At 44.9% G+C, this 144,179-nt stretch overlaps 1 protein-coding gene across 1 annotated transcript; it reads right to left on the reverse strand.

The window, feature by feature from the left end:
* Nucleotides 1-2,064: 2,064 nt before the first annotated feature.
* Nucleotides 2,065-87,049, reverse strand: FAM81B (family with sequence similarity 81 member B). Its single transcript, XM_075341911.1, has 9 exons — nucleotides 86,962-87,049; nucleotides 78,686-78,751; nucleotides 65,691-65,928; nucleotides 64,006-64,124; nucleotides 46,313-46,442; nucleotides 13,409-13,515; nucleotides 10,566-10,701; nucleotides 8,706-8,901; nucleotides 2,065-2,539 (listed from the first exon to the last, which is right to left on the reverse strand). Exons 2-9 carry the CDS (start codon nucleotides 78,727-78,729, stop codon nucleotides 2,406-2,408), a joined length of 1,104 nt encoding a protein of 367 aa, XP_075198026.1. The 5' UTR covers nucleotides 78,730-78,751; nucleotides 86,962-87,049; the 3' UTR covers nucleotides 2,065-2,405.
* Nucleotides 87,050-144,179: the final 57,130 nt, after the last annotated feature.

Here is a 144,179-nt window from a genome sequence, read left to right on the forward strand (position 1 = left end):
GACGAAATGTCAAATTAGCCCTTCAAGACATGAGGAAGCATGAACCAATGAGATATCCTTCATCTCTTTATGAAACCATTATCACAATTGCAGTTTTGTATATTATACAAAAGAAATGAATGAGATTGCAGTTCTAAACAAAGCCGACTAACGCTCACGGTTATGAGTCACATTGTACTATTTAATACGCAGTATAGGCAGAGCACGCACTTTTCAGCTACTGTCACCCCTTTGGTAATAACATGGCACCTTGCAAGTCTCCTAATTTGTGTTTTTTTCAATCATACCACGTACTACAAAATTAAGACTGGTGACTCAAATCCTGTACTGAAAACAGATTTATTTTTGTACCAACAAAGATAATTAGTGCAGTATTTGCATTTACTTATACAAAAAAAAAAAAAGAAAATTTCAGAAAAATACCACTCAGTAAAGTGCAGGAAATAGAAGATATTCAATATAAAATGTAAGGCTATAAGAACAGATTAAAACATTGAGTACAAAAAGATATTCATAGTGCAACTGCGTTGTATCTAGAAGGCACAATCCCTTCTATTCCTTGTACAACATCTTCCTTGTCCCTTATGACCCCTGTGTGCAGGACAGACCTTCATTTTCTTTTGAAATGTGACAAAGCCTATAGGTCATAAATCAAGTCCATCAGGAGAAAGATCGAGAAATATTGTCTGTGCGAGTCAGAGATCATAAACAGCCTTCATTTGTAGATTTAAAGGTATTGTCTTAGGAAAAAGCACCTGTCTATATGGCCTATTACGCTGCCTATTATACTGCATGTGTTTCTCAAAGGGGAGGGAGAGGTTTTTGGTAAGGACACCTTCTGTTAGCTGGAATAAAAATATATTTTTATAAATGCTACTCAGTTTCTGGTGGATAACCATCACTTAAATTTTTATTTCAGAAATCAATAGTGAAAATGAAAATAAGCAACTTTGTAATATATCCGACCAGACAAATCTACTTCTTTTTCCTCCTGGATCTATTACTTCCTGCTCAATTAATGGTTCAAGTGTGAAAAATCAGTATTCAATTCAGACCAAAGGTCACATTACTGAGACAGGAGATCATATTTGGTGCTCATAGAATTCTATGAAGAGGGAGGATCTAGAGGCAGACACAGACCTTCTGCTGCAAGTTCTCTTGAATTAACAGCTACAGTTCTCCATAGAACCTTCTGAGCACCAACTGCCATCTCCTATTTCAATAATGGGAAAGTCTGTATTCACTGAAGACAAATTTTTGTCGAGAACTGAAAATTTGGAGGATGAATGATTAGTTCAGGAAGAGAAAGAAGCATATTTTTTTCTGACAATTACAGTTTCTTATTTTCACAAGTGCTATTGGTTTATGAAAATAAAATAAAATTACAACTTCGAATGGCCACTCAATTTAATGGCCACCGCGTAATATTACCTTTTTCCTAGCTGGCCATGGCAGCCCAAAGGAGAACCAGCTCTTTGTTTGAGGTGTCGGCCACCTACTGATAATGCTGATAATAACAATCCCTTTAAAAAATATATATATATATAAATAAAATTCTGCACCACCTACAGATTTTTCTGGGCTATAACTAGAAAGACCACAACTTAAAGAAGACCTATTGTAGTTGATGTGCCCCATTCAGGGACTTATCATTTGTAATAGATATTATCAGATTGTATTTGGCTGCAAATTTCACCCTTCACATTCCAGGTGGTGAAATCTGTGATATGTGCCAAAAGTTTTTTGTGTCCAGTAAGTTGCTGGGAATTCGCGATGTGGAATCTGAGCCTCAAATCCACTTCAATTCCACATTAGTTATTTATTGGTTTGATCCCATACTCGTAGAAAGGTACCAAGAAGACAACAGACATGAAGCTAGGTGTAGGGGGCTGCCCCTTTTAGTATATTGCATCATGATCATTATGATTCTTACACTTAAGGATGCTTTGCACGCTGCGACATCGCTAGCGATCTCGTTAGCGATGTGACACGCCAGATCGCAGATAAGATTTGCCGAGATCGCACATAGGTCATAGTTTTTTGTTGCTTTTTTTTTTAAGCGCCGGTCACATGTGCGATCTCGTCAAATCGTATGTGCCATCTGGCGTGTTACATCACTAACGAGATCGTTAGCGATGTCGCAGCGTGTAAAGCACCCTTTATTCTCTTATATTTTACAGATTTCAGTGTAGCTTTATTACATTCCAATACTTCACAAAAATCTGCGTGTAACGTTGCCAAAAAATTCTGATTTTTTTTTTCCAAAGGGAGGAATACTAAGTAAAAAAGAAAGTTTACACAATAAACAAATCACATAGTAAGTGCACCAGGGGGCAAGCACTGGGATCATTTGACAGGCACCTATAATGTAACCACCCCAGCAGGAGCTAATATTGAACAATATCTCACACGTCTTTCAGCTCCACTATTTTTCGTCGTATTTGCTTTATGTCTTTTTGGAATTTTTTACTTTCTAGTTTCACTTTTGTCTCTTGAATTTGCTGAAGAGAATTCAGGGATTCCTGGATCGCCTTAAAACCTGAAAATGAAACAATGGTATAAGAGAATGCTGTAAGCAACAGAAAATGGAAAATGCACAAATCAGAATTATTGAGATTGTCTAGTTTATTTTAAGGAGGACCTTTCCCAGTATTTTTTTAAAATTAGACGACAAGGTGAAAAAGCTGTCTATATAAAATGACCTATAGTGTACAGTCAGGGCCAGAAATATTTGGACAGTGACACAAGTTTTGTTATTTTAGCTGTTTACAAAAACATGTTCAGAAATACAATTATATATATAATATGGGCTGAAAGTGCACACTCCCAGCTGCAATATGAGAGTTTTCACATCCAAATCGGAGAAAGGGTTTAGGAATCATAGCTCTGTAATGCATAGCCTCCTCTTTTTCAAGGGACCAAAAGTAATTGGACAAGGGACTCTAAGGGCTGCAATTAACTCTGAAGGCGTCTCCCTCGTTAACCTGTAATCAATGAAGTAGTTAAAAGGTCTGGGGTTGATTACAGGTGTGTTGTTTTGCATTTGGAAGCTGTTGCTGTGACCAGACAACATGCGGTCTAAGGAACTCTCAATTGAGGTGAAGCAGAACATCCTGAGGCTGAAAAAAAAGAAAAAATCCATCAGAGAGATAGCAGACATGCTTGGAGTAGCAAAATCAACAGTCGGGTACATTCTGAGAAAAAAGGAATTGACTGGTGAGCTTGGGAACTCAAAAAGGCCTGGGCGTCCACGGATGACAACAGTGGTGGATGATCGCCGCATACTTTCTTTGGTGAAGAAGAACCCGTTCACAACATCAACTGAAGTCCAGAACACTCTTAGTGAAGTAGGTGTATCTGTCTCTAAGTCAACAGTAAAGAGAAGACTCCATGAAAGTAAATACAAAGGGTTCACATCTAGATGCAAACCATTCATCAATTCCAAAAATACACAGGCCAGAGTTAAATTTGCTGAAAAACACCTCATGAAGCCAGCTCAGTTCTGGAAAAGTATTCTATGGACAGATGAGACAAAGATCAACCTGTACCAGAATGATGGGAAGAAAAAAGTTTGGAGAAGAAAGGGAACGGCACATGATCCAAGGCACACCCCATCCTCTGTAAAACATGGTGGAGGCAACGTGATGGCATGGGCATGCATGGCTTTCAATGGCACTGGGTCACTTGTGTTTATTGATGACATAACAGCAGACAAGAGTAGCCGGATGAATTCTGAAGTGTACCGGGATATACTTTCAGCCCAGATTCAGCCAAATGCCGCAAAGTTGATTGGACGGCGCTTCATAGTACAGATGGACAATGACCCCGAGCATACAGCCAAAGCTACCCAGGAGTTCATGAGTGCAAAAAAGTGGAACATTCTGCAATGGCCAAGTCAATCACCAGATCTTAACCCAATTGAGCATGCATTTCACTTGCTCAAATCCAGACTTAACACGGAAAGACCCACAAACAAGCAAGACCTGAAGGCTGCGGCTGTAATGGCCTGGCAAAGCATTAAGAAGGAGGAAACCCAGCGTTTGGTGATGTCCATGGGTTCCAGACTTAAGGCAGTGATTGCCTCCAAAGGATTCGCAACAAAATATTGAAAATAAAAATATTTTGTTTGGGTTTGGTTTATTTGTCCAATTACTTTTGACCTCCTAAAATGTGGAGTGTTTGTAAAGAAATGTGTACAATTCCTACAATTTCTATCAGATATTTTTGTTCAAACCTTCAAATTAAACGTTACAATCTGCACTTGAATTCTGTTGTAGAGGTTTCATTTCAAATCCAATGTGGTGGCATGCAGAGCCCAACTCGCGAAAATTGTGTCACTGTCCAAATATTTCTGGACCTAACTGTATGTGCTGCTTTGGGGGAAGTTCAGACTGAATCTTTTTGCTGAGCATTTAGTGCCAAAACTCCAAAATTTTAAGACGTTTTGAGTTTTTGGCAAGAAGTTGGAAAGTTTCTGCAAAGTTTGTTTTCCAAAAACTCAGTGTGAACATATCTTAAAGGATTTTTCCCCTTTCAACATTCTGCAGCCCATTAATGTGCCTGTTTGAAGAATAGAAACAGCCGTTCTTGCCCTTCATAGTTCAAGCAGAGTGTCTCCGCCGTTGTTCCTGAGATTGTTTACCTGCTGCAGCGATGTCACATTTCAGCAGCTCCGCTGATGTAGGTAGCGCGAGTTGCTGAGCTCAGTGATTGGCTCAACCAATGCAGCCAATAAATGATAACCAGAGCAGTGACAGCCACAGCTGGACCTGGGATGGGCTTGTACTGTCTGTTTTTTATCATTTTTAACACAGTCACACAGATGGCAATCAGAATGCTGAAAGGGAAGAACCCTTTTATGTGTGAAGTGTAGTGTTGAGCGAGTATGCTTGTCACTACTCGGTACTCGCACGAGTATCACTGTACTCGGGCTACTCGGCGGGGACCGAGTAATTTCGCGATACTCGTGCTGTACTCGTGGTCTACATTCCTGCATGTTGGCGCTCTTTTTAGAGCCAGCCCTTATGCAGGGATTGGCTGGCTGACCACTGCAATGCCACAGCCCTGTTACTTGTGGAATTGCAGTGATTGGCCGGCCCTCACAGCATGACCGTGCCTTTAGCCCGACACTTCCCCGCTCGGCTACGGCCCCTCCCGCACTCCACTCCGCGTGTATATATATATATGCACGCTTACACACACACACGCACGTTTTTTTTTTTAATTTACAGTTTTATGGTTTCTACATGCTGCCGGGGTCATTTCAGAATAATACTCGGGTCTCCCATAGGATAACATTGGGCTCGGTGCTCGGGCCGAGTACACGAGTATCTTGGGATGCTCGGCCCGAGCCTCGAGCTCCCGAGCATTTTAGTACTCGCTCATCACTAGTGAAGTGTGTTTTTCGTCCAGAAGCAGATCACATAATCCACATGAAAAACTGATTAAAATACTCTTTAAATACCCTTCTTATTGATTTCAATGGGAATTCCACTTTGCTATTTATATAGCAATTTTTTTCACAAGGTTGTGAGGACCTAGCTGTAGAAAAAATGTCACTTTCTTGATAGAGATTTCTTGTGGAATGTGCTCCAAACTTGATAGTGTCAAAAGGCTAAAAAAAACATTTAAAGAAAGAAGAAAAAGAAAGCTAAAAAAAGTGGCATATCTGAAAACATTTTAAAAAATGTGGGCTTCTGACATGGATTTTTCTTAAATCTTATTAACGATTCGACTGTACGGCGCAGGCTTCTGGAAGTTGGTCGGAGGGCAACAAAGCCAATAAAGAAACAACTTCTGACATCTCCAATGAAGTCAAAATGACTCGCATGGGCAGAAAAATATAAATCTTGGACAACTAGCCAGTGGAAAAAGGTAATTTTCAATGATGAAATCCATCTTTTTGTTCAAGGATACAGAGCAAGTGTTGTTAGAAGAAGCAAAATTGAACCATTGCGAGCTGATCATATTCAACAAACTCTAAAACACCCTCAAAAACAGATGTTTTGGGGCTTTTTTACAGCTGATCGTAAAGGGAGCTTATTTCCTGTTGATTGTATGATAAATTCATCCAAATACATAGACGTTTTAAAACGTTTTTATTGTGCCATTCATGCGTAAATTTGAAGGGACATTTCAACAAGATTTGGCCCCATGCCACAATTCCAAGTGTGTGAAGAAATTCCTGGAAGAAAATAAAGGAAAAGTGCTGGATTGGCAATTCACCAGATTAAATCCTATAGAAAATTTGTGGAGCATTGTGAAGAGACGTCTTAGCAAAATGGAGTGTTCAACCAAAGAACGCATGATAAACAGTGCCATACAAGTGTGGTTCCATGATGAAGAATTGAAGAATTTATGCAACTTGGTAGAATCAATGTAAAAACGCATTGAAAATCTCATATCTGCTAAAGGAGGACATATTTCTTACTAAAATTGGTATGTAACAGTGCATTATAACATTTTATTATTAAATATTAAATATAAAATGTGGGGTTTTTTTCTGCTTTGTCCCAATTAATTTGCACAGCACTGTACATTAATATGATCCATAACTATGTTTTTCTGTTATTAAATGTCACTTCTTAAAGGGTTTCTCCAAGAAATGTAATAAAACAAATAACATTTAAATATTGAAAAATTGTTTAAAAGAACTGAAGTCCTCAGTGGTTGATACCTTTTAATGGCTAACTGAAAAGATGGTAATAATTGCAAGCTTTCGAGACTACTCAGGTCTCTTCATCAGGCATGGTATAATACAAAATCTGAAGAGTCACATATTTATACACAACAGGACATAGAATGGGGCAGTAAAAAAAAACAACCAAGTTATATAAAACAGAACTATCACTATGGCAGGGGGGCAAACTGTTGTGGCCATAAATTTTGCTGCAGTTTAGTGTGAAAGTTTTATTGTCCTCTGATAAGGGTCTGGTCCGGGCTGTGACCGTTATCGTTATCAGAGGACAATAAAACTTTCACACTGAACTGCAGAAAAATGTATGGCCACAACAGTTTGCCCCCCTGCCATAGTGATAGTTCTGTTTTATATAACTTGGTTGTTGTTTTTTTACTGCGCCATTCTAAGTCCTGTTGTGTATAAATATGTGACTCTTCAGATTTTGTGTTATACCATGCCTGATGAAGAGACCTGAGTAGTCTCGAAAGCTTGCAATTATTACCATCTTTTCAGTTAGCCATTAAAAGGTATCAACCACTGAGGACTTCAGTTCTTTTAAACAATTTTTTTATCTCTACTGGCTAACACGGTACAAAGATATATTTTACTTGTATTTAAATATTGAACATTTTTCTAAATAACTGTATTTAGCAAAAAGTTATACTTTTATCTACTGCTCTGTGTCGAGATTTTAAACATGGCAACTGCCAGGACATGCAGTAGGACTGACTTCGTGAAGCGCCAGACAGACGCACTTAAACTGTCAGGCTGACTGAGATGAATGTTCATTCTCGGCTATCTACCAGTCAGCTAAAAACAATATTTCTCTCCTCCTTTAGTCCACACAGCTCAGTGTCCTCTCAAATTGACTGAACCGAGGAATGTGTGTTCATGATGCCTGACACTGCAGGACGCTGCTCTGACGTGACCTGTGTCTAATGCTTCATGCAGCACTATTGCTTGTTCTCTGAGATCTAGGACAGGGTGTGATTGATGTTAGCTGACATCTTGGAATCAAGACAGAGCAGTAGTTAAAAGAATACTTTTTTGCTACATAAAGGTATTTATAAAATGTTTAATATTTAAATGTATATTTTATGTGTTTTATACATTTCTTGGAGAACCCTCTTTAACTTTACGTCTCAATCACACTAAAATTGCTAAATATTTGTAATATACTTCTATAGTAAATTTGGTCCTCTGTCTTGTCTGAGATCTTGAGGATTTTTTGCACTATGTACATGATGTTTATTGATGGGAGGCTTGTTCAAAGATATAGTCCTTAAGAAAGGTTGTCCACTACTGCTTCTCATTCCCTGTGTGTGCTTCCCTTATAATAAAAAAGTATATACACACTTCACGTGACGGCATGGTGGGGGTGCCGGCCAACTGATCATCGTAGATGGCGATCGGGCTTGTCTGATTTTGCACTGCTGATCACTTTGTAATCCCGAAGAGAAGCCACCGACAGAGATTTCTGTCAGCAGCTTTCTCATAAAGATCATTACTCCTGTGTATAGGAGAGACGGATTAAATGGCTGTCAGCCAGATGATCGGCTGACACATGGTTCGGCCAACAGCCATTGAATGTGTAATTGAACATTGGACAAATGCCGTGTTAATCCTGCTAAATAATTTTTGGGTTTTTTTGTAGCCATAAACTGAAATTTATGTCTAACAGGTTTAACAATATGTAATGACAGATTGTACAGTGGAATAATCTATGAAATAATGATATATTCTGGATATTAAACTCTTTTATCCCTCTAATTGGCTGGCCTTACATTAATAAGTTCGGCAAAAGAGCATTTTCTTTGCTTTTTACCAAATCGTGTAATCACAGAGCTCCATTTACAGCACTTATTAGAGAGAACACATCTTTCACCTCTTCCCACTCGCTCATTGAAATGCATAGAGTATTCTCAGAAACCTGAGTGGATTTCTTTTTAATTAAAAGCTAATGTGTGCGATGTTGTGGTAGGTCTTGAGTGAGCTGGAAGCTGTGATTCTCAGGGCAATGACTTGCCTGCTCTGTATTCACTTTTCATGTTCTCAATTTCATCCCACATATGGCTTTCCAGTTTTGTGATTTTGGCGGCCATCTTGTCCTCTGCATGCCTCAGCTTGCTGAACTTGCCTTCCAGTCGTTGTGCCTGGTCGGTGTTGTCTACTTTCAAAGTCAAGTGATATACATTGTCCTGGAGTCTTTTTTCTGTAGTGTCCTAAGAAAGCAAAATTCAAATATTACATTATGGAGTTTCCTAAAAATGGAAAACAGTGATAACTGCTGCAAAACAGAGACGTTGGCGCCAGATTTAGAGACCGGGAGTCCTCACTTCTGCCTCTGCTGAATCAGATCTATGCTAAAACAAAGGTAGTGACCTCATTTTTTGGAAATGTCTTCATTTATTACTTTCAGCATTTTGGCACCTCCGACCATACATTAAATCTGGAGCTGCATTAAACACTGGCGGTGATAATGTCCTGTAAATGACAATAATGCACTTACTGAAATAATCATATTTCTAGCACATTATAAATGATGCTATTTTAATTCAGTAAAATACATCAATGTTCAAAATAACGACTTATTTCTCAGGATGGTTCAATTACAAGGAATAACAGTACGACTGTGGAAATGATTAATCGGGGAAGGAAGAGCATGTGTCTGGTAAACAGAAACAACCAGCATTACATGGTGGGTAGCAGTCTATTATGTTTTATTACATTTTTTTTATTTTGTTGAAAGGATTATTCTTTATATTTAAAATGATTACCTAAACAAAGAATAGCTGATAAATGTAGAGCCCTACACCAATCCTCAGTACTAATGGGGGTCCCAAATGGAAAAAAGAACAGTACCACAGTCCATACTACCTACAATTTAAAAAACATCCTGTAAATTGCCAGGCAGGCAACGAGCTGTCAAATTTGTTCTTACAACTCTCAGCCACAAAGCTCTCCACAGTTCTGCACCTTCCTACATCTCCTCCCTCATCTCTATTACCCTACCCATGCCCTCCACTCCCCTAATGACTTAAGACTAATCTCCTCAACATTGTGAACCTCCCACTCCCATTTTCAAGACTTTTTAGGAGTTGCGCCAATTCTCTCGAATGCATTACCCAAGACAATTGGATTAGTTCATAATACCCCCAAATTTAAACGTGCCCTAAAACGCATTTCTTTAGACTGGCCTATCTCCCCCACCTCACTTATCTAACTATTCCCGCTTTGTCCTTTCAAAATTTCCTCCCAAATCTGTATCATCTGCTTACAAATCACCCATGGCCTTACTAGCTCTCTGTATCTCTACTTGTACACATACTGGCTGGTTACTGCTTCATGCAAGGTTCTTTGCATTCCCTATTTTGTCTATTGATGGACATGAAAAGCACTTTTTTACCATGTACCTTTTGTGTCTCCCCTATTTCCTCATAGATTGTAGCTTGAGAGCAGGACCCTGCCCTCAGCGGGGCAGATCAAAGTGCGCCTGTGCAGGACCGCAATGCCGGCCTGTGTGGATGATGTAGACGCGCCATCTATACTGGGCTGGGTAGAAAGAGGATGGAGATCACAGCAGAGAGGAGGCGCTGGCCAGAGAGCAGCAACACCCATTGGACCGGACCGACCCTTAGATGAGTATTATAAAGGTGTTTTCACATAATACTGGCTCTTATATACAGTATTCTGGAATGCTGCATATAAGAACTCACTAGAGGTGGCCGCAGCTTATAGACACCAAATCTGGTGACAGGATCCCTTTAAGTTAAAGTTTGCTACACCTGTAATCAATTAAAAATTGAATGTACACATAACTATAAAAAATACCAAATATAAGCTGTAAAGAAAAAAAAATCTGATGGATTTGGGATATACAACCCACCATTCTTTCTCTCAGAGCATTAATGAGTTGTTGTATGTGCTGGGTCTGCTCATCAGCTGTTCTTTCTAGCTGGGATTCAGCCCACTTGCGTTGATTTTGGATTTGTCCTTGAATCTCCTCTAGTAAACCACCAAGCCTGAGAACAAACATGGTTTATAATGAGAATTATTATTTTATATCATATATTATAAAAACCCCTATGAAGTCTGAGGCCACTTACCTAAGGTCCAGAGAAATTCACTGACTTGCCTAAAAATATATTATCACTTAAAGGTGCTCACATTTTTGGATAGCACCTATTGAATTAGCATGGTCACTTAACAATAGGCTGATTACTAAGGCTCTGATTCATTAAAAATCTTTCGACTTTTGTTGTATTCAAGCCAGTTCTGCCCAGTTCCGTCAAAATGGGTGGAGCGAGGATGCGGCAGGGGTGTGGTGCTATGGTAGTATAATGTATGACAAGCAAGAATGCAAATTACGTTACAAATCTTACTCCAGTCTTTGACAGGAGTAAAATTTGCACACCACTTGTCAGGAGCATCTTACCATAATTTCCTCATCAATACTGGTGTGAAAATCGAAAGTCTTAATGAATCAAGTCCTAAGAATACCCCTACATGAACACCCCAGCAAGGGCCTGTATTCTGCAGGAAAACCTGTCAATAAGTGTTTGATCATTCCTGCAGCGCCACCACAGAAGAAGTGAGATGTTACACAATTCTTATTCAAATCAATGGCATATTAGACCAATGCAGGAAAAGACGCATCCTCCAGAAAAGTGCTGCTCTTTTTAACCACTTTGCTCTAGCCATGATATAAAGGATACAGAACGAACTAAGGACACCATTGACTCAGAATTCTGTAATAAAGTATATGAGAATTGTTTTTTTAAGCTGGACAATGTACTTAGAGGAGTTGTCCAGTTGAACAATGGAAAGAAAAGATAATTTGTTGGTTGTTGGGAATCCAACTTCTGTGACCTTCACAGATTGGTAAAATGAGGACCTTTTATTGAACTTAACATGGAGTAGCAGTGGACATGATTGACTGCAATGCCATTCATTCCCTATGGGCCTGCCGAGCATTGCACTTGGCCTTTTCTAGCAGCCCCATGCAGAATGTATAGATTAGTGGTCTGTTATCCAACCTGTTGCTCCAACTTGTAATGTGGATAAAAGTTCCTCATCAGGAATAAAAATTCCCCAATCCGTTGATTGGTGTGAGTCCCAGCAGTGGAGATAACTATGGTGGACAGGTGATAACTTATGTAAGATGAGTATCAGATGGTGTAGGGGTTAAAAAAACAAAAAGCAACTATGCCTCTCCTATTTGTGTGTGTGCTATTGCGTACTTAAACTAATGGCTTTATTACCCTGTAATTAACTTTGCAGGACTAGAAACAGAGGTGCACAGAAGTCAACAAGAAGGGACACCCCCTGCTTTGATTGACCTCTCATAGTCAATGTACAATCTCTATAGAGAGCCTGGTGTGGGTGGGCCAGCTCTCCCAGCTCAGCTACATGCTTAGAACTCAATGTTTTGATTATATATGAGGACGGCTGCACCCAGTAATCTATGTTACACACAGTTGGATTAAAAATCTCCTTCCCTACATAATCAGATGAGGTAGCAAAAGCCTGCTGACAGTTTCCTTTTAAGACACTGCTGGCAAGATGCATCTACTGTACTCTCTAGTCAATTCATAAGGGGGAATTTATGAAACCAGTGATAGTTTTCTGATGAAAAAAAGTTGCAAAGTTTGGTGAAATCCTTCTTTTAAAAAACATGTAAGCATTTATCTCTTTTTTTTTCTTTTTCTAAATAATACAAAACTTTATTTAAGGTTGTTGTGTTATCTAGCTAGAAAATGTTTTTTATTTCCATGTTAGGCACTTCTGAATGGGTTTGATTTGTAGTGATTTATTTTTGTCGTGGTCATTTTTCTGTTGTAAAATATAACACAAACTGGTCACTGGTGGCTCAAGCAAGGGAACACGTTGCGATCTGTTTATTAATTATATAATAACACTTTTAACAAGCAGGGATTGTTCAAAATGGAAAAATGGAGAACCCCCTTAGTTAAAGGGAACCTGAAATCCAAAAAAGTAAAGTTTATAAAATTAGCTGCTTGTTGAGTGGCAGTTGCAATGGAGCAGATCATATATTCATAGTTATCTCCTCCGTCACTCAACAAGCAGCTAATTTTATAAACTTTACTTTTTTGGATTTCAAAACCTAAACATCCGAGCTGACCACTAGAGGTATGTATAGAATCAGCCTGATAGTGCCAGTATAGCACTGACTTTAGCTTATATACGAAAATCCTGGTGATTGGTGCACTTTAAGACTGAAACATTGAAGCGTTTCAGAGAAAGACCTATTTTAATAGCCACCTGGGACCGAGCTGCACAGGAGACTGGAATGAAAGATGGGTTCCTGACCGCTGCCCTGGAGTGACAGGTCCCTCCCTACAAATGCACACAGCGAGAGACCTGTCAGTCACTGGCAGCGGGTAAGAAGAAGCCGCCAAGGACCAGCCTGTCTGACTAGTCTCCTGTGCAGAATATTTTTTATTGAAACGCTGCATCATTTCAGCATTAAACATGTACGGCTGAAATTATACATCCAGTGCTTGATACATGCTACAAGGGAATTATGTAGAATATATCAGATGTCAGGTGCCCTTTAATATCAATATGTGATCACCGTGCTCTAAATATTGGAAAGTTCTGCTTTTGTTTCCTGTATTGATTGAGTATCTAAATGTTGTGCCAGGCTCCTCATTACACTGAAGCGCTTACTTCTGCTCAGGGCTGCATTAATGTAATTAAAATACATACTTAAAATCCAGTAGCTGGATCTCATGGCGCTGTTCCCCCTGGGCACTCTTCACTTTGTTGCTCTGTTCAGAAATTGAAGTTTCCATTCTTCTTATTAGCTGCATTACCTAATAAAAATTCATCAGTCCGTCAGTTAGTGCAATAAATATGTACCATTTACTTGAATCTCAAGAAAAGAAGAAGACGTAATGCCGCTTCAGCCAGCATGCATATCTACATTTTAGATATTTTAGGATTGCAATCAGGCGTCCATATTTGTTGTACATTGTCTTTGTTATTCACTGATAGAACGTGCACAAATTATAGTCTGTGGTCATGTTCACATGACTATTTATTTTTTTTTTACTGGTTGCCCCAAAAAAAAATCTGAGACATCCATTTGTTATCCAAATTTGTGACTTAAACATAGTCTGTATTCTCTCATACACAAAAAACATCTGAATAAGACCTAGTGTGAATGTATTGTTGATCTTGCAATTAATCTTTCTTTTTATTCCGATGTAGGTAACTATGACCCACATTATTCAATACAAATGTTGTACAAAGTAAATTAAAGCTGCCCAATCACTATCTTGGGATGCATTGTGCCAGCCACTGCCAGCTGTGGGTATTTTTGTCTACCAAATAGCAGTAAGATGCACGCAGGGGCGTACATAGAAATTATGGTGCCCCATGTCAGAAGTCCTAATTGGGCACCTCCCCCCCAAAAAAAAAATGTCGTCTGGGTCACAGAAGAGCACATCTCCCAACTTTGCCCTTAAAAAGTAATTTTCCTCCTACTGAAGCTCCTAGAGTCTCATTTAATTGTAACCATGAAGTATGATGCCAACAAAAGTTCCCCATAAACACTGTACAATACCCCCAAATTGAATTCCTCCAGAGTACCCTCCACACATAGCATGATGACCCTACTGTATCCCCCTTCAACTTCCCCGGAAAAGTACGATGACCTCAACACATTATGATTCCCCAACTGTGACTCCAACACAGTCCTCCATGCAGTACAATGGGATTACATACAGTATAATGGCCCCCATGCCTCTCCACTCTTTTTGACCTACACTAGCCCTCCATACAGTATAATTTCCCCTACACAGCCTTCTGCATAGTATGATTGAACCCACACAAACCTTAACACAGTATAATTGCTTGCATATAGTACAATGGCTCTCAAATTGTCCTCCATGAAGTATAAAGGCTCCCACATACCTCTCCAAATAGTATAATGGGCCCCCATAACACTTCATATAGAACAATGCACACCTCATAGTCCTTTATATAATATAATGCAACCCCATAGTCCTCTATATAGTATAATGCATCCCAGTGTACTCATTGATTAAAAATAAATAAATACTCACCTCCCATCATTCCCCAGCTGCTCCGGTCTCCGTGGTGAGAGGTCTGCAATTTTGCTCATCTAGACACAGGGAGTACGCTTTAGTGACGTCATCGTACCCGCTGCACTGAAACATTAGACAGCAAGGGAGAATGATGGAGGAGGGAGCACCAGCAAAGCGCTCCTCTTTAATAATTGCTTTATACAGTATTGGCATTCAAGATGCCGATACAGTTGAACAGGTGGGACACTCGGTGGCGGCACTGGCACCAGGCCCCCTTGACTCGTGGGCTCTATAGTGGCCACGTGGTCTGCCTCCAGTGGCATTATACCACTGGATGCAGGGAATATTTGTGTATATTACATTTTTAAAACGTTATCCAGTCTTCTTTTGTTAGAGAAGTCATCTGGCTATGAGCTAATGATAGAAAATTCTAACATAAGTAATTATAAAGGTTTTCTATTCCAACACAGCGAATTAAAGACAAAACAATCTTTATTATGACTTCATTAAAATACAATCATGGGCAAAGAAAAATATCTGCCAGGTTTAAAGTCTGGCTGACTCTTAAGGGGGCTTTACATGCTACAATATCGTTAATGTTTTATCGTCGGGGTCACGTTGTTAGTGACGCACATTCGGCGTCATTAACGATATTGCAGCGTGTGACACTTACCAGCGAACTTAAGCGACCTCAAAAATGGTGAAAATCGTTCACCATGGAGAGGTCGTCCCAAAACCAAAAATCGGTAATGGTTGATTATCGATGTTGTTCGTCGCTCCTGCGGCAGCACACATCTCTGTGTGTGACACCGCAGGAGCGAGGAACATCTCCTTACCTGCCGCGAGCCGCAATGAGGAAGGAAGGCGGTGAGCGGGATGTTACGTCCCGCTCATCTCCGCCCCTCCGCTTTGATTGGCCGGCCACTTAGTGACGTTGCGGTGACATTGTTGTGATGCCGAACGTCCCTCCCCCTTGAGGGTGGGATTGTTCGGCAGTTACAGCGACGACGACGACCAGGTAAGTGCGTGTGACGCTGCCGTAGCGATAATGTTCGCTACGGCAGCGAACACACGATATCGCACACACAACGGGCGCGGGTGCTTACATGCTCGATATCGCTAGCAATTGCTAGCGATGTCGTAGCGTGTAAAGCCCGCTTTAATCATAGATAAGCTTGTACAACTCTGCAGCTTGTACTTGCTGTGCAGTGAGATCAGAGCAGGGTGTCATTGTATGTTTCACATAGGAATAACCCAGAACAGGTAGGTTAGTCCTGTATGAGATGTAATGATGTCCTGTTCTGATCTCACTGCAGAGCAAGCACAAGTTGCATTGAGCACAACAGACATAAGTGTGATTATTTCGGACTGGCAGTGTGAGGCAGTACAAAAGGGGTGACTCTGGAATGAGAGGAGAGAGCAATGTTACATAGTTGAATCAGCTGTGCTGCTTCTTTCCTGACACTGGCTGTCGAAAAAAGTATTTGAAAGGTGTTAGCCATCTGTGCTCTACCAGTTTGTCATGCAGAGTTTTACACAAAACTCGCCGACTGTCATGGCAGCATCAGACACTGTTCAAACTGCAGATTTTGACACTCTGCCAGATGGTATCTCTGGTGTTTCTGAGCTACACAGGCAGACTTGGGCATCGACCTGCTGTGTGTTCAGTCATATTCAGGTTAGCAAGAGTTAACACCTGCTAGCCTCCTTTTTAGGCTTCTGTGATCACATGTTGTATGGAAGGTAATCACATCTGCTCCTTAGGTTTGAGATCATCCACTCACGCCGATTATAGTTTCTGCATTGTTGATCTGTGTGCTGTGGTGTCCCAGATTTGCTGGAGAAAGAGTTGCTTTGTGCTTGGTGTTGTTGTCAAGCTACCCATCGTCTTATTGTTTCCACCATGCTCTTGTTTTCCTCCTAATCCCTTATTGGGTTAAATTGCACTCCTGTCCCGGCCCGCGGGGGGAGGAGGTATAAGATCAGGGCTGGTCAGGAACAGGGCAAGGGAGGCGGCTCAAACATCCCCACCACTAGTGGTATCTCTGAGAATAGGGATAGCACAGGGCCCCATAGTCTGAGAGTCCGCTTAGGGGCCCTGGTTTCCCGCTGTCTCCATAGTCACTTGTGAAAAAATTACTCCCAGCACTATCCAATCATTCAGGAGGTTACACCAGGCTGTTTGACATTACATGTCTTAGAAACCAAGGAACCTCTTCTAACCTATTGTGGTTCTTTCTTATGAGGGTTGCTGCCTGCTTATGATTAGACAACATAATACAGGGGTAAACGTATGACCTAAGTTAAAACTATCTGATAATATCCACTTGGACTTACCAAAAATTAACTCATTGGGGGCAAATACTTTGATTGCTAATATCCCTGCAATGGTGAAGCAAAATTGAAACCTTCTTCAGGTTTTGAAAAACACTTGGTGGAATTAAAAAACAAAGTTCTTGTGATTTTTGATGGACTCTACTCCGAAGTAGGCACTGTCAAATCAAAGGGCTGCAAAAACTCTTCAAGAAAAAACTCTTCCAAAACACTTCAAAATCACTACAAGAAACACTTTATTAAAATAAATATTTTTTCAAAAATTTCCCAAAGGAGGAGACTCTTTAAGCAGTTCCACAACAAAAAAAATGATAAAAGGTCTAAAAATAATAATAAGCCTACTTAATCTTTGCTATGGCTCTGTTACAAATAGATGCTATATGGATAGTCTCCATATGGCAGACTTTTGCACACCAATTAAATGATATAGGTAAGTCTCACTGAAAAACAGATGAGATTAGTACTTGCTGAGACCACACTGAGTAATCTTGGGCTGTGTGCAGCTTGTTTTGTGCATGTGAAGGAATGTACGGATGCCGGGCCATACGTGCACCGTGCTCCTTTGTTAAGGAAACTCAATGTAAGGGTGTGACTTGGGGAGGTGTATGACACTTACTGGATTTCTCAGACTGGTCTCCAGCACTCCGCTGCTGGTCGTCATCATAGACAAAATAGTAACTCTCGCAACAACAGAGTTCATTTGGCAACCAAAATTGTTCATTTTATGCTTCTCACTATTATGACAGATATGGCTTCACTCCTCACGGTTCTGATTCTACTGTATCTGAGGTACTGTTTCTCAACCTGTCTCCCTATCCTTACACCTTCGTCTGCTTCTGGGCCCCAACGTCTTCTCTGGTCGCACGACACACGTAGGCTCCGGTCCTCACAAGGTTACCTCACGGTTCCCTGACTGGCCCTGACACTGCAGCCACATCTTCTCTAAAGGCCGCTTTACACGCAATGACGTATCTAACGATATGTCGTTGGGGTCACGGAATTCGTGACGCACATCTGGCATTGTTAGCGACGTCGTTGCGTGTGACACCTACGAGCGACCGTTAACGATCAGAAATACTCAAAAAAACGTTGATCGTTGACACGTCGTTCATTTTCCAAATGTCGTTGCTCGTGCTGGATGCAGGTTGTTCGTCGTTCCTGAGGCAGTACACATCGCTACGTGTGACACCCCGGGAACGAAGAACAACAGCGTTCCTGCGTCCTCCGACAAGAGGTGGGCGTGTCGTTAATGCGGCTGCTCTCCGCCCCTCCGATTCTATTGGTGGGACGCTGTGTGATGTCGCTGTGACGCCGCTTGAACCTCCCCCTTAAAAAAGAGGTTGTTCACCGACCACAGCAATGTCGTTAGGAAGGTAAGTCCGTTTAACGCGTCCTAACGATATTGTTCGCCACGGGCAGCGATTTGTCCATGACGAACAAACAACGGGGATGGGGCGATCACTAGCGACATCGCTAGCGATGTCGCAGCGTGTACAGCAGCCTTTACTCGAACCCTATTCATAATTGGCATCCCATGAGGCTCGCACTACCAGCCAACCCACTTGAAACCTGTCACTCCTCCTCTACTTTGACTTAACCCTGTCTTATCTAATCTCCTGCTCCAGCCCATCTGCTAGGTGGTGCCTCCTGGCAAACGGCTCCGGCTCTGCTAGATCGAGAACCTACACTCCGCTAGCAGCATTTACATGTTACTACACATTTACAATAATCAATATCATATAATATATTTTTATATCTATATATATATATATCTATATATATATATATATATATATATATATATATAGATATATATATATATATCACACATTTTACGCAGTACAGTTTGACAACATATAGCATAAAACCGGTAGGGACTCAACCACCTCTACACACGGACCAAAAATACAATCATGTACTTAGCCAAAGTCATATGTTGCATTCTGACTGAATATTGGCTTTAACGGGAACCTGTCTTGTCCCTGAACGCCTTTAGGAAACAGGTATAGTGTTATCATATTAACCTATATTAGCATTACAATGCTGTCTACCCACCTTACTCAAAGCATGGCTACCGGCAAAAAATGAATTTTATTACAATGTAACGCAATTAACCTGCAGAGTAATCCTGTATCTGCAATTCATAAGGTGACATGATGTGTTCCCTTTAAGAGAACTTTTGCTTCTCATGCACTCGTAATGCAAACTTTTTATTTTTCATGTTTCAGGTAATTCCCTAATTGGCTTTGCTTGACTCATGTAGTGAATCACTGCTCCAATGTGAAGCACATTCATCTGAATCGGTAAAGATTTATTTTTATCATTCCTCGTCTCCCAAATGTTTTATTGTTACAGTATTTTAGGAAATGTAATTATGGCTTTAATGGCCTCTATGGAATGACACATTGCTGTTGCACTGCCAGCTGACATCTACACTGTGTAGGAGATAAGAGGCACGGTTTAGATGGTTTATTATGTGCAGCCTACTGTGAGGGATATATAAAACATGCACAGAAAAGGAAGGAAAGGCGAGAAGGAATATCTTATGATTGAATGTTATATTGCTATATGTATATTTTTATTATATATATTCATTATACCATATTCACTGTGTGCACAATTATTAGACAAGTATTTTGACCATATCATCATTTTATTCATATTATTCAACTCCGAGCTGTATGGTATACACTTGAAAGCTTACTGGATGAAACAGATCAAGTGGTGTGTGTTTGTGTAATGAGGGTGGTGTGGACTAAGGATATTAAAGTGAACCGCTCAGGTGCAATATGCACCCAGAACCACGAGCAGTTCTGGGTATATATTGCTAATCCCTGCCTATCAGTCCCAGCTTATAGTAGAGTAGATAAAGGGATCTTTAGAAAAAGGGGGCATGCTAACATGCTAATGAATCATGATATCATGAATCATAATAATGGTCGCGCTTACCTCTCAGCTGTCATCGCGTCTGACACTGGACTCCGGCTCAGTGCGCATGATCCCGATGATTTCTACGAAACGTACGTCGGAGTGACGGGGGTGGACGGAATCTGTATCATGATCCTTGTAAGTAATACAATTGAACTTTAATCACATGGCATTTGATCACTGTTAGGAGATTACTTTATACTGCTCTAATTTAGCCTGTGTGCTCTGGATAATTGTCCTAATGCTCTTTGAGCTCCCTCTATTGGGCACTGATTGAAATTATCTGAATTAATAGTACATTTACTATGCAATAGCACTCTGTATTTAGAGCTCCTTCTGTTGGATAATGCACATTACTCCATAGTAAATACAAGTTTCACTGATTTGGAATTATGATGCACTTGGCACTTTGAAAATTTAATAATTATTCCTAATCTGTGAATTTTGTACTAGTCTTTAATATATTTAGTGACATTTATCTTTATTTATCATGTGAGCCAATATATTTATGTGATCTATTGTTGAAACTGATATTTTACATTTTCCGTTCTCCCCCCCATATCTCGTGGTACCAATTTCACTATATGAATTGTTTTTATTATATCTTCAATAAAGTGTTATTTTTAGACCTTATACTTGTTTGGTTTCAAAGTTTATATTATAATTCAGTTTATGACCCTATATACTTGTTTGAAAGGGTATGCTGTGTTTACTTTATTCAAGCAGTGCAAAAAGTCTACATCTGTAAAGAAAACCATGAGTTTTATGAAGGACAATGCATTGAAGTCTCCTCTGCTTGGCTGCCAGTAAAGGCCTTAAGGGGGCTTTACACGGTAGCGATATCACTAGCAATTTGTAACGATAGTGAGCGTGTAAGTACCCGCCCCCGTCGCGCATGCGATTGTTTGTGATCGCTGCCGTAGCGAACATTATCGCTACGGCAGCGTCACACATACTTACCTGGTCAGCGGCGTCGCTGTGACTGCTGAACAATCCCTCCTTCAAGGGGGAGGGACGTTCGGCATCACAGTGACATCACCGCAACGTCACTAAGCAGCCGGCCAATCAAAGCGGAGGGGCGGAGATGAGCAGGACGCAACATCCCGCCCACCTCCTTCCTTCCTCATTGTGACCGGCGGCAGGTAAGGAGACGTTCCTCGCTCCTGCGGTGTCACACATAGCGATGTGTGCTGCCGCATGAGCGATGAACCACCTGGATAAACAACCCTTACCGATTTTTGAGTTTGGGACGACCTCTCCATGGTGAACGATTTTCACCATTTTTGAGGTCGGTTAAGGTCGCTGGTCAGTGTCACATGCTGCGATATCGTTAATGACGCCGGATGTGCGTCACTAACAACTTGACCCCGACGACAAAACATTAACGATATCGTAGCGTGTAAAGCCCCCTTTAGAGATGAAAGAATAATGACATGGCCCCTTCCTCACTTGACCTAAATCATATAGTGATAGATAACAGTCACCTCTCCTCTCCGAGCAGTGTCTGAGAGGCTATTATTGGTGCTGCCCAAGAAGTTGATTGTTCACAGATTTACCCCCTTACTGATGGGGTGATTTTCCAATTTTGCACTTCCAGTTTGTTATCCCCTTCTTCCAAGAGCTATAGCTATTTTATTGTTCCATCCACATAGGCATGCTAGGACTTGTTTTTTTGTTGTACAAGTTCTACTTTTGAATGACATCATTCATTTTAGCATGTAATGCACTGGAAAGCAGAATAAAGTGCAGCAAAATAGTATAAAAAAAGATAATTTCTGCAATTTTTATTTATTTTATTTTTTTTACCAAGTTCAATATAAAGTGAAGCTTACCTGCAATATGATCCCCCAAGTCAGTGTGATTATGGAAATACTATGCATGCATAGTTTTTTTTTTAATTTAATTGATTGTCCAAATTTGAGTTCCAAAAATCAAATAGCGCTGTTCACTTTCTGAGTCCTACCATGTGCCCAAACACTAGTTCAAAATGCTCAACACATACCATCAAAAATTCCTTGATGAGTCTAGTTTCCAAAATTGGGTCACTTTTGGGGGTGTAATGCTCGCCACCAGAGATGGTTAAGTGGTGAGCTGAAGTGGACACATTGGATCACAGGAGGGACCAGGGCTTACACTTAAGTGAGAGGGGCTTGACTAAGCGCCCACTAAGAGGCAGACGCTAAGTGCCACTCCCAGGACTGTGACAGGGACTGTAGCAGCTGACCCTCAGGGCAAGGACGGACACAGATGCAAACAGTCATAGTCTCTAGTGTAGACAGGAGCCATCAGGATGGCTGAGGCAGGTAGCACGGCCAGAGTGGACAGTTACAGTCACTAGTATAGACAGGGACCACTGGGACGGCTGAGGCAGATAGCACAGCCAGGATGAACATGTACAGTGACTAGTATAGACAAGAACCACTGGGATGGCTGACGCAGGTAGCACAGCCAGGGCAGACAAGTACAGTCACTAGTATAGACAGAGACCACCATTATGGTTGAGGCAAGTAGAAAGGCCAGGACAGATATGTACAGTCACTAGTATAGACTGGAACTTCCGGACAGATGAGGCAGGTAGCACGGCCAGGACAGACAGGCACAAGGTACCAACAGGGTAGGACAGACAAGAACAAGATACTAACAGGGCAGGACTTACAAGAATAAGGTACTAACAGGGCAGGGAAACAGGAATGTATACTGGCTAGGGAACGGACAATAGACAAGGGGACCTGACAACTAGCTGGCTAGGGAACAAACACCTAACTAACTAATAGCATTGCTCAGACACCTCCGCTAGTACGCAGTGTCTCTCAGTGATAGACTGAGAGGCACTTCCAGAAAATGGCCCTTTAAGAGAAGGGCAGCGGTGCGCGCATATGCCCTAGGAGCACTCCCGGAGGACCTGTGCGGCACGCACAGGCCCCAGGAGGGGGAAGTAGAGGATGCCCATGTGGAGGACCATGGGGAAGCCAGGCAGCGTGGTGCGGGCTGGCCATGACAGTGAGTGAGTCGGCGCCTTGCAGGGCGGAGTGCAAGCGGTGCAAGGAAGCTGTCTATACAGGGGGTTTCTGATGTTTTGGTATCTTAGGGGCTTTGTAAATTAGACAATTTATTTCAGACAAATTTGCTTTCCCTATTGCTAATTCTGTTCCGAGCCCTCCCATTTGTCCAAACAGAACTTTTTGAATAAATTTGGGATATCACTGCGATCATAAGAAAGTGGGTAACAAACTGTGGGGTCTACTTTTTTTGTTGTTCCCTCTTGTAAAAATGAGAAATGCAAAAACAACATTTTTGTGAAAAAAATTAAACTTTTCAATATCACTACCAAATGTTATCAAATACTATGAATAACCTGTGAGTTAAAAATGCTAACTAGAAAACAAACTTTGAGGTGTCTACTTTCCAAAATGGGGTCACTTGTGGGGGATTTCTCCTATTTAGGTATCTTTGCGGCCCTGCAAATGCGACATGGTGCCCACGATCTATTTCAGCCAAATTTGTGTTCCAAAATTCAAACATTGCTCCTTCCCTTCCTAGCCCTCCAGTTTGCCCAAACAGAGGTTTTCACCACATAGGGGGTATCAGTGTGTTCAGAAGAAAGTGGGTAACTAATTTTGAGGTCCATTTTGTAATGCTATTTCTTGTAAAAGTGAATTAATTGGAGCTAAAGCACCATTTTTAGGTAAAATGTAAAAAAAAATGCACAGGAAGACAGCCAGCGGGGCATAGGGAGACAGCCAGCAGCGGGGCATAGGAAGAGAGACAGCCAGCAGTGGGGCATAGGGAGGGAGACAGCCAGCAGTGGGGCATAGGGAGACAGCCAGCAGTGGGGCATAGGGAGACAGCCAGCAGTGGGGTATAGGGAGACAGCCAGCAGCGGGACATAGGGAGACAGCCAGCAGCGGGGCATAGGGAGGGAGACAGCCAGCAGCGGGGCATAGGGAGGGAGACAGCCAGCAGCGGGGCATAGGGAGGGAGACAGCCAGCAAACGGGCATAGGGAGACAGCCAGCAGCGGGACATAGGGAGGGAGACAGCCAGCAGTGGGGCATAGGGAGAGAGACAGCAGCGGGGCATAGGGAGGGAGACAGCCAGCAGCGGGGCATAGGGAGAGAGACAGCCAGCAGCGGGGCATAGGGAGGGAGACAGCCAGCAAACGGGCATAGGGAGACAGCCAGCAGCGGGACATAGGGAGGGAGACAGCCAGCAGTGGGTCATAGGGAGACAGCCAGCAGCGGGGCATAGGGAGGGAGACAGCCAGCAGCGGGGCATAGGGAGAGAGACAGCCAGCAGTGGGGCATAGGGAGGGAGACAGCCAGCAGCGGGGCATAGGGAGGGAGACAGCCAGCAGACGGGCATAGGGAGACAGCCAGCAGCGGGACATAGGGAGGGAGACAGCCAGCAGTGGAGCATAAAGAGACAGCCAGCAGCGGGACATAGGGAGACAGCCAGCAGCGGGGCATAGGGAGGGAGACAGCCAGCAGCGGGGCATAGGGATAGAGACAGCCAGCAGCGGGGCATAGGGAGGGAGACAGCCAACAGCGGGGCATAGGGGAGGAGTCAGCCAGCAGTGGGCATAGGGAGAGAGACAGCCAGCAGCGGGACATAGGGAGGGAGACAGCCAGCAGCAGGGCATAGGAAGAGAGACAGCCAGCAGTGGGGCATAGGAAGAGAGACAGCCAGCAGCAGGGCACAGAGAGTGAGACAGCCAGCAGCAGGGCACAGGGAGGGAGACAGCCAGCAGCGGGGCATAGGGAGGGAGACAGCCAGCAGCGGGGCATAGGGAGGGAGACAACCAGCAGCGGGGCATAGGGAGGGAGACAGCCAGCAGCGGGGCATAGGGAGGGAGACAGCCAGCAGCGGGGCATAGGGAGGGAGACAGCCAGCAGCGGGGCATAGGGAGAGAGACAGCCAGCAGTGGAGCATAGGAAGAGAGACAGCCAGCAGCGGGGCATAGGGAGGGAGACAGCCAGCAGAGTGGCATAGGGAGAGAGACAGCCAGCAGCAGGGCATAGGGAGAGAGACAGCCAGCAGCGGGGTATAGGGATATAGTGGAGCACTATGCAGCTGTCCTCAGTGACACTTTAGACATATTATAATCACTTTGCGGCCAACAACAAAATGGCTCTGCAGTATGATCCTAAACTTCATTCTCTTATCCTGTTGGAAACACCCAGATTGGGAGGGGGTGGTGACATCACACACAGGAGAGAAGATTCTGCTCACTTTTACTGCAGCTGTAATGTGAGCTGTTTCTAAAGTAGGATTTCAGCAGCTGCTCCCCCTAGTGTTTAAAAGTGGAAAATATGAAACTTTAAAAAAAAAAATTCTGAATCAAAAACAAATAATATTATTTAAACATAACATTAAAACATTAATACTTTATATTTTTTTCAGGATTTTTTTTTACAACACCTTCCCTTTAAATACCTTAAATTGGGTCAGATTTAAATTGTATATGCACACGCCATCACATCTTCATTAGAATGCGCTACATGCATGATTTCATCTTATAAACTACAGTATATTTAATCCTTGAATTGTTGTATTCTTTAATGCATGCAAGATGAAAAAATAGTTTTCTTTAATTAAGGCTTGATGATTGTATAGGAAACAGCTGTACAACTTTATAAAGTACTTGTGTTTTAAATTTTCCCTGTTATTCATTTTGAATGACAAATGAGAGAGAAATGGTTCATTAGTATATGGCTGGAAAGAAGAAAACGGAACTGTAAATGTCGTTAAGTGTTTGTATGAAGTTATCACTAGTGATAGGCGGACCCGGACTGTAAAAGTCCGTATCCTCGCAGGTTCCAAAGTACTTGAGCGTCGGCCCCGGGCCCAGAGTTTTCAGGGAATTCCAAGTACCAATCCAGATCCAGCAACCCTGTTAATTATCATAAAAAAGTTTAGAAAAAAAGGAAAACTAAAGAAAATAAGGGAAAACAGGTGCATTATACTTGCCAGTGTCTCGCTCAGCTGCTTCCAGGCCGTTCATACTACTTCAGGGGTCTCTCATTATTCTTCATGCATATCCACTGCTTCCCCCGCCCACTAGCAGTCCCAGCATCTCTGATTAGTTGCAGTCAGATGCGGTACCACCCTGTGTGACAGTGTGTCTGACTACTTTCAATCACAGATGCCGTGTGTGCCCCTATAGTGTCACTATAGTGTCCCTATAGTGTAAAAATAAATAAAAAAATTGGCGTAGGGTCCCCCCATTTTATGATATGCCCGTGCGCTTATCTTGGCTGTGTATCAAAATAAGAGGGACTGCATGCAGTTTTAAAATTACTTTAAAAATCAACATGCGGTCCCCCCCAATTTTGATACTCAGCCATGATAAAGAGTCGATAGCTGGGGCTGGTAGTCTCAGGCTTGGGAGGACTCATGGTTATTGCCCCCCACAGCCTAAAAATAGCAGCCTGCAGCAGTCCAGGATTGTCGCATCCATTAGATGTGAAAATCCCGGAACTTTATCCGGCTCATCCCGATTTCCCTGGTGCGGTGGCATTCGGGGTTAAAAAAAGGGTCAAAGACAGTTCACAGCTGCCACTAAAGCCAGCTTTAGCTTTACACACTGCAATGCATCTTACGATGTGTCGGTGGGGTCACGTCGTAAGTGATGCACATCCGGCATCGTAAGGTACATTTTAGTGTGTGACAGGTACGTGTGATTGCGATTGAACGAAAATCCGTTCATCGCATGCACGTCGTCCATTCCTCATGAATTGAACGTGAGGTTGTTCAATGTTCCCGAGGCAGCACACATCGCAGTGTGTGACACCCCGGGAACATTGAACAGATCTTACCTGCATCCTGTGGCTCCCGGCCGGCAATGCGGAAGGAAAGAGGTGGTCGGGATGTTTACGTCCCGCTCATCTCCGCCCCTCCGCTTCTATTGGCCGGCTGCCACGTGACGTCGATGTGACGCCGAACGTCCCTCCCACTCCAGGAAGTGGACGTTCGCCGCCCACAGCGAGGTCGTATGGACGGGTAAGTACGTGTGACGAGGGTTAATCGTTTGTGCGGCACGTTCAACAAATTGAACGTGCCACACATACGATGGGGGAGTTGCAAATCGCATACGATATCGTATTCGAAATTGCAACGTGTAAAGCAGGCTTTAGCCCTAGATTAGTATTGAGAGGCATCTATGAGAACTCCCCATTACTAATCTGTAAGTGAAGAGAAATAAAATACATAACACAGAAAAAATACCCTCTTTATTAACCCACAAAACACCCAGTTCTGAGGTAGACTACACGAGGTCCTACAAACGATGTTACATTACTGAAGGCACATCACGCAGGAACAGAACGTGACCACATGCTGTCGGCTTCAGGCAGACTGAGCCACAGCGATGAGTGGTAACATCACTCAGTTTATCTGCGGTCATGGCTGAGGTTCCCATGGTATACCACCTTTGACTGCAGGTGAACTGAGCTTAGGTCACCTCATTAAACTCAGTGACCTCACCTCAGGTGAGCTCACTGAGTTTACAGACCTGCATCTTATGGCAGAAAACCATGGTTGATAAATTACTGGTTGCGGCCAACTGTTGGAAACTAACCATTCATGAGAATGAAGATAACTACGCATAGTTGCATAGATTTCTATGTACAGATCCATCAAAATGGAGCAGAGCTCAAGTATGTGAACCACAGCCATGTTAATTCTCAATGAGATTTACATTGCTCGATAATCCCTTGCAGTCCATTACAGAATGAATTTATCAGTGGTGCACTTGCTCAACCTCCTCTCCATTTAAAGTGACCAATATGAAAAAAAAAATGCATTTACACAAGTTGTAAGTCCTAGTATTTTACTACAAGAAGATAATAGTTAAGTTCTCATAACATAGCCAGTGTATTATATTCTGTTTCGGTACAGATTCATTGCATTGATCTGGGACACTTTGGAACCATTAGAGCCCGTATATATTCTTGGTTGACCCAGTTAAGTCAGTTAAAGCCCTACTGCCAAGTTTTCATAGCTTGCTTTACTTAGACTCATTGGATGTTTATATTAGATGGATTAAAGGGTTGATGTCTGCTTCCTGGTTTCTCACTCTTGTTGCCATCCTGTCTAGTAAAAGTCTTCATCTTGCAGATCTACTTTGTTTGACATACCCTGGCTGACAGCTTGATGGGATTTGACATATTTCCCTTCTGTTAGCTATTTAGCCTTGGCAGCAATTATACATTTTAGGTGCCTGAAAATGGGCAGATGTCCATCCCGGAGAATATTTTCATTTATATCCCAGGCTGTCTCTGTGGTACATCCTAATAGAACTGCATTCCATCATTTTATGTAATGGCCAGATAAAAACACTTTATTAATATGACATATTTATTGTAAATCCAATGTATATAATGCTGCTACATCTGCAGTATATATGCCAAATGTTAACTTTGCACTATGGATTATTACGGCTTTATGCATTAGCTGTTTATTTGCATTTTGTGATATAGTATAAATTGTATTGGAAGATAAATGCATACTTGCTAATGCTACTGAAATGTCCAGGAGGCTCCTGGAAAAAGGGGAAACCTCCTGGTCTCCAGGCAGAGGTGGCAAATTTCCAAGGTGTATGATAAAGCCTCCCAAAAATAACGGTTTCTTTAGTGGGTAACTATAATTTCAAAATATTTTTAATACATTATAGAGACTGCAAAGCTCTGCCAATCAGTGCGGGTCAATGTCCTGAGATCCAAACCCATCACTCAATACACTGCTCGCAGCTTCTGTATAGGCTGACACAAAGATCGGTTTCTGGGCTCAATAGTAGTTTGTGTCCATTCACCACTCTCACAGAGCAATATACAGGCCCATAGAGTTTTTATTGAGCCAATATACTACTTGTACAAGAGCGTCAGCACATTATTTTGAGTGATCTGCTGGGGTCTCAAGACTTAGCCCCCCCACCGTTCAGCGGACGTTTGCAGACTCCACAATTCATCATAAAATATTTTGAAATATTTATGCTTTTTAATGTTTCCTGTATGTAACACTGGATGCCAGGAGCGTAACAACTGCAGTTTCAGAAGGTGGAACCGTGGCTAGGGCTGTGCAAGAGGGGGGCCCGACAATGCCAGTGTCTATTTCAGTTGGATGTGTGTCCGAGGATGCAGATTCAGCTGAAATCCATTGTGGAGCAGAGACCCACAGGATCCCTGAGCCACAATACAAGCTGCTGACCAATCAGAGGCCGGCAGCTGACGTGCCAATCACAGGCGCATAGCAATGATGACATACGTTGCCCATACCAGGAAAGCCAATGTCAACTGCGGGGCTACAGAAAAGGACGTCAAGCATTCTTGGAAAGGTGGAAGGTGAGAAGAATGGGGGGTTTATGCAATAAAGAACAGTAGCAGAACAGGGAACACATATACCAAGTCCTCACAGGGGGTGGACTAGGTCAAAATTTAGCATCAGGGCCCAGAGGACTCTAGTTACGCATGCCATAGCTGGATTGAGTCTCAGATTTAAAAAGAATCTGTCAGTAGGTTTTTCAAACTTTGGGCACATTTTGGCCATTTTCACTTGGTGTACTCACTTTTCTTGCCATCGGTTTTGATAGTAATGGTTGTGTGTTGAGTTATTAAGAGGGCACCATATTTACCCTGTTATACAAGCTGGACAATGATATATAATAAAATATTTACAAAAATGTGAGGGGTGTACTCACTTTTGCGACATACTGTATGTATACATATACAGAGTGAGAGCGTGAGAGATTGATAGATATTCTGCTGTTGTAGGTGTCCATCTCAAAATTTCTGTCTTCTATAAAATATGTTTTAGTTTGAGTATTTCAATGTATCTAGCAAGTTACTTTAGATATGTGATTACCTGAAGATTGAGTCACATCCATCTACTATCTACTATGTAATGCAAGGTAATGCACATGAACTGGTAATAGTAAAATAAAAATAGGAGCTTTAAGATGTTCCTTGGGTAGAAAAATGATGCCAAGTTCAGCCCCCTCACTGTCTGTGGGAAGTGTCACATCGTGCAGCATATGCCTTGAGTGTCTGGGAATATAGAAGCTAAGTACACGCTGGCAATGAGTATGAAGCTTTGAAAACCTGTTGTTTTTTGGAATGTTTTCTAATAGGTAAATGAACTGATTGAATTATTGACAGATCATTGACAATATTGTTAGGAGACGAATGGGTGAATAAATTAGAAGAGTTATGAGGACTGTTCTGTGTTGTAAAATGTACCTTTAAAAGGAACCTGAAGACCCCCCTCTTCTGACAAGCCTACAACCTGCAGTAACACTCAGTCCACGTTACCACCACGCGACCAGCTCTGCCCCTCTTCTGTATCCTCCCCTGTAGACTGTGATACATCGCGGTCAGGGTCCTCTCTCCTCCGGTACCTGTTTGTGCCTTATAATATTTATGACTAGCTGTACTACCCGGCTTTCCCCGGGTTAATAACTGCTGTTAACAAAATAGAATGTATTAACAAAAATTTATTCTGCACACAAAAACCACAAAACAAATAGAAATGTAATTATTAAAAGGCAAAAACTAAGCTAATAGAAGCATTTCACAACATATATTTCAACACCCCAGATATTCCACACAGATTTAACTAAATTGGCCAAGTAATGTGCTCCCTCTGTCTCTTTCCAGGTCTGCCTCTTTCCAGGTCTGTCTCTTTCCCCGTCTGTCTCTGTCTGTCTTTTTCCCCATCTGTCTCTTTCCCCGTCTGTCTCTTTCCCCGTCTCTTTCCCCGTCTGTCTCTTTCCCCATTTGCCTGTCTCTGTCTCTTTCCTTGTCTGTCTCTATCTCTGTTTCTTTCCACATCTGTCTCTTTCCAAGTCTGTCTCTTTCCCCATCTGTCTCCCCATCTCTTTGTCTGTGTCCTTTTCCTGTCTGTCTCTTACCCTGTATGCCTGTCTCTGTCTGTCTCTTTCCTTGTCTGTCTCTATTTCTCTGTCTCTTTCCCCATCTTTCTCTATCAAGGTCTGTGTCTTTCCCCGTCTATCTTTGTCTGTCTCTCTGGCTGTCTCCTTCCCTGTCTGCCTGTCTCTGTCCCTATCTGCATGTCTGTCTGTCTCTTTCCCCATCTGTCTCTTTCCAGGTCTGTCTCTTTCCAGGTCTGTCTCTTTCCAGGTCTATCTCTTTCCCTGTCTGTCTCTATCTGTCTGTCTCTGTCTCTTTGTCTGTTTCTCTCTATCCGTCTCCCCACTGACATCTTATTACCTCACATATAAGCTTCTTATACTATGAATGTCTTTTGTTCCTATAGCAACCAATCACAGCTCCTACTAATAACCTGTAGTTCCAGGCTCCATTTACTTTAACAGAGGCATGTTTTTTGGAGCGTAACTGTAAAACGCGGGGTTAAATTTTCCTGTCAAAACATAGTCTACGATGTTCCCTGGTTCACATGAGGTGTCTGTGCAAAATTTCGTGATTGTAAATGCGATGGTACGGATACACTTTTTGTTTCCCTTTTTCCCCATTATGTAGATGGGGCAAAATTGATTGGTAAATCGGAATGCGCTGGGTTAAAATTTCACCTCACAACATAGCCTATGACGCTTTTGGGGTCCAGACGTGTGAGTGTGCAAAATTTTCTGGCTGTAGCTGCGACGGTGCAGATGCCAATCCTGGACATACATACACACATTCAGCTTTATATATTAGACTAGCTGTACTACCCGGCTTCGCCCGGGTTAATAACTGTTGTTAACAAAATAAAATGTATTTACAAAAATGTATTGTGCACACAAAAACCACAAAACAAATAGATAAAAATGTAATTCTAAAAAAAACAAAAACTAAGCTAATAGAAGCATTTCACAACATATATTTCAACACCACAGATATTCCACACAGATTTAACTAAATTGGCCAGTAATGTGCTCCATCTGTCTCTTCCCAGGTCTGTCTCTTCCCAGGTCTGTCTCTTCCCAGGTCTGTCTCTTCCCAGGTCTGTCTCTTCCCAGGTCTGTCTCTTCCCAGGTCTGTCTCTTTCCAGGTCTGTCTCTTTCCCCGTCTGCCTGTCTCTGTCTGTCTCTTTTTTTTGTCTGTCTCTATCTCTCTGTTTCTTTCCCCATCTGTCTCTTTCTAGGTCTTTCTCTTTCCCAGGTCTGTCTCTTTTCCCATCTGTCTCCCTGTCTCTTTGTCTGTGCCTTTTCCTGTCTGTCTCTTTCCCTGTCTGTATGTCTCTGTCTGTCTCTTTACTTGTCTGTCTCTGTCTCTTTCCTCGTCTGTCTCTATCAAGGTCTGTGTCTTTCCCCATCTACCTTGTCTGTCTCTCTGGCTGTCTCCTCCTTCCCTGTCTGCCTGTCTCTGTCCCTGTCTGCATGTCTGTCTGTCTCTTTCCCCAACTTTTTCTTTCCCCGTCTGTCTCTTTCCCCGTCTGTCTTTTTCCCTGTCTGTCTTTTTCCCCGTCTGTCTCTTTCCAGGTCAGTCTCTTTCCAGGTCAGTCTCTGTCTGTCTCTTTCCCCGTCTGTCTCTGTCTGTCTCTTTCACCATCTGTCTCTGTCTCTTTCACCGTTTGTCTCTGTCTGTCTCTCTGCCTGTCTCTGTCTGTCTCTCTGTCTGTCTCTCTGTCTGTCTCGGTCTGTCTCTCTCTATCCGTCTCCCCACCGACATCTTATTACCTCACTTATAAGCTTCTTATACTATGAATGTCTTTTGTTCCTATAGCAACCAATCACAGCTCCTACTATTAACCTGTAGTTCCAGGCTCCATTTACTTTAATGGAGGCATGTTTTTTGGAGAGTAACTGTAAAGCGCGGGGTTACATTTTCCTGTCAAAACATAGTCTACGACGTTCCCTGGGTCACATGAGGTGTCTGTGCAAAATTTCGTGATTTTAAATGCGACGGTGCGGATACACTTTTCGTTTCACTTTTTCCCCATTATGTAGATAGGGGCAAAAATGATTGGCAAATTGGAACGCGCGGGGTTAAAATTTCACCTCACAACATTGCCTATGACGCTCTCGGGGTCCAGACGTGTGCGTGTGCAAACTTTTGTGGCTGTAGCTGCGATAGTGCAGATGCCAATCCTGGACATACACACACACACACACACACACACATACACATACACACACACACACATACATACACACATACATACACACACACACACACACACACATACATACACACATTCAGCTTTATATATTAGATTATTGTACTTGTCTACGTATGCCACTTTTAACATGTAAAGTGCCATGGACTCAATGGCGCTATGATAATAAATAACATAGTGAACTATGAAATAAGCACCTTAGGGTAAGAGGCTTAAATTGGGACCAACAGTACAGATCAAAATAAGTTTCATTGAGCTGTTGGGTTTTCTCACCCAGGACAGCAGTGACCGAGACCAATGTGTTGGCTTTTCCAGGACAAATTCTCATCTACTGGTAGAAAAGAAACTGAATATTTCAGAGAGCAGGAGACCAGCAAGAATAAAATAAGAGCAAAGACTGTTGACTTTTGACCTTTTGAGATTCCTTTAAATGTGTGGAAAGCAGGAAATTCCAATTAAAGAAATAAAAAAAAAGAACCATCCAGCAGGATTTCCATATATAAAGTAAAGCCAGTGCTATACTAGGGCTAGGATGCTGAATGTAAGCATAGCTTTCGTTCTGAGACTGGATGTTTTATTTCAGAAACATGTGCAAGTAAAGTTCCAGCAATGCACTGCTATTTGATTGACAGGTGCAACAGGGACGGGAATATGTGGGTCCCGTCTTGCAATCTATTCCCGCCCCTGTCTGCCTGCTCCAGAATGAAGGTCTATGATGGCAACAGAGAGAGCAAGGCCAGGTAGCAGACAGGGGTGGGAATAGATAACAATACCTGACCCACATATACGTGCCCCTGTTGCAACTGTCAATTACATAGCAGTGCATTGCTGGAACTTTACTTACACATACCGTATTTCCCTAACTAAAACATCCAATATCTGAACAAAAGGTATGTTTTCATTCAGCATCTTAGCACCAGTAAAGCACTGGCTTTATTTTATATTGGAAAATCCGCCTTAAGACCTGGCTGTTCATAACCATTGTAGCAGGAGCCTAGCAGCCCATACATGGAGGTTTGTAGTCCAAATAGTGGCATTTTTCCCAGATACGGATGTTTTTAACCTAGATAGTGGCATTTAAGTTAGATATTCCGGATTACAGAGATATACCTTGCCGTTGGTGTCCGGGCTTACATGAATTGGCCAATATATAAACTAAATATCTCTCTTTTGCAGTAATGCAGTGCCATATTTTTCCTTGTACATTTTTGGCTTTTTCAGTGTGCAAATGTATGCATTTATAGTTACTATATTGGAAAATCCTGCTGGTTGGGTCCCTTTACGTATTGCTTCTAATGTTTACATTTTCCAATTTGTCCTGCTTCCAACACATAAACCTTAAGAACTGACAATTCCCTTAATGCTTATTATTTCACACCCCTTTACAGGTGCCAATGTAATGTGCAATGTAACCTGTCAGTGTTTTTTTTATTTTTCCATCTACATAGCTATTTGAGGGACTTGTTTATTTCAGGATGAGATGTAGAGAGCATAACACAGTTCACCTTTCTATACCATCTACTGGAAACCGGAAAATTATTCAAGTGCACTAAAATGTTAAAAAAAAAAAAGTACAATTGGGTTTTGCTTTAAGGCCCCTTTCACACGTCAGTGATTCTGGTACGTTTGTGTTTTTTTTAAAACGTACCAGAATCACTGACATACGCAGACCCATTATAATCAATGGGTCTTCTCAGACATCAGTGATTTTTCACTGAACGTGTCTCCGTGCAGCGTGAACACGGGGCCGTGATTCTGCACGGAGACAAGTCCGTTTTTTTCTAGCATCACTGATGACCCACGGACCATACTATGGTGTGATCGGTGTGTGATCAGTGAAACACGTACCAGAAAATCACGGACATATTAAATATTAAATATTTTCAACTTACCTTGCCTGCGATTCCCTCTGCAGCCTCTGGTCTCGGCAGCTCCTGCCTGGCTCATGAATATTCATGAGAGCAGGAAAACCCGACCAGGAAGTAGGTGCTGAGAGCAGTGGGCGGACGCTGCAGAGCTGGAGACTTCAGCACCATGGACAGCAGGAGCAAAGGCAGGTGAGTAATATCCATGTGCAATCACGGATCACGGATTGCACATGGACAGCCCACGTGTGCCGTGAATCACGGCACACGGAAGGACATGTGCGTGTTTTACACGTCAGTGAAAAACGTTAGTGGTTTTCACTGACGTGTGAAACGGGCCTTACAGAATTCATTGTGCAGTAAAAATAACATGGCATCACGATCCCGCAGGTCACTATGATTACAGAAATACTAATTTGTATATTTTTTTATTTTATTTAAGTGGTGAAAACAAAAATGCAGAATTTATGAAAAAACACAATTGGGTTCATGTCGCCATTTTTTTTCTCTCGATTGAGCTGTGTCAGGATTTGCTTTTTAGTGTGGCGTGGTGACATTTATATTGCTATCATTTTGGGCTAAATATGTTTTGAACACTTTTTTTGCAAGAGGATTGGCAACCAAAAATATTTATTTTTCCTTTACAGCCGTTATCATACAGGTTAAATAATTTTCAATTTTGATAGCTCTGACCTCTATGAATATATACATTTTTTAAAGTTTTTATTTTTAAAATGAGGAAAAAAAAGAAAAAATTCACAACTTTGTCTTTTTCACATTTAAAAATAAATATATATACTAGAAGGTGGCCCAATTCTAACGCATCGGGTATTCTAACATTTATTGTGTAGTTAATGTATGATTTTTGTTATATATATATATATATATATATAGATGTTGTTGTGTGTAGTTACCAAGTGTTTGTGTAGGGCGCTGTAAATGTTCTGGGTGTTGTGTGGGTGTGGGGGAGTGTGAGAGCGGTGTTGTTTGTGTGTTGCGTTGTGTGTGTTGCGTTGTTTGTGGAGCACTGTGTGTCTGCAGTATTGTGTGTGTGTGTTGCTGTGTGTGTTGCGCGGTTTGTGTGGGTGTGTGTATGTTTTGGGGGGAGGTATGTTTTGTGCAGTGCATGTGTGTTGGAGGAGTAGTCCTGGGGAGAGAGGAGTATAATAGGAGGAGTAGTCCTGGGGGGAGAGGAGTATAATAGGAGGAGTAGTCCTGGGGGAGAGGAGGATAATAGGAGGAGTAGTTCTGGGGGAGAGGAGTCTAATAGGAGGAGTAGTCCTGGGGGGAGAGGAGTCTAATAGGAGGAGTAGTCCTGGGGAGGAGGAGTCTAATAGAAGGAGTAGTCCTGAGGGAAGAGGAGTATAATAGAAGAAGTAGTCCTGAGGGAGAGGAGTATAATAGGAGGAGTAGTCCTGGGGGGGGTGAGGAGTATAGTAGGAGGAGTAGTCCTGGGGGGAGGTGTCTAATAGGTGGAGTAGTCCTGGGTGGAGGTGTCTAATAGGTGGAGTAATCCTGGAGGGCAGGTGTCTAATAGGTGGAGTAGTCCTGGGAGGAGGTGTCTGATAGGTGGAGTAGTCCTGGGGGGAGGTGTATAAGCATCCAATGTGTGCGGCGGGCATGGCCGAGCGGGCAAAGTGTGCAAGGTACGTGGCCAAGCGGGCACAGTGTGCGGGGGGCGTGGCTGAATGGGCACAGTGTTCAGGGGCGTGGCCGAGCGGGCACAGTGTGCGGGGGGCGTGGACGAGCGGGCACAGTGTGCAGGGGGCATGGCCGAACGGGCACAGTGTGCAGGGGGCATGGCCGAGCGGGCACAGTGTGCAGGGGGCGTGGCCGAGCGGGCACAGTATGCGGGGCGCGTGGCCGAGCGGGCACAGTGTGCGGGGGGCGTGGCCGAGCAAGCACAGTGTGCGGGGGGCATGGCCTAGCAGGCACAGTGTGCGGGGGACATGGCCGAGCGGGCACAGTGTGCGGGGGGCATGCGTGTGGGGAGCAGGGTCGGGCCGATCCAAGCAGCCGATGCGTGCGGGGGCGGGGCCGGGCCGAGCGGCCATTGCGACGGTTGTCACTGTAATGCGGGGGACGTGGCCGAGCGGGCACAGTGTGTGTGGGGCGTGGCCGGGCCGAGCGGCCAATGCGTGCGGGGAGCGGGGTCGGGCCGATCCAAGCAGCCAATGCGTGTGGGGGGCGTGGCCGGGCCGAGCGGCCATTGCAACGGTTGTCACTGTAATGACGTCATTTTGGAGCAAGACAGACAAACAGAGGCAGACAGAATAAGGCAATTATATATATACTAGCTGTACTACCCGGCTTCGCCTGGGTTAAAAACTGTTGTTAACAAAATAGAATGTATTAACAAAAATGTATTCTGCACACAAAAACCACAAAACAAATCGATAGAAATGTAATTATTAAAAGGCAAAAACTAAGCTAATAGAAGCATTTCACAATATATATTTCAACACCACAGATATTCCACACAGATTTAACTAAATTGGCCAAGTAATGTGCTCCATCTGTCTCTTTCCAGGTCTTTCTCTTTCCAGGTCTGTCTCTTTCCCCGTTTGTCTCTTTCCCTGTCTGTCTCTTTCCCCGTCTGCCTGTCTCTGTCTGTCTCTTTTTTTGTCTGTCTCTATCTCTCTGTTTCTTTCCCCATCTGTCTCTTTCTAGGTCTGTCTCTTTCCCAGGTCTGTCTCTTTTCCCATCTGTCTCCCCGTCTCTGTCTGTGCCTTTTCCTGTCTGTCTCTTTCCCTGTCTGCCTGTCTCTGTCTGTCTCTTTCCTTGTCTGTCTCTATTTCTCTGTCTCTTTCCCCGTCTGTCTCTATCAAAGTCTGTGTCTTTTCCCCATCTATCTTTGTCTGTCTCTCTGGCTGTCTCCTCCTTCCCTGTCTGCCTGTCTCTGTCCCTGTCTGAATGTCTGTCTGTCTCTTTCCCCATCTGTCTCTTTCCCCATCTGTCTCTTTCCAGGTCTGTCTCTTTCCAGGTCTGTTTCTGTCTGTCTCTTTCACCGTTTGTCTCTGTCTGTCTCTTTCCCTGTCTGTCTCTGTCTCTCTGTCTCTTTCTCTGTCTGTCTCTCTGTCTGTCTCTCTGTCTGTCTCTCTCTATCCGTCTCCCCACCGACATCTTATTACCTCACATATAAGCTTCTTATACTATGAATATCTTTTGTTCCTATAGCAACCAATCACAGCTCCTACTAATAACCTGTAGTTCCAGGCTCCATTTACTTTAATGGAGGCATGTTTTTTGGAGAGTAACTGTAAAGCACAGGGTTAAATTTTCCTGTCAAAACATAGTCTACAACATTCCCTGGGTCACATGAGGTGTCCGTGCAAAATTTCGTGATTGTAAATGCGACGGTGTGAATACACTTTTCGTTTCACCTTTTCCCCATTATGTAAATAGGGGCAAAATTAATTGGTAAATTGGAACGCGCAGGGTTAACATTTCGCCTCACAACATAGCCTATGACGCTCTAGGGGTCCAGACGTGTGAGTGTGCAAAATTTTGTGGCTGTAGCTGCGACGGTGTAGATGCCAATCCCGGACATACACACATACATACATACATACATACATACATACATACACACATTCAGCTTTATATATTAGAAATATATATATACTAGCTGTACTACCCGGCTTCGCCCGGGTTAATAACTGTTGTTAACAAAATAGAATGTATTAACGTTCCCGGGATAGAATGTATAAATAGAATGTATTAACGCCCGGGATAGTAACTGTCTCTCTGTTTCTCTCCCATTCTCTGTCTGTCTCCCCCTCTGTATATATCTCTCTCTCTATCTCTTTGTCTGTGTCTCTTTCCCTGTCTGTCTCTGACTGTCTCTGTCTCCGTCTGTCTCAATCTCTTTCCCTGTCTGTCTATCTATCTCTTTCCCTGTCTGTCTATCTATCTCTGTCACTTTCCCTGTCTGTCTCTTTCCCTCTCTTTCCCTGTCTGTCTCTTTCCCTCTCTTTCCCTGTCTGTCTCTTTCCCTGTTTCCCTCTGTCTCTTTCTCTGTATCTGTCTCTTTGTCTGTCTCTTTACCTGTCTTTGTCTGTCTCTTACCCTGTCTGTCTCTTTCCCTTGCTTTCCCTGTCTGTCTGTTTGCCTGTGTCTGTCTCTTTGTTTGTGCCTGTCTCTTTACCTGTCTGTGTCTGTCTCTTAACCTGTCTCTCTCTTTCCCTCTCTTTCCCTGTCTGTCTCTTTCCCTGTCAGTCTGTCTCTTTGTCTGTGTCTGTCTCTTTGTGCCTGTCTCTTACCCTGTCTTTGTCTGTTTCTTACCCTGTCTTTGTCTGTTTCTTTCCCTGTCTGTGTCTGTCTCTTTCCCTGGCTGCATTGTGACACGCCAACATTCCATATAAGGGCGTGGCTGCGCATTCTTCTGAAGTTCTGGCTGCACTGTGGCTCCCAGCTCCATTCGCTTTAATGGAAGCAGGTTTTTTGGTGATTAATTGTAAAGCGCGGGGTTAAAATTTCCCCTCAAAACATAGTCTATGACGCTCTTGGGGTCCAGAAGTGTGAGTGTACAAAATTTTGTGGCTGTAGCTGCAAAGGTGCAGATGCCAATCCCGGACATACACACATACATACATACACACACACACACATACACACACACACACATACACACATACACACATTCAGCTTTATATATTAGATATATTACTCTTCATAGATTGTCTGATTGCTTGTTCTATATACTCAGTATCACAGTATTGTAGTATATAGCAAAAATCATGGTTCCCTAAGAAATCCAACCTGTGGTGAGCTTCAGAGGAGTACCAACATGGCAGTGATCATGGCCCTCTGCAGGTTCCCCGACTTCCACATTAACCCTGTGATCATATCGTGATGGGTCCTCGAACAGACACCTTATCGGGATTGTGCGACTTAAATATCAGAGATTGACAGTGGCAATAAAAAGGTTGAACAGCAGCAATCTACAGGACGGGAGCAAGCTACAGGAGCAAGGTACAGTCGCTGCTGTTAGCGACAGATGTAAAACACAATCGGCATCTGCTTGGTATGGTTGGACAAGCGTGTACATCCGCACAGGGCATGTACGTCACAATCCGGGAGGGGGTTAATGTTATCAGTGACATGGGCATACCCAGCGAGGGGCAGGGGGAGGCAGCTGCCCCCCCCAGAAGCAGGGGCACGGTGTAGTGGGCCGATTCCTGTAGTGGGCCGCTGTATCTGCAGCCACCGCCGCGTTCCTCAGCAGTGTGTTGTCATGCTCGACACACTAGCTGCAGCAGGAGGCAGCACGCTGTGCTGTGCCGGCTCTGCTGTGTGACAGTGTGCCCATCATGCACACACTGCTGAGGAGCGCGGCGGTGGCGGTGCCGGTGACCACAACTTCCTCCTTCCATTCCTATTCAAATGTATTTGCGTCTTTCAGACGTAAATACATTTGAACTAGTAATGTGTCGGTCTAGAACGATCCGACACAAAGATCCGTCTCCCTGCAGTGACTGCCAGGAGCCGGATCACTATTGTGAGCCAACAAAATCTCTAAACGGCTCTTTTCGCAGCTGAAACCCCGCCCACCTGCGGCTAAACTCCGCCTACTCCACAATCTAATTGGTCACTTGTAAGTGGGCGGGGTTTGCCGCGGGTGGGCGGGGTCTCAGTGGCGTCACTATAATCTTAAATATGTGTTCACCTGGGGTGAACACATATTTAATAAGGAGCCGAGAACGATCTGAAAGATCCGGCTTTTTTTGGTGAGCGGAGCCATGGGAATCGGATCACCAAAAAGAGCCGGACTGTCCATCACTAATTTGAACAGTGCGCCGGGATGGGGCCCCGCCCCCGACGTGCAGCAACGTAATGAGATCAGCACCTTGCTGACTGTAACAGTGTGTCCCTCCCCCGCCTGTACTCATGGTGTAATAGTCTGTCTCTCCTTGACTGTCCTGTATGTACTACTGGTGGGGGATTGTTTGTATGGGACTTCTCCAATCCACAACTTGGTAAACAGAACAGAGACAGGAGTTTAAAGTCCATTCATGTATCAAATGTCATCAAATGTCCAGGCAGAGTTGGGCCCACCTTAGGGGCTGATCCCAGGAGAGAAGAACAATGAGACCCTGTTAGGTCAGTTAGTTGGATCTCGGCTGGAGAAGGACTAGGATCTATAGCTGAGGCTGGATCCTAGAGCCTGTGTATGGACTGTTACAGACTGGAGATCAGTGGCCACGTGGGATTGTGTTTTGTTGTTCACCCTGTTGGACTCAAGGAACTCATATAAGGACTATTGCCATATTTTCCCTGGCATTGGAATACCGAGAGGCGCCCCTGGATCTTTTGTTTTGTTGTGGACTCCTTGCAGACTTTAAGGATTTATATTTATGTTTGGTGCTTTATCTTTGTGGTTCCAATAAAGCCCTTTGGATTGTTCCTTGGCCTGGCGTCCCTCACTGCTCTGTCGCATACACCATCACACTGACATCATTACAGTGCTGCGGGCGACACACTTCATGCATCAGGATGCGGTAAGCGCTCCATGGAGGAGCCAAAGAGACAGGTGTAATTAATGGGGATGAGTGGGGAGGGGCTGAGGACACATAACGGGGAACATTTGTGAAGGAACACAGCTTTGTGACAGGCAGAGGGGGAGTACTGTATTCCGAGGGAGGGGGGGAGGCAGGAGTGTGTAGTGATGGGGTAGTGTAATTTGTGTGTAGGGGGTGATGGGGGGGTGCAATGTATTATGTCAGGGGAGGGGTAATGGAGGGTGCACTGTATTGTGTGTGGGGGAGGGGTAATGGTGGGTGCATTGTATTGTGTGTGTGGGGTAATGGTGGGTGCATTGTATTGTGTGTGTGGGGAGGGGGTAATGGGGGTTTCATTGTATTTGTGTGTGTAGGGGTAAAAGGGGTGCATTGTATTGTGTATTATGTGTGTGTGGGGAGGGGTAATGGGGTGGTGCATTGTATTGTGTGTGTGTGGGGGGGGAGGGGTAATGGAGCATGCATTGTATTGTGTGTGTGGGGAGGGGCGCGGAAATTTTCGTTTCCTTCACCATTTCCGTTCTAATATTTTACAACCTGAACGACCATTGCTTGCTCCCCCCTAGTTTTGATCCTGGGTATGCCCATGATCAGTGATAAGTGTATATACATAATCCTATAGCTATACTTATTTCTCAGTATTCTCTCTTCCACTGTTGACTGATTTAAGATGAGATAAAACACACCCACTCACAATGTGATTAGTAATCCCGCTATTTACTGAAATTACAGTGATGACAACTCCTTTTGTTTACTGATCACATAAATGCAGAAGATAAAATGACTACACAAAGAACATAGTAACACTAAAGCCTGTAGGCATAACACAGCTCCACCAACAGCCAAGCCCTGGCTTTCACACTAATATGCTTCTTCTCTTGGCCCAGGCATTCTACTGAGCAAAAAAGATAATCTTGTAGTGATTTTCAATTATTATGGGCTTCAGCAGTGAAAACTATTGTAGACAAAACTTGGGGATACCTGTAATGATGGGCCAGGGGGGCCTCCTGCCTTGTAGTCGTGGCGAGCTTTTTCAGGCTTACCCCTGGTTCCAACACTACCTCAAGGTCGGGAGCTGACTCAGTGGGGCAGAGTGTGATGGTGGTGCAGAGGTTGTCAGGCGCACAAACAGTCTTCAGGCAGGATGTAGTGAAAACAAAAGACATCTTTTATTGTACACACTTCCAGGATCCGACAGTTGTATGCAGCACGTTCTTTGGAGCTAGGGACAGCCTGCCCTAACGCACCCTCTGGTGGGGATGTGCCCGGGGTACTCCACTTCGCCGGGCTCCCACTCTTCGGTTACACACACACCGGACCCACACCGGCTGCTTCACACTCTGAGGTTACGTCCTCCTCCGTTCACTCTGGCGTCCCTGATGTTTCCGCTCCCACACTCTGCCCCTTGATGTTCTCTCTCTCACGTCCCGGATCCAACAACCACACCTCACATGCACACACGCTTTTCCCCCTGGTTCTTGCCGGCTCCTCCTCCCACTGTGGCGACAGCCGTCCCACCCGACACTAGGGGGTGCCCTAACACAATATACACACTATTAAAACATAGAAAACATTTTTATTAATAACATATCCGGGTTACAAACTTCCTTTGGTAGGGGTATGCTCACCCCCTACACGCCTCCCCTCTTAAAACCCGAGCCTCCCGGCAAGGCTCATCATAAAATTACAACTTGTAAACAACATGACACATATATAATTCACTGCGAACCTGTCCCGCGCCCGGAGGCATAGCAGCGCTCCCGGTCTTCGGTGTATGCCCGGAGGCTTAGCAGCGCTCCCGGTCTTTGATGTACGCCCGGAGGCTCAACAGCGCTCCCAGTCTTTGGTGGTCACCGCAGGAACATGGAAACTTCTTTTAATAATAACGCGGAGGAGCCTCTGGCTCAGTCCAGCAAGCAGGCTCTCTCCGGAATCAACAACTGGAAACAACGTACTTCGGCTTAAACATGCCGGCATCAAACAAACAGGCCCGTCATCTTCCGGTCTCGACGTCTATTCCGGCTGGTAGGCTCGTTGCCACTCGGCCCTCTGTGCTTGAATATACTCTGACAGGGACTGTCTGGGTAGTCGGCGCAGCCGCCGGAAAGGCGCAGGACAAACGAGCGGCTCTGCAGCTCCGGCCTCCGGCTGGGGCTCCTCAGGCTCTGCTGGAGGTGAGGGGGTCGCTGCCCGGGACGGAAGCGGGCTTCCCATAACGATTGTTGGGTGGGTCGTGATGTGCTGGTGGATGGCCGGCCCAGGCGAGGTCCCCTTCTCCGGGTCGGTGCTGGACACGGGCATGACTGCTGGAGCTACGGCCACAGTATTTCGGGGTCGGGAGGCCGCAGCCAGCACCGGTCTTCGTTGCTCCTGTCGCTGGGCTTGATGCTCCTCCCACTCTACCTCTTGTTGCCAACGGGCGGCCTCCTGTTCAGTGGGCGTACGATGCACCCCCACCGCAAACAAGCCCCGGCAGCCCACTTCCCTCAGGAAGCGGACCTTCTCTCCTGGGTACAGGGTATGCAGCCGCTGCGGGAGGCCTTCTGTATCCAGGTGGACGCGATTGTAAAAATAATCGTTCCCGGTTTCTCCATCCCGGATGAAGCCATACCCTTCTTTCTGATTGAACTTGACGACTACCCCGATAGTATACAGGTCTTCAAGTTCTTCTCCATGGGGACCGGCCATTATCTCCTGAGTAACGATCTCCGTCAGCAGCCGCTCTCGCACGGGATCCGGCTCAGGGGACGGGGATCTTCGGGTCGGTAGGGGAGACGGCAGCACCGGCTCCCAATAGAAACCCCAGTCGTCTCGCTCCAGCGTCTTGGCATATTCCTCCGCCGGGATTCGCGTTGCTGCCGGCTTTTCAGGCTTCACCGCGGCTGGCGGGGGTCTCTCTGGGCGGGGATCTGGGGCTCCCAGCATCCGGCTCCCTGCCGGTATTTGGGCGGGGTAGGTCGCCCGGACCTCCTTGGTGGTCGCACCGGTCTCCGCGTCCCACGTCGTGAGCCAGGTAACCCTGGTGGCTCGTCCCGGACCTCTGGGTACGGCCGGCAAGAGAGCGGGGAATCCCTCCGCAGACATCAACTGCTTCTCGCGGTTCTCGTTCAAGCTCTCCATCTTCGTGTCGTGAGGCTTCCGTAAGTGCGTCAGGGTCAGTGGCGGGACTACAGGAAGTGGAGGTGGGCGCACTTTTCCCGCTCTTAAAGAGGCTCCACCCTTGGTCCCACGCCACAAATCGACCCTTCCGCGGCGGCACTCCTTTCTCTTCAGTACCGCCCACTCTACATGTTCTTCGGCGTGCCCTGGGACTGGCGCCTCCCCTCTTTGGGCGGAGTACTCTGTGCTTTTTCTTCGGCACCGGCCAGCCCCAGGCTCTTCTTATGGCGCCAATTTTTCGCGCCTTTTCTTCCTCAGCTTCACAGACGGCGGCCATCTTGTCGCCATCTTGTGCCCGGTCCAACGCCTGGGGCACTTCTTCCTCCCACCATGGGACTGGAAATCTTCTCTCATAGCCCGGATACGGTGCATTTGGCACTACTTGGTCTCCGGCTTCTTGGGTTCCTGGCAGGGAATTCGCATCCTGCCGACTACGCCACATGTAATGATGGGCCAGGGGGGCCTCCTGCCTTGTAGTCGTGGCGAGCTTTTTCAGGCTTACCCCTGGTTCCAACACTACCTCAAGGTCGGGAGCTGACTCAGTGGGGCAGAGTGTGATGGTGGTGCAGAGGTTGTCAGGCGCACAAACAGTCTTCAGGCAGGATGTAGTGAAAACAAAAGACATCTTTTATTGTACACACTTCCAGGATCCGACAGTTGTATGCAGCACGTTCTTTGGAGCTAGGGACAGCCTGCCCTAACGCACCCTCTGGTGGGGATGTGCCCGGGGTACTCCACTTCGCCGGGCTCCCACTCTTCGGTTACACACACACCGGACCCACACCGGCTGCTTCACACTCTGAGGTTACGTCCTCCTCCGTTCACTCCGGCGTCCCTGATGTTTCCGCTCCCACACTCTGCCCCTTGATGTTCTCTCTCTCACGTCCCGGATCCAACAACCACACCTCACATGCACACACGCTTTTCCCCCTGGTTCTTGCCGGCTCCTCCTCCCACTGTGGCGACAGCCGTCCCACCCGACACTAGGGGGTGCCCTAACACAATATGCACACTATTAAAACATAGAAAACATTTTTATTAATAACATATCCGGGTTACAAACTTCCTTTGGTAGGGGTATGCTCACCCCCTACATACCTATCAGAGTAATACATTAAAAATCTTTAATTGTTTTTTTTAATCACCACTCCAGTGTTTGTTTGTTTTTTTATTTTGGCACTGGAGTGGTGCTATAAATCTAAGTATACTAACCTGCCGCCATCTTCATCTTTTTCCAGCGTCGCTCTAGTTGGTCTCCTGTGATTTGTGACCTGCTGACCGCTCCAGTGTTTCGTGGAGAGCGTCGGCGTTCACACTCAATACAACTCTATGAGAGGATCAGTCTGGCTCTTATAGAGTTGTATTCAGCTCTTGTGACATAACTTTTGACTTACAGCCAGTCAGAAGCTACAGGCGCAAGATGGCACCGCAGGACCGGAGTGGTGGTGGTGGAAAAAGTGAAAACGCAGAAGGATGAGTATAAAACAGGGGACAGAGAACTTAGATTTAATACACCACTCCAGAGCTGAAAAACAAAACGCTGGAGTGTTACCTTAAGAACATCTCCAATTCTTGTCTGCACAGTTTTACCACTGTAGTATTATGGAACAATAGAAAAGGCCACAGGTAAAATAAAAAGAACAGAAAGTGATAAATCATCCTTGACGACTGTATTCTGATTTCTAACCTTTAGGTCGAGTTCCTTCATATGAGCCTCCAGTGCCGCAGTGATATTGTGAATCTCCTTCTCTTGTGCATGCAGTTCCTGTTTAGTTGTCATTATGTCGCCTGATAATTTTGTTATACTGGCATCACATCTGAAATTAAAGGAAAAGGAAAATTTTGTTAGTACTTATTGTACTTGATAGGTGCAGAAAGGGTTAAACGCTGCATTTCTGTTGAAGAAAATCCACGACCTAATGGATAGGAATTGTGATCTTTGGGTTTTTTACGCGTTTCAGAAAATATTCTCCTTCTTCAGGACCAAAAATCACGATTGTTTGGTCCTAAAGAAGGAAAATAATCTCTGAAACGCATAGACAAATAAAGATCATGATTAGTGATGAGCGAGTACTAAAAAGCTCGGGTGCTCGAGGCTCGGGCCGAGCATCCCAAGATACTCGTGTACTCGGCCCGAGCACCGAGCCCAATGTTATCCTATGGGAGACCCGAGTATTTTTGTGAAATGACCCTCGGCAGCATGTAGAAACCCTAAAAATGACACAAAAGTCTCAGAAGAGTGCTCAAATGACATGGCAACAGCATGGGGAAGACCCCTTGAAGCATTTATCACTGAAAAGTCACAGCTGTGAACAATTTTGTCCGCGTTTTACGCCATTTTTACGGACTCACCAGAAAACCTTCCAAAATGACACCAAAATGAATTTTCATGGCGGAAATGTTAAGGGCACATACCCAATAGTGAGATAGAGCTAATGTATGTTACTTTTTGAGATTAATACATGAAAGATTTTACGTAAAACATTGTGTGGCACTCCGATGTCCCTGAGAAGAGACGTACATAAAGGCCTCTGAGTCTAATGTGCCCATTTTGAGGAAGTGAGTCTTTGTAGTATTTTCCTTTGCCAGGGCACTCAAAAATTGTGAGGTTCACCAATGCCCCTGCATACAGACGTGCATGAGGGCCTGTAAACCTGAAGTGCCCATTGTAAGGAAGTGGGTCTATTGTAGTATAGCCCTTAGGCAGGGCAGCCAAAAATTGGGAGGCTCCACGTTGTCCCTGGATAGAGACGTGCATGAGGGCCTGTAAACCAGAAGTGCCCATTGTAAGGAAGTGGGTCTATTGTAGTATAGCCCTTAGGCAGGGCAGCCAAAAATTGGGAGGCTCCACGTTGTCCCTGGATAGAGACGTGCATGAGGGCCTGTAAACCTGAAGTGCCCATTGTAAGGAAGTGGGTCTATTGTAGTATAGCCCTTAGGCAGGGCAGCCAAAAATTGGGAGGCTCCACGTTGTCCCTGGATAGAGACGTGCATGAGGGCCTGTAAACCTGAAGTGCCCATTGTAAGGAAGTGGGTCTATTGTAGTATAGCCCTTAGGCAGGGCAGCCAAAAATTGGGAGGCTCCACGTTGTCCCTGGATAGAGACCTGTTAGGTTCTTAGTGCCTCCATGCTTGCATTTAAAAACCGCACGTGTGTGCCTGTTGGTGGCAGCTTTCCGCTGCACTTGTGTGCGTTTTGCAAAAACTTGGATATAACGCACAAGTCTAGTGAATACACATCAGCACAGCATTGCAAAATGCGCAAGGGCGTTGGCAACGAACAAGGAAGTGGATGTGATGGTGGTGCAGGCAAAGGCCGAGGTCGTGGGCAAGCTCTAATTTCGCCACAACAAAGGGCCACATCTACTCGCTCGCACGTCCTGTCCCAAATTCTTGGGGACCGCAGCAGTACACCGCTCTTGAACCAAGACCAGTGTCAACAGGTTGTTAGTTGGATAGCGGATAATGCTTCCAGTCAGATTGGCACCACCACAAACACTCTGTCTTCCATACGGTCAAGTGTCAGTAGCCGTGATACTGCACCGCACATTTCAGAACTTGATCCTCCTTCCTACCACCAGGCCGGGTACACGTCCACGGACATTACTGATCCCACACTTAGACACTCGGAAGAGCTGTTTGTTCACGTTTCCATTCACACATTCTGGCCTCTCGCCAGCTCCTGTTGAAGTGGGCCATGACGAGATTGTATGTACAGATGCCCAAATATTTGAGCAGCCACGTTCTCACGAAGTTGGCAACGTGTCTCAACAAGGGGTGGACGATGATGAGACACAATTGTCAGGAAGTCAGGAGGAGCAGGGTGCGGAAGAGGAAGACGACGTGGTGGATGATCCAGTAACTGACCCAACCTGGCAGGAGGATATGCAGAGCGAGGACAGCAGTGCACAGGGGGAGGGAGGCGTAGCATCCCAACAGGCAGTAAGAAGCAGGGTGGTGGCCCCAGGCAGACGTCAGGCAACTGTTCCCCGGAACAACACGACACAAGGTGCCTGTACAAATGTTAGGTCTTCCCGAGTCTGGCAGTTTTTTAAGTTGGCTCCAGATGATTCTAAAAAGGCCATTTGCAACACCTGCCGTGCCAGCATCAGCAGGGGTACCAAAACTAGCAGCCTGACCACCACCAGCATGATCAGGCACATGTCAGCCAAGCACCCGACTTTGTGGGATGTACAACAGAGTCGAGGAGCAGTGCTTGCTGATGTCACTGCTACGTCTTCGCTTGTTGTGCATGCGAGCCAATCCCCTGTCCATGCTGCCCGCGAACAAGCCTCCTCCGGCCCTGCACCTGCAGTTGCCCACGCAGAAATAACACCATCATCAAGCACGTCCTTGTCCCAGCGCAGCGTTCAGTTATCCATTCAGCAAACCTTTGAACGCAGGTGCAAATACACTGCCAACGCCCCACATGCCACACTTCTAAATGCTAACATTTCGCGACTGCTTGCGCTGGAAATGTTGCCTTTTAGGCTGGTTGAGACAGAAGCATTCCGCGACCTGATGGTGGCAGCTGTCCCACGTTACTCGGTCCCCAGCCGCCACTATTTCTCCCGGTGTGCCGTCCCCGCATTGCATAACCACGTGTCACAAAACATCACACGTGCCCTGAACAACGCTGTTTCAGCCAAAGTCCACCTAACCACAGACACGTGGACAAGTGCATGTGGGCAAGGCCGCTACATCTCGTGGACGTCACACTGGGTTAATATTGTGGAAGCTGGGACCCAGTCTGAGCGAGGGACGGAACACGTCCTTCACACACCAAGTTTTGCAGGCCCTACCTCAGTCAGGGTTTCACCCACACTCTACTGCTCCGGAATGTCATGCTCCTCAGCCTCCTCCTCCTCCTGCGCATCCTCATCCACTTTACCCTCCACACCAGTCCCAAGCTGGAAGTGTCATGGGCGGAGGAGGGGACGCTGCGCTCTCCCACTGCTCGGGTCCGGCTGCCGCTGCTCTATGGCTGCTGCTGCTCGGTGGCTCGAGCGATGGCCAGATCCCAGGGACTCGAGCGGCGCTCATCGCCCGTGAGTGAAAAGGGGTCGTTTGGGTTTTGGGGATATTGTCCGTGACGCCACCCACAGTTGTGGTGATTGTGTGGACACCACCGCTGCTCTGGACGGGGATCCCGGGAGCCTGTGACAGGGAGCAGCTTTGTTGTTATTTCTCCCCTCCGTGGGTAGGGGGGTTGGTTGTCCCGGGGCCCGGTGATGGGGTAGAGATGGATGACAGGCGGGTTGCGGGGCCTGATGAGGTGCAGGGTCGCAGGGGCAGCGCTGTGCCTCACGGCACGGAGGTACTCACTCAGCCCAATGATGATGACACAGTTCACGGTAAAACAAGTGGCTGGATGGACGGGTCCCTTGGACGGCTGCGGTTGTTCCTCTCTGCAGGTTAGTGATGACTGTCTCTCCCTGCACCTAAGTTCAGTGTTGGTAGTGATGGTTTCCCACCGGTAACCCGCTCCCCGACCTGGATATGGGCCGGAGGAGCCCCTTTTGCCCACAGGCGCTGGCCCTGGGAGACGGTTGCCCTTGGCGGTGGCGGTGTCTCCCCTTCACGGTTGGACGGTTGCCTTCTATCGTGACTTGGCTGTTTGGAAACCCTGAGGTCCCCTTCACTAACGGATTTGGCAAATTCACGGCGACACCAAGCCTTGCCGGGATCCGAAAGGCCCCTGCCAATGGTGCTGGCTTCTCTTTGTATACCGGTCCGGTACGGCCGGGTCACCACCCGTCCACGGTCCTTATGGCAGACTCCAATCGGCCTCCACTGCAGACGGTCACCATATCCTGCCAACCTTGCTGTCCTGTCCGGGCCACACACCCGGACCAACTTCAGGCTCTTTGCTGTCACTTTTCTCCTCTCTACTACTTTCCTCCTTCCACTTCCTTAGCTTAACTCTCACTGCCTGTGTTTTCCCTCCTCCTTGGTGGGTGGAGACCAACCACCTGGCTCCACCCCCTGGTGTGGACAACAGCCCCTGGGGAAGGCAACAAGGATTTTGTGTTTTGACTATGATATGCCTGCAGGGAGTGTGGGGTGTGTAAGTGTTGTGCTCTGTGGCCCCTGGCTTGTCCAGGGCGACACAGAAGCACTGCAGCACTGCCTCGGCGAAGCGGCAACAGGCTGTGCTGAAGCTAATCTGCATAGGTGACAAACCCCACAATGCAGAAGAGGTGTGGACAGCTCTGAAACAGCAGGCAGATCACTGGCTCACACCTCTGAACCTAAAGCCAGGAAAGGTCGTGTGTGACAATGGCCGGAACCTGGTGGCGGCTTTGAGGCGAGGCCAGCTGACACATGTTCCATGCGTGGCCCATGTGCTCAACCTCGTGGTTCAGCGGTTTCTAAAGTCATACCCAGAGCTGTCTGATCTGCTGGTAAAAGTTCGCCACCTGTCTGCACATTTTCAAAAGTCACCTACTGCTTCAGCCGGCCTTGCCGGCTTTCAGCGCCATTTGCATCTTCCGGCTCACAGACTGGTGTGTGATGTCCCCACGCGTTGGAATTCAACTCTGCACATGTTGGTCAGGATATGTGAGCAGAAGAGGGCAGTTGTTGAGTACCTGCATCACCTAAGCCGTAGGGAAATGGGTCAAACTCCACACATAACACCTGAGGAGTGGAGATGGATGTCCGACCTATGTACCATCCGCCAAAACTTTGAGGACTCCACCAAGATGGTGAGCGGCGATGACGACATTATTAGTGTCCCCATACCGCTTCTCTGCCTTCTAAAATGGTCTCTGCTCAAAAAACAACCATGATGCATTGCAGGCGGAGCGCGATGAGTTTGAGCAAGAAACAGTAGTGGGTGTGGGTGATAACACACAGCCCAGCCTCGTCTCATCACAATGTGCAGTGGAGGACTATGACGAGGAGGAGGATGAAGACATGGAGCAACTCTCCGGCCAAATTGAGGATATGACATGCAGTCATATCCTCGGTTCAGCGTGGCTGGCCAGAGGACAGGGTAGATGATGAGGAGGAGGAGGAGGAGGACAGCATGTTCAGTCATCATGTTGGTCAGGATACTGAAGTGATGGCTGTTAAGAGTCTGGCACACATGGCTGACTTTATGGTAAGCTGCCTGTCTCGTGACCCTCGCGTTAAGAACATCTTGGCCGACAATCATTACTGGTTCGTAACACTGTTAGACCCACGCTAAAAGGAGAACTTTATGTCTCTTATTCCCGAGGCGGAGAGGTCAGGCAAAATGCAGCAGTTCCAGAAGGCCATAGTCACGGAAGTAGGCAAAGCATTCCCCTCACAAAACGCTAGCGGCATAGGTCAGGAATCAGTGGACAACCAAGGCGTACAGCCGAGAGGCGCACAAGTCCAATCCGCCAGAGGTAGGGGAACAGTCTTTAAGATGTGGGACAGTTTTCTCAGCCCCTCACATACCACAGCCCCTGAGGTGCGGGCTAGTGCTACAAGAAATCCTAAGTTTGCCCAGATGCTCAAGGAGTACCTTGCAGATCGAACAACTGTACTCCGACATTCCTCTGTGCCTTACAATTAATGGGTATCCAAGCTGGACACATGGCATGAATTGGCTCTCTACGCCTTAGAAGTCCTGGCCTGCCCTGCCGCTAGCGTTTTGTCAGAGCGTGTTTTTAGTGCCGCAGGTGGAATCATTACAGATAAATGCACCCGCTTGTCAACTGAAAATGCTGACAGGCTGACTCTGATCAAGATGAACAAGGGTTGGATTGGGCCAGACTTCACCACACCACCAGCAAATGACAGCGGAATTTAAAGTTTGTAACGGGAATTTGCCATGTACCTCCACTCACCCATGGTAACACACTTCTGGACTTTGGCTAATCGCTGGACTGCTCCTCCTTCTCCTCATGCGCCATCATGATGACCGTTACAATAGTTAGGCCATTGTTTCAGGTATACCCCCAGTGGTAAATTTTTCGCCCATTCTTTCAGAATGGGCATTACAACGACAGGAGACCCGCTCCTTTGCAATGGGAACAATGTTTTGAGGCCCTCATGCACATCTCTATCCAGGGACAATGTGGAGCCTCCCAATTTTTGGCTGCCCTGCCAAAGGGCTATACTACAGTAGACCCACTTCCTTATAATGGGCACTTCAGGTTTACAGGCCCTCATGCACGTCTCTATCCAGGGACAATGTTGAGCCTGACGCTGCCACCGACTGCCACACACGTGCGGTTTTTAAATGCAAGCACAGACGCAATAAGAACCTAACAGGTTTTTAGGAGCGACAATTACTGAGAAGTCTGACACTATCAGACACTGCTGACTGACGTGTATTATTCACTAGACTTGTGCGTTATATAATAGTTTGTGAAAAACGCACACAAGTGCACCTGTACGCTGCCACCGACAGGCACACACGTGCGGTTTTTAAATGCAAGCACGGACGCAATAAGAACCTAACAGGTTTTTAGGAGCGACAATTACTGAGAAGTCTGACACTATCAGACACTGCTGACTGACGTGTATTATACACTAGACTTGTGCGTTATATCCAAGTTTGTGCAAATCGTGCACCTGTACGCTGCCACCGACAGGCACACACGTGCGGTTTTTAAATGCAAGCACGGACGCACTAAGAACCTAACAGGTTTTTAGGAGCGACAATTACTGAGAAGTCTGACACTATCTGGACTGTTTAAAGCCCCCTTCACACGTCCGTGATACACGTGCGTGTTTGGTCCGTTTCCATATACACCGGAGACACGGCCAAACGTGCACCAATGTTAATCTATGATTGTGGTCACACGTGCGTTATTTCATTATGTCCGTGTGTGCGTGTCCGTGATCCGTATGTGTTTGCGTTTTGCACGGATGCATGTCCGTTATCTGCACGGAGCACGCACACGTGGACACAATGAAAGTCTATGGGTATGTGCACACACGTTAGTAAACACGTATGCATCTACCTATAGTCCGTGTCCGTTTGGTGTTTTTATTTCTAGTGATGTCGGCTATTCTTTCTATTTCTGTGTATGTGGGTCAATCTCCCTGAGTCCGTCGGTCGGTCTCTCTGTCTGTCTGTCCCTCTCTCACAGTCTGTTGGTCAGTTTCCCCCCCTCTCTCATACTTACCGTTCCCCGATCACCGGCGCGGCGCTGCACGGCATTCACACTGCTGCTGCGGCTTTTGTTATTTTGAAAAAGCCGGCCGCTCATTAAACAATCTCCTATTCCCTGCTTTCCCCGCCCACCGGCGCCTATGATTGGTTGCAGTGAGACACACCCCCACACTGAGTGACAGGTGCCTCACTGCACCCAATCACAGCAGCCGGTGGGTGGGTCTATACTGTGCAGTGAAATAAATAAATAATTAAAAAAAAACGGCGTGCGGTCCCCCCAATTTTAATGCCAGCCAGATAAAGCCATACGGCTGAAGGCTGGTATTCTCAGGATGGGGAGCTCCACGTTATGGGGAGCCCCCCACCCTAACAATATCAGTCAGCAGCCGCCCAGAATTGCCGCATACATTATATGCGACAGTTCTGGGGCTGTACCCGGCTCTTCCCGATTTACCCTGGTGCTTTGGCAAATCGGGGTAATAAGGAGTTAATGGCAGCCCATAGCTGCCACTAAATCCTAGATTAATCATGTCAGGCGTCTATGAGACACCCTCCATGATTAATCTGTAAGTTACAGTAAATAAACACACACACACCCGAAAAAATCCTTTAATAGAAATAAAAAACACACACATATACCCTCATTACCAATTTATTAACCCCGACAAACCCTCCATGTCCGGCGTAATCCACGGACTTCCAGCATCGCTTCCAGCATGAAGGTGACAGGAGCTGTGCAGAAGACACCGCCGCTCCGGTCACCTCCAAGCAGCAACTGAGGTGAGTAGCGCGATCAGCTGAGGTGTCACTGAGGTTACCCGCTGTCACTGTTGGAGGATCCAGCGGTGGCCGCGATTAACCTCAGTGACAGCTCAGCTGATCGCGCTACTCACCTCAGTTGCTGCTTGGAGGTGACCGGAGCGGCGGTGTCTGCTGCAGCTCCTGTCACCTTCATGCTGGAAGCGACGCTGGAGGTCCGTGGAGTACGCCGGACATGGAGGGTTTGTCGGGGTTAATAAATTGGTAATGAGGGTATATATGTGTGTGTTTTTTATTTCTATTAAAGGATTTTTTCGGGTGTGTGTGTGTTTATTTACTGTAACTTACAGATTAATCATGGAGGGTGTCTCATAGACATTTAACCCATTAAAGCCATTAACTCCTTATTACCCCGATTTGCCAAAGCACCAGGGTAAATCGGGAAGAGCCGGGTACAGCCCCAGAACTGTCGCATATAATGTATGCGGCAATTCTGGGCGGCTGCTGACTGATATTGTTAGGGTGGGGGGCTCCCCATAACGTGGAGCTCCCCATCCTGAGAATACCAGCCTTCAGCCGTATGGCTTTATCTGGCTGGCATTAAAATTGGGGGGGACCGCACGCCGTTTTTTTTTAATTATTTATTTATTTATTTCACTGCACAGTATAGACCCGCCCACCGGCTGCTGTGATTGGGTGCAGTGAGGCACCTGTCACTCAGTGTGGGGGCGTGTCTCACTGCAACCAATCATAGGCGCCGGTGGGCGGGGAAAGCAGGGAATAGGAGATTGTTTAATGAGCGGCCGGCTTTTTCAAAATAACAAAAGCCGCCGCAGCAGTGTGAATGCCGTGCAGCGCCGGGGATCGAGGAACGGTGAGTATGAGAGAGGGGGGGAAACTTCAGTCACTCGGGGGATTAGCGGTCACCGGTGAATCCTTCACAGGTGACCGCTAATCAGTACTCGACACAGACAGAGCCGCGGTATGAGGATGAAGTCGGGTGAAGTTCACCCGAGTTCATTCTCATCGCGCAACTCTGTCTGCTGTCAGCCGACATTTATAAACGACATTGTGCATCACACACACGGACATTACACACGGACATTCCACGTACACATACACGTTAATTCCACACGCACACACGGACGTTCTACACACAAACACGGTTAGCATACGCAATTCACACAGGTGCCACACGGACCATAAAAACGGACACAAAAACGGGACACGGACACGAAAAACGGCCCGTAACACACGTGCGTGTTTTTCACGGACGTGTGAAGGGGGCCTTAGACTGTGTACACCAGCCCCAGATATGATGATGAAGGCTGGTATACGGTCACCACTAGGAATGGCTATATACCCTGCCTGCCTGCCTGTATACTGCTACAATAGTCCTGACAAGGACTCTTCTGGTCACTAGCTTGTATTCCGACCTGGCTATACCCTGCCTGTATACAGCAACAATAGTCCTGAGAAGGACTCTGCTACTGTACTCCGACCTGGCTATACCCTGCCTGCCTGTATACAACTATAATAGTCCTAAGAAGGACTTCTGGTCACACTGTTTGCAGCCCTGCTACGGAAATAGCTATAAAGGGCCGCAAACCTTTCCCTGAAGCAGCAACACTCTCCCTGCACTCACTGTCTGGATGGCTGTGTGCAGAGCACAGCGTGCCCGCCGGTATAAAGGCTCGGTCACGCTGTGCAGGCCGGCCAATCACTGAAATTCCACAACTAACAGGGCTGTGGCATTGCAGTGGTCTGCCAGCCAATCCCTGCATGAGGGCTGGCTCTCAAAAGAGCGCCAACATGCAGGGATGAAGACCACGAGTACAGCACGAGTATCGCGAGATTACTCGGTCCCCGCCGAGTAGCCCGAGTACAGTGATACTCGTGCGAGTACCGAGTAGTAACAAGCATACTCGCTCATCACTAATCATGATTCCTATCCATTTGTTCATGGATTTTCTTAAATGGAAGCACAGCATTTAACCCTTTATTTGATCTGCATCTATCATCTTCCACTGGGTAGCTGCAGCAGCCGTTGGTAAACATGTTTTAACATTGGTAGTGACTTTACTACAGGTGAGCCTTCTTGATCCCTTCATATCCAGTACTCTTCTTGTGTAAGACCCTATTTGCGCTTTTTGTCTTCATCAATTTGTCTTTAACCTACTTAATCTACTGTACTTGTCATATACCACAATCTGATCTGTATCAGGTTCTGATGTGTAGATCTTTATTATTTACTCCTAAACTCTTAAAACGTTCAGCCAATAAGTTATTTGTACCAAGCTGGTGATTTGATATTCACTGATCTTAAGATGCGGCTGTGTATATAAAAGCCTTATAATTGGCCATTAAAGCTGACCCATGATCTGTTTTATGTAAAAAAATTTAATAATGTCCTTAAAAACTACATATTTTGCTCACACCATGTGTTATAGCTGTAATTGGAGACTAATTTTCGACCTGCTCAATCTTCTGTACCATTGGTACTCAACACCTCAGGAAGAACGATAACATTGACTCTATGTTTATATACCATGCATTAGTGTTGTGCTGATCATAACATATCTGTTCAGAATCCCTTATCGTACGGACTCTATGATAACAGCTACTTCTTTCTTTTTTATTTTTAACCAAATACATAGCAACTGTTATTTGCTTCTCATATTCCCACCCTCTTGTTCCTCAGCACAGAATTTTCACAAGTTCTTGACACCCAGTAGCAAAATATATAGTACGAATCCAGACTTGGGATTCTCTCTCTCCGACAGTCCAAAAGTATCCAACAGTCTGCTTGTATATGATGTATCTCTTTCCTAATATGTATACTTCGAGTTATGTATATTTAATTTAAAGATGATCTATCACTTGCCATAAATATGACAATTTCTTCACCTGGTGCAAATGCCGATGTTCTCCTGAATCTGGCTTTGCTTCGTTTTTGTTCCTGCGCCTTCACATTTTCAAGATTTGGCAAAATTTTCCATGTTTTTATGTCTAGACTCTTTTGCTCCTCAACAGATGCTAATAGAGAACATATGTAGGCCACACCCATTTGGTTAAAATAATGGATACATACAGGGAAGACATGGCCACATCTCAGGAATGGAGAAGTGCAGGAACATGTGATAAACAATGCCATATTCAAGAGCGCAATAACATCTATGCCATGTAAATAAAATACATATTTATGGCAAAGAACAGGGCTTCGTTAAGGCAATGAAAGGGGTATTACCATTTCAGATATTTATGGGCCATGCCTAGGATATATCATAAATGTATAATAAAATTTGGGTCCCACCAATGACATCTGCATTTATTTCAAGAACAGAGCTTCATCCCAGAAAGATAGTGGAGCTGCCAGCCATCATTATAGACGTACTTAGAATTCTCATACATATGATCACCTCACCATGAAGACCAACGCTAGTCAGGGCTCCGCTTTCGAGATGGATGTTGGTCCCATTGGTGGGACCCGTATTCAATCTTGAGAATATGCCATCCATGTAAGAGATGAGAATACCCCTTAAAATCAATTTTAACCTATGCAAAAATACAATCTATTGTTTGTTTATTTATGTTTTGTATGATTTTATAACTGTTATTGCAACATGAGTTTACAAAATTAGCAGGATAGACTTGTAACGCTGGCATCCCTTTGCTCTCTGCTCTCCTCCTCCCGTAGGGACACGTGCTACTCACTGCCACAGCCGGCTCTCACGTATCCCGTCCCCTCACTCCCCCTCATCCACGCTCTCTGCTTCCCCCCGGGGCCTGTGCACGCAGCACAGGTTCTCTGGCTACGGGAGTGTTTCTGGGGTGCCACTGCCCTTTTCTTAAAGGGCCAGCGCGTCACTCCCAGGAAGTGCCTCTCAGCCTATCGCTAGTAGGCACTGAGTACATAAGGTTCTCTCCCACTAGGGGAGGTGCGTTTTCAACGTGCTTAGTTAGCTAATGTTCCTGTGCCCTAGTTGTCAAGTCCCCTTGTCCACTGTGCCTTTTTACAGTGTACTATTTCCTTGTCTGTCTTCCCTGGCTTTGCTACAGCCTCAGCTACCTTGGTGGCCCTCGCCATACTAGAGACTGTGCCTGTCTGCCTTGACCATGCTTCCAACCTCAGCCACCTTGGTGGTCCTCGCCACACCATCGACTGTGCCTGTCCGCTTTGGCCATGCCTCCAGCCTCAGCCACCCCAGTGGTCCTCGACACACCAGTGATTGTGCCTGGCCGCCCTGACCGTGCCTGCAGCCTCAGCTATGCCAGAGGCCCTCACCTTACCAGAGTTTGTGCATGTCTGCCTTGACCTTGCCATCTTCCTCTGCCACTCCGTTAGTCCCTGTCTACTTCTACAACTGAATAGGATAACTGAAGTGAGCACTAATATATATATATTATGAGTGCAAGCCAAAAAATACATACTATATCAGGATAAGGCTGCACATCAAACTTAGATAATGGTATAATGCCTCAAGCATATGGAAAAATATTGGAATATACAATGAAAAATGCTACTTGCTAATTTGAACATGTGAATAATGAATTGCATACCTGCCATGAACATTAGGAAAAAGGAGATATTTAGCAATCGCATTGATCAATGTAACTGAGCCCCAAGACCTCGTCAAGGTATATCTCTATATTGGGGTCCCTAGCTCTGTGACCCTAACTGTGTGTCATCTCATTGCAATTAAAAACTGCTGTGGGTGGAGAGGGGTAACCAAGGACTTTCTTATATAGGAGATGGAAAAAACATGGCCGAAAGGGGCGGAGCTGTGTTCACATTCAGAAAAAAACTACATATAACTGAATAGGATAACTGAAGTGAGCACTAATATATATATATTATGAGTGCAAGCCAAAAAATACATACTATATCAGGATAAGGCTGCACATCAAACTTAGATAATGGTATAATGCCTCAAGCAACCCCTCTCCACCCACAGCAGTTTTTAATTGCAATGAGATGACACACAGTTAGGGTCACAGAGCTAGGGACCCCAATATAGAGATATACCTTGACGAGGTCTTGGGGCTCAGTTACATTGATCAATGCGATTGCTAAATATCTCCTTTTTCCTAATGTTCATGGCAGGTATGCAATTCATTATTCACATGTTCAAATTAGCAAGTAGCATTTTTCATTGTATATTCCAATATTTTTCCATATGCTTGAGGCATTATACCATTATCTAAGTTTGATGTGCAGCCTTATCCTGTCTACTTCTATGTCCGCTCCTGTCTTGGGTGTCAACTGCCACAGTCCTGGTCCCTGACCTTGGAGTAGCACCTGGCGTCCGCCTCCTGGTGGTAGCTTAGTCAAGCCCCTTCCACTAAAAGGGTAAACCCGGGGTCCCCCTGTGGTCCAATGCGTTAACTTTTGATCGCCGCTGTACCATCCCTGGCGGTGAACGTGACAATACTGTAGACCGCAAATATTTATCTGACAATTCCAATTGAGTCCGAACTTTTAATAAAGGGGTAAACCACATTAGAAATTACTTTAGAATTCATCCTCATACTGTGTGCAATCAGGACCAAAGCTTTCCATGTCAATGGTTAATGCAAGCATTCTGCTATAGAACATTTACATCATGTCATACATTGTACAGACACTTTAAATGTTATATTTTTAAGATTTGACAGTCATTTCTTGGGTATAGTTTATGTGTATAACCACTTTAATTCCTGGCTGTACTTGATAAGTAATGTCCAGTCTGACAATAATTAATACAGTATTCTCATATTAGGAAAATGTGGTGTCAGCAGTTTCTGTGTCTGGCTCCTGATTCAACATTTTATTTCATAAAAAAACAGCATTTCACTTTTTATTAGCACTTCAGACTGCCATCAGATTTTCTGTTTAACTTGCACATATAGTTATATGGGCATATGGGTTAGCCAGGAGGTTAAATATGATAAAATAATCATTGTATAGGACAATATATGTAGACCCAGTCTTATTATGCCATTGCAGGTCTGGTGTGAACTTGAATTGATCTTGATGTACACTATCAATGCTTCCAGTAGAAAAATAGATTGTGCCTTACCAGAAAAGGAGTATAATTGCGTATAAAATGTTAGATGTATAGAGGAATTAGCAACATAGCCTAAATTTCTCTCATATACTTTACAGTAAAGATAATAAGCAATATATGCTCCCATTTTTCATGAGCTGAACACTAAGATCTAAAACTTTTTCTATGTACACAAAAGACCTTTTACTCTCAAGTATTGTTCACATATTTGTCTAAATCTGTATTAGTGAGCAGTGGCACTTTACAGAGATAATCCTTCCGCCTCCTAGGTGTAGCATATCATGATGCTGATTACACAGCATGATTATTGCACAGGTGTGCCTTAGGCTGGCCACAATAAAAGGCCATTCTAAAATGTGCAGTTTTATCACACAGCAAAATGTCACAGGTTTTGAGGGAGTGTGCAATTGGCATGCTGACTGCAGGAATGTCCACCAGAGCTGTTGCCCGTGAATTGAAGGTTTGTTTCTCTGCCATAAGCTGTCTCCAAAGGCATTTCAGAGAATTTGGTAGTACATCCAACCGGCCTCACAACCGCAGACCATGTGTAACCACACCAGACCAGGACCTCAACATCCAGCATCTTCATCCCCAGCATCATCTGAGACTAGCCACCAAGACAGCTGGTGCAACAATCAGTTTACATAACCAAATAATTTCTGCACAAACTGTCAGATATCATCTCAGGGAAGCTCCTCGTTGTCTTCAATGGGGTATCCACGTCCCTGCAGTTTGTTATTGTTACCGACTTCAGTGTGTAAATACTCACATTTGATGGTATCCCACACATTGGAGAAGTGTCCTCTTCATGCCTGAATCCCAGTTTCACTGTACAGAGCTGGTGGCAGACTGCATGTATGGAGTTGTGTGGGTGAGCAGTTTGCTGATGTCAACATTATAAATCCACTAGTCCATGGTGGCGGTGGGGTTATGGTATGGGCAGGTGTATGCTATAGACATCAAACACAGATACATTTTACTGATGCCATTTTGAATGCACAGAGATACCGTGATGAGTTCCTGAGACCCATTGTTGTACCATTCATCCACGGCCATCACCTCATATTGCAGCATGATAATGCATGGCCCCATGTTACGAGGATTTGTACACAATTCTTAAGGGGGCTTTACACGGAGCGACATCGCTAGCGATGGCACCCACCTCCGTCGTTTGTGCGTCACAGGCAAATCGCTGCCCGTGGCGCACAATCTCGCTTTTCCGTGTCACATGTACAGCCCTCCCTAACGATGTCGCTGTGGGAGGTGAACAACCTCCCCTGGAAGGGGGAGGTTCGTTCGGCGTCACAGCGACATCACAAAGCGGGCCGCCAATAGAAGCGGAGGGGTGGAGAACAGCCGCATCTCCGTCACTCCCACCTCGATGCTCGTTGAGGACACAGGTACACTGTAGTTCGTCGTTCCTGAGGTGTCACACATAGCGATGTGTGCTGCCACGGGAACGACGAACAACCTGCGTCCTCAACAATAAATGATTTTTTGAAAATGAACAACGTGTCAACGATGGACGATTTGGTGAGTATTTTCCATCATTAACGGCCGCTCGTTGGTGTCACACGCAACGACGTTCCGTGATGCTGGATGGGCGTCACAGAATCCGTGACCCCGGCAATATATCGTTAGATACGTCGTTGCGTGTAACGGGGCCTTAAGAAGCTGAAAAAATCCAAGTTCTTACATGGCCAGCATACTCACCGGACTTGTCACCCATTGAGCATGCTTGGGATGCTCTGCATTGCCATATACGACAGAGTGTTCAAGTTTTTCCTCTGCATTTTAGGCAGACAAAAAACATTTTCATATATTAAATTTTTAAATTAACAAAAAGGAAAATGGGCCGATGCAAAAGTCTGGGCACCCTGCATGGTTAGTACCTAGTATTACCTCCTTTGGCAAGTATCACATCTTCTAAACGTTTTTTGTAGCCAGTGAAGAATCTTTCAATTCTTGTTTGAGGGATTTTCATCCTTCCTTCCTTGGAAAAGTCTTCCAGTTCTGTAAGATTCCTGGGTCGTATTGCATGCACTGCTCTTTTGAAGTCTAGCCACAGATTTTCAGCGAGGTTCAGATCAGGGGACTGTGAGGGCCTTTCGTAAAACCTTCAGGTTGCACCTTTTGAGGTCATCTATTGTGGAATTTGATGTGTGTTTAAGATCATTATCTATTTGTAGAAGCCGTTCTCTTTTCAACTTCAGCTTTTTTACAGTTGGTGTTATGTTTGCATCAAGAATTAGTTGAAATTTCATTGAATCCATTCTTCCCATTACCCGTGAAATGTTCCCCATGCCTTTGCCTGCAACACAACCTCAAAGCATGATTGATCCACTCCCATCCTTTATGGTTGGCGATATATCTTTTTCTGAAATTATGTGTCCTTTTTTCTCCACACATACCTTTGATCATTGTGGCCACAGTGGTCTATTTTAACCTCATTGGTCCAAATAACTTGTTTCCAAAATGCATAAGGTTTGTTTAGATGTTCTTTTGCATACTTCTGAAGCTGAATTTTATGGTGACGATGCAGGAAAGGTTTTCTTCTGAGGACTCTTCCATGAAGGCCATATTTGTGCAGGTGTCTCTAAGCAGTAGAACAATGTATCACCAGTCCAGAGTCTGCTAAATCTTCCTGAAGGTCTTTTGCAGTCAACTGGGGGTTCTGATTTGCCTCTCTAGGAATCCTACGAGCAGCTCTCACAGAAATTTTGCTTGATCTTCCAGACTATATATGGATCTCCAATATTCCTGTTAGCTGCCATTTCTTAATTACATTTCGAACTGAAGAAAGGTCAGCTTGAAAACACTTTTCTATCTTCTTATACCCTTCTACTGCTTTGTGGGCTACCACCATTTTCATTTTCATAGTGCTAGGCAGCTGCTTAGAAGAACCCATTTCTGCTGTTTATTGACACAAGGTTAGAGGAGGCTGGGTTTTTATAAAGCTGTTAAAAGTTATAAAGCTGTTAAAGTTTGCATCACCTGGACTTTCCTAACGATGATCGTAAGCAAGCCATAACCCTATGTTCTGAGCACACAAATCAAGGGGTCCAAACTTTTCCATCGGTCCATTCTCCTTTATGTAACTTTTAAAATATAAAAGACTATAATATATATATATATATATATATATATATATATATATATATATATATATATATATATATATATACATATATATATATATATAAACAAGAGCGAGAGATTAAAAAGCAAAGGGAATGTGTCATCTTTAAATGTATGTTAGAGATCATTTCATCTTCAACTTAACTGTTCACAGTAACAGTAATTTTGACCAGTGATGCCCAATCTTTTGCATGCTACTGTACGGGCTCGTTAGGCAGGGAATTTAGTCATAGTCACATGGTGAATGCTGCTGGGTTGGAGGGCATAGGGAACCTAACAGGTACCCTTTAATTTGCTTTGTAAATACTCAACTGAGTGGATATTGAAATCATAGACACTGACCTTGCCACACGTCCTCGGAGATCCCCAATCCCAGCTAGGTGCTTCTTGTCCAGGCTTTGTACAACAAAACTTGTTCCTGAGCTGACTGTATCTCTGGTTCTTATCTCATTTTCCAAAATCTACAACAGTGAAAAAATATATTCAACTTCTGAGAACATTGTTATTATTTTCTAGTGAGTGCAGCAATACATCTATTGAAAGGTTATATTCCATGATTGACAACAGTCCCAGTATGACTGCATACTGTCACAATGACTTTGGGATCGCAGGGAACCAAGGCTCCTAAGCTGTACCTCAACCTAAGGGCCCCTATGCTATCCCTAACCTCAGAGATACTCCTGATGGTGGAGAAGCCTGAGTCTCCTTCCTGGTCCTACTCCTGAACAGTCCTTATCTGATTCCCGGTCCTTTCAGGGATGGACGGGAGAGGAGTGTGTTGAAATCCACAGATAACGACATACAAGGGAAAACTAAAACTCTGTCACACAGTACGCACACATAAAGGTAAAGACAATAAGAGGTTCAGGAGGAAAAACAAGAGCAGAAGGGAAATATAAAACAACAGGGGTAAACTCCACAACTACTCCAAGCAATAAACACAACTTAAGCACAACTTTCACTAGAGAATCTGGGACACTAAACCTCACAAAAAAAGAGAATAAACTATAGCTGGCATGAGTAGAAGGATTCAACTAGCATAAATAGGAGGGGAGCAGATGTGATAGGTCTCCCCACAACATGTGATTAAAGGAGCAAGCAGACTAGCAGAGATTAACTCAGTGAGACTAAACATTTTTTTTTTTTTAAACTACGTAATCTTATAATTTTACATAAACTTTAAACATTATATATAGCTTAGCTTGTGCTAAAAGTGTCATAAGACAGGAGCTAGATCCAATCCCAGCACTTCAATCCCAAATAAAACTGCTATCACATGTGATAACGACATGTGAGGAGTTTGACAGAGGGAGATTTATCCCTCTGTCAGCCCACATGTACTCCTTACTGCACAATTGCAGGATGCCAGGGGGTTGCTACAGCAATCACAGGTCTAACAATAGCCTTGGTTTTGCCTGTCCCTAATCTATTGAATCAAGATGTAGGTTCTGATTAGCTGTCAGTGAAACAGTAGCATTTTAGATAAATCATAAGAAATCACAAGCACATCATAAGTAATGTGTAACATGGTGATATAATTTTTTTAAGAGAATATAATTATTATACAAAATAAATAAAAACTGAAATGTGGTAACGTCATAATCATATGGACCATAGAATAAAGTCAGCTCTTTATTAGTCCAGCAAAGTGGCTCATAATGTAAAATTTAAAATGCAAAAATCAGTGGCAGGATTAGTTTTTTTGTATATTCCTTCACATAAAGAGGTAATACAATTTTAATAACAAGTTATATGTACCTCCAAATGATGACACTGACAAATATAATTTATCCTAAAAAAAAAACAAAAAACTTTTATAGCACTGCAATGCCAAAATGATAAAAAGCATATAACTCCTGGAATGTAAGAACAAAAAAAGTGAAAAAGAAAATGGTTTGTCATAATAGCAAAATTGGCTATAATGCCAAAGCTCAAGGGAAGTTTCATTGTACAAGTCAAAAGTAGGGTTCACTTTAGTTTTGCATATCAGTAATCTCCAAATTATTTATGCGCATTTTATATTGCACCTCAATATCTTTGCTCAGCTGCTTGATTATTTGTATGACTGTCTGCATGTGATTTTCAAGCAAGCGTTGGGCCATCACGTCCCAGTTTTGGCTACGGTTTCCTCGCAGCATAGATACATCTTCTTTTATCTTGAAGGCTTGATCTAGGAGAATTGTAGTGGTCTTTTCTTGATTAAATAATCTATCTTCTAATACTTCTACCCGATGTCCTGGAATTGCTGGCAAAAATGATTGACCCCTAAAATAGAAGGAATAATACAAGATAAACATGTACATTATGATAAGAATAGAAATATCATATTTGATTGAAATAGTCAGGTAAAGTGAATGTGTCTCCAGAAAATTACTTATTATTTTAATTGGGTTTATATGTTATTTTTTTATTGTCTATGGTTTTTTTTTGTTCCATGTCGCGATTAGAGATGGGCGAACCCACAGATGTCCAGGTTTGGCGGGTCATGTTGGATTTTAAGAAAAATCCGATTCAGGTCCGGACTTAATCCCGAATATCTGCCCAGATGCTTGAACCCCATATACGGTAAGTCTATGGGGAAAACTGTGCTGTAGGATGGTGGTAGAAAGGGCAAGGGAGATTAGAGCAGGAGCATTATACTTATCGAGTTTCCTGTACGGCTAAAATTTATACACCAAATTCCTGGTGGAAGGCCGTGGGAACCTCCAGCTCTGACCACAACTAACCTGAGTGACGTTACCGCTCATCGCATCTCAGTCTCTGCCTGAATCTCATAGCATTGGGTCATGTTTCATGATCGCACGCTGTAACTTCAGAGCTGGAATTGTCATGGGAGATGTAGATTACGTCAGACCTGAAGGGGTGTTTTGGGGGGGTTAATAAAGTGAGGAAAGAGGGTGTTTTTTTGTCTTATTTCAAGTAAACGATCTTTTGGTGTTTGTGTTTATTTATTTTCACTTACAGATTAGTTAAGGGGTTTCTCATAGACACCTTCCATCACTAATATAAGTCTTAGTGGCAGCTGTGGGCTGTGATTAACTCCTTATTACAGCGATTGACACCACACCAGGGCAATTGGGAACAGCCGGGTAAAGTGGTAGGATTGTTGCATCTAATGGATGCTGCAATCTTGAGTGGCTGCATGCTGCTATTTTTAGGCAGGGGGGCTCTTTATAACTATGTGTCTCCCCAGCCTGAGAATACCAGCCCTCAGGTTTTATCATGGCTGGGTAACAAAATTTGTGGGGTCCGCACTCTGTTTTTTTTTTAAATTATTTATTTAATTAATTAAAATTTTAAAAAGCCACATGTGGTTCCTTTTATTTTGATATACAGCCATGATAAGCACATGGCTGGGAGCTGCAGCCTGTAGCTGTATGGTTTATCTGTGCTGGTATCATAATATGGCGAGATCCTAAGCCATTTTTTTTTATTTACTATATTTACTTTATTTATAATTATTTACTTTATTTTTTTTACTGTACGATATAGGGTCTGTGAATGGAAGCGTCGGACACACTGTCACTCAAGGTGGGGGTGTTTCTGACTGCAACCAATACAACCAATCTCAGATGCCAATGGGTAGGGAAAGCAGTGCATGTGTAGGAGCCTAATGAGCAGCCCCGGAAGTAAATGGGTGGCTGCGGGAGCTGTTACAGCCACGCTGGAGGCTTGGTAAGTATGAAGCGCTGCTTGCTTTGTTATCTCTTTTCTTTATATTTCCTTCACTTTTTGTATTACCTGGGTACTTTTGAAACCACGTGAATTTGGACTTTTACAGTTTGGGTCTGCCCATCACTAGTCACCAATTTTCTAGATAAATATATGTCTAAAGGTGCTATTGACATGAGGGGTTTTTTTTACCAAATGACCAGATGTTGGTAAGAACCCATCCAATCAACACAGGTAACGAAATCAAACCATAGATGTCAATAAATTAAGTTATGTGTAATAATGAGAAATGGTGAGCCAAAAAGTTACAGTGCTTGGGTGCTGCTGGTCACTCACAGCTAGGTAAACTGGTTAAGTCTTTAATCACAACATGTTTCCGGGATGGTTGACCCATCCTTCAGGTAATAATACAGATTGATGGACAGCTGTCCATATATATAACAGAAGCAATTGTCATAATAGGATAATTATTTACATACAAAATTTACTTACAAAAATAGTATCTAACTCTAAAGGCCGCTTTACACTCGGCAATTTATCGTGCGATTGCATGCGCGATCGCACCCGCCCCCATCGTTTGTGCAACACGGACATTCTTGATAAAAATCTGCTGCCATCTACCAGAATGATGAAGATGAAATGAAGGTGGACATTTCAGCAAGACAATGGTCCCAAACACACAGCCAAAGAAACTCTCAATTAGTTTCCGAGCAAGAAAATAAAGCTGCTTAAATAGGCCAACCTATCACCTGACCTGAATCCAACAGAAAATGTATGGAAGGAACTAAAGCTCAGAGTTCATAGAAGGAGGCCACAGAATCTTCAGGAATTGAAGAGTGTTTGTGTAGAAGAATGGCCAAAATCACACTTGAGCAATGAATGCAGCTAGTTTCTCCATAGAGGAGGCATCTTGAAGCTGTAATCACCAACAGGCTTTTGTACGAAGTAGTAAATAAATTTCAGTAAGCGTGTTCAATGTTTCCCTGTGTAATTTCTCATTATTACACATAACAATTTATGAACAGCTACGGTTTGATTTCTTTGCCTGCAAAAGGATAGGATGGTTTGTTACCGACATCTGGTGAGAAATTCACGTCATTAGCACTAAATGGTAGTTTACTATAGAATATCACATTTTGTCATGGCTAAGGCTTTCCCATCCAACTAAAACGAAAAAGCTGTTCTATATCTATGATATAATATTGCAGCTTTTCTTTGATGTCCTTTTATAAAATAGATATGGGTTGTCTGATCCTGAAAAAAAAAAATTAGGTATGAATGCTATTAATATTGAAAAACGAGGGAATACTCACCTACCACCACAGGTGGTCATTAGAGGAACATCGTTTGAAGCACCCCTGTGGTTAACTAACCATTTAGGTAAATAACAGGCTTTATTGCTCCAATTTAGTGCAGATCTCCAGACTGGCCTGCACAGGATACATGGGGCTGCTGTTAGGTTCCTATGCGTCTGTTTTTACAGTAAACACCTCCATGCCTAAAGAAAAAAATTCTGTGTTCGACAACTCTTTAAAGGGAATCTGTCAGCCGTGTTTTTGCTCCCTCATCTGAGAGCAGCATGATATAGGCAAAGAGATGCTGAATCCATGGATGTATCACTTAGATTATTGGGTGCAGCGGTTCTGACACAATCAAAGATTTTTAGTTTTAGCAAAGTAACAGAGCTGAAAATGCAACCCCCACCCACACCAGGTTTTCAGTGTACATTTCTATTGACAGAAGCTTCTAATCAGAGTGGAGTGAGACTTGAGCTTATGCTCCTCAATCCAATTATAAATGATAACTAATGATGATGATGACGACTAATGATAAAGCTATTGAAGCTTAAACTAGCATTGCAGATAAACAAAAACATACTTTGTGATAAGAGATGGCTGGCTGTAATCTGTATGTTAACTCTAAGAGCATGCTGTCTTCAGATTATATAGCAAAAACCTGCTGACAGATTTCCTTTAAGGATGCATTGTACAACATCTGGAATAAAACTGGTTCTTGTCCCCTGATCTATATCTAAGCAATTGGATTTTAGATTTCAGTTTCTGCTTTGCTGCTGTAGAAAAAAAGCATTTAATCTATCTATTAAGTTAAATAAATGTGGTGTTCATCAGGAATGCTCAAGCTGTGATTGAGCTAATGAGAATGCAAATTAATTGCGCTGAGTCTTTAGAATATCTGAGCTAGAGGAGGTGATAGAAAAGATAGAAAAATACAATTATCGCAATAAGTGAAAATAGGATTATTGCACTCACAGTAGGGAACAACACCTGTGCAAACATAGAAGTTATGCACTAGAAATTCAAGCTGAAAACCTTACAATATAGTGTTAAATAATTAATTAATGCAAGCAAAGCCTTCATTTACGTACTGATAGAGATGGAATTGTATTTCCCCTTATATGATTTTTCCATGATCTGAGTTTGGTATACAGTATTTATCCAATGAGGAAACAGGTGAGGATGTATCATTGGTGCAACCTGTGGAGCCACACAGCGGCCTAAAGGGCCATTTACACGCTGCAACATCGCTAACGATATATCGTCGGGGTCACGGTAATTATGACGCACATCCGGCGTCATTAGCGGCATCGCAGCGTGTGAGAGGCTGGAGCTACCTTAAATAATCGCAAAAGAGAAAAAATCGTTGGTATATGAGATGTCGTTCATTTACAAAAAATCGTTGTCTGGTAAGTAGCGATGTTGTTCCTCCTTCCGGCGTCACATATCGCTATGTGTGACAACGCAGGAGCGACGAACATCTCCTTACCTGCGTCCACCGGCAATGCGGAAGGAAGGAGGTGGGCTGGATGTTACGTCCGCTCATCTCCGCCCCTCCTCTGCTATTGGACGGCTGCCGTGTGACGTCGCTGTGACGCCGAACGAACCGCCCCCTTAGAAAGGAGGTGGATCACCGGCCAGAGCGACGTCGCAGGGAAGGTAAGTCCGTGTGACTGGTGTTAGCGATGTTGTGCGCCACGGGCTGCGATTTGCCCGTGACGCACAACCGACAGGGGCGGGTACGCTCGCTAGCGATATCGGTACCGATATCGCAGCGTGTAAAGTACCCTTTAGAGCTAAGGGGGCCAACTTCTATCTCCAAGGCAGCAAAAAACTTCTCTAATAGGAACATGAAGTGCTGCATTATGATGAACTATTGGACTGCAAAGGGTCCATATACTATTGTAGCACCCTGAATCCATCAGGGAGCTACAAAGTACTGCATCCCAACCAGGATGCAGGGCCAACCCCCTAGGGACTTGAAAGACCAGTGCCGGTAACATCCAAACACTCCAGATAATCCCTGTTTTCCACAAATTTCCCCCATAGAATGGTACTAAGCTAGGGTTGGATCAATGGATGACCGCCTAGAGGTGGAGCCAATATAGTCCACTAGATATTCCAGGTGGGAGGGGCAGACAGTAGAGAGTAGACAGTGAGCAGAGAGACAGTAGTAAGCAGCAGTCGGTGACAAAGAAAAGGAGAGGAAGGACTGTCAAGAGTGTAACAGTGACCTGTGGGCCCAGGCGGTTAGTTGCCAGTGGAGTACTCCTGAAACGATGCACCAATGGAGTACAGAATCCTAAGTCAGGCAAATGCTCCAGGCAGACCTGATAAAATCTGCACAGTGAGGGGACCATCAAAGACCTCACTGACCTTGAAGTTCGGGACACAGTAGCAATGAGAGAACCGGGTTCACGCTACCGTCATACGGACTGCTGTAGAAGACAACCAGGAGGGGATCCCTAGCCGCTCCAAGCCGCGGTGACCCACCAACCAAAGACAGGTGCAAGGGAAAGAAGCCACCAGGTCACTAAACCAGCACTGGAACTAAGGGGACCTGCGGTTAAGACCAGCCAGCCTCGGGTGACCAGTTTCCAGCTTACTGTGAGTTAAGGAAACAGTTACACTGCAACCCCTTGTGTGGCCTACCTTCTTTCAACACCCATCTACATTACTTGTCCTCTGGGGCCTGGCCCTTCTTGCGGAGAGCCTAACATCCAGGCTGCTACTAACACCAGCCCCAGCAGTGAAAACTGTGCAGCAGCGGCTCCATCCAAATAGCCGCAAACCACAAGAGGCGTCATGTGTGAACTTTATGCAAAAATCCCCTGTAAATATTCCCTTTTTCAAAAAGCACCCAGGGCACGGAACCGGGCAATGGCCACGAAAGTTACATTTCCCAGTTATGCACCGCCCGGGACCGAGTACCCCATAACCCTGGGCGACACACTATTCTTGCACAGATGTCCTTTTCTGTCCGCCTTGACACGATGATGAATAACAATATTACTAGATGTTATTTGACTTGTATTCTTCACTTTTACCAGTCTTCCCCTCTGCAGACATTATTTCTAATTTTCAGTTGTCTTTGAGCTAGTGGGTAGAGACTAGCTGCCACATCGTCTCTCGTACACAGACATGATGGATTACTGCTTTGCCGTTTCTATGTAGCCCATATTCAGAAGCAGGAGTAGCATGGAGAACATTATACTGCAGTACTGCGCAGTTTGACTGTCAATCCACGCTAGGACAGGCAATTGCTATAACAGATCCCTCTTTCCTCCTTTAATTTTACTATATTTGTATCATTTTGACAGAGGGTAAATTTTGTTGTATTGATGCCTAGGTCCGAGCAAATTCAAAACAGCAGGTCTTGTGGGATCTTTCGGTATGTTGCGGTTAATATCTACCAAATCTGGGCAATAGAAGTGATCAGGTCAGGTGCGTATGTAGAAATAATTGGTCCCCATAGCAGAAATTGTAATTGGGTCCCCTACAGAAAAAAATTATAATATTCGTCAGGATTACAGAAGAGCATATCTCACAACTTTTCAGCCATTAGAAAGTAATTTTCCGCGTATTTAAGCTGCCAGATTCCCCTTTCATTGCTCCCATAGAGTAGGATGCTAACAAAAGAGCCCCCTTAATCACAGTATGATACCCCCACAGTGAGTTCCTCCACAAACACGGTATGATGACCTTATTTTAAGGCCTTCGACAAATTATGGTGACCGCAACACAGTATGATTTCCCTACTGTGACCACCACACAGACTTCCATACATTATAATAGACAGCTATTTAGTAATATGGCCCACATCCCTCCAGACAGTATAATAGCCACCACATAGCCTTCCAAATAGTATAATGGGCCCCTCATAGCCCTACATATAGTATAATGGGCCCGGCATAGTCCTTCATACAATATAACGGGCGTCGCATACTCCTCCATACAATATAACAGGGCCAGCATAGTCCTCCCTACAATATAATGAGCCCCACATAGTCCTCCATATAATGTAAAGAGTCTAAGAGTCCATTTTCTTCAACATAATATAATGGCCCCCACATTGAATTCAATTGAATGTGCATTGGTGGCACGCCACTGGATCAGGTCATGGGTTACTAAGACTCATTTGTGCACATGGGAATAAAGGCTTGTCTTTGAATTATTGGGCAGAGTTACTGTGGCACAAATTGCTCAAAAAAATTAATGTTAATTTAAAGGTGTCAGAGCACACAGTGCAGATTGCCGGCGCTGAACTCCGCTAACCACTAAAAGTGGCAACAATGGGCAGGAGAGCTTTACAACTAGACTTTGGACCATCAGACATAAGTATCCTTGGTCTGATGAATCACATTTCTCTTACATTATATAGATGGCCAGGTGTATGTACCGTACGTGGAGAAAAATTACACACTATAAGAAAAAGGCAAGAGAGTAGAAGCACTATGATTCTCTGGGAATATTCTCAGGGGAAACCTTGGGTCCTGGCACTCAAACGGATTTTTGACACATATCATACACACATATCACTTACCTTAACATTGTTAAAGACCAAACTCACCTCTTTATGACAAGGGTATTCCGTACTATGAATGACTTATTTCTGTAGGATAATGCGCTCTCAGAATGAATGAATAAAGCTATTTAGGAATAATGGTTTGGGAAATATGATAGAGATCAAGCTAATGATTTGTTCTCCCAATCCCACAGATCTCAATCTGATCGTGCATTGTAGGGTATGATGGAAAAATTAACCCCTTTACCATCCAACTTGTTTTCACCTTCCTGATTAGGTCAAATTTTACAATTCTGACCAGTGTCACTATATGACGTGAATTCACTGACATCACAGCTGCAGCTCTGTCAGTGTGTCCCTGATGCCACACTGAGCTGTCACATTTTCAGATGTAGGAGAGCTGGGTGTTATGGATGGTGTTTCTGTCTGCTTGGCTGTTGCTGGTTGTGAAGAGGTTAAGATTCTTCCTGAGGATGCTTCTTGGCTCCCTCTAGTGGCCAGTGCTGGAAGTGTGTCAGGTTCTTTGATTGTCACTAAGACAGGTGCAGGGCCTGGCTCTAATCCCAGTGGGCCAATCATGTCAAGCCCTTGTGTATAAATGAATGGATTCTGCCTCAGACTGACACCAGTGATATCGTTTTCCTGTGTCAATCTAGCTCCAGTGAACATGTCTTGAACACCTGGTTCTCCTGTCATGTCGGCTGTGTGCCTGTGACCGGCCAGTCATTTCTCCAGTGTGCTCCATCTCGTTTTTTTCCCTTGGAGATCTCCACTGCTGTCTGCTGCAGTGTGTCTGCTTTTTGGATGCAATTTTTGCCTTTTTAACCTAGTCATCTTGATCTCGCTTTTTGAAGCCTGGGATAAGTACTTTGTCTTCTTTCCTGTGACTGAATGGTTTTCATGCATTTTTCTCTTGTGTGCAATGTTTATTTGATTCTGCTTAAATTCGTTTTTAAATGCTATGGAAACTGTTCATTCTCAGTGAAAAAACACTTAGTGGAGTTTTTGCTCTCTGTCTGAACATTGTTCTGAGTTTTTTCGCTCAAATATGCATCTATGTTCCATTGTGTTTACACTTATGATCTTTATCAAAGGGACTTTATAATTGCTGAGAATTCAGTGAAGGCTTTTTTCCACCATTTTTGCGTACTCACTTTTGTTGTATTTAGTATTCCACTTCTATGTACTGCTCATTATGAGTCGTGTTGGACATTGAATATTTTTCTGCCTATGGCAGTTGCTACTAAGCCACTTTTGTGACAACCTCTTTGGATGCTAATCCTGCCCGGTGCCCTGCACAAAAATTCCCTGTTGTAGTAGGTGGAGGATCATGTAGTCCTAAGGGAATTTTTGATCCTCAGGAGTTGGCATATATTAGGGTTTTTGCTGGCTACACCCAGTGATCTATCCTATCCTTTGTGTCATAGTTAGCAGGGCCTTTTTTTGCTCTATTTCTAACTGTGTATTGTTTGCTTCTTATATCATCATCAAAATATGTTGGAGGCTTTAACTATCCCTTTGAGGCTGCTCTGAGGTAAGTGAGGATTCCTTTCTTCATATTTGAGGCTAGCTAGTTTCTTAGGCGGTGACGAGGAGTCTAGGTAGAGTAGGTATGCTCCACCGCTATTTCTAGTTGTTTATATAGAGCCAGGGGGTTGCTGCCAGTTAGTTTCCAACCACTCTTATGCTCTATTTCTGGGGTTTCTCTGTTTTTTTCCTCCTGGACTATTGGGGTAGTAGTTCATAGCTCTTGGATTGCCCTTATCCCTGAATTGGGAAGGAGTTTACCCTTGAATGGGATATTTACGGGAATATCAGCGGTCTCCTGACCATAACAGCTTGGATTGTCGTGGGACATCATGGTGTGGATTAATCGGACCTGCAGGGGTGTTTTGGGGGGTAATAAATTGGAGAAAGAGGGTGTTTTTAAAATAAAAAATAAAGGATTTTTCTCTATTTTTTGTGTATATTTTTTTTAGACCCCCCTCCCTATTACTAACCTTGGGCTTGATGACAGCTGTGATTTTTTTGACAAATCACAGCTGTCATTAACCCCCATATATTATGCCAATTGCCACTGCACCAGAGTATTTGGGATGAACAAGGTTAAGTGCCAGAATAAGCGCATCTGAGGGGCTGTGCGATGGGGATGAGATTTGCCCCAAGCTATGCAAATTTGTACATGGGTTTTTTTGAGTCCTCTTACATCGCACAGTCCCCTTTAGCCATTAAACACATGGTGTTTTATCGTAGATTCATAGAAGATTTGTTTTTTATTTGGTCAGGTTCTGAAAACAGTGCGGAAGCCTTTATAAATTCTCTAAACCAGAATACATGGGGGCTTTCCTTTACAGCAACCATATCTAAGGAATCTATCCAATTCCTGGATCTGGATATCAGGGTTAATGATGCAGCTGCTATCGAAACATCCACCTTCTTCAAGAGGGTGGATGTGAATAGCTATCTGGAATTCTCCAGCAGCCATTTTCCCACTTGGATCAGAAATATCCCTTATGGCCAGTATTGGCGTATCAGGAAAAACTGCACCAATACAGCCACTTCTAGAACTGAGGCCAAGATAATAAAAACCAGATTCACCAATATAGTTTACCCCAAGAAAATCCTAGAGGGATGCCTTCCGAAAAAGTATACAACTTGACCAGGAGAAATGTCTGGCTATGATTGAAGATAAAATGTTGAGGTCCCCTAAAAAAGGGGGGGGGGTGACTGATAATAATAATAAAAAAGGGGAGGGGTGACTGATACTAGTTATGAGAGTTGTCTGGTAACAACTTATAGTGACTCCTATAAAAAAGTGAAAGAACTAGTGGGTAAGCATTGGTATATCTTGAGAAATGATAGAGTCCTTTCAGGAATCCTACCCACTCTACCTCGAGTTATATTTAGAAGGAGTAGGAACCTCAAGAATTTGATTGCCCCCAGTAAAATTCCATACATCAAAACTTTGGTGCCAGAGAACAGGCCAGGCCTCACAAAACAGGTAGGAAATTTTTGCTGCGGCCAACCCAGATGCTTGTGCTGTAAATCATTAACTCGGGGTGCACGATCATTCAAATCCAATATCACGGGGGAGCAATTTCCAATCAAACAATTTTTAAATTGTACTACTTCTTATGTTATTTATTTATTAGAATGTCCGTGCGGCCTACAATATCTGGGCCGTACCACCCAAATGATACATAATAGGCTCAACAGCCATCGATACAACATCCGCCATGGCACAATCACTTACAGTTTATCCAAACATTTTTTACTGGAACATGATAAAGATAAGGATAATTTCCCAACAGTGATTGTCGAGTAAATTCTGGCAGATGATAATGATAGATATTGGAAATTGGTGGAGCGGGAATCCTTTTGGATTTTCAAATTGGCCACACTGCACCCAGAAGGCCTGAACATTATGACGGAACGGATAAAATAATAATAAAAAGTGATATTTAATAATAAAATAATAATAAAATTTAATAATAAAAAGTGATATTTCAAATCGAAAATTCAATAAATTATTTGACCCCTCGGCCAAGCAATCAGTTGACCACGGAGGATGGGGAGTGGCATAATATCAATTTTGGTCCATTGAAACCTCACAAATTATATATAGCCCCTTCATTTATATTCTGATTAGAGTATCTTTAAATTATTCTTCATAAAGGATGAGTGCCCCCTGTGGGATCCATTAATTATCAATAATAATTGAGAATAGTATAGGACTCATTATTATTATAATCACCAGTTTTAATCCTAATTTAATAATTTTATCACTATTTAGATGATACAATTTATTATTTTATTATGCTATTATTACAATTTATTATGCTATTATTATCATTTATGGTCAATTTATCCTGCTACTATTATGTATTATTATGTATTTTAATTCATTAGTTGACATAACGCTTTTTAATAATTTATTGATCTTTGAACAAACCCTATTTCTTTTCTCTTTCTCTTTTCTGGGCTATGTATGGGGAAGGCGTAATTTATTATTCAATCAATCAATCAATGCAATTACCTAGCCTTTTTTAGTTTTCAATCTAATTGTTGTAAATGCCTCCTGCATATATAGGTCTATCAGTCTGTTTAATTCTCTGCTACCTGAGGAAGGGGGAGGATATGCCCTCGAAACGCGTTGTGGCTTTACAATAAAAGAAATTTATAACTATAACATCATCTATATCCACTTCATCTCCAGTTTGGGCAGCGCGGCCAATACCGTGGTATTTTCCTTTCACCCTGACTTGGATTTGGCGCATCTAAAAGATGCACCAACTCTGGGGTGTCTGCGGGTTGCTAATTTTAGACTGGACAGGGCCCAATAACCATGGGCCTTCCCAGCCTGAGAATACCAGCTACCAGCTATCTGCTTAATCTTGGCTGGATATCAAAATTAGCGGGACCTCACAACATTTTTTAAAAATATTTATTTTGCATTGCTGTATTCTGACAGTTATAGCTTTTTTTAAGAGAGCTGCATGTCAGCTTGTTTTTTGCGGGACAAGATGACATTTTCAGCTATATTATTTACATACAGTATGACTTTTTGATTGTGTTTTATTCCAGTTCGTCAGTTACATGATGAAAAGGCAGTGTTTGATACAGACTGTGACAGTCTTATAGATCTGGTTGTTTCAAATATGTATACTGTTTTTGTTTATTATTCTATTTACAGAAATATACATTTTTTTCTTTTTTTGTTGTTTTTGTCTGATTTTCTTGTTACAATTTCTTTTAATTTTTTTTTTACTTTTCTACTTAGTCCCTATATGAAACTTTTATTACTCTGATCACTCCTCAAGCATTGCATTGGATTGTATTGTCAGAATGCTTGTTAGACCATGCTGCTAGCATGGTCTATCAGGCTTGCCATAGCCAGGTAACCTGGAGGTCATCATTTGACCTCAGGGTACAAGGCAATGATAGGAACCCAATGATCATGTCCCTCCTCAGGCCCCTTAAATACACGCTATTGATTATGGCATTTATGGGATTATAGAGCCAGGGCATCATCCCTATCTGTGACAGCTGGAGCTCAGCTATCACTTATGCTGAGCTCCAGGTGGCAATCGTGCATACATAGCTCCTCTGCCCACGCAATCGCTATGATATAAATTTACATGATATGTCGTGAACACCTATCTGATTATGATGTAAACTCACGTCAAAGGTCACGAAGGGGATCAAAGGGTTGAATTTCAAACTCTTTGTCCAACTATTTAATGTAATAATCTGTTCACTTTTGTAATGTAATCAATTAAAAATTCTCCACTGTTCATCAGTTCTCTGCTCTAACGTCCTGAAAGTTATTTTGTCTTACTTCCAATGATGATTTGTTTGAGACTCCCAGCATGCACTGGGGATTATCAAACAGATTGTCGTCAATGGACTAGGGATGCTGTGACTTTCATATAATAAGTATAACAATGCAACTAAAGATAAATTAATAATACCTACGTCATAATGAAAATTTATTTGAAAAAATGAAAATGTTTGAAACACAAATTCTTACCTATCTTGGAAGGGGACAAGCTGCACGGTGTTTTCTCTTGACATTTTACTTCTGATGTACTTTGATCTAAAAAAATAAATAAAAATATGGAAATTGTAATTCTTTTTTACACCAAAATCTGTGATTACATTGCGAAATGAAGAACTGCATCATCAGCATTGTTCCTCTCCGATCCTCATAATACCCAGAGAGAGCTCTAATATGTTCTCCAGAAATAATTACACCTTAAGTATTAATTATCAGGTCTCTGGAGGAGGTTATGGCATATCTCCTATATACATGGGAGCACAAGATAGTGCTCAGCCAGTGTAGGTGAAGGCTAAGAGCAACTGGCTCTTTCTATCTATTTATCTATCTATCTAAGCGTGGTGGACTATTATTGTTGCATTCCTGCCCTTGAAGGCACCAATTGCGTAATTGTATTGTTCTGCAGTGTAAAGTGAATTATGTCTTGCGTCTTTTGTATACAATATGTTATGTGAACTATGATGATAATGTGATGTATATCCGAGCAGATTCTGCCCGATAATGTATATATCCGAACGGAGTCTACCCGAGCGTCCGAGAGTACAAGGCTCTATTGTGACCATGGTGATGGGACCCCTGATCTTCACCCGTGTAAAGAGACTACATGTGGGCCACTGCAAGGAAAACTGATTGTCACGAGTTATACTGTAACGTTGGGATGGATTGTGCTGTAACTCACAGGACCAGTAAGATCTGAAGAAACTCAGTGGGAACTAGGACTGTGTTTGAATGTGCCCTGTAGAACTGTAATGTGCCTACAGCTTCCCTTATAGGGAAGGTCTCAATTAGAACAACAAAACCAAAAAGGATCCCAGTGGCCAAAAACACCAATAGACAAGGTTAAAGGGAAGACCACTGGTAAAAAAAGAGACCAGAAACAAGTTCTTAGTGAAATACAAAATTCATTTTAATGAAATATATGTGACATAAGGACAGACAGTGATGACGAAAAAGATCTGAAAATCGCCAGACACAAAATTGCACAAACACCACCTGCAGATGTAATGGGGCTGCTAGAAGCAAGAGGGTTAATGTCAGAAACCCAATAGTCAAAACATGGGGAGATCATGTAGTAAATAATAAACTAATTATGGTCACCCATGTGTTTCTCTCCCTCTAAAAGCCAAGGAACATGTCACTAAAAAACCATATAAGAGGAAATATCTTGAGACATGTTGAAAACAGCTAGCAGGCAAGGCAGGTGGCGGTGGGCGGGGCCTCAACGCGCGTTTCACCGGGCGTGGCTTCGTCAGGAGACATGGCCATAGTGCATAATGTGAGGGTTTATAAATGAGTATCAAGTATCCAACGGCAAATCGGTGCGCTCCACGTCATGATGCCCCGCTTTCCGGGGCAGGGACCGCAGAGCACCACGTTGAGGAACAGGAGGAGGACATACGTCATCTCACCATTCATCCCGGAAGTGCCCCGAGGCCCCCACAGCGGAGGATGCAAACAGCGCATGCGCGCGTCGCGTCTGTGCCTGGATATAAGCCCAGCCCACCTATCAGCCGTGACATAAGTGGCAGGGAGCGATGCCAGGGAGGGAGGCGGAGTATGCTTATCCGAACGTGTACGTCACGGTAAACAAAAGACTCGCCACGGAGACAACAATGTAACACCCCCAGGAAATGACGTGGAAGGGAGGGGCATATCATATGGGGAGCGGGGAACAAGCAAATAGACGCTCAGGTTGCCGATTGCACTGCGGTGGTGGAGGTAACAGAGCTGGAGATCCAACCCCCCACAGTGTACTATGGTAACACTAAATAGATCGGAGGGCGGAATGAACAAAAAAATAAATGAAAATAAACGACAAATGAGCGGGGAGAAGAATAATAATGCCATAAATATGGAATCAAAATAGACATGTAAAGTCAGTGACCCACATAAGCATGGTGAAATTAAACGGGCTATCACATACGGCATGCCAAAAGGATCCAAAGGTACATAGGAATCAAAGAAGGCATGTCACATGTGAGAAACTAAGGAACCCCAGTATATGATATGTGATAAAGGACTAAGGCATGGAATTAGTTGGTCACACTGAGTAAGTAAATCCACACATTAATATATGCTAAATATCTCCCATAGGGAATAAACAAGGGTCCTGTTATAAAGAGATAGGTCATGGTCAGGGGTGATGGATCAATGTTCCAGCACTCCGGACCAGACCAGACCGTGGAAAGAAAAATGAAGGCATTCTGCAAAAAATCACAGAAAAGTATTATGAACAAATACAATATATAATGAAATATAAACTATAGAATATGATATAGCAATCTTCAGAGATCCATATTCCACAGCCAGCTCCCGAGTTCTCCCCGTCCAAAATTCAAAAGCTCGGCCAGCCATGCACCAAATCGATTCCCATGATACAAAGGAATAAATAGAAGGATCCCTGAAAAGAAGCCCAGAGAGCGAAACTGAAGCCCAACACGGGGGATAGGGTGTCTGTCAGAACCCACAGAAATCCCAAGGGTCAGATTTTGCGGGCCACAACTCCCAACATACACAGTACCGGGAGTGGACTTCCCCATTGCATGCGGAGTTGTCCCAGAGAAGACACAAACACAGAGTGCAGGAGGAAGGGACCCCTGTTTACTACACCCGGGTGTGGGATCCGAATACATCCGCCAAAGGTGACCGGTCACTGGCAACTTGGTTTACCACTGGACTTGTGTGCGATTATTGAACTGTGAGTACACCATTGATCCCCAGTCCAACCCGGCACGCCACCTCCAGCAGCCATTACTCCCGTGTACCAAAGAGGGCCCCGGGACTACACCTCCCCTACCCGTGGAGAGGATCCCACCTTGCTGCCCCGCTCCATCAGCCCCGGGCACCCCATCACCGGGCAGCGGCGGTGTCACCATCCTTCACCGCAATCCACGGGTAGCGTCACCGACACATCAAACCCCCCTGTAAATATCCCTTTCCGACGGTTGTGAGGACAGACGGCCGTGCGAGCCTGGGTCCGGTCACCACTCGAGCCGCAGCAGCAAACCCGGAGCCGAGCGGCCCCAGAAGTGGCAGCGGCCCCCGCCTGCAACATAAAGATGATGCAGATAATGAACTGTTGAGTAAAGAGTTTTTGTTTAAAACAAACAGTTGGTCTCCTTGTGTGTGAGTTGCCATCGGGTCCTGGCCAGCCAACGTCAGCGGCAGTATGCGGCCTGCATGGAGTCACAGCCCACATCACACAAGTCCAGACACCCAGCTAGGACCAGTTTTTCTATGTAGCCTATTGGGGTACCCGGAGTCAATTCCTCGCCCACGACTACTGCCCCGCAACACTCTACATTTCTATCTATCATTGGGACAGACTATGTCCAGCACAGCTCCATGGCAGTAGACAATTGTAGCATCTAAATGACTGAATTGGTATGTGGATTCCAGGTTTCAAATCTCTCCAAAGTCAGCATTTGCATTTTTGTTTATTCTCCAATAGTTTGTGTGAGCTTCCTCCCCTCCTCCAAAATTTCACTGATAGGATAATCAGCTTCCTATGAAATTGCAGTAGTGTGTATCTAAGAGAATCAATTTACTTTGCAGCCCCAGAAGCTCATTTGAATGCTGAAAATAATTTCACTGCGCCCTTGATTATGTTTCCAGTGGCGGGAAAATGTAATGGGCATAACCACAATATGAATGGGGAGCTACTGATCTATGCACAGAAGTTAGTATGCAAAAAAAAGAAAAAAGGTGCACAGAAAAGATGTATGTGACAAAACATATACCGTAATTTTAGTGAATAACAATATAACACTGACAAACAATTAAAAGTGTACGAGAAATACACAAAAATAACACAGGGGCAGGGGTATGCATATAATGATAACCCCAACACCAAGCAATATTAATTGTGTGGTTATAGTCTCCAAATTAACCGATATTTGATTGAATACAATTAAATATGAAAAATAACAAATAATGATTTATAGAGTAAAGAGAAATAACATCATCTAATAGAAAAGAATGGCAATTAGCCCTAAAGAGATACACAAATGATAACTTAGTGGTACGGTACAGGGCAGGTACATGAGGAACATAGATTAAATGCCTGACGCCTGTCCTTCCTTTCTTGTACATTTTTTTATGTGCTTGTCAGTGTTGCATTGTTATTCAATACAGTCATATTTTTTTCATTATATTTTTTTTTTTTGGTGCACTATATTTTTTTCTTTTCTTTCTTTTTTTTGCATACTAGATTATGTTACTACTTTATAAACAACAGGAAAATAAATCAGAAAATATCACATTTAAGAATAAATAAATATGGACTGAAAATGAAACCATCAAAGATGCAGACATAAATTGTACTTTATGCCAAAATTAAAGATTTTAAAGTTCCTTTTTTTATAAGGATATACAGTATATGCTGATCAAAAACACTGTAGAGCATATTTACCAATCCTGTCTATATTTCAGACATTGTTAACTTAAAATAGAAAGCCTGAAGATGCGACAAATTAATCACGGTGGCTCATCGACTTGTAGTATGGTAAATTTGAACAAGCTTTGGCAGAGGCGTAGCTAAGGGCTCAGCTCAGGGGGGGGGGCGAAACATCTGAGTGGGCTGCTAACCAGGTAACCATGATAACTACGGTGGCACAGACTAATCGTGGGTATAGTGGAACCTCAGCAGATGGCATGGCTATTACCACTATATGGTGACTATACAGTGTGTCCACCCATATCCTGTCCACCGCCATTAACTTGACAACAGTGGCAGCTATAGGCATAGAAGTGGTGTCTAGGTATAGTAAAGCATCCATGTGCTATGCAATGAAAAACCACCTATAGCACCACCTGGTGGAAAACAACGGAGTTAGCAATATTATCTCGAAAACGGAACGAGATAGAGAAAAAAAGTGAATTAAAAAGTTATAGGGCATCATCAATTTAATACGAATCGACACATTGCATACATAAATGCTATGATTAGAACGTGTAAAACTCACAAACCTGCGAACGTGTAGCGATAACTCATGGAGACCTTCCTACAAGTCATTGGGTATGGTGGCTGCATGGAGTGGCCTCCACACTCACCTGACCTGACCCCATTGGACTTTTTTCTGTGAGGTCACATCAAACAGCAGGTATATGCGACCATTCCACCAACATGGCCTACGACGACGTATCACAGATGCTTGTTCAAGCGTGTCACATACCATATTGCACAACGTGCAGCAAGATACAGTATGCAGTCCAGAGTCCAGATGTGCATTGCAGCTGATGGTGGCCACTTTGAGCATCAAAGTTAAATGAGCGCCATATGCGTGACCAGCATTCAATGTTTTGGGGGGGGATCATGGGTTTCATATCATAGCATTTCTGTATGCAAGGTGTCGATTCATATTGAATTGATGATGCCCTACAATTTTTTGATTCACTTTTTTTCTCTATCACGTTCTGTTTTCGAGATAAAAATGCTAACTCCATTGTTTTCCACCAGGTGGCGCTATAGATGGTTTCATTGTGTAGCGCATGGCTACTTTACTATACGTAGACACCACTTCTATGCCTATAGCTGCCGCCGTTCTCAAGTTAATGGCTGTGGACAGGATATGGGTGGACAAACTGTTAAGTGGTAGATATCGGTCCTGCAGCACATACAAGAGATCACAGTGCTGATATAGATGGTGACTCACAGCTGACGTTCTTTCAGATGGAATTGTTCACCTTTTCCATCTGGCCCAGACCGACATGACAACTTCTTCCATCCACAACTCGTCTACAGAGATTACAACAAAGACACATTTGACTTCTCACATTTCTGGCACTGTCCCATCTAATCGCAACCTGCAGAAACTCCTCATCCTGCCGTCACCCCAATACTGAGCCGCTGGTGCTGTATGTGTCTCTACTACTGCACCTGCTGTGTGGCACAAAAACTGTGTTCCTCTTACTGCCCCACATAGTAATGCCACCCCTGTGCCCCCACATGGTAATAATGCCACCACTGTTCCCCCCACATACTAATGCCACCACTGTTCCCCCCACATACTAATGCCCCCACTGTATCTCCACATACTAATACCCCCACTGTGCCCCCACATAATAATGCCACCACTGTGCCCCCCACATATTAATGCCACCACAGTGCCATTTACATGGTAAAATGCCTCCTTTGTGCGCTCTAGATGGTAGAATTGCCCCTAGAAAATATTAAAGCTCTGTATAAGTGCCCTAGAAAAGTGCCCACATTTTTCTCCTAGAAAGTAATAATGTCCCCTGTGTGCTTGTGACGATCACAATATTCTGAGTGCCCCTATCACAATAATGGTTCTAAAGTGTCCACTTAAGTTAATAATGTCCCCCCATGTACAGCTCGTCTATACACAGTATGATACCTCTACACCTCCCCTATACACAGTATGATAGGCCTACAGCTCCCCCAATACAATGGTCTACACACTGTATAATGGCCACCCCAGTAGCTGACACACTGATTAATTGTTCCCACAGCAGCCCCCACATTGTATAATGGCTTCAATAGTAGACCTCCCCACTGTGTGAGGGTCCCAAAAGTAGTCCCCACAGTATATAACAGCCCCCACATTAGCTCCCACAGTGTAGAAAGGTCCCCCATTAACATCCACACTGTATAATGATCTGTATATTAGCTCCCAATGTGTATAAAGGCTCTACACACTGTATAAGTGCTTATACAGCACTTAAGGGTCAAAAAGGAAGGTAGAAAAGTTCAATTTTGTCAGAAAAGCTAATTAATTCTAATTAAAATTAGAAAAAAAACAAACAAAAACCAAAAAAACACTGTATAAGTGCCCACCACACCAGTGCCATAACTAGAGTCCAATGGACCCCGATGCAACAATGACATGTTTATGTCACATGCATCTTTCTAAATTCTATAAAAAAGCATGTGTTCCACCCCCTTCATTATGTAGTAATGTCCCCTATCCTGGTATATATTGTATGTCCCCATCCTGGTGTATATGGACCCCCATTCTGGTGTATATGGTCCCCCAGCCTCGTGTCTATGGGCCCCCAAAATGAGCCCCTTTCTGGTGTATATGGACCCCCAGCCTGGGATCCATGCTAGTATATATGGGCCCCCACCCTAGGCCCCATGCAGGTATATATGGGCGCCCAGACTGGGCCCCATGCTAGTATATATGGGCCCTCATGCTGGTATATATGAGCCCCCAGCCTGTGTCCCATCCTGGCATATATGGGCCCTCAGCCTGATGTATATGCACCTCCAGCCTGGCCCCTATGCTGGTATATATGGGCTCCCAGCCTGGACCCCATGCTGGTATATATGGGCCCCCAGTCTGATGCCTGCCTGGGCCCTGTGCTGGTATATATGGGCCCTCAGTCTCATGTATATGGGCCTCCAGCCTGGACCCTGTGCTGGTATATATGGGCTCCCAGCCTGGACCCCATGCTGGTATATATGGGCGCCCAACGTTGGTGTATATGGCCCCCGTTCTGCATTAAAAAAAAAATCATATACTCACCTGCTCCAGCAGGTTTTGAGCGGTGCAGCGCGGGCAGAACATAACAAGCACAAGACATCAGAGTCCCGGAGCTTTGTGATGACGTCACCACGCTAGGATTCTGACGTTTTGCGTGTGCGCTGTCATCAGCAACAGTGCAGGGAGATTGTGTCTCCTCAGCACTGCCGTAGAGGTTAACTAAGTCTGTATTTTTCACCCACTCCTGGTTTTGTCTTATAAATACTGAGGTAAAAAAACTCACCAAATACTGACCGTGTGCACATGGCCTAAGAAATAGGTCTAAAACCTGATGTGACATCACATAGCAAACACATTGGTAAACCTGCCTCATTATCTAGTAAAAGTGTTGCATGAGGAGTCCGGGTCTTTACAACAGCGTGCCATGATCTCAACAAGAACCAAAGTAAAATGAGAACTTACGTGGAACAGAGAACAAGAAAATGGGAGCCGGAGCCCAGACCTGGTGCCAATTTAGTATTTTTGTTTTATAGGTAATAAATGAAGATTTCTAGTCATTAGGACACGCAGCATTTTACCTCGGATCCGGCGCTCGGCACAGATTGTGGCCAGCCCTGCCTTATCTGATAATGTGCAGCAACATTTCCTGGAGACAAGAAACTAACCAAACTTGTTCTATGGAGGAAACTTTCTCCAATCTTACTCAAGTAACAGCCACCAACAATCCACAACACAGACATGGGGGCCACAGGCATAAGGGTCCTCACATATAGTTATAGCCTGCAGATCACATACACATATTACCTGATGTGCAGGTGACAGTCCTGACCTGACCCACCAGGACCAAGCCTCCCTCAGCCTGGCATCAGCTTTCACAGCCCTCTCGGTAGTGTGCTGCCAGCTTGTGTTTACTGCCGTTACCAGGCTACAGGAATGCCTGCCATACAATAGAGCAGTCTATAGGACGGTAATAAGTGTTGTGTGACTACACTTATATACTGACACCACTGGAACTTACTGAATATTTCATTTATGCTAACGCTCAATGTAAAAGTTTAATGAGGTTCATTAGATTTCAAGCTGATGTAGTAAAGATAATTTTGTCATTGAAAGGGAACCGCTTGAATCAGAGCCGGGCTTAAAGGGGTTTACCCCACAAAGTTAGTTTTAAAGTTGATTTTAATCAATAGATCTTAGAATAATAATCAGTTGCAGAAAGAATGTATTTAAAATAAAATGTTCCTGTGCTAATATAATATTATATATGTGCCCCTGCTCTTTACTGTGTAATGGCTGTGTCTGACCATAAAGAGACATGGTCTGATCATACCACATCTCCTAGACCGGGGAGGAAACAAAAGAGTATATAGACATTACAGCATGGCATCATAGCTGATTCTTTTTGTGAGGTAAAGCATTTCCCTGCCTGTTTTTTAAACATAGTTTACCTCAAAGAAAGAATACCGTAATTTGAGATCCCATGCAGTAATGTCTGTATACTTTTTTGCATCCTCCCCAGCCCAGGGGCTGTGGTATGATAATACCATGTCCCTGCACGGTCAGTTACATCCATTTACACATTTCCAGGTGGAACTTAATATCTTTCCAAGATCTATGGATTAAAATCAACTGTAATATTAACTTTTGTTGGTGGGGAAACCCCTTTAACAATTGCACAAAGTATATTTTTCTTTAAAAAGTTCCTGCATTTTAGAGAAAACATAGGAGTAGTTTGAAGATCCCTCTGAAAATCATACCTGGCTGGAGAAGAGACTAGACCAGCCTGCCCCCCCTCCCCCCCCTGCCCCATTCAGCTTTTCCCCCATGTCACTTCTGGTGATTGACAAGTCTCTACTAGTGATGAGCAAATAGTAACTATGCATTTTTGGATTATTCGTAACAAATCCCAAAGTACTATTCCGGTATTCATCACCCCAAATAACCTGAGTGACGCCACAGCTGATCATGTGGCTCAGTCTCTGCAGTCACAGCAGGCAGTCATGCTCTATGTCCGCTTGCTGTGACTTCGATGTAGCAGAGCTGAAACGTCATGGGACCTTGTGTAGATTGCGTCGGACTTGCAGGGGTGTTTTGGGGTTAATAAAGTGGTGGAATAGGTTGTTTTTTTGTATTTTATTCAAAATAAGGGATTTTTTCGGTGTTTATGTTTATTTACTTTAACTTATAGATAAGTAATGAACATGTCTCATAGACATCTGCCATGACTAATCCAGGACTTAGTGGCTGCTGTGGGCTGCTATTAACTACTTATTACCCCAATTGCCACCACACCAGGGCAATCGGGATGAGCCGTATAAAGCGCCAGGCATGTTGCATCTAATTGATGCAGCAATCTTGGGCGGCTTCAGGTTGCTATGTTTAGGCTGGGGAGCGGTCCAATAAGCATGGACCTCCCCAGTCTGCGAATACCAGCCCCTAGCTGTTTGGCTTTATCTTGGCTGGGTATCAAAATCGGGGGGACCGCACGTCGTTTTTTTTTAATTATTTATTTAAATAAGTAAATTTTAAAAAGCCACATACGGTTCCATTTATTTTGATACACAGCCAGATGAGCGCAGGGCTGGAGGCTACAGCCTGTAGCCGTGGGCTTTATATGTGCTGAGTATCATAATACGGGGGCACCCGATGCCAATTGTTTTATTTTTAGGCCTCGGTTCCACTTGCGTTTTGCATGGATAAGTACAATCTGATGAAACATCGGATTGCACTCGCACCAGTACAAAACTATAAATACAGAAAATAGAAAAAGTAGTTCAGCTCACCCTTCCTAAAGTCCAGGTCAGGATCGGTGTTGGTGCACGGAGCTGCCCTGGCCTCAGGCAGAACACAGACACAACACAGACACAAAGTACAAAACTATGGGGCAGTGTCCATCTGTGATTGATTTCTCATGCCATATCGGCATGAGATATGAATCGCAGCATGCTGCGTTTGGCAGCGAAGATCAGCTCACACACACACCCATACAAGTCTATGGGTGCGTGGGAAACATTGCACTGCACTCGCATGTCATCTGACCGCAGTGCGATGTACGCAGAGACAGGTCGGGGAGGTGCTCCCTCTTCTCCGCAACTGTGATCTGATCGCAATCTGAATCATGCAAGACATGTACTGCTTAAGCCAGTACATGTCCGGGCCCGTGTGAAGTTAGCTAGAGAACATTTGGATTATCCAGAAGCGTATTGGGAGAATGTTATATGGTCTAATGAGACCAAAGTAGAACTGTTTGGTAGAAACACAACTCGTCATGTTTGGAGGAGACAGAATGCCGAGTTGCATTCAAAGAACGCCATACCTACTGTGAAGCATGGGGGTGGCAACATCATGCTTTGGGGCTGTTACTCTGCAAAGGGACAAGGACGACTGATCCGTGTACATGAAAGAATGAATGGGCCCATGTATCATAAGATTTTGAGTGCAAACCTACTTCCATCAGCAAGGGCATTGAAGATTAAACGTGACTGGGTCTTTCAGCATGATAATGATCCCAAGCACATCGCCAGGGCAAGGAAGCAGTAGCATCGTAAGAAGCATATGAAGGTCCTGGAGTGGGCTAGCCAGTTTCCAGATCTCAACCCCAACGAAAACCTTTGGAGGGAGTTGAAAGACCGTGTTGCCCAGCAACAGGCCCAAAACATCACTGCTCTAGAGGAGATCTGCATGGAGGAATGGGCCAACACTACCAATAGTGTGTGCCAACTTTGTGAAGACTTACAGAAAACGTTGGCCTCTGTCATTGCCAACAAAGGATATATAACAAAATATTGAGATGAGCTTTTGTTTTTGACCAAATACTTATTTTCCACCATAATTTGCAAATAAAATCTTGCAAAATCAGACAGGGTGATTTTCTAGATTTGTTTTCTCATTGTGTTTCTCATTGTTGTGGTCTACCTATGATGTCAATTGCAGGCCTCTCTCATCTTTTTAAGTGGGAGCACTTGCACAATTGGTGTCTCACTAAATACTTTTTTCCCCCTACTGAATAAGATGTAGCAGTATTGATGATGTAATGTATGTATATTGTTATAAGGTGTAATGTTATCTAGTATATAATGTTGGATGCTTAATAAAGTATTATAAGTGTGATAGGTATGCAGGTGAAAGATGAAATCTACCTGGCAGAAGACAGTTGATAGTTGGGATGAGCCTATAGGGGAGAATCTGTGGGAACGTTAGATAGGGCCTAGCCTGTGGCAGTAACACAGGAGGAGCAGAGCCACATGACATTGGTGACCTGCGACAGGAGAGGAGACCAAGAGCCATGAAAGCGGGATTCTGACCAGAAAACAAGAGCTATCCACAATGCAGGCAGAGTGACTGGAGTCTGGTTTGAATCCACTGAATGAGTGACCTAGAGACTGATCCCTAAGGAAAACGCTCAGCATTACGGTCCTCAGTGGGTTATAGCTCAAGAAGGTACGGGCCTAGAAGAAACAGTACACTAGTCGAACAGAGAGTTCTGGGCGGCAGATCTGGAAGCGTCAGCCTGGTCCAGCCATATTGACAAATCTCTACAGTAGAGGAATATGACGCAGATCCGCAGTGAGGACGGAGACACTACAGGACTGTGTTGTATGTGATTGTAATGTCAGGTTGAGCTGGGTGGTAAATTACTCAGGGCTTTGTGGAAGGGTAAGGATATACAGTACAGACCAATCGTTTGGACACACCTTCTCATTCAAAGAGTTTTCTTTATTTTCATGACTCTAAAAATTGTAGATTCACATTGATGGCATCAAAACTATGAATTAACACATGTGGAATGAAATACTTAATAAAGTGTGAAACAACTGAAAATATGTCTTATATTCTAGGTTCTTCAAAGTAGCCACCTTTTTGCTTTGATTACTGCTTTGCACACTCTTGGCATTCTCTTGATGAGATTCAAGAAGTAGTCACCGGAAATGGTCTTCCAACAGTCTTGAAGGAGTTCCCAGAAATGCTTAGCACTTGTTGGCCCTTTTGCCTTCACTCTGCGGTCCAGCTCACCCCAATTATCTCGACTGGGTTCAGGTCTGGTGACTGTGGAGGCCAGGTCATCTGGCGTAGCACCCCATCACTCTCCTTCTTAGTCAAATAGCCCTTACACAGCCTGGAGGTGTGTTTGGGGGTCATTGTCCTGTTGAAAAATAAATGATGGCACAACTAAACGCAAACCGGATGGAATAGCACGCCGCTGCAAGATGCTGTGGTAGCCGTGCTGGTTTAGTATGCCTTCAATTTTGAATAAATCCCTAACAGTGTCACCAGCAAAGCACCCCTACACCATCACACCTCCTCCTCCATGCTTCCCTGTGGGAACCAGGCATCTAGAGTCCATCCGTTCACCTTTTCTACAAAGACATGGTGGTTGGATTCAAAGATCTCAAATTTGGACGCACCAGACCAAAGCACAGATTTCCACTGGTCTAATGTCCATTCCTTGTGTTCTTTAGCCCAAACAAGTCTCTTCTGCTTGTTGCCTGTCCTTAGCAGTGGTTTCCTAGAAGCTATTTTACCAAGAAGGCCTGCTACACAAAGTCTCTTCTTAATAGTTGTTCTAGAGATGAGAAGGTGTGTCCAAACTTTTGGTCTGTACTGTATAAGAATGAACATACTGCAGGAATATGTCTGCAGTTTCTCTTTAATGCATATGAAATGTCTGAGAAGCAATGTGCCCACTTTTGTGTCTATAGAGTTGTTATCAGCCATCTATTCAGTAAAGATTTTGTGTTTCTAATAGAGTTGTAGCTTCATTTCCTGAGTGAAGCTACAAGTGGTCCTCTGGTCCTGGAAAACCAACGTTAACGGCAACATGGGGCCTAAACGGGCGTACCGGCTACACTACACAAACTCACACACCGAGCCAGGAGCGTTCCGAGGCGACTGTAATCAATCCCTCACCCATGACTACCGTCCCACGCACCACTACTCCATTATCTTTACTCTGTGTGTCACTACCAGAAAGAAAAATCTTTCACTTGCAATGATTCTTTTTACATTCATGAATATGTAGAGTTTGCTTTTAGTACATATTGTCACACTTATTTCCATCACAAAGATCCATGGTGACACATAAACCCCAAATTTGCAAATATGAAAATCGTAGTATAAGTGTTCCTGGTCAGGCGTGCAATCCCATAATCTCTTGGGCTCTTAACTCTGTGAATATTGTTGTTCTCATGAGGCTCATGCTCTTTTTTGTTTAAATTTTCCATGGAAACTGATAGGTTCGCTTTAAAACTATTGCAAAAGTAAATAGAAAGACAAACCATTGGTTAATCTCCAAATGTGAAGAATATGACTAAACCTTTACCTCTATAACTGGGTTGCCCACTGTCCAGAAATTCCAGAACAGTCCGTAAAAATAGGGTCTCTTTTTGCTCTGTCTCCAAAAAGAAATTTAAGGCGTATATGATTTTTTTGAAGCTGAAGAAACTTAGATTATTTTGACTTTAATTATCATGATTTTACAGTTTATATTGAATGCAGCTGATCTCTTCATATCAGAATTATTGGCTGTAGGTATGTATCATTGATTATCGTAATGATGTTTTATGGTTTTCCAATGTGTCAATCAAAAATATTGTCTGTCTGTGATTTCTTCATGAGATGTCAAAAAAAAATAAATAAGAAGTAAAGTTGGCAACCTTATTCTGTAAACCTTTATCCCTGTCTTTGAATTTGAGCAAATATCTGAAGACAAAGTTTAGTATTCCATTTTATTTTTAAAGCTTGAATATGTTTGTGCCAAGAAAACGATAATGCTTAATGGTTGTCATGCACATCACTGCTTTTAGTGTTAGTCCTTATAGTCCATATAGATTGGCACATACTGTATAGATATGAACAGGTCCTATAGTAAAAACTATAGTAAAGCCTTCTCTTGATAAAGCTTTGATCATTACACAAGTGATTTAGGGGCCCGGTAGCAGCCAGGTGGCTTGCCTCTATGGTAGGCACTTTCATGACCTGATTTGCTTTGCTCCTTCCTGAATATAGCAAATTTAAATTGGTTTATTGAGACATTACATTAATATTATAATTATTATTTTTTATTATTATAGCTCCATTTATTTCATGGTGCTGAACATGTGAAAAGGTATATACTGATCATAATAAAAGAAGCACAATAATCATGAACTATACAAGGTACAGACTGGTACACAAGGAGAGAGGACTCTGCCCACGAGGGCTCACAGTCTACATGGGATGGGTGAGGATACAGTAGGTGAGGACAGAGCTGGTAGGGCAGCACTATAGTGATCTTAGGGTTACTGCAGGTTATAGGCTTGCCAGAATAGGTAGTTCTTCATGTTCCTTTTGAAGGCTTCCACTGTAGGGGAGAGTATGATATGTTGGGGTAGAGAGTTACAGAGTATGGGGGAGGCACGGGAGAAATCTTGTATGTGATTATGGGAAGAAGAGATGAGATGGGAGGTGAGAAGGAGATTTTGTGAGAATTGGAGGTTGCTTGCAGGTAGGTACCGGTAGACTAGGTCACAGATGTATGTTGTGGATGACTTTGTATGTCATGGTTAGCATTAAATTTGCTAAGACGTAAGAATACAATTTCTGATACACATGCTTTTTCCCCTTGCTTTAGTCGGGAGCGCACAGCATGGGAGCGGCCCTGAATAGCATTTTATTACTTCCACTGATGTCCTGACCACTATTCTTTCACTTCTTTTTCAGTTGTCTCAGAGGTTCAGAATTCATGTCAATTTGATGGACTGCCAAAGAGTAGGACTTAGTCATTGAGGCAACTTATGTGGGTGTAGTATGCATTGCCTAAGTACCGTACAAGATATGAAATGTAGTGCAGGCATTCAGAGGTGGCCTGGGGGGTGATGAGTGGGAAGTGTTATAAGAAGCCAAAGGAGTGAAAAAATCATGAGGAGGTCATTGTAGGGTGTGTATCAGTCTGAAAATAGGATTTTTAAAATGTGATATCCGGGTTGGAAAATTACTTTAAAAGGGAGAGAAATAAGTTGAGATAAAGAATAACAATAATTATAAAGATAAAGAACACGTGGTGTACTCTCATTACTTTAGTCTCCTATTGATTTTTTTAAAAGGTTTTATTTTGCAATTTCAATTAGCAAAGAACAAAAGCATAGCAACCAACAACTGAGTAGGCGTCATCATGACATTGTAAATCGAGGTTTAGGATGATTGGTTTCCGGATAGAATATGCAATTTTGCAGGTGATGAGTTACATCTTTTAGTGACACATTCACACCTACACACACAGGTACGCTTGTAAAAATCCCATTGATACAATCTCCTGCCTCTTCTCCGCCAGTGCTACCATAGGAGCCACCGCCTTAGGACACAGGATCATAGGCCATAACTGGATTAATAGTCCATTTAAACCAACTACTATGACATTTGTGAGGATCTATGTAATTCATATAAGACTTTATTATAAGGGCATATGTTTAATAATGATAGCCATTCAGACAGCATAAGGGTATTGGTATACTTATATGCCAAGATAGTAATTTCGCGTGCACAGAATAAAACACAGCTAAATAAAATTCTCTTAATGGACAGAATACTAGAGCATCCCGGTGGTGTGTTTGACTTTTGGGAAATCAAAATGTGCATTCACAAATAAGAGGCCCAAAGATCAGACGGACAAACCTCTTTGCCAAAATCACCCTATATGTAGAAAAGTGCCTTGTTCAGCTTGACAATGGTAGTGTAAATTACTATTGTAAACACTAAGGGGTACTTTGCACGCTGTGACATCGGTACTGCGATATCGTCGGGGTCAAATCGAAAGTGACGCACATCCGGCGCCGGTAACGACGTCGCAACATGTAAAGCCTAGATGCGCCGATAAACGATCGCAAAAGCGTTGAAAATCGGTGATCTGTGTAGCATCGGTCATTTTCATAATGTCGCACCAATAGGAGATACGATGTTGTTCCTCGTTCCTGCGGCAGCACACATCGCTGTGTGTGAAGCCGCAGGAGCAAGATACATCTCCTTACCTGCCTCCACCGACTATGCGGAAGGAGGTGGGCGGGATGTTTACGTCCCGCTCATCTCCGCCCCTCCGCTTCTATTGGCCGCCTGCCGTGTGACGTCGCTGTGACGCCGCACGGCCCGCCCCCTTAGGAAGGAGACGTGTCGCCGGCCAGAGCGACGTCGCAGGGCAGGTAAGTGCGTGTGAAGCTGCCGTAGCGATAATGTTCTCTACGGCAGCTATCACAAGATATCGCATGTGCAACGGGGGCGGGTACTATCGCACTTGGCATCGCTAGCCGATGCTAGCAATGTCGCAACGTGCAAAGTACCCCTTAGGGTCAGATTCATTAAGGTGGTTTCTAGATTAAAACTCCTTCAAATGTTGCAAAATGTTTGTGTAATTTGAAGTAGTGCATGTATTTTACCACTTTTAGCATTTTTAGAAAGTCTTGGCCAGATTTGCCAAAATGGGCTGAGATGGAGCTGAATAGGACAAGGCAAAGCCTGCCCGACAAATTCATCAAAATACGCACCACTTTTATGGCAGAGATTTCACCAGAAATTTCTTCAAGTCCCTGACTAGAGTAACATTTCTAGCTGAGGCGCATGTAGTAGTAAGATGAACCTAATTCATTAAGTGGAGTGCACCTGTGATGCCCTGGCAAAACCAGGTAGTCAAACATTAGGCCCCCGCATAACACCTTCCCTCACCTAGGAAACATACAGCCGACCTGAAACCCTAGTCACCCCCCCTTAAGGCAAGACAAGCACACCAGTGGGCGGGACCAGGCGGTTAGGAAACACCCACCTAGAGGTCTAGACAGCCTGGGGCGTAAAAACAGTCAGTTCAAGTCTAGATGAAGTGTTAGTTCAAGTTGAGAGGAGTGAGGCTGGAGCTAGGTGTAGCTCCAGCGGAGGAGAAGTTCAAGTTGGACAGTGCCAGGAGCCCTGGTACATTGGCTAGGTGGCAGACGGTGGTCTCCATCAGCAGGAGACGGGAAGACGGCTCGGCAGATCCGAGGAGGACCGGGACAGGATTGGAGCCCGCCGGTACCGACATCGGAGACCCGACCAGAAACCGTGCACAGAGGGGGTACTTGGACCCTGAAGCCAGGACCAGAACCAACGGCCTAGCTAATCAACCGATTGAGGGCAGGATTACAGGTCCTGTCCCAACCAAAGTCCCAAAAGCAGACAACCACCCACAGAGAGGGATAGGGCAACCGCCGGGGCCCATTGATCCCATGGGTCAGTGTCAGCGGGCACGGCTCCTCAGGCACACAGAAAGCTGGGAGCGGACTCGCTTGTTCCATACCAGGAAGTCCAAACACACAACCACAACTAGTGCAGAGGAAGAGACAGCGACCACCAGCCCGGGTGGGGGACCAGAGTACAACCAACCGGCTGCGGCGGCCGGCCATCAGCACCTTGGTTTACCAAAAGACTCGTGTGATTCATTCAATTGTGAGTAATCAAACATCCCCTGCTCCATCTGGGCGTGCAGACCCCTGCCATCGCCATACCCTGCACAGAGACACTGGGCCTTGGGACAACCATCCCTACCCACGGAGGGATTAACATCCGGCTGCCACTACATCTCCCCCGGGGTGGTGTCCCACTTCATCACACACCGTGGGTGGCATCACAGACATTTTGTAAACAACCCCCGTATAAATACATTCCTTTTATTCAAAGTGTTCACACGATCCCCCGGGTCTGGAGAACCCCTCGAGACGTACCGTAGATCCGGATCTAAGCAGCACCGGCTGCTGGCACGGGGGCGGCACACCCCTTTTAATGAATTAGATGCATCTTACCCCAGTGGTCCCATTCATTAAGACTGGTGTGCTAAACACTAGTCTTAATGAATCGGGCCCAAAGTGCTTTTACATTGACGATCAAAAGGGTAATAATGTTTTATCACCATCCATTACAGTTTTGAGTGTGCAACTACCTTCATTTTATATACAATCATCTTGGCTATTTCATACATAAATTTGACTTGCAACTATTTAGCATATGATTAGTTATGCAAAAACTTGTCATGTTACTGCATTGTTGCTGTTTTGCTCCTGGTTGTGGAAAAATCTTTTTCTTGCTGTATACTGCAAATTACAACCTTGTTCTCACTTTCCCTAATAGCTCAGTGTATTAAGTTGTTTCCCAAGCGAAAGGTCACTGGTTTGAATCGAGTAGCAGCCGTGAAGAAGATTGACTAAGAAAAAAGAAATAGCATCATCCAGCTCATCAATAGCTGTATCTCAGCAAAGAAAATTGCCAAACTGCATCATGTGTGTGCTAATACAGTTGCAAGAATGTGAAATGAAATCCATCCATTCAAAAGCCAAGAGGTAGACGTCCAGGCAAAATATTAGAGTTAACCAGTCGGCCCATTACAAGGTCTATCAATTCTGTCATGACAAACAATGCAGTGGAGGTGGCTCTTATGCTTCATAATAGTGCGATCATACACATCAATGCAAGCATTGTGCAATGCAAAAGTCTGGAATGGTGGCCCGAAAAAAGATGAAAAAGCCTTGACTTCAATATTACCATAAGAATCATTGGCTTGAGTTTGCAAATCAGTATAAAAAGTGGACAGTAGACGGTTAGAAAGAGGTGATGACAGAAAAGTCAATAGACTAGGCTCTGATGGATACAAATAGGTCTAGAAGAAAAAGAAAATAAGGGGCTAACAAATCGAGAAATTGAAGTTACTGTCAAGTTTGGTGGATAAAGCCTAAGGATATAGGGTTATTTCACAGCCAAAGGCGTTGGATACTTGACCAGGATTGATGGTGGTCTCCATGCTGAGCAATATGTGAGTATCCTACAAGACGAGTTATTTCGTACTCTCGAGTACTATGGGTATGAGAAGGATGACATAGTGTTCCAGCAGGACAACAACCCAAAGCATACTTCAAGATTGGCGAAGAAATGGTTCAATGACAATGAAGTAGAAGTGGCTCCCACAGTCCCCAGACCTCAACCCGCTCAAACACTTGGGGGTAGAGTTAAAGAAAAGCTGTATACATACCCAAGTGAGTTAACCAGTATGAACCAACATTGAGCACATGAAAAAGAGATGGTTTCAATGGAGACATGCATGAATCTGATAGAGAGCATGCCCACAAGGATTCTGGCAGTTTTTAAAAACAAATGGTATATTTACAAAATACTAACAAAATATTAAAAATAAAAATGTAGATTTTTAGGAGCAAAACAGTAACAGCACAGTGACATGACAAGAATATGTATAATTAATCATATGTTAAATAGTTGCAATTCAAATTTATGTATGAGATAGCCCAGATGATTGTCTATAAAATGAAGGTAGTCTCACACTCAAAGCTGTAGAGGATGGTAAGATTTGGAACCTGAAAGTCAAATGTTAAAATATTGTTACCCTTTTGCTTGTCAGTGTAACTGAGCAGAAATGTAATAGACTGTATGCAAAAAAATATTTGTCAACTAACCAAACTTACATATTGCAATTGGTCAACTGTTTTGTAATTTTTCCTGTGTTTTTTGGCACTGGACTGTAAAAGTGTTTATAGGCTAGTTAATTGGTTGGATAAATTGGTGACTTAAAACAGATTTTCAAAACTAGAACTGGTAAGGGGAATCGGTAAGGATCTAATTGAGTGTAGTAAGATGTGGTAGATCCCTTTAAAGAAAACAGTAAATTTAGATCAGATTACCTGCAGTCCCAAAAAGGAGCCAACAGATAGCTTTAAGATAGAATGCTAGCCTCTTATTCACTTTCATCATTACTTCTTCTAAATTGCCCACTTTTTTTTGCCTGTTATTGATTTCTCAAGTGCTTTCCCTGTTTGTTTCATATGTGATGGTACCTTAAAGCTGCCTCCAACTTTTAGCTATTAGTGTTTTGGAAATTTAAAATAAGTTGTGACATTGGAACCGGGCTTCAGATAGAATTTCTTCATTACCCAACAAGAAAAGAGAAAGACCTGAGTTCTGAGGAAGAGGATACTACAAATATTAAATAGATTTTGAGCGTTCTGGAACACTCCCAGCATACATATGTAGTGAGTTTTCATTTGTGAACCTACAAGAGTTAAAGCTTTACCCTGGTCTGGCCTCCAGTCTGGTCCTCCATGGCACATGGACCAGGGCAGTCTTCATTCCTGAAATTGGAAGGTGCATATGATGATGCAGTAGAAGCTCAGCTATGGATGCTTTATTATGGCTAACTACTAGAGTTGAGCGATGTTCGAGTCGAACGGCTCGCCAATTTCATGTTCGAGTGATTTTGAGGGGTGTTCGAGTCGTTCGACGAACTCGAACGATTTGCTTAAAGTTCGTCAGTTCGAGTTACGTTCGAGAACGGTTCGATCACCAAAAGCATGGCTTTTCACAGTAAGTATGTGCGCACGTTGCGTTCTGCATGCGTCCTGCGTCCCCAGCACAATCCCTCTCTCTTTCCTACTCACCGATCACGGGCGCCTCGCTGCACGGCTGTCACAAATCTCCGGCGGCTTTTCCTCTTTTGAAAATGGCTAACGCTTCATTATTCAATCAGGTATTCCATGCCTTCCCCGCCCACCGGCGCCCATGATTGGTTGCAGTCAGATACGCCCCCACGATGAGTGACAGCTGTCTCACTGCAACCAATCACAGCCGCTGGTGTGCGAGTCTATATCGTGCAGTAAAATAAATAAATAAATAAATTTAAAAAAAAAATGCGGTTCCCCCCAATATTGATACCAGCCAGGATAAAGCCACATGACTGGAGGCTGGTATTGTCAGGATAGGGAGCTCCACGTTATGGGGAGCCCACCACCCTAACAATATCACCCAGCAGCCGCCCGGAATTGTGACAGTCCCGGGACTCTACCCAGCTCATCCCGAATTGCCCTGGTGCGGTGGCAATCGGGGTAATAATGAGTTAATCATGCCAGGCGTCTCCCCAAGATACCTTCCATGATTAACCTGTAAGTGAAAGTAAATAAACACACACAGCGAAAAATCCTTTATTTGGAATAAAAGACAAAAAAACACCTCATTTACCTCTTTATTAATCCCCAAACAACAATTCAGGTCCGAAGTAATCCACACGACGCTGTCATCTCTGCTACATGAAGATGACAGGGAACCCCGTAGAACACGAGCACTCTGTGTCCTCTCCACGCAGCACCAGAAGTGAGCCGCGCTGTCAACGGAGACTTCATTCTGCAATGCAGAGGTCAAGATAACCAAATCTTCCTATGCTTCTCATTAGAGGCAGTGGCTCAATGGTTAGAGCTACTGCCTAGGAAGCATTAGTTCACGAGTTCAAGTCCTGGCCGCCCCGGTAAAGAATTTAATTTATTTTTAATTTTAAATTATTATTTATAATTATAATTTAATTTAATTTAATTATGACCTCTAAAATCGGAGCAGTTCACGGAATGAGGCTTCATTGCTCTCTCTTCTCTCTCTCTTTTCTCTCTCTTGTCTCTCTCTCTTTTTCTCTCTCTCTTTCTTTCTCTCTCTTTTTCTCTCTCTCTCTCTTTTTCTCTCTCTTTTTCTCTCTCTTCTCTCTCTTTCTCTCTTTTTCTCTCTCTCTTTCTCTTTCTCTCTCGCTTTCTCTCTCTTTCTCTCTCTCTCTCTCTTTCTCTCTCTTTCTCTCTCTCTTTCTCTCTCTATTTTTCTCTCTCTTTTTCTCTCTCTTTTTCTCTCTCTTTTTCTCTCTCTTTTTCTCTCTCTTTTTCTCTCTTTTTCTCTCTCCTCTCTCCTCTCTCTCTTTTCTCTCTCTCCTCTCTCTTCTCTCTCTTCCCTCTCCTCTCTCTCTTCTCTCTCTTCTCTTTCCTCTCTCTCTTCTCTCTCTTCTCTGTCCTCTCTCTCTTCTCTCTCTCTTCTCTCCTCTTCTCTCTCCTCTCTTCTCTGTCCTCTCTCTTCTCTCTCTTCTCTCCTCTTCTCTCTCCTCTCTTCTCTGTCCTCTCTCTCTTCTCTCTCTTCTCTCCTCTTCTCTCTCTCTTCTCTCCCTCTCTCTCTTCTCTCTCTTTTCTCTCTCTTTTCTCTCTCTTAGACCTGGCGATGATCAGCTGATGCGGTCACCTGACGGAATCAGCTGACACTAGTCGAGCGGTGAGGCCGGCTTTTTACCGCCCGGCCGGCTAAACTATCAGCTGCTGCTGTCGGACAGGAGTCTGCAGAGAAGTGTGTAGTTTTTTTTTTGCACTGATGCATCAGCTGATTGTATTAAAGCCGTTTTTACAATCAGTTGCTGTGTCATGTGATTCAGGCCCTTGAACCTGACACATCATCTGATTGTTTTGCCTTCCAGCAAACTGATTAAATGATATTGGATCCGGATTGGACGGCGCGGGACCTTTGACCCAAGATTACTGTGGAGGCTGGTTCTTTATTTCAATAAAGATGGAGTCACTAATTGTGTTGTGTTTTATTTCTAATAAAAAAAATTTCTGTGTGTTGTTTTTTTTATCTTATAGAAATTCATGGTGGCCATGTCTAATATTGGCGTGACACCATGAATTTCAGACTTAGGGCCAGTTGATAATATACAGCTAGCCCTAACCCCATTATTACCCAGCGAGCCACCCATCACCAGGGCAGCTGGAAGAGTTGGATGCAGCACCAGAAGATGGCGCTTGTATGAAAGCGCCATTTTCTGGGGCGGCTGCGGACTGCAATTTGCAGCAGGGGTGCCCAGAAATCTTGTATGCAAAAAACTCCTGCATACAGTCCTGTATGGAGTCTGCTGAGCCTTGTAGTTCTGCAGCTGCTATCTGCTGTCTGTCTGTATGGAGGAGAGCAGACAGCAGCTGTAGAACTACAAGGCTCAGCATGCTCAATTCACTAGTGTATGCAGGAGAGCAGAAAGCAGCTGCAGAACTACAAGGATCAGCATACTCCATCCAGAACTGTATGCAGGAGTTTTTTGCCCCCCCAAAAAATGATGTGGGCTTCGCCATATTTTTGTATGCTAGCCAGGTATAGCAGGCAGGTACGGCTGCCCCCAACCCCCAGCTGCCTATTTGTACCTGGCTGGGAACTAAAAAAATAGGGAAGCCCTTTTTTTTTAATTATTTCATGAATTTCATGAAATACTTAAAAAAAAAATTAACATGGGCTTCGCCCCATTTTTGTGTCCAGCCAGGTACAACTAGGCAGCTGGGGATTGGAATCTTCAGCACAGGTTGGTCTGAGCTTTCTGGGCCCCTCTGCTGTGAATTGCAGTCCACAGCCACCCCAGAAAATGGTGCTTTCATAGAAGCGCCATCATCTGGCGCTGTATCCAACTCTTCCAGCAGCCCTGAAGCTGGGTGGCTTGCTGGGTAATAATGGGTTAATACTAGCTTTGTTTTACTAGCTAGTATTAAGCCAGAGATTCTTAATGTCAGGCAAGTTTGACCCAGCCATTAAGAATCTCCAATAAAGTGTTAAAAAAAGACACCACACAGAGAAAAAATACTTTAATAGAAATAAATACACATACACACTTTGAGACTCCATGTTTATTACTCCCTCTCAGCCCTCCACGATTTTGGTCTTCTGTCTTCTTTCTCCTTCAACTCATGCAGCTCTGCTACATCAGACAGCACTGCATGGGAGGAAGACGCTGCTGCTCCCGTGCAGTCTAATCACTCAGTGAGTGAGCAGAGGCTGCGGGCTGTAAGCAGTGACGTCACCGCTGCCACCGTTACTATAGCAACGGTAATTTCCGATCACGTGATTCCCGGTGCCGCAATTCACCGGCTGTGGCAGCCAGTCCTTGCATGTGGGCTGACTCTGTTAAGAGCGCCCACATGCAGTAACGGGGAAGCCGACCATGTGCCAGAGCATCTCGCCAGTACACGGAGATGCACAAAGGAGCACCGCGTACCGGAGAGATGCACTGACAGGACCTAGCATGACGTCTAGCCATGTGACCAGTCTGTAGCCAATGAGATAATACACACGTGACTGGTCCTTGACTGGTCACATGCTATTTTGAATGTGTTTTTATGTGTTTGCCTGCCATTGTTTTCAATGGGGTTCGAAGGGTTTCGTCGAACATTCGACGAACCGAACCAAACTCGAACTCAAGGGGGGTGTTTCATCTCTACTAAGTACAACCAGAGGTTCTAAAGACCTTTAATATCCTTGTGTACATTAGCTCTAAGACCACAGTACACAGTAAATTCAGGCTCCCTCAGCTGACTAATACATTCTACCATATAAAAGTCTCTATAATGGCAATAGACCTGCACACAATGGATCTGATAAACAGGAAATTAAATTAAAAGTGACCTTGAATACCTAATTTCTTAGGTCTTCCTTGAAGAAAACTCTGATAAATTAGGCAGTTGCTATAAATGTCAACCCATGATAGCTATCAGTGGTTTAGTAAAAGTGGATAATATGTATTAAAAGGAGATGTAGCTGACAGTGAACTTTATTCTGTTACACATTGTATGTGCTGATAGTTTTGCTCTATATTTCTTATACCATGTCAGTGATGAAATCACACACATAGGTGCTCAGGAGCCCATCCTCCTGTTCCACTATCAAATCAAATAAGGAAAGTCTGGAGCAAATGAACTGGAAAATAAAATAGCAAAGAAAATCCCAGATGTGCTGTCAGAGCAAGAGAAGCAAGTCATGTTTATAATCCTTCATTTCATGTTAGTATGCAGCAGAATGCAGACCTGTCTAATGCCAATAATACATGCACTAGTGCTGGAAAGATTGAGATGATATGCAGAACCAAGGATACAAAATAAGAAAAGAGCTCAGTACATAATGTTATAGAACTGTTACCTGTCCAGGGTGTAGTGCTGATCCTCTGATCTTACCTGTAACACCTCTGATGACATCTCCCTATGCCTCTTGTGGTCTGCTCAGGTCATTGCTCACTGCCTGAGTATTCAGGAAGTTAGCGCACACTATCAACAGGTGCCTACACCCTGCTTAGGTACACTGCAAACTCAAGTCTGTTGTTGATAGTCTTTGCTACTTCAAGGTATCTGCAGCCAAATCAGCTCTACACATCAATTCAAATTTGGGAGTATTTGAAATCATAGGTTTGTATAAGAAAATCATATGTCCAAGTATAGAAAATCAAAGGTGTGTATATAACATCATGTAAGTGTATATAAAATAGGTGTGTATATAAAATTATATGTGAGAGTGTATTACATAATAGGTGTGTATATAGAATTAGATATATGTGTATATACAATCATAGATGTGTATATAAAATCAAGTGTGTGTATTGTGAGACTGTGACCGGGGTTATCTATGACGGCCGGTATGTCTCGCCCCGGTTGTGCTCACTCCATGATAGAAAGTAAATCCACTCTAGGGTTAATGCTGTTTCCCTACAGGCTGAAGGAAGGGTTAAATAGAATCAGGAACAAGGGCAGGTGTGTCAGGTGTGAGGGAGTGAACACAACTCCCTGAGTTCTCTGCTGGAGAGGCACATGTATATTGTTGTGGACTTTTGTTTGGACATTAAAACCGTGTGCTGTGAACCTTAATGCCTGGATCCCGTGTCTTCTGCTGCGCAGCCGACCACGCTACCTCACATATGGTGGAGAATCGGCGGGCATGACAGCCGGTGAGGTGTAGCATCCATCCCTGGTGACCCAGCAGCACATGTCCTGGATTCGAGCGGCTATACTACAGCCCAAACCCGGTGACGCCATGGAGGACATACTAAGGCAGCAGCAACAGACCAATGCACACCTGCTCCGGGCGTTGGAACGTCAGCAGCAATCCTTGCAAGCGCAGGACACAAGGCACCAAGAACAGCTGGTTCAGGCCAATGCACGTCAGCAGCAATCCTTACAAGCGCAGGAAAAAAGGCACCAAGAACAGATGGTTCTCCTGGCCAAGTCGATCCGTGCCGGACCGGCAGCAACAACCCCGGGACCGGGTGACGACGGCAGCGTCCGGAAAGCGGTGAGACAAGCATTACAAAAGATGACCCCGGGGGATGATGTGGAAGCGTTCCTGGCGGTGTTTGAGCGGGTGGCCGAGCGGGAAAAGCTGCCGACCCCCCAGTGGGCTGAGGTATTGTCGCCCTATCTGACGGGGGAACCCCAAAAAGCGTACCTGGACCTCTGTACCGAGGACGCCATTGACTATGTGACCCTGAAAGCCGAAATACTGGCTCGGTTGGGGGTGAATACCTATGTACGTGCTCAGCGGGTAAATCAGTGGTTCTATGAGGAAGCCAAACCCGTACGCTCCCAGGCCTATGACTTGTTGCATCTTGTAAAAAAATGGTTGCAGCCTGACACTCTGAGCCCGGCGCAAATGGTGGAAAGGGTAGTAGTGGATCGTTTTGTGCGCACTTTACCCGTCACCGTTCAACGGTGGGTAGGACAGGGTGACCCGAGTACCCTGGACCAATTAGTGTCCCTGGTAGAGCGGCATGTGGCTACGCAGGACTTGATACGGGACACTGAGACTTTGCGTACCGCCCGTCGGTCCGGCCCCTCCAAGCCTAGGGCCAAGGACCCACCGCTGACACCGGTGCAGGAGTCCCCTACCGTCCCGTCTGAGGCCGCGGCCGCCATTCCTGAGGTCCGGAAGGTTCTGTACCCTAAACGACAACCCGTCAAGGGGGTTTCCGTCTCCATTAGATGTTGGCGGTGCCAGCGGGTGGGACATATGGAAGCCCAGTGTCCACTCACCACGGAGCCCATGGATTGTGGGGTTACCCGGCGGGGTTCAATGTATGCTCAGGTGGTGTATACCGCTGACCTGGTCTCCCCAGAGACGGAGCCCCACTTGTGCCAAATACAGGTGAATGGATGTCCGGTTACAGGATTGTTGTATTCCGGAAGCTTAGTGACCCTTGTGCGATCCACCTTGAGGGCTAAAGTAAAGGCCACAGGACGTACCGTGGGGGTGGTTTGCATACATGGGGACCGCCGAGACTATCCCACGGGGATTGTCACCATCACAGCACCTTGCGGTCAGGTGCAACATGAGGTGGGACTTCTTAACACTCTTCCCTATGACGTGATCCTAGGAAGGGATCTGCCCTATTTTTGGACTTTATGGAAGGGACTCCCTAAGTCTCCTCAGATATTGGTCAGTCCGGGACCTGAGCCCTACAATCCTGAATCCGGGACACCTGCCGTAGGGGTCCCCATGATAGGGACAGAATGTGAACCCGATAGGTCGCCCCTAGAGGTGTTGGCAGGAGAGGCTGAGACGGTCGAACCCATCCCGGAGTTGGAGGCGTCCCCGGATACGTTTGGGACTGCCCAACTCCAGGACCCTACATTAATACATGCCCGGAGTCGGGTGACAGTAATTGACGGGGTGGCACAGCTGCCCGGTGCCCAGGTAAGGTACCCCCATTTCGCTCTTAAGCAGGATTTACTCTACCGGGTAGATGAAATACGGGGCGTGGGGGTAGAGCAGTTGGTGGTGCCCCAGCCGCATCGTCGGCGGGTCCTCGACTTGGCTGATAAACACCTGATGAGTGGCCACCTAGGGGTCAAGAAAACGCAGGAGCGAATATTGCAAAGGTTCTATTGGCCCGGAGTCTTTGGGGAGGTAAAACGGTTCTGCGAAACCTGCCCGGAGTGTCAGCTTACCGCACCCCTGACCCATTTTCGCAGTCCGTTGGTACCGTTACCCATTATAGAAGTCCCTTTTGAACGGATAGGGATGGATCTGGTGGGGCCCCTCGTAAAGTCCGCTCGAGGGCACCAACACATCCTAGTGATCGTTGACTATGCTACCCGGTATCCCGAGGCGATACCTCTCAGACATACTGCAGCAAAGCTTATAGCTCGGGAGTTGTTTGCTGTGTTCTGCCGGGTGGAGTTGCCCAAGGAGATCCTTACGGATCAGGGGACCCCATTCATGTCTAAAGTGACCAAAGAGCTATGCCGGCTACTCCAGATCAAGCAGTTGCGTACGTCTGTGTATCATCCTCAAACGGACGGTTTAGTCGAGCGTTTCAATAAAACCCTGAAAACCATGCTCAAAAGGGTAATTTCAAAAGACGGGAAAGACTGGGATATGATGCTTCCCTATTTGATGTTTGCCATCCGTGAGGTGCCACAGGCATCCACGGGGTTTTCGCCTTTTGAATTGTTATACGGGCGACATCCCCGGGGATTGTTGGACCTGGCAAAGGAAACATGGGAGCAAGAGCCCACCCCCCATAAAAGTGTGATTGAACACATTTTGGGTATGCAGAACCGCATAAGTGCGGTCATGCCAATTGTGAAGGAGCATTTACAGGAGGCTCAGGCCGCGCAAAGCGGCCGCTACAATAGACAAGCCACCGTGCGGACCTTTAAACCCGGGGATCGGGTGTTGGTATTAATCCCCACGGCAGAGAGTAAATTCCTGGCTCAGTGGCAAGGCCCCTACGAGATAAAGGAAAGAGTCGGGGTGGTCAACTATAAGGTATTGCAGCCCGGTAGGCGGAAACCTGAACAAATATACCATGTCAACCTATTAAAACCTTGGCAGGAACGGGAAAGCCTGATGGCTGTTTTTTCCCCATCTCCCTCCTCTTCGGATCGTTCACCTCCGGCTCCAGCGACCTCCGGAGAGGACGAACCGGAAGTAAGGATTGGAGAAGCCCTCACCAAGACTCAGAGGCGAGAGGCCAGACGGTTGGTTCAGCAGAACCCCGATGTCTTCTCCGAGCTGCCCGGTAGGACCAGTCTGATACGACATGATATTGTCACCGAGCCCCACCTGAAGGTACGCCTGAAGTCATACCGGGTACCGGAGGCTCGACGACAAGCCATATCGGAGGAAGTAAAGACAATGTTATGCCTGGGGGTCATCGAAAAATCCCGGAGTGAATGGGCTAGTCCGATTGTCCTAATACCAAAACCCGATGGCTCCTTAAGGTTCTGCAATGACTTTAGGAGATTGAACGAAATATCCAAGTTCGATCTCTACCCCATGCCCCGGGTGGATGAGCTGATTGATAGGCTGGGACAGGCGCGATATTTCACCACGCTTGACCTGACCAAGGGGTACTGGCAGGTGCCACTGACGGAGTCCGCCAAGGAGAAAACCGCTTTTGTTACGCCGGAGGGTCTCTTCCACTATGTTGTCTTGCCTTTTGGGTTACATGGCGCTCCGGCCACGTTCCAGAGGTTGATGGACTTAGTGCTGGAACCCCACCAGGCGTATGCATCAGCGTACCTTGATGACATCATTATTTACAGCTCCGATTGGCAGACCCACTTGGAACAGGTACAAGCGGTGGTGGACGCGCTTCGAACAGCCGGATTGACAGCCAATCCCAAGAAATGTGCGTTGGGACTCACGGAAGCCCGCTACTTGGGCTACGTGATAGGCCAAGGAGTGATTAAGCCCCAAATTAACAAGGTTGAGGCGATCCAGAAGTGGCCTAGACCCCTGACCACGAAGCAGGTTAGGGCCTTCCTGGGGATCGTGGGATACTGCAGGAGGTTTGTAAAGGATTTTGCGGGACTATCAGCCCCCTTGACGGACCTTCTCAAAGGCAAGAAGTCCGTCATGGTGCGCTGGACTCCGCAGGCCGAGGACTCCTTCCGGGCCCTGAAGGGGGTCCTGTGCGGACAGCCCGTTCTCGTACACCCTGATTTCCGGAAGGAGTTCATAGTACAGACTGACGCCTCAGAGGTCGGCCTGGGGGCAGTGTTGTCTCAGGTGGTTCAGGGGGAGGAACACCCCGTCACCTTCTTAAGTAGGAAGCTCACCCCTCCCGAGCGGAATTATAGCGTAGTGGAGAAGGAGTGCCTGGCGATCAAGTGGGCCTTGGAGTCCCTACGCTATTACCTGCTGGGACGGCAGTTTCGCTTGGTGACGGATCACTCTCCACTGGTCTGGATGAGGTCCGCCAAGGAACGGAATGCCCGGGTTACCCGGTGGTTCCTTTCTCTGCAGAACTTCCGGTTTACGGTTGAACATAGGGCCGGTGGGTTGCAGGGCAACGCCGATGCCTTGTCCCGCGGCCCGTGTTTGATGGCGGGAGTTCAACCCCGCACGCTTGAACTGAGGGGGGGGTATGTGAGACTGTGACCGGGGTTATCTATGACGGCCGGTATGTCTCGCCCCGGTTGTGCTCACTCCATGATAGAAAGTAAATCCACTCTAGGGTTAATGCTGTTTCCCTACAGGCTGAAGGAAGGGTTAAATAGAATCAGGAACAAGGGCAGGTGTGCCGGGTGTGAGGGAGTGAACACAACTCCCTGAGTTCTCTGCTGGAGAGGCACATGTATATTGTTGTGGACTTTTGTTTGGACATTAAAACCGTGTGCTGTGAACCTTAATGCCTGGATCCCGTGTCTTCTGCTGCGCAGCCGACCACGCTACCTCACAGTATATAAAATCACATGTAGGTACAGTTAGGTCCAGAAATATTTGGACAGTGACACAATTTTCGCGAGTTGGGCTCTGCATGCCACCACATTGGATTTGAAATGAAACCTCTACAACAGAATTCAAGTGCAGATTGTAACGTTTAATTTGAAGGTTTGAACAAAAATATCTGATAGAAATTGTAGGAATTGTACACATTTCTTTACAAACACTCCACATTTTAGGAGGTCAAAAGTAATTGGACAAATAAACCAAACCCAAACAAAATATTTTTATTTTCAATATTTTGTTGCGAATCCTTTGGAGGCAATCACTGCCTTAAGTCTGGAACCCATGGACATCACCAAACGCTGGGTTTCCTCCTTCTTAATGCTTTGCCAGGCCTTTACAGCAGCAGCCTTCAGGTCTTGCTTGTTTGTGGGTCTTTCCGTCTTAAGTCTGGATTTGAGCAAGTGAAATGCATGCTCAATTGGGTTAAGATCTGGTGATTGACTTGGCCATTGCAGAATGTTCCACTTTTTTGCACTCATGAACTCCTGGGTAGCTTTGGCTGTATGCTTGGGGTCATTGTCCATCTGTACTATGAAGCGCCGTCCGATCAACTTTGCGGCATTTGGCTGAATCTGGGCTGAAAGTATATCCCGGTACACTTCAGAATTCATCCGGCTACTCTTGTCTGCTGTTATGTCATCAATAAACACAAGTGACCCAGTGCCATTGAAAGCCATGCATGCCCATGCCATCACGTTGCCTCCACCATGTTTTACAGAGGATGTGGTGTGCCTTGGATCATGTGCCGTTCCCTTTCTTCTCCAAACATTTTTCTTCCCATCATTCTGGTACAGGTTGATCTTTGTCTCATCTGTCCATAGAATACTTTTCCAGAACTGAGCTGGCTTCATGAGGTGTTTTTCAGCAAATTTAACTCTGGCCTGTCTATTTTTGGAATTGATGAATGGTTTGCATCTAGATGTGAACCCTTTGTATTTACTTTCATGGAGTCTTCTCTTTACAGTTGACTTAGAGACAGATACACCTACTTCACTGAGAGTGTTCTGTACTTCAGTTGATGTTGTGAACGGGTTCTTCTTCACCAAAGAAAGTATGCGGCGATCATCCACCACTGTTGTCATCCGTGGACGCCCAGGCCTTTTTGAGTTCCCAAGCTCACCAGTCAATTCCTTTTACTCAGAATGTACCCAACTGTTGATTTTGCTACTCCAAGCATGTCTGCTATCTCTGTGATGGATTTTTTCTTTTTTTTCAGCCTCAGGATGTTCTGCTTCACCTCAATTGAGAGTTCCTTAGACCGCATGTTGTCTGGTCACAGCAACAGCTTCCAAATGCAAAACCACACACCTGTAATCAACCCCAGACCTTTTAACTACTTCATTGATTACAGGTTAACGAGGGAGACGCCTTCAGAGTTAATTGCAGCCCTTAGGGGCACTTTGCACACTGCGACATCGCAGGTGCGATGTCGGTGGGGTCAAATTGAAAATGACGCACATCCGGCATCGCATGCGACATCGCAGTGTGTAAAGGCTGGATGATACGATTAACGAGCGCAAAAGCGTCGTAATCGTATCATCGGTACAGCGTTGGCGTAATCCATAATTACGCTGACGCAATGGTCTGATGTTGTTCCTCGCTCCTGCGGCAGCACACATCGCAGTGACGCCGCACGACCTGCCCCCTTAACAAGGAGGCGGGTCGCCGGCCACAGGGACGTCGCACGGCAGGTGAGTGTGTGTGTGAAGCTGGCGTAGCGATAACTTTCGCTACGCCAGCTATCACCACATATCGCTGCTGCGACGGGGGCGGGCACTATCGCACTCGGCATCGCAGCATCGGCCTGCGATGTCGTAGTGTGCAAAGCCCGCCTTAGAGTCCCTTGTCCAATTACTTTTGGTCCCTTGAAAAAGAGGAGGCTATGCATTACAGAGCTATGATTCCTAAACCCTTTCTCCGATTTGGATGTGAAAACTCTCATATTGCATCTGGGAGTGTGCACTTTCAGCCCATATTATATATATAATTGTATTTCTGAACATGTTTTTGTAAACAGCTAAAATAACAAAACTTGTGTCACTGTCCAAATATTTCTGGACCTAACTGTATATAAAATCATAAGTGTGTAAGCAATAGGTGTGTGTAAATAAACTCCATTGTGTGTACATAAAATCATATGTGTATATATAAAATCATTTGTGAGTATATAAAAAATCATATATATGTTTAAATAAAATCATAGGTTTATATATACTATCATAGTTGTGTATGTTTATAAAAGTGAGCTTGTGTATGTGCAAAACAAAAGATTCTTATATACTACAAGAAAAGACCAAGGGGGAGAAGCGGGAAGATGTCCGCAGCCAACCTCGATGGCGGAGGGGCGCCGGCCGCTGGAGTGGCGGCGCCCGCAGACGCGCCCGGTGACGGGAATGCAGCGGCGCTCGCTCCGGTCGCAGGAGCGGTGGGGCCGCGGCTCCGACGGTCGCCCAGGTAATGCCAATCTCCTTGCCCTACATGCCTGGTGCTGCCTGGCTACCACAGTACGATGGGAAGCCTGATGCCTTGCAGGTGTTCCGGAAAAAGATATGCACGTTTCTCGATTTGTATGCCATGACCGGCAAGCAGCGTGCAGCGGTAGTGCTGGGGTAGCTGACCGGCGCGGCCGAGCAGGAGGTGGAGACTTGGGCAGATGCGGACCGGGCCTCGGTAACCAACATTTTTGATAAACTCCAGGTCGCCTTTGAAACCCGCACGGAAGCAGAGTTACGGATGCAGTTTTACCATTGTCGGCAGCGACCAAAGAACAGTATAAGAGACTATGCCTTGCGGCTACAAACAGCCTTGCGTACACCAAAGCGGGTGGACCCCATCAATGAGACTGATAGCAACAAAATGCTAGTGGAGCAGTTCCTGCAGGGGCTGGGGTCCGCCGAAGATCGCAAGCAACTTCGGCTGTGGTCCTTGGAACATGCCGACTTGGACTTTGCAGTACTGAAAGAGCGGGACATCAAGGCCCTACAGGCCCCAGAGGCCGGCACCCCCGATCCGCCATCTTGGCCGGTTGACCCTTCTCCCGTCTCGGTAGCACCCCCCTTGCTGGCCCTACCGGCCCCTGCTGCAGCAAATGGAGCTCTGAAAGATCTGACATCGCAAGTCCGGCGCCTGAATGAGGACGTCACCCGGATCCTCGCCGCTCTCCAGCTTCCGACGAGAGTCAAGGCCGCGGAGAAGATCCAGCTTGCCGACAGCCCGGAGGACGTCCCTTGGATGCAGCGGAAAAGGAACAACGATCCCCGGTATGGACCGCCAGTCTGCTACAAGTGCAACAAGACCGGCCATTACTCCAGAAGGTGTCCGTTAAACGAGCAACCCCTGAGGCCAAGGGCCAATCCCCAGGAGTAGATCATCAAGGCCCACCTGACTGGTGGGACCGGTACGTTGGAGGCTGCCCCATCATCTCCCTGGTGGTAGATGGTGTCCCATCCATGGCCCTGCTTGACACCGGATCACAGGTAACGACTATGCCTTACTCGTTGTACCAGCGATATTGGGCTGATAGTGAACTTGCCCCTCTGGACGATAGCCTAACTATCATTGCTGCCAATGGGCTCCCTATGATCCAGGTGGGTTTCAAGGAGGTGACCCTGACTGTGGGACGAACAGAGCTGAGAAGTCAAGGGATGATTGTGGTGCTGAATGATCCCAGTGACCGTAACCCAAAGGTGGTCCTCGGGACCAACGTGATTGAGCACTGCATGTGGGAGGTATTGAGCCTGTTGCAACAATTGTCTGCCACTGTGGGAGGGGTCCGGCAGAGGGCACTGCAGCGTGAGATCCGGGCCCTCCTGCAGCGACAGCAGGTGAACATGACAGGTGGAGAGATTGGTGGTGTGCAGGTGATGGATGCCGCGCCTTTGGTGGTGCCGCCGTGGAGTGAGATGATGATTTGGTGCAGGGCAGCAGTAGGACCCCACCCCAAGGACAGGATTACCTGGCAATGGTAGAGCCCTTGCCTTCGGAGCACTGGCCCACAGTAATGGCAGCCAGGGGGGTGATTGATGTCAAAAAGGGGAGAGTGCCTGTGAGAGTGCTGAATTGTGGAGAGGAAGAGGTCAGGCTCCCCTGCTACGCCACCATAGCCAAGTTGTTCACCATAGACGCACATGCTATCCACGAAACAACCCCCACAACCAATACACCACACTCAGGCAGTGACCTTCCACCCGAACAATTAGAGGAGTGGTGCTGGGAGCTGCATGTCGGCACCGAGGCTACACCCATGCACCATAAAGAAGGGGTATACAGGGTAGTGCAGGAGTAAGGGCAGGTTTTCAGCAAGCACCCGCTAGATTTTGTGAGAGTTAATGGGGTTCAATACCATATCCCCACAGGTATGCATCCACCCATTAAAGAGAGATACAGGCCAATCACACCCGCACACTACCAGTGCGCCAAAGACATGTTGAAGAACATGAAGAAGGCAGGGGTCATCCGGAATAGTTGTAGTCCCTGGGCAGCTCCATTGGTGCTGGTGAGAAAGAAGGACGGCACCATGAGAATGTGTGTGGATTACCGGAAGATCAACCAGATAACACATAAAGATGCCTACCCTCTTCCCCGCATGGAAGAGTCGCTTGCTGCGCTGAAGACTGCTAATTATTTCTCCTCCCTTGACCTTACTAGTGGCTACTGGCAGGTGGCGGTTGCATGGGAAGATTGCGAGAAGACTGCGTTTGCTACCCCCTTGGGACTCTGCGAGTTCAACAGTATGCCGTTCGGGCTGTGCAATGCCCCGGGGACCTTCCAGAGGCTCATGGAGTGCTGTTTGGGGCATCTCAACTTCAAGACTGTTCTGCTATACTTGGACAATGTGATTGTGTACTCCAAGACGTATGAAGCCTATCTAGAGCACCTGGCAGAAGTGTTTGCGGCCCTCGCCAAGTACGGGATGAAGTTAAAACCCTCTAAGTGCCATCTGTTGAAACCCAAAGTGCAGTACCTCGGGCACGTGGTCAGTGCGGAAGGCGTAGCCCTGGATCCTGAGAAGATTACCGCTATCCAGAGCTGGCCGCAACCAACCACGGTGAAGGAGGTGAGGCAGTTCCTGGGCCTAGTGGGCTACTACCACCCCGTTTTATCAAGGGGTACACGAAGATGGCCGTGCCTATGCAAGACCTCCTCGTGGGACAGACAGAATGGTAGATCTCCTGGACCCCCGTTTGTCTGGGGTGAGAAGCATGAGGAGTCCTTTCAACAGCTGAAGTCGGCCCTGACAGGGGAAGAAATCTTGGCTTATCCTGATTACGGCCTCCCGTTCATCCTTTACACCGACGCCAGCAATGTGAGCCTGGGTGCGGTCCTGTCCCAGGTACAAGATGGAAAAGAGAAGGTGATCGCCTACACCAGCAGGAAGCTCCGGCCAACAAAGAGGAACCCCGAGAATTACAGCTCCTTCAAGCTCGAGGTCTTGGCCCTTGTGTGGGCGATAACAGAAAGGTTTAAACATTACCTCGCGGCGGCAAAGTTCACTGCCTACACGGACAACAACCTGTTAACCCATCTGGATACGGCTAAGCTGGGCGCCCTGGAGCAGCGGTGGATGGCTCAACTGTCCAATTACGACTTCATCATCAAGTACAGGGCAGACCGCAAGAACACCAACACGGATGCGCTGTCTCGAATGCCACATTTGCCCGATGAAGGGATGGAGGAAGACAGCCTGGAGGAGATCGAGCTACCCGCATTCCATCGGCCACGAGGTGAGAAACCCTGCGTTAGCCAACAGCAGGCGAACCTTGACCCGCTGCCCAGCCAGGGGTGGCAAGAAGCCCAGAATCAGGAACCTGCAATTCAGCTGGTCAAAACAATGATTGCCCTGGGTTCTTCCAGGATGAACCCCACAGCCCCCTCTGAAGCTCAGCGGTTGTGGAAAGATAGAGGCCGTCTGTACCTACATCAAGGGAAACTGTATAGGGGTTGATCAACCCGAAGACCCATGAGAAAGTTCGCCAGCTGGTGGTGCCCCAGGCATGCGTACCCAAGGTCCTGCAGGCATACCATGATGGCGCAGGACACGTCAGCTGGAAGAAGCTGGAAATGCTGCTGAGGGAGCGGTTTTACTGGAGTGGGATGCGGGAGTCCGTGGAAGCCTGGTGCCGAGAGTGTGGTCCCTGTACGCTGAGAAGATGGGACGAAACCAGTCAGAAGGCCCCGCTACAGCCGATTGTCACCCACCAGCCGCTGGAGTTGGTCGCCCTGGACCATGTCAAGCTTACGCCCAGCCGGAGCGGGTATACCTACGCCCTGACCATTGTGGACCACTACTCAAGATTCATGGTGGTTGTCCTCGTTAAAGACTTCACAGGCCGCACTGCAGCCAGGGCCTTCTAGGCCTACTTTTGCCGACCGCATGGCTACCCGGAGAAGGTGCTCACAGATCAGGGCCCGGCCTTTGAAGCGGAGGTTTTCCAGGAGTTCTGCCACTTGTACGGATGCAAGAAGATCCGGACCACGCCCTACCATGCCCAAACTAATGGGATGTACGAGAAAATGAACCATCTGGTCCTTAACCTACTAAAGACACTACCCCTGGAAGAACGGAATCTGTGGTCAGAGAAGCTGCCCGATTTAATGGACATGTACAACAACATCCCCTGCAGCTCCACCAAGCGCACACCTACATACCTGATGAGAGCCTGGCCGGGGAGGCTGCCTGTGGACATAGAAATGGACATAGAGGTGCCCGAAACTCTTCCTCCCACTGCCAACTGGGATGCCAAGCGACAGACACAGTACTGACGGATCCAAGAGTATGTGGAAAGGAATCTGCATCAAAATCGAGAAATGCAAGAGCAGCGCTTCAACAAGTGGGCTCAGGCTGCCCCCTTTGGACCTGGGGATGTGGTGCTGAAGCGCAAAAGGAGAACACATAGGCTCGACGATCAGTGGGAAAGGACCCCCTACGTCATCCAGCCAACTGGATGGGAGAACGAGAAGACCTACTTGATTAGTCGCGACCAGGGGAAAATTATGGCCACTGTTTCCAGGGACCACCTGAAGAGATGCCCGGGTCCCCTGAGACTGATAGAAGAGGTCCCTATGCCCACGCCGAGCGTGGAGGAGAAGAGAGGGGTGATCCATACAGTGATGGGTGACTTTCCAGCTGATTGGCCTACACAAAACGGCGCAGTGATTGTTCCTGTAATAATGTTCCCACAACCCGTGGAAGAAATGGAGCCGGAGATGCCCGCCAGCGAACCACCCAAGCAAGCGCCCAGGGATGCACCTACACCATGTCCCCGCAGGTGTCTACCATACCTGACACTCAGGAAGAGGGACCGGTTGTCCCCTCTCCCCCATTGCCTCCACCTGAAAGTATAGGATCCAGGAGGTCCACGCGCCCTAACCTAGGTCAGCCCCCGCTTAGGTACAGGGAAACTGCCATCTAGGGGTGCAACATGTTGATTATGTATATATGTGTGTGAATGAGTGGCAATCACCCAAGACTCTTACCTGATTCAAAGCGTGTTAAAGAAGGTAGCGGTTCCCGGCTACCATACTGCCCGTCCCCGTTGAGACTTTTTTGATGTTCCCGTTGTTTACCCCGTTATATGAACATGGCTGAGAACTTGCAGGCCACAAAATAACTTTTGGGCTTGTAAATAATCTCGGACCACCCTTTCAGGTCCTGCAGCCCCGGGGAGGCTGGTTGGAGGAAGGGCCTGCGGCAGAGGAGGCCGAGGTCTCGTCACCATTGCAACCGGTGACAAACCTCCGGGTTAGGGGTCCCCTAGGCGTCGGGCCTCTGAGAGACTGCCGGGTATGGAACTTTGGGCAACACCCGGACCCGAACCCGATTCCTGGACTGGGGAAAAGGGGTGCTGACCTGTTTTTAGAGGCAGCATCAAGGTTCAGGTTTGTTTGGGTGGGCAACTGAAAGGACCCGGTCCCGTCCCGTTCCCGGTTTAATAAAAATGTGTTTTTATATGTTTGCAACGTTTAAGCAAAATGCCTCCCATCAAGGGAAGAAGCAAAAGCTTTCATAATTGTAAATATGTTAGTATGCTTGTTCACTGTTTTTATCTTTTTCAGTTCAGAAAAATAAACGGTGGTGGTCGGACAGCCCACGGATGGTCTGTAGTTAACCAAGGGGGAGTGTGACGCCCTCGACTAGCCAGGTAGTCACAGATAGCGCCCCGCATAACACCAGTCCCACACAAGGTAACACCAGCCAACCACATAAAACCCTAGTCACCTCCCTCAGAGCTTGATGGTCACACCAGGGGGGCAGAGCCAGACGGATGGCCATGCCCACCGAGGAGTCCAGAGGGCCTGAGGCAGGAAACAGACAGTTCAGTTGAGTCAGTTCAGTTTGAGTGTTGAGCAGTGAGGAGGACAGGCCTGTGACAGACTGACAGGTGCCAGGGTCGGCGCCCTGGTACCTTGGCTAGGAGGCAGTCGGTGGCCTAGCCTGCAGGAGCCGGGAAGACGGCTCGGTGGAACCGTGGTGGACTGGGACAGGGTAGTGGCCTGCCGGTACCGACCCAGGGAACCGACTCGGAAACCGGAGCACACATGGGGGTACTCAGACCCTGAAACGAGGTCCAGAATCCACTGGACCGTGTTAATTCACTGATTGCGGTCTGGACTATAGGTCCTCTCCCACCCAAGTCCAGACTGAAGACAACAGCCCACCAAGGGGGATAAAAAGCCACCGCACAGGCAGAGAGATCCCACGGGCCAGCGTCTGTGGGCAAATGGGCTCCTTCGACATATACAAAGCCGGGGAGCGGACTCCCGTCGCTGAAGCGCAGGCAGTCTACACATACATTACACGGTGCAGGAGGAAGGCAAAGACCACCGAACCGGGTGGAGGACCAGACGCAGCCGGCTTCGGGCACCGACCATAATTACTTTGTTTACCAGAGACTTGTGTGTGTCAATAACAGTGAGTACAACAGTGCCGTCCGGCTTCCCACTGCCCTGCACCGCCCAGCTACTCTCCCCAATGGGTCCCGGGGCCATCATCCCTGCCCACGGAGGGGTTAACATCTTGCTGCATCACCATCTCCCCCGGATGCCCCGTAACCGCAGCGGTGGTGTCTACACCTTCACCACATCCCGTGGGTGGCGTCACAAACTCAAACACGGCTCCGGCCGTACACCAACCTACCACCCCCTTAATAGCGCCAGCACCCCTTTCAGAGCAAAGTGACCCCGGGTCCAGAGGCGCTCGAGCCACCCACCAACGAGCCCGGATCCGAGCGGCTCGGCTGCAGCTGAGAGCGGGGCGGTACACATGCACCTTCCCCATGCTCTGCTATACATCTTTCCCTCAGAATGCAGCTTTCTCATGCTCTGATATGCATTTTTCCCACAGCACCCAGCTTTCCCATGATATCAGAGTATGGGATAGCTGGGTGCTGAGGGAAAAATGTATAGCAGAGCATGGGAAAGCTGGGTGCTGAGGGAAAAAGCCTCTTTCCCTCAGCACAAACTTTCCCATCCAATGTCCCCCCTCGTATATAGCTCTCCAAATACTATAATGGCCCCTACATAGCCTTCCATATAGCATAATGGGTCCCACATAACTCTTCATATATTAGAATTCACCCCCATAGTCCTCCATGTAGTATAATGCACCCCCATAGTTCTCCAATTATTATCATGCACCTCCCATTGTCCTCCATATATTATAATTCACCCCATAGTCCTCCATATTACATTATGCAGCCCCCATATCATTAATTCAGCCCCCTAGTCCTCCATGTTTAATAATGCAGTCCCATAGTCATCCATATTATATTATGCAGCCCCCATACTATTTAATGCAGCTCCATAGTCCTCCATGTTTTATAATGCAGCCACTAGTCCTCCATATTATATTATGCAGCTCCTATTCAATTTAATGCAGCCTCATTGTCCTTTGTGTTTTACAATGCAGGCCCATAGTCCTCCATATTATATTATGCAGCCCTTCTACCATTTAATGCACCCCAGAGGCCTCCATGTATTATAATACACCCCCATAGTCCATGTATAAGGTGTCTTTCATATTGTAGTATTCAGCCCCATACCATTTAATGCTTCTACATAGGCCTTTGGCCACTGTGTACTCATTGATTACAAAAAATAAACAAGTCCTCACCTCTCCTTGTTCCCCCACTGCTCTGGTCCATGTCCTGTGCTCTGCAGTCTCAGCACAGTAGTCACGCAGTAGTGACATCACCACGCTCTGCTGCACTGAGACGTCAAACGCAGGCACAGGGGCAGAATGATGAAGGATGGAGTGGAGCTCTACTCTTCATCCTTCACCATTAGTTTGTGCGATGACGGGCGAGGGAAGCCCAGTGCCGCCGCTGGCACCAGACCCTTCTGACTCACGGGCCCCATAGCACCCACGTGGTCTGCCACTGAACAACGCAGCTCCTCTCTCACAGAGAGGAGCCAGCTGCTTCTTTGCAGGGTGCGCCGGGCCCCTAACCCTGCCGGGCCCAGTCGCAGTCATGATCTCTGTGACCACTATAGTTATGCCCCTGCCCTTAGAGAACTTGAAGCTGCGATTGTCCAACTGCTTGTACTATACAGAGCAGGGCATCAGCACAGATCTGTATAGCAAAACTCATATTCTCCTATTCACAGGAGCATTATGATAACAGACATGGGGGTCTTCAGCAGACCCCCAGCTGTCATGACAAGCCATCAGAACCCCGAAATCACATGAATGCCCTTATGGACGTGATCAATGACACACTTCCTGTATGATTGTGTTAAATGTTATTGACAGCGGCATTTAAATGGTTACCAGGTGTGGGTGGATTTCGGATCAACCTGCAGCTGTTAGAGGCACTTGATGGCTGATTAAATCAAGTGCAAAGATACGTCATTGGTCATGAAGGGGTTAATTATAAAAAAAAATAGTCAAAAAGGGTTAATAAATATGGCGCCTAACTTAAAAGACATGTTTATTTAATTATTATAGAGAGGGGGGAGCCTGAACTGCCTATGAATGGCATGCAACAAAAAGTGTAAAATTCACAAATTCATTCCTACTGTACTATAATGCAAAATGAGATTTTTAGCAAACAATCGATCAATAATTTGAGCCACCCCTGCCAGGTCATGGCAAATCTCAATAGGGGGGTCCTACTCTATATTATATAATTTACCATTGTGCCATACGGCCACCAAGTGCCCAGCATATGCAGCACGGCCACACACACCAGCATAATGTCAGAACTGGCCCTCACAGTGTCTGACCAGCAGCCATGGATAAAGGCAGAGCAGGCCCAAGTAAATGTGCTTAATTAGCGATGCCTGTGGATCAGGGAGAGGTAGTTGAATTTCATGGATGCTGGTCTGGCACTGTGAGGGTAAGTTCTGATATTGTCCTGGTATGTGTGACGTTTGCTACACATGCTGGGACCTGGGCTACCATTATTCATGGTTGCCTCTGCTTGCAAACATGGAAGCGGTTTCTGAAATGTTACAGGTAAATGTGTTGCTTTAATACGGTTCTACTTTTAATGAATTTTTGAGGCTGCATGGCACAATGGAAATATTAAATATAGAGTAGGACTCCCCCCCCTATTGAGATCTGCCGTAACGTGGCAGGGGTGGCTCAAAAGGTTGATCAAATTTTTGCTAAAAATCTCATTTTTGCATTGTAGTACAGTTGGAATTATTTGTGAATTTACACTTTTAATTTTTCGCATGCCATTTTTCAAGCAGTGCTGGCTCCCCCCTTCTGATGTTTATTTAATATATTTGCTAAAAAAAATAAAGCATCTCTGTAGTAACATTGGCTCTGTTACTGTGTCTCCCTACTAAATTTGGGTGAGTACCTATGTAGTTGGTGCCAGATATTCAGTAAAGTGTATTATGAAGTTTATTTATTGAATGGCCTCTTTGAAGAATTACTTTATGGGATGCTGATGTTTCACATCTGAGACAAACAACTAATTTCTCATGCCTTATTGATGACACTCTAGCCAGCAGCAGCTTCAGCTCAAGCAAAAGAAATAATACTGCTGCTTCCAAGTACTTCTAAAACTGCTTTCAGAAGAGCATATTTCACGCTCCATATGCAGACCCGCCATGGGTTAGTGAAATACGCTCATTTTAGAGATGCATTAGGCTGGATTTTTGTTGGGTGATTTTTAACAATTTTACATTTTTTTTCTGAAGTCTAAGTAAAGCATGTTAAATGCATTCTTTATATATATATATATATATTATATATATATATATATATATATATATATATATATATATATATAAAATATATATATATAATATATATATATATATATATATATACACACACACACACACAGTACAGACCAAAAGTTTGGACACACCTTCTCTTCTCTAGAACAACTGTTGAGAGGAGGCTTTGTGCAGCAGGCCTTCATGGTAAGATAGCTGCTAGGAAACCACTGCTAAGGACAGGCAACAAGCAGAAGAGACTTGTTTGGGCTAAAGAACGCAAGGAATGGACATTAGACCAGTGGAAATCTGTGCTTTGGTCTGACGAGTCCAAATTTGAGATCTTTGGATCCAACCGTGTCTTTGTAGAAAAGGTGAATGGATGGACACTACATGGCTGGTTCCCACCGTGAAGCATGGAGGAGGAGGTGTGATGGTGTGGGGGTGCTTTGCTGCTGACACTGTTGAGAATTTATTCAAAATTGAAGGCATACTGAACCAGCATGGCTACCACAGCATCTTGCAGCGGCATGCTCTTCTATCCGGTTTGCGTTTAGTTGGACCATCATTTATTTTTTCAACAGGACAATGACCCCAAACACACCTCCAGGCTGTGTAAGGGCTATTTGACTAAGAAGGAGAGTGATGGGGTGCTATGCCAGATGACCTGGTCTCCACAGTCACCAGACCTGAACCCAATCGAGATGGTTTGGGGTGAGCTGGACCGCAGAGTGAAGGCAAAAGGGCCAACAAGTGCTAAGCATCTCTGGGAACTCCTTCAAAACTGTTGGAAAACCATTTCCGGTGACTACCTCTTGAAGCTCATCAAAAGAATGCCAAGAGTGTGCAAAGTAGTAATGAAAGCAAAAGGTGGCTACTTTGAAGAACCTAGACTATATGACATATTTTCAGTTGTTTCACACTTTTTTAAGTATTTCATTCCACATGTTTTAATTCATAGTTTTGATGCCTTCAATGTGAATCTACAATTTTCAGAGTCCTGAAAATAAAGAAAACTCTTTCAATGAGAAGGTGTATCCAAACTTTTGGTCTGACTGTATGTATATATATATATATATATATATATATATACATATATATATATATATATATATATATATATATATATATATATATATATATATACTGTATATGAGGGGCTGCTGATAAGTCTTTGCCTTTCTGATCTTTTTTTGTTTCTATGCTAACGAATGTTAGCCTTATGTGTCTAATATATGTTTTCAGAATTTTGTGTTTGTTGCTTATGGCAACAGTGTTCTACGCACACAGGAAAACAAAATGGTGGAGTCTAATACGATATTCACAGCAACTAAGACCAGGGGAGTGGTAAAATTCTTGTTTCTGCAAGCACCAATGATGAGGAACGTCCTGGACGACCGAGAGTGGTCGTGATTCCGGAGATCGTCGATGCTGTGCACAACCTCATACTGGAGAATCGACGAATTTCAGCAGACATAGTGGGGATTTCCCATGAACGTGTTTGTGTCATCCATGAACATTTGGACATGTGGAAGCTACCTGCAAAGTGGGTTCCCAAATGTTTGACAACAGATCAGAGAAGCATGCGAGTGAAAACCTCCCGGTCCATTTGTCAGCATTTCCAGACTGATAAGAACTTTCTTTATCGACTGGTAACTATGGATAAGACCTGGATTTATTTGTATGACCCTGAAAACAAGGAGCAGTTAAAAGAGTGGAGGCACAGTGGTTCTCCTCATCCAAAGAAGTTCAGGGTGCAAAAATCAGCCACTAAGTTGATTGTATCTGTGTTCTGGGATAATGAGGGTGTGCTGCTTGTGGACTACCTTCAACAGAGCTCCACCATCAATGCAAGGTATTACATTGAAGTTTTGGACCAATTGAAGGCAGCTCTGAAGGCAAAAAGACGCGGCAAGCTGTCCAAAGGAATCTTGCTCCTGCAAGACAACATCTCCGTTCACACTGCACAAATGACCACGGCATAACTGGCAGAGCTGGGCTTCCAGCTGGTTGACCACCCACCTTATTCACCAGATCTAGCTCCCTCCGAATATCATCTGTTTCCAAACCTGAAGAAACACCTCAAGGGTACCAAATTTCACACCATTTCTGATGCCATGGCTGCTACGTATGCCTGGATTGAGGCACAACTGAAAGTAATCTGTTTGCTAGGCTTACAGAACTTGGAATACCGATGTAAGAAGTGTGTTGATATCAGTGAAGAGTATATGGAATAAATGTAAAGTTAAATCATCCTATCTTATTTCTTTCTGGGTAAAGCAAAGACTTATCAGCAGCCCCTCGTATATATATATTCATCAAGAACACACACACACAAAAAAAAAGTTAAAAGTACAGTTATATTGCCCAGTGAAAATCCAGCCTAAACCATTGGCCTGTTACTGTTACGTCACCACCAGAGTCCGCTCCAGCGACTTCTACTCCAATCGCCAGGTGACACCGTGTTCCTGCCGTGGATGGTGCTGGTGATGGGAGAGGAGTCGATGCCAGCGGACCGCTGAGCGCAGGCTCCGATCATCCACTAGGCTGGGTTATCTTGGGATCTGCAGTACCACTGGCTGACTATAAGTGGCATGTGTCTTCCAGCTGAAGTTGCCATCATGCAGCTACAGCCAGTGGGAAGACACCACACCCTTCTTAATTCCCCTCCTCTCTGCTGACCTCTGTCAGAGATAGTTCTGATTTCCTGGCTCCTGGTCCGCCCTATTCTGTTTAGTGAGTCGTGTGTACTGACTTCTGCGTGTTTTCTGACTACCCTCCTGCCTGCTGTTTTTGTACCTCGCTGCCCGATCCGGATTTGACCTCTGTTACGTTTTCTGATTACGTCCTTGCCTGCCGATTCTGTCCCTGTTCTGCTATTCCTGGTTTGACCCTGCCTGGCAACTACTCTCATCACACTGCAGCCTTCCACAGGTAGTGATCTCCAGGGTCCTGTTGTAATTCCAAATCACTGTAGAGGGGTTAAAGGGTTTCAGGGTTCTGGGGGTCCTGCTTGGTGAGTGGCTTCCCTCTAGCCTGTCCATTACATCCCATCTGAGTCTGTGGATCCAGGCAGTCATTACAGTTACTAATAGCTTAATTTAATATAATATTTAATAATAATATAATAACAATATTTATTCACTTATATAGCAGTATTAATTCAAAAACGCTTTACATGCATCATCATCACTGTCTTCATTGGGGCTCACAAGGTACCTATCAGTATGTTTTTGGAGTGTGGGAGGAAACCGGAGTACCCGGAGGAAACACACGCAAACATGGGGAGAACATACAAACTCCTTGCATTGTTATCCTTGGTGGGAATTGAAGCCTGGACCACACCGCTATAAGATTTCAGTAGTAACCACTGAGCCACTGTGCTGCCGTAGGATTGCACTTACAGGTATAATCCAGACATGAAACAATACCACTAGCCATGTTTTTTAACTGTGGCTGGAAATATACATTTTCCTTTGTTCAAGGGTGAACATGCTAAAGGGGGTTGTCAAAGGTTTATCACAAAAGTTTGCAGTCACTTTATGTCACTGGTGGACATCAGAATACAAAAGTCCACCGTCTTTGGAGTTGGATGTGGGCCTGCTTACCTCTTGGGCAGCTGTGTGGCTGCACCTTTTACACCAATAATATGTCCACCATTCTTCTATATGACTGCAGACTTTTGAATCCTGACATCACACGCTATGAGGATTCTCCAGTGCCGGTGGTGAGATCAAGCAACCATGTGGCCGCAACTGTACGATATGCATACTCCTGACTACCTTACGGCTAGACATGTGTAACCTTAATCAATACACTTGTAATTTCTAGTCAGAATGTGGCCAGAAGTATGCGTATTGGATACTTGCGGTCACATGGCTGCTTGGTTTCGCCGCCGGTATCGGAGGATCCCTACAGCTTGCACTGCTCTTGATGTGTGGATTCACAAGTTTGCAGTCACAAAGAGTGACTTCAGATTTGTAGCTTAAGACTGGGCAACCCTTTAAAGAATGGGCTACTCCTCCTGTGCCTGTGTTGTATCCTAGCTAGCCAGACTAAAACTTGGCAGTCAGTCCCAAGACCTATTACACTGTGGAATAAGAAAATTGGTGCCTGACATGTTTAATCTGATTTAGGTCAGTTTTTGTCCCTGATTCTAAATCTGTCCCTATTTTATTTCCATCAGCTCTAGTTAATGAAATATGATATACTCTATCTATAAGCATATGACCAATCGAACACTAGGACTGATGTCTACTAAACATTATTATTTTTGCCTTTTTGGTTATTAAAATAAATTCACACGTGTAAATTTCTTTTATATATGAAGAATTTACATCACAGAATAAGAATTAAACGTGCATAAAAAGGTGTCATTCATACGCTCGCTGTTCATTTACTTAAATCTTTGTGGAATTGTTCATCCTGCTCTTCACATAGGTAACCAAGTTTTCTAGGAAACAATCCCAGTGGCTGTGGAGATAATGCACCTTGATAATCATTGTATAGTTAAGATGACGGAAACAAGATGGCATTCTTTCTACTAGTTCAGTGTAATTATCTGTTTTAGGCCCGTTTCACACGTCAGTGAAAAACAGTGACGTTTTTCACTGGCGTGTAAAACACGTGTGGCGCCCCTGAGGCTTCCGTCGCCACAGGTCATTGCACCCCATCCAGCGGTGTGATGCCCCATTCTGGGAGAGGAAGAGAGTGAACTCCGGTCCCCTGGTAAATCCACACTACACCCATTGTTAGGTACATACTGGGACCAGGGAAAGTGGCAGTTACCCCCCCATGCTGCATGCTGGGAGGGGCCGTAAGACCCATGCCTGCTCCAATAGGGTACAGCTTAGCAACTGGGGAGGTGGGAGGAGCCATCTGAGAGCAGACAAAGAGAGGAAGGTCAAGTTTAGTCAGTCTACCTCAGGGAGTGAGAGAGTGAGCATGTAGTTGGAGAAGAAGAATGAGAGAAAGGAGGGAGGAGGAGGCCTGCTGGAGGCAGGCAAGGAGGAGAAAAGAAAGAAAGAAAAGAAAGAAAGAAGGAAAGAAAGGCTCCAAGTCAGTCAGGAGCAGAGAAACAGAAGGAGACGCTTCCTGGTGAAGATCCTGGGACCCAGAGGTCCAGGTGACACCACGTAGGAGACAGAAGGAGTCGCAGGGCCACGGGTAGTCCTAGAGGTACCACGGGCAGTCCTAGAGGTACCACGGAGAGGTCCTAGAGGCGCCACGGGTAGTTGTAGGCTACAGTGGCCTGTTCCACAGTAACATCGGTGGAGGGATCAAGCTGCGACAGGGGACGGTCCCTAGAGACTGGAGGAGTGCAAAATCATCTCCAAACAGTAAAAACCGAGGCCCAGGGAAGGTTGTAGACTCCCAGGGCCAGAACCCATAGCAGACTTCCAGAAAAGGGGTAATCAGCCGACAGGTGACCCCCCAGCCTGGAGGCTGTAGTGGAGGCCAAGCCAGGTCCATCCTAACAAAGGCAAGGCTAAGGAAGACAGCAGAAGAAAGAGACACTAAGAGAAGGGCACCGGCTTTTACTCTCTGAATCACCCAGAAACGGCGGAGGTCCCTGACAGTGGTCCCAGCAGTCCAAGGGTCCCTACAGCTGTGACAAGAAGTGTGAGTAAAGAACTTGAATTGCACCCCTTGGAGTGGTCTCTGTTATTACAGCTGCATAGACATTCACAAGCACTAACTGTGCCCCGGGCATTGCTCCACCTGTGGGGAGCAGTACCACCATTGCTGCCATAACATCATTCCGGTGGCCTCACACAGCAGCGGCGGCTTAATAGCCGCATACCACAGGTGGCGTCACGAACACAAACTTTATTCACCTAGCCACATATTTTACTGACACCCACCAGGGCCACGGAGCCGGGCCCAGCCACCACTGACTACCACCGGACTAGTCCGGCCCGGCACCGGGTGTCCCATAGCCCTGGGGTGGGCGAGTCACACGCACATGTCCCTGTGTGTGCCGTGAATCATGGCACACGTGGGTTGTCTAAGTGCAATCCGGGCTCCGTTCTCCGTGGCCCGTGATTGCACTTAGAAAACAACTCACCTGTGCGCGCTCCTGCTCTCCATGATGCTGATCGCTCCCGCGGTGCAGCATCCGGCCGGCGGTGACCCCCGCAGCAGCTGCTTCCGGGTCGGCTGTGTCGCGCATAATGAATATGTGCGACAATAATGAGCCGGCTCAGAAGCAGCCGGCAGAACGGGCTGCAGAGGACATCGCTGGACGCCGGGTGAGTTCAAATGTTTTTTATTTTAAAAGCACGTTTTTTTCTGGCACGTGTTTCACGGACCACACCACTGCGTGGTCCGTGGAACATCAGTGATGCCAGAAAAAAATGGACATGTCTCTGTGCGGCAAACACGCACACGCGGGTACGCCGCACAGAGACACGTGCAGTGAAAAATCACTGACGTGTGAGCAGACCCATTCATTATAATGGGTCTGCGTATGTGAGTGATTCTGGTACGTTTAAAAAAAAGCACAAACGTACCAGAATCACTGACGTGTGAAAGGGGCCTTATAGTTCCCAAGAAAATTCTGTACAACCATAGTGAAAGAAGACCACGCATCTGCCTCAGCATCATTCAATGAATTGAAGTGAGGATCTTTCATCAGTCCTCTGATTTGAGAACTATTGAAAATACCCGCCTTTAGCGCCTCCATGGTCTGTGCAGGAAATTTTCTGCAGTATAGTTGAAGCACTTTTTCTCTTTATTTAGAGCCTTTACCAACTGCCTAATTAAACCTAATTTGATGTGTAGTGGTGGTAAAATGATTTTATTCCTGTCAACCAACGGTTCTGCAATTACATTCTTTTCTCCCACCATGTGTCATGTGTACTCTCAGAGGCCACTGTTTTCTTACCCATTATTCATTTTTTTTATCTACTATTCCAGAGACAGATAAAACAGGGATACTTAGGGGTACTTTACACGTTGCGACATCGCTAGCATCGGCTAGCGATGTCCAGCGCGATAGTACCCGCCCCCGTCGCACATGCGATATGTGGTGATTGCTGCCGTAGCGAACATTATTGCTACGGCAGCATCACATGCACATACCTGGTCAGTGACGTCGCGGTGACCGCTGAACAATCCCTCCTTCAAGGGGGAGGTGCGTTCGGCGTCCCCGCGACGTCACTAAGCGACCGGCCAATAGAAGCGTAGGGGCAAAGATGAGCTGGACATAACATCCCTCCCACCTTCTCCCTTCCGCATTGCCGTCGGGACGCAGGTAAGGAGATGTTTGTCGTTCCAGCGGCTTCACACACAGCGATGTGTGACGCCGCTGGAGCGACAACCAACATCGTACCTGCGGTCGACCCGACATTACGGAAATGAACGACAAGACACAGATCAGTGAGATTGTACGCTTCTGTGCTCGTTCATTATTCCACCTAGGATTTACACGTTGCGATGTCGCTACCGGCGCCGTATGTGCGTCACTAATGACGTGACCCCGACGATATAGTGGTAGGGATGTCGCAACGTGTAAAGTACCCCTTAGTGTATCTACCTTGCTGTCCCAGGAGAGAATATTCACCATATTTACATCCACACAGATTAGCCACTGGTGATCATGGTATGATATTTTATGTAGGACTAGAGCAATTGTCTTTTGCTCTTCAGTAGTGATGGTTGGACTAACAAATACCCGGGATTGGCGGGTCTAATTAGGTTTAAAAAAACAAAAATGGTTCTGGCCCAGAATTGAACCCAGTTATTTGGACAGACTCTGGTCCACAAATAAATCTATGGGGACCAGAATCCAGTGCTTTAAAATGGTGGAAGAAGGGATAGAAGGACTGGAGAGAGTGTGTTATACTTACCAAGTCTCCTGCATGGCTCTAACACTACTTCTGGGGCCGCTCATTATCGCTCATACAGATTCACTGCTTCCTCTAGCCACCGGCAGTCCTGTCATCTGTGATTGGTTGCAGTCAGACAGTACCCCAACCCTGAGTGGTAGCGTGTCTGACTGATTTCAGTCACAAACCCTGTCTGTGACTCTACATTAGTGTAAAAATACATAAATTTACAGTTGTTGTAGGATCCCCATATATTTTGATACCCAGCACAATTAAAGCATATGGCTATAGGCTGCAGCCCTCAGCCCTGTGCTTATCTTGGCTGTGTATCAAAATAAGAGGAACCACATGCGTGGTTTTTTTTTTAATTATTTAAATAAATAATTTTAAAAACTGTGGTCCCCCCCCCCAATTTTGATACCCAGCCGGGATAAAGCCCAACACCTGGGAGCTGGTATCCATTAGACGCGATAATCCCAGAACTTTAACCGACTCATCCCGATCTCCCTAGTGCAGTAGCATTCGCGGTATTAAGAGGTTAATGACAGCTCACAGATGATTAGTAATGGGAGGCATCTAAGAGAACCCCCATTACTAATCTGTAAGTGAAAATAAAGAAACATAAAACACCAAAAAAATCCTTTATTTGAAATAAATTTAAAAAAACCTTTCTTTCCCCCTTTATTAACCCCCAAAACACACAGGTCCAATGTAATCCACATGAGGTCCCACAATGATCCCAGCTCTGCTACATCTAAAATAACAGTACGCTGGCATAGTATATGACCACTCGCTGTGAGTTTCAGGCAGAGACTGAGCCTCAGCGATGAGCAGTGACGTCACTCAGATAATTTGCGGTCACAACTGGAGGTTCCGACATTCCTCCACCTGTGTCTATAGATATACTCCGGCACACTAAAAGAAAATATGAAGGAGTTCAAAGTGGTGCTCAAAAAATGTATTTTATTTCCTGTATACTGTCCAACGTTTCAACGTAAGGTCTTCTTCAAGGACTATGTATAAAAGGATCACTTCTCTATAAGCACCCAAAAGGTCAAACCAATCTGAATGGCCTTAGATCCAGATATCTCTGTACCAGTATCTAATGTTTGCTACAATATCAGTCTTTCAGTATTTCATCTTTTCATACAGGAGATGAGGTAGGGTCAAGGCCCATGACCATCTTTATAACTAGAGCAAATTGTGGGACATCAAAGATGTAGGTCAAACTTATAACAGGATATAAAATGCCTAAATTGATCCGTGTTTAGATGACTCCCAGGGAAGGGTATATGCAAGAACTCACAGTGGTGTGAGCTGGCCAAAGGCTCTGTATAGGTGAAGGACAATTCATTATCAATGAGGGCGCACGGAGCCCTCCACCTGTGACTGTAGGTAACCTGACCTAAGGTGACTTCATTTGTGAAAGAGGGTGTTTTTTTGTATTTTATTTCACATAATCGATTTTTTCAGTATGTGTGCTTATTTCTTTTCACTCACAGATTAGTAATAAGAGAGAACTTATAGACCCTACCATTACTAATCTATGGCTTAGTGGCAGCTGATTGTTGTTATTAACTCCTTATTACCAAGCTTGCACCAGGGCAATTGGTGTGAACTGGGTAAAGTTCCAGGATTGTCACATCTAATGGATACAACAATCCTGGGTGGTTGCAGGCTGCGATTATTAGGCTTTGGGGGGTCCAATAAGCATGGGTCTACCCAGCCTGAGAATACCAGCTTCCAGCTGTCAGGCTTTATCATGGCAGGGAATCAAAATTGGGGGGGACCGCATGCCGTTTTTTAAAATTAATTATTTAAATGTTTTGTTTTTGTTTTTTTTTAAAAAAAAGCCAAATGCGGTTACTCTTATTTTTATACACTTCCAAGATAAGCACATGGCTGGGGGCTGCAGCCTTTATCTGTATGCTTTATCTGCGCTGGCTATTATAATATGAGGGACCCTACACTAATTTATATATTTATTTTTACACAAATCTACAGGACCCGCAGACAAGGTTTGTAATTGCAAGCAGTCAGACACGCTACCACTCAGGGTGGGGGCGCTGTCTGAATGCAACTAATCACAGACACCAGGACTTCCGGTGGCCGGGGGTAACAGTACATATGCATGATGGTAATGAGTGGCCCCGGACGTAGAATGAGAGACCTAGAAGCAGTTTTATAGCGGCGGTGGAGATTCCATAAGAGCAAGTTTGCTTTATTCTTTTTTTTTTTCTTTATTTTTCCTTTATATTTTTCCATTACCCAAGTTGCTGGATCCGGACCGTTTCCCAGAGTTCTCTGAGATCTCCGGGACCGGCACTTGGGTACTTTTGAACTCAAGCGGATCCAGACTTTTACAGTTCGGGTCCACCCACCATTTCTCTTCAGTCATCTTAGTTGAGTGACTTATTGGGATTGATCCTTATTTGTATGCATCGTGTAAAAGGACACATTTTAGGCTGCGCTTAGAACTGTTTATGTACAGCTACCATTCGCTTGATCGATATTGTAAGATGCCCAGTTTCATCAGCAAGTCTTGAACATTTTTGCAATGAACCAAACACTTTCCTCCTATATTTCCTCTTATAATTAATACATCTGTCTAGCAAAAAAAATCTCAGATTCATGTGTGAGCAACTGTATATTATCTAAAAAAGTAGAGCTGCTACAAAAAAATGACTAACATTCTGATTCAGAGGACTGAATATACTGTATGTAAAATCAAGCCGAATACCTGAGATGTCAATTTTTTTTGTTCCCCAGTGAATCACCATTGAATGTCCTCATGTGGAGGAGATTAAATAAATTACTGGTCTCATATTCACTGATACTTTTGTAGCTTATATCATACTTGCATGATATCTGTATCCTATGTGTTGTTTTACTTAGGGAATTGAAGAATATGGCACAGTTACTGAGTTTTACCAGGTTTCACTGTGAACAAATTGTTAGCAGATTCCTCACATTGATTGGATCTAAAGAAAAAAAGCCGAAATACTCTGGATAGTTTCACCTTCCATATGTCAATAAAAACAATCAGGACATAATGTTCTTCCCATCATAGTATCTCCAATATAATCTCCGCCAGAGCTCTATGATGGTAGATAAGGGCAGTTGGCTGTAGTAATCACCATATGGCAGCATAATCCATTGTTAAATGAAATACAGTAACCTTACAACTCGAGAGAAGCAGTGATTTATATTGATTCCTGATACCTTCTCTCATTTTGCCAGGTTTCATTTTCTTAGAGTAGTAAATTGTGGTGGCATTTACAATCTGCTGAAAGAATAATTAAAGATTTCAGCCACGGTTGATAGATTAATAAGGGTTGTCACTGTTTTCTTTTTTAACCTGTGCAAAATCTCCTTTTGGTTAGCGCACACGTCTCTGTATATTGCACTAAGCACTAGTTGCTTCAAGAGACTAATCTGGGCTTACATGTAATTGATCCACTTGATTCTCAGGCCTCAGCTTTGCATTTAATGATTTCACAGAAGTTTTTGTTACACAAATGGATGAGGGTGGGGACATTACTACAAGAAGGGGGCCAGGATGGAGCATTACTACAAGATGAGGACCAGGATAGGGTCATTAGTACAATATGGGGAAAAGGATGGGCACATTACTACAAGATGGGGATCGGGAAGGGCACATTACTACAGGATGGGGACATTACTACAAGGGGACCTGGATGAGGACATTACTACAAGAAGGGAACCACGATGGGGCATTAATACAAGGGAACCAGGATGGGGCATTACTACAAGATGAGGACATAAGGACTAGGATGGGGACATTACTACAAGTTGAGGAACAAGATGGAGACAACACTACACGATGGGGACCAGAATGGGAACATTAATACAATATGGAGAAAAGGATGGGCACATTACTACAAAAAGGGGACCAGGATGGGTAAATTACTACAAGATGGGGATCAGGATGCGACATTACTACAATATGGGGAAAAGGATGGGCACATAACTGCAAGATGGGTACTGGGATGGGCACATTACTACAAGTTGAGGATGAAGGTTGGAGACATTCCTACAAGATGGGGATGGGCACATTACTACAAGTTGAGGAACAAGGTGGAGACATTACTACAAGATGAGGACCAGAATGGCAGAATGGGAACATTAATACAATATGGAGAAAAGGATGGGCATATTACTACAAGAAGGGGACCAGGATGGGTACATTACTATAAGATAGGGACCTGGATGGTGCATTACTACAAGATGAGGATATGAGGACCAAGATGGAGACATTACTACAAGATGGGAATTAGGATGGGGACATTACTACAAGAGAGGGACCAGTATGGGGGATGTAAATACAAGATAGGGACATTATTACAAGATGTTGGCCATAATTATTATATTGTGCCAATAGTAAAACAATATTACTGTATGTGGCCAGTTGGGGGAGAAATTGTAAAAAAAAAAAGTGTAACATTTTTTTTTAAAAATGATAGCATGAAAAAATATTTTGCCACTAAAAATGCTTTTTTATATATATATATATATATATATATATATATATTTTCTAATAAACAAAACAAATCCACGTTTGTTATTACTATAACACATACGATGAATGCCATTTAAAAAATAAAATAAACAAGCCAAAAATGTTAAAAAAAATGATCAAAAGGTGTATTGAAAAAAAAATGGGACCACTAAAAATTATAATTCATTTCATTAATTGTTTTACAGAAATATGAATTTGATGAATTTTCAACTGTGAAAAATGCTCAAAACCTACAAAGGCTTAGTTACTGGTTACAGGTTATACACATTTCTGCAGAATTCAATCTCTTTTCTGTATTGGAGACAGGTGCGTGCCTGTCTAGGTGCTGTAACAGAACACTTCATATTTATGCAAATTGGCTAAAAAGATTATATGCAAAACACATGTATTCGTTCTTCCAGATCACTGTGTCCTATTTACAAGTCTAATCTTCAGCTTAAGTGTGGAAAGATCCCAGAGACTGGAAAATCTATGAAAACTATAAGAAGTGTTTGAAAGCAATGACTAAATATTAATACACACTGAAGCACTTTGACGCTTTATTCCACTGAAAGGCACAACTTTTGCTTTCGGGAGTCTGTCACCCCCAAAAACTCCAATTGAACAATTTAGACTTTCATATATGGAACTTAGCTACTAAAAAAACCTCATACTAGTACTGTAGATTTTGCTAAATTCATTATATATAAAACAGTTTTGTTAGATATGTAAATGAGGGGTTTCTGTGTACCCTTGGCATGGCCATGAGCTATGTGCACCCTTCTGACTCCTTCAATTATCATTCTCCACTGCTTCCCTTATGATGATTGACAGCACTCACTTTGGAAAATTGCCTGAATTGATTCCCCAGTCTCGTGTACTGACACTTCTGGGGAACGAGTGCTCAACCGTCTCCATTGTGTAGCGGTTTCATGCTGCATGCAGGATTACAAAGCAGCTGGCAGCCAATGCTGGCATAAGAAGGAAATGAGAATGTGCACAATGTCAGTGTGTGTGTGTGTGTGTGACGCCCTGGCCTATCAGGTCGTCACAGGGTATTGTGCAGTCTGCCCTTCTGCACAGTATCCACCCTCCTTGGTTTCGGAAACTGGTCCATTGGTGTTGCTAACAGCTTAGCCAATCAAAATCCTAGGAACACTTTACACTGTACCCACCAGACACACCATTGGGGGGCCTGAAGGGAATAGGGCCGCCTACATGGGGGGTTGGTAGGGGAAAGTGAGAAAGTGAAGGGAGTTGTGCAGTGACTCTCAAGGAGAGTGGTCACGGGAGTTTTGTTGGAGGTCTGGAGCAGGGCTCCTCAGTACTAGGTGGCAGACGTTGGTCTGGGCCTGGTAGGAGCTGGAACCCCGGTCACAGGGGATTGTGTAAAGGGGCACAGACTGCCGAGGAGGGAAGCCGGCGGCCTTGAGCCATCTTCGGGCAGGGGCCAGGGCACGACGGGGTACGTGGACCCTAGGCCGGGAAGTAGCTTCACGCGTCCCGGTAATTTACCAGCCGGGGGTGAAGACTTCAAGATTCATCCCCAACCCGCTCCAAAATAGGGGTACTAGCGCACCGATGGGATAGGACTTTCCCAATACAGTCCAAAGAAATCCTACGAGTGAACCCTGAGAGCAAGCTCACTCCGTTAGCCACACGGGTGAGCGGGACCCGAAGAGTTTTATGCTCGTGGGTCCAACTAGAGAAACAGGTGCCAAGGAAAGGGCCACAGGCTAACAGCAACACCAAGGGTAAGGACCCAAGCGTGCTCCCTCCAAGCTGCAGTGGTGCTCAGAATTCTGGTTTACAAGCTGTTGGTGTTGCTATTCCTGGACTGAGTGAGTATACTGAAAAGCCCCTCTTCCTATCCCCAAAGGCGACCCCAAACACCAACAATCCAACGGGCCCCGGGGCACAAACCCTCTACCCACGGAGGGGTTAAACATCCTGCTGCTTCACCATCGCCACCGGGCTCACCACCAACAGCAGCGGTGGTTCCTCACATTACCACGCACTGTGGGTGGCGTCACGAACTTCTAACTCCCCTGTATATAACCCCCTTCTTTAAATTCGAATGTCCGCGCGAACCCCCAGGTCCGGAGACCCTACCCTCGAGCCACCGCAGCTCCGGATCCGAGCGGCTCGGCCGCTGGCACGGGGCGGTACATGTTCATTCTCACCCCTCTCTCCTGTGTATAGCGGTTGCACAATGGTGTGATCCTGTGTGGAGAAAATGGCTGCTGCACATGGGGGAAAGTAAAGGGGTGCATTTATCTTACACTGCAAGGACAGAGCATGTGCACACACAGTGCCTGTGTGTGCATGTTCTCATTGCAACTTCTTCTACCCATAACTTTTCTGCAGTGATTAAAACATAGACACATTTGACTTCTCAAATTTCCAGCAGTGTCCCCATCTATTCCCTACCTGCACAAACTCCTCATCCTACTAATACCCCAATGCTGAGCTGCTGCTGCCAAATGTGTCCTTATTACTCCGCCTGCTGTGTGATAGAAAAACCATGCTCCTCTTGCTGACCCACATAATAATGCCAATCACTGTCCCTTTACAAAACAATGCCTCTTTTATGTCTTCTAGATGGTAAAATTGCTCCCTAGAAAATATTAACAACATTACAACCTTGGATGTATATATACGTCCAAGGTTGCCTTCCCTGGTTAATGCTGGCTCCCTGCCCTTGTCTGATGATCCGATCAATAGACATGTATGGTAAACAGGCAAGAGTGGATCAGAGATCCACCCATGCCTGCTAACACCTCAGATTTTGACAGTACAATTTAAACAGCCGAGGCAGGGATCACGCCATGCCCCACTGCCATTAGTGGCCCTGTGATGTGATCACGAAACATCAATGTCTTGCCATGGTAGCTCCGGGTCAGCTGATGATCTCTGACACTACCATGACTCACTTCCTGTGAGAGTCGACAGAGCGGCGGCGCTTACAAGAACACAGCATCTCTGCTGATCAGATCGATTCTGCATCATCACTCTGATCAGCAAAAGTGATCGGAGTGTGCAGTGATAAAGTCCCCTACAGACTAAAAAAAATAAGAAAAACCCTAAAAGTTCAAATCACCCCCCTTTCGCTCCATTGAAAATAAAACAACTATAAAATACATATATTTGGTATTGCCGAGTTCAAAAATGCCCGATCTATCCAAATATAAAATTAATTACTCTGATTGGTATACCGCATGGCAAGAACAAAAATTCCAAACACCAAAATAATGGGGGGGTTTCGCCGCAATATTGCATTAAAATTCAATAACAGCCAATCAAAACATTGCATCTAAGCAAAAATTGTATAATTTAAAGCGTCAGCTCAAGATGCAAAAAATAAACTGTCAGTGAGCCCCAGATCTCGAAAAATGAGACTGCTACAAAAGAGCTATTCATTTTTGGAGAAACTTCTGAATTTTTTTCACCCCATAGATAAAAGTAAACCTACACGTTTGGTATCTACAAACTTATACTGACATGAGGCATCATACTAACATGTCACTGTTACCATATAGAGAACATGGTAAATAAAAGACCCCCAAAACAATTGTGCAATTGCACTTGTACCGCCCCCGTAGCAGCGACCGAGCCGCTTGGATCCGGTATATACACGGGATTAGGAAAGTTTGTGATGCCACCCACGGTGCATGGTAAGTTAGGGTACCACCGCTGCTGTTGGGGACGCCCGGTGGTGATGGTATGGCAGCAAGGTGTTTTAACCCCTCCGTGGGTAGGGGGTTTGTGCCCCGGGGCCCGTTGGATTGTTGGTGTTTGGGGTCGCCATTGGGGTTGGAAAAGGGTTTTTCAGTGTACTCACTCAGTCCAGAAATAATCACACCGACAGCTTGTAAACCTGAGTTCTGGGCACCACTGTAGCTGGGAGGGAGCACGCTTGGGTCTGTGCCCTTGGTGTGGCGGTTAGTCTGTGACCCTTTCCTTGGCACCTGTGTTTTCTTCTTTGGACCCTCAAGCCTGAAACTTTTCGGGTCCCGCTCACCCGTATGGCTAACGGAGAGAGCTTGCTCTCAGGGTTCACGCGTAGGATTTCTTTGGACTGTATTGGGAAAGTCCTATCCCATCGGTGAGCTAGTACCCCGATTTTGGAGCAGGTTGGGGATGATACCTGAAGTCTTCACCCCCGTCGGGTAAATTGAAAGGACGCGTGAAGCTACTTCCTGGCCTAGGGTCCACGTACCCCGTCGTGCCCTGGCCCCTGCCCAGTGCTATCAGCTATAGCTTTGCTATAGAGCTATCAGCTTTACCCAGACAAAACACCTGTTAGACCCCGATTCTGGCTGTGTCTGATACGCCACTTTAGCTGTTAGATCTGGAGGTCATTATTTGTTTTCTGGCTGCCATAACAACCCCTGGCTCCCTGCAAACAGATTGCAGGGATGTCGATGGGGCGAGAGAGGGAGTCCACTCTCTCTCACAACCTTCTAAATGCCGCAATCGCTATTGATCATAATATTTAGAAATTATGAGAGCCAAGAGCAGACATATAGAAATAACATTATAGGGACTTGAGCCATATAGGTCTCAATGATGTCTCTGATCTAATGCAGTGATTAGCCCAGAATCACAAATTCTAAACCTGCATGACAACCCACAAAGTCCAGCAAGTGCCAACATATATGTACTGTAGAAGTTAAAAAAGACTCAATTAGAATAACTAATTGTGTGCAAACAAAAACATACTTTTTCCTTTAATGGCACAAAAAGCCATCAGAAAAAAAGTTTTTTTTTGTGTCCCCATTTCATTGTTATAGAAGTCTAACATGTTTTGAGCCATCAGGGTGGGGTTATTGCAGTAGTTTGTGCATGTTTGCCAAAGGTCTTAATTTTTCAGGGGCATTTTAACATGACATTACATTTTGCTGATTTTCACTGTAATTGAGGATGAAATATAACCAAAGTAACAAGGGAAATACAGTTTGCACTGTAGAGCTGATGTGTGTCTGCTAAGGGTACTTTCACACTTGCATTGTTTTCCTTCAGTTGCAATCCACCCTTTTGGAAAACAGCGGAATCCGTTAGACTTGTATGGATAACGTATTGTGCCAAAAGTACCTGCGTTGCTTCCGTTGGCCGACGCTGCGTTGCTTCCGCCGAGCGGAAGCAACGCAGCATGTAACGTTAATTGCTTGCGTCAAAATGACGCCGAGCAGCGGATTCCGTTGCTTCCGTTAAAATTTATAATGGCTCCCTATGGTAGCGGATTCCGTTGCAAAGTGCTTTACAACGGAATCCGCTGCTGGATTCCGCTAATTTCTACTGAGCATGCCCAGAATGAATAAAATGAAAAAAAAAAAACAGAGCCGACGCATTCCATTAGACGGACGCCTAACGGACGCCAAACGAATGCACCGGATTGCCACGGGTCCGTTATTTCACAGGAATCAGCTAACGGATTCCTGTGAAATAACGGATCCGTTGCATCCGTTAACACTACAAAAATTACGGATGTGTCAAAACGACACAGCAACGGACCCAGCGGATTTCGCCCAACGCAAGTGTGAAACTAGCCTAAGGCTACTTTCACACTTCAGTACTTTCAAATCCGTTAGGTCAGTCATTGCAACGGAACGACGAATCCGTCATTTTTCAGCTGGGAATGGACTCAACAGATGTGTGTGTATTTCACAGGATTCCATTCACAGTTTGCATACTGGGCATGCTCAGTAGAACATGATGGAATCCAGCACTGGATTCCATCGTGCGACGGATTACGGCGGAATCCTGCACCATAGACAACCATTATACCTCTTGATGGATTGAGACAGAATCCTGGGCAGTGCGTTTTTTTGACGCTCCAAAAAAGTTACAGTGTCAGTTCCTTCCGCCCGACAGTCAGTCATTCCACGACTGATCCGTCGCGTGGCGGATGTAACGCAAGGCCATCAGTCGCAATCTGTCATTAATGCAAGACTATGGGGATAAAACTGAATCCTGCAAAATATGTTGCAGGATACTGTATTTTCTCAAGGCAACGGATTGTGACTGATGGAAAAAGACTAAAGTGTGAAAGTAGCCTAGACAGGGAGTAGCATTTCCATTTCCTGAACTGTATGTATTTACAGTATATACACATCACGCTATACCCTAATTACAGTGTTTAAGAAACAGGAAATGGTAATAAAACATATCTGATTTCTCTAGGGGTGCCTTGATTACAGACTGAGATGATTTTTAAAAATATATTTTTAAAGTTATATGCATACTACTGGGATGTTTTAAGCCATTTGATGGTCCACAAGTAGTTATGTTCAGCTCTAATTTCAGTCATAGATACAGTTCTCTGCATTTTAACTGTATTCCTTAGTAAGCATAAACCATTATTTCCCTCGAATCATAGATGTTCTAAAAGTTGGCAGCAGATGGAATATAAAACTGCCAAAACCTCCCAGCATCAGTTGTAATGAAGATGTGGAGTGAATGCTCAGTAAACTGAGTCATTCTGGATAATTAAGGAGTATTCTCAGCATCCTTACCTTTGTCAACTGTGAAAGGAGAACTCCGAATATTAATTATTAATGTCAGCTTTGACTTCTAATAACCAATATCCAATACTAAATGACACCTTAATGCTTTCTGTTGCTTATGCTATAAGCATATAAACGGTGACTACCTGAGAGGATACCGTGTGCTAATAAAGAATAATTATTACACACTGACAATCTACAGTTATAATATTAACTACCATACTAATATAAAAATACCGTAATAGCACACTATAATGAAACAACAATTAACAATAACAATTACCTAATTATATACCACACACGTAGCAGCCCACCCACCTTCTAAATATCCCTAGATAGAAATCAAGGGGTTAATAGTAGTGCAGTAATATATATGGCAACAAGGGGTTTGTGGGGTACTCGGTCCCAAGCAATGTAACACATGTCACTTTGGTGGCCTTTGCCCGGTTCCGTGCCCTGGGTGCTTTTTAATGGAGAGTATTTACAGGGAAGATAAGAGTCATTTGTGTGACGCCACCTGCGGGTTGTGGTTAATGTTGTGGCCACTGCCGAAGTGGGTACTCCCAGGGCTGGTGGTAATGGCAGCTGTGGTGGTAGGCCCTCCGCAGGTAGGGCTGAGCCTGGGAGGTATGTGATGTAGTAATAATGGAGGCCACACCGGGGTTTAACAGTCTCTACTCACTCCGGACCCTTGGATGGCTGGAATGAAATATAATACTATACTTAGGTATCTAGACATCACCCATCTCAGCCATCACCTCTTCCCTGCTGTCCACCATAACCCAAAGTCTCCATCCACAGGATATACCATCTTCGTCGTTCTGGAACTTTCTTGGTTATGAAATGAAGCTCTTTGTTGTCTCAGATATTCCTTTAATTTTGTCAAGGTTCAGGAATGAAGCTCTTTTCTCTGCTGTCATGTTGTTGCCAGTCTTAAAGGTATCCACCTATCCAAAGTCTTCTTTTTCCAAGTTTGACTGAACAGACTCTCAAATGGTTGCCCCCTCATAGTCTATGGGTCGCCCCATGTCATTATCCTGTGTACACTCCTTACCCTGCCTGTATTTCTATTCCTCTCCCGCAGCTTGCTTCTGCAGGGTTTTGAGTACGTCTGACATGATGGGACTGCTGGGTGTCACAACCTGTAGTTGGGCCTTATCCTGTGTGTTTTCTTGAGTACCACTTTCTTTTTGGGGTTCAATCTAATAGCATTCTTCAGCAAAGGTAAAAATTTAATCAGACACTTCTCCTGTAATCTTGATTGAACTATGAATTATTAATGAGGTTCTTATGTAGCGCCCCACGGGGCAGGTGGTTAACCTACTCGTCGCCGGGCTGTTTCGGGTCAGGTCAGGTGATGTCACAGGGTGGCCTTGCCCGGTTCCGTTGCCCCAAGGCGTACAGTAAATGGTGGGGGAAGCGGGGTAATGGGGAAAGTTTGTTGTGATGCCACCTGTGGTATGCGGCCAGTAGTAGCCGCCGCTGCAGAATTCCTCGCCGAGGCAGGTGTTATGGCAGCCGAGATGGTGTCCCCACAGACAAAGCTTGCCCCGGGTGTATGATGAGGGTAGTAAGGGCCGTTGGCGCCTAAGCGCTGGGCGGCGGCGCCGGTAAGTACTAGCCAACACAGTCTCTGCGGGTTCAGGGTGTAGTTTACTCACAACTTCAGCTGCCAGCCTGATCACACTGGTCACTGCCATGATGGGCTCAGGTCAATCCCAGATCTGATAAGGGGTCACCACTGGTGTTTTGAAGAGACAAGGAGAGAGAGTGTCCTATTTCTAGGTGTCCCCCTTAGCAGTGAAGTACCCTGGCTGAGCCCCCTCTTCAAGCCCCGGGCCCAGTAAAGTCCAAGTTTTCCAGAGATGTCTTGCCAGAACTATGGTCCTGACGGGTCTCCACCTAATATGAGTTTGTTGCGCCTAATTCTATCTCAGTTGGAACTCGCCCCCAAGGTGGCTGGCTTCAGTGACCGGGAAATCCCATGACCGTTATGACCACCCCCCTGTCTACCCTGACCCAACACACCCTATGTGAAGACTCCTAAGCTGTATGTAGTGTGTGAATGTGGAACACCAGTGATTAACCCCCGTCCTTACCTGAGATAGCTACCACACCTTAATTGAGGTGCAGTATTCTGTGTCGACCTGAACCTCCGGTGCCACACTTACATGGATAGATATGTAGGTCTTTACTAAACAGGTAAGAATTTCTTGAGTAGGGAGTGATGTCACCATACCTAAGTTGACTGCAGAGAAGGAACACCATCAAACTCTAACCGACATTCAATCCATCCCTTTCGAACTTTACCAATGCTTGGGTTCAAGTGGCAAATACCTTAGAAAATAAGGAGACCTGTCCCTAAGGGATTTTACTATTTTTCCTCATTCACACAAAAATATGTTTTCACCCCTCCCTCACCCAAGATAAAGCAATGTAAAATAAACAATATTTATAATGCTATGGGGTTTCAGGTTCAAGTTGAAGTCATGTTCTGAACACCCATTTAAAATGGTGAAAAATAAACAATATATATAAATCATAAGGTTTCAGGACTTTTGGTGTTAGGTCCTGAACCTTCTTCTGTGGTTTGATTCATGCAGTTCTGTCTGGCTCTCTTGTATCTGGTCGTCAAGTCTCTTTACCCTCTGGTAAACTAAGCACAATCCAAAGTATATAAAAATAATCAAAATCAAAAGAACTATCACCAGATGGATGATGACATTGAAAATAAGGTGGCAAACAAACTCCCCCACCAGGACACCTTTGAATCTTTGTCCAAAGTTATGGTAATCCCTGTGATTTTGGTCTTGTCATGCTCAACCTGGAGAGGGGCTTGATTCTAAGCCTCTTGAAGATTTCTGAGTATCTTATCATCTTCACTGAAATCTAACAAGAGATGCTTGAGCTTGCAACCAAAATCAAGACGAATCTTTTGTAGTCTCACAGGAGTGTCAGGGCAGATGATGCATTTCTCCTCCAGTGTTATTGGGGTTCTTCCCTGCTTTTCTGTGATATCTATATTTAGAAAGGGACTAAGGGTATAATATGCTCCTTGGAGGAGTTTTCCTCTTTCAGTGCAATTAGTTCCATATATAGCATATGTCATATTTTGCCCTAGTTACCAACACCAATATCCTTGATCCCTGTATTCAGGCGGGAGGAGGGTATTGGGTTAGCCTTCATCTCGCAGGACCCCTCTGAGTCAAAACATTGGTGTCTCTGCACCCAATCTTGACTACCTTGGCAGAGGATGACATTCTCTCTCCTATAACTATATTAGAAAACTGACAAGCAGCTTCAATTCAATTCAAGTTCAAGTGTGAACAGGTGGCAACTGAAAAAACAACATAACTACAAAAGCATATCCAATGGCACTCAATAATATAAGCATACTTTGACCAAGAACATCACACTATAGCCAGGGTGTGTCCACCATCTTATTTAGCGGAAACCTATCTGCCTAGACATTTTTAATCTCACATAGAGGTATTTAGGGTTAGATTCCCAATATAATGATATTTCCTTGTCAAAGTTATTGAGCTCTCATGATTGGCCAATACATGACCTAAGAATCTCTCTTTACAAATATTCTAAAGCAGTAATGAAATGTCTATATCTTTTTACTTATTTTCACACTAGCTATGTATTTATCCTTTTTTCTTT

The sequence above is a fragment of the Anomaloglossus baeobatrachus genome, chromosome 1 (genome assembly GCF_048569485.1).
Source record: "Anomaloglossus baeobatrachus isolate aAnoBae1 chromosome 1, aAnoBae1.hap1, whole genome shotgun sequence".
Classification (NCBI taxonomy): domain Eukaryota; kingdom Metazoa; phylum Chordata; class Amphibia; order Anura; family Aromobatidae; genus Anomaloglossus; species Anomaloglossus baeobatrachus.

Excerpts from the sequence above, each read along its gene's own strand:
- FAM81B (XM_075341911.1), bottom strand. The coding sequence starts at position 78,729 with ATGTCAAGAGAAAACACCGTGCAGCTTGTCCCCTTCCAAGATAG. Across the intron at positions 13,516-46,312 it reads TGAAGGAACTCGACCTAAAG|GTAATGCAGCTAATAAGAAG; the intron begins GTTAGAAATCAG and ends AATTTTTATTAG. Across the intron at positions 2,540-8,705 it reads GAAAAGTGAATACAGAGCAG|GTTTTAAGGCGATCCAGGAA; the intron begins GCAAGTCATTGC and ends TTTCATTTTCAG.